The following is a 144,179-nucleotide window of genomic DNA, read 5'->3' on the forward strand; positions in this document are numbered from 1 at the left end:
AAAGATTAATATAATCTAGTTTAAGCTCACATCAGCTAATAGAATTATAGTTCTAAATCACGTTCGTCTACAAATAAGGATAAAATAAGTCGATGATCATATACTCTATATAATCACGCTTAGTAAATAAGTTATTAGTGTGTAAAAGAAGCTATTGCTATATTTTGTAGAGTATAATTTTATGAGAGAATTGCCATATAGAGGAAAAGAGTTAACGTTCGTCCGTCGGTGTATAAGTTCAAAGCTAACAAAGCTGGTTATAAAAAGATATCTCATTAAAAGTACGGTTAAAGGGAGGAGATTTAGGGGAGGGGAAAATAATTCCTTTAAAGGTTTAATCAGGTCTATACGTCATAGGGCGGCAATGTGATATTTGTCTTTTAACTTTTTGTCGACCGCCTTCACGGAAATCGTAACAATTGTCATTTCGTAAACAGCGATGCGACATGCTTTTGCGCACCTGAGAATTTCAATTCTTCATCGGCTACTGTTTTCTAATGAGTTATTTCATTCTAAACGCGGTATGAAAGTTAAATGTTAATTTTATTCTATTTTTTTATTACTTACTTTTAATTTCATTTGTATTCATAGCTGTGATTAGTTTAGCTGTTGAAGAATGTAGGTAACATTTTTAAAAAGGATTAAAATTCCAATAAAACTATACCGTTTAAAAAAAAGTTCTTTTAAGTAACAACAAAATATAAAAATATTTTAAAATAATTTACTATTACTCGCTGAGAAGAATAGAATAATAATATTAGAACAGTAAGTTGTTTTTTATTCGTGCTTTTGTAAATACAAAAGCACGAACAAAGTTGTTTGTGCAGCAACGAAACATTTATTTTTCTACTTTTCTTTAAATTGAAATATTTAGAAGTCTACACCAAAATAAAAAACAAAAAAAGATTAATTAAACTTTAACCATTCATTTTGCGCCTAGGTCAATAAGTCAACCAAAATATTACGGTATAAATTTTTTGAAGTCGGTTTTATTTTTTATCTTATTTTAAAAACACTTTATTATATTTATATTTTTTAGTATTATTTTTGATAAAACATTGTCAGGACTGTAATGATATATTTAAAAAAAGGCACATGAATGAAAAAGGAGATGAAGATAAGAATAAACAATAAAGAATAAAGAACTGACGTTAAGAAACAGCTAACGTGTGTGAGCTAAGGCTCTGGAATATGGAAATGTTTTTTTTTGTAACTTTATGTGATTTCTTTTAAAAAAACCCGAATCCTTACAAACATAAAAAAATTACCCATATGTGACTCAACAACGATCAAATTTTTAAAATCAGGTAATTCAAGTACCTCGGGGAAACTCTCTGATGAAACCAGACATCTCTGAAAAATATGTAATAAACGAACGCGCACGTTAATTAGAACTCGCATACCAACTCATCCGAAATATCGATCGATTAAAAACTGATCTCCATCAATTCGAAGTTCACCACTATAAGACCGTCATCCAAACTGAATTCTTGTATTCAGCAGAAGTCTGGGATCACTAACAAAAGGCGACCCTCAAGTGCCTGAACGTAAAGAAAGAAAGACCTCAGGAAAAATTTTAGGCCCAGGGAACCGAGATCTGTTAAATTTTTACAAAAATTTGATTTTCATAAAATCAGGTCATGGTTATTAAATTGAGATCGATACATTTTAAAAACTGAAATGAGGAACTTTTGTGTGTATGATACGTAGTGTTCTAAACCAAATATTTATTTAATTTTTCCCACCCTCGGAGTTGGATAACAACAAACTGCCAACTGACATGGAACTCTACTCTCGTTGAAAAACTCGCCCATATTATCAAAAACGCAAGATCTAATTCTATGGTCACAATTTCGCATGAATTTTGTAAGTCTCATAAACTCTATTCTCTTTTTTATGTACATAAAAACTCAAAAGAACAACAGATGGATCGACGATATCCGTAAAATAATGCAGGACATAAACAACAGACGATAAAGGAACACAAGACCAGAACACTTTTTGAGACAAAATCAGGATCTTCAGAACTAACAAAACAAGTTTACAACATGTGGTGGTCTGAGAACACAACTCTATTCACACGCACACATACACACACACGCGCGCGCGCGCGCGCACACACACAAACTATTTATATATAATTATGCTAATAATCATTAATAAGCACTGATTAAAGCATAAACTGAAAAAATGTGGAGGGATTATTAAACAAAAAATTTTGTCTATAAATTGATAGTTGCAAATTATAAAAGAAGATTTAAATTTATTATTTGTAAATCCCTTATAGCAATTTCAGGACGATGTCATCCCACAATAAAAAAATATATAGAGGTTTTTTCTTTTCTCTTTTATAATAAAAATAATTGTAATAATTGCAAATGAACGTAAGTAATAGTGTCAGTTCTATTGTGTTATACTGTGCTATTACTGCTACTGGATAATTGACACTCATCTTTTTTGTAGAAAATCTCACTTAAATATACTTAATATTATTATTTTTTTAAATTTTGTTTACTTTTGTAAACTGTAATCTAAATTTAAAAAAAAATTGGTAAACAGTTTTAAAAATAGTTTTTCTGCAATTACTCAGTAACTAATCTAGTTACAGATTTTTTTGAGGTCTTAAACACTCACTACATCTGGCCAAAGATAACCAACATCAGAATTCGCTCACTTAATTATGAGATGAGTTTAAAGGGAAGACAGCTTTTCTCACACTCAAAGCCGTACCTTAAGGGCATTCAAATCAAGATATCTCCCCAACCAATTAAGATATAGAATTAGTATGTATCTTAAAACATTAAAACCAGGTCAAGCTCCATCAAATTTACCGACACCGACTTCTATCACTTATATCAAATAAACGTTTTGAGGTAATATACACATTTCCTCACTCTTAAAAATATACTCAAACTGCCGAATCTCATTAACTAATTGAGATACAGAATTCGCTTAGGTCTTAAAACATTATAACAGGTAAACATTTTAATAGATTAGCATTATCAGTTAATTTGTTTACTCATGCTACGGAGTAAAACGGAAATTATAACAGCCGAGGTTGGTGGACAACGGGTACTTCTGCGTCGAATTGATTTGACGTCTTCTTACACTACTGTTCTATTGCTTTTTAAACGAAGTCAATTTTCTATACGTTTAGCATTTTACATGACCATCAAAAACAAGGAAAAACTCAAGGACCATCAAGGACAAACTCTGGACAGAGTAGGAATGTACTTACCTGAACTAGTTTTTAGCCATGGATATATTTTAAAACTGTGAAAGGGATGAAACCCTTTTCACACACATCGACGCACATCTAATGTAGTCTGGAAAGATGTCTTATGAACCACACAACAAATTATCTATTATAACTTAAGTTAATTTATTTACTGATGCTGAGGAGCAGCATGGATCCCGGTATTTGAATTAAAATAACATTTTATTTATGTTAATTAACATATCTTGAAGACTACCTAGTTAACTTTTTTTTAAATTTGTTTTACAGAACCTTAACCATCATTAATGACTGACATCCTGGCGTAACACAAAAAACACTTCCTAAGATTGTAGCCACGCTGAAGAAAAATAAAAATATCATGCTAATTATTCTGAGGAAAGTGAGATAAGAAGTGGAATGCTGGTACTTTTCTCTCTGAAATAATTGTTTGTTGATATTCGTTTTTATGAATTCAAACACGTAAATGAACTAGAGAAGGTAAGTGACTCGCTAAAAAAAAATCATAATTTTTTTTTCAGATCGGTATGTAATCACTCATTACGTCAGAAATGGATAGTAATCATAGTCATGAATCAATGAGCCTCAGGAGGGACAATCAACTTGGCCGGGTACAGTGGAAGAGGCTACCCAGACGTATTTAATGTCTCGGACATGGCTTCGCGGACTTAAGTCGCGGGTCTTGATAGGACTGCGTTCTGATCAGGTGCGGAGCTCTGTCGAATGATTGATGATGGTGTTACTGACGAAAACATTGGTAAACTGGTCCTTCGAAGCTGGCCTGAGGATGTTGTCCAATCTTCAGTCCTGGTGGAGGACGCCGTTTGGCTAGAAGAGGGTGCTGGATTTGTATGGATAATTGATCTGGCGGATGGGGTCAACCACATAAATCACACTGTGATATTTCGTAAAGCACCATGGACTGCGGACCGGGCTCGTTCGGGTAAATTGACGGTGGCCCAAACCCTTATTGTACAGTCATCTGCTCGAGACCTGTTTGGGAACGGCGGTGGTTCAAAAGTTTTCCTTGGTCGTACTGATTACACCCTAATAATTAACTCGGCGGCTGGGGAACGTGAGATGGCTTTCATCGTCTGCCGGTCGATTCCTCAGCTAATGAAGTATGAGCACTGTCGGGCGGTATTTTTTTTCATGATAATCTGGGCGAGTTGGGCAAGTATTACGCCGCACAGTTGAATATTTTAGTCGAAGGATCGAGAAGAAACACTTTGTGTGCCTGTTAATGTTGATGCAGAAGGATGTCGGTAGGAACGGGCCGGCAGGCCCGCTGACGAGTGAGAGCGGTAGTCAAAATGGAGGGGAAAACAGCTGACCACCACCGCTCGGTGAAAGAAGCTGTGTCGCCGGGTGAAGTCAGGGTTCTCTCCACGCATAATGACCAGGGTGAGGACTTCCACATCCGGGTGCGAGCCGACATTAGTGCTGCTGAACGGATAAGCAAGGATATTTCTGCGAAGGTCAAGGGTACCACTACAGCTCTGACAGGGATGGGTGGTAGGATGGTTTACGTCCTTATTAAGGATGTCGATGTACTCACCACTCAGTATGAGTTCATTACAGAGTTTCAGAAAATCGCGGGGGAGTCAGTGTCGATCGAAGTTTTGTCCATGCGACCGGCCTATGGTGCGACGCAGATGGTCACTGGGGCGGCACAGCCACATTGACCATCTGAATGGGCTGTGCCGCCCATTCTTGCGGATAAATTATTGTCTGATGGACGTATCCGTATCGGATGGGTGGCTTTTGGGGTTATGAGTCGTTCATTTGACGAACTTTGTTTTCGCTGCTGGAAGCCAGGCCACAAGGCCAATTCGTATACTGGCCAAATCGTAGTGGTCACTGTTTCACCTGTGGTGAGGCCGATCATATACGGAAGGACTGCCAGCGAGAGGCTCGGTGTCCTTCTTGTCGGTTGCATGGACATGGACATGCACCCGTGGGTAGGAGATGCAAGGCTTCACCTGCGACATGAAGATGCGGCGCCTGCTCAGTGCTGATGACTGTCTGTGGTGGACAGCTTCGTTCAGGAGGGGTGGGAGGCTCCGGCATCCCATCATCAATGATTGGACGGAGACTCCTTCCCAGCGCCTCTAGGGGAGGGAATTTAAGACCGTAGTCCCGGTGAGGGAACACCTCTGGGATCCTCTCATTAGAGGCGTGCCATATACTGCAAGACCGAGTCCCGGCTACGTGGACGGAACCTTGTGTTCTGCCAAGGTAGTTTGAGGCGAAGTCATCACCCGGAGCTGAGTAATGCTTAAGTGCTTGTTCCAGCTCCGGTGACGGGGTAAATGAAGGTGAAAAAAAATAAAACAAAACGAATCACAACAGCTAAAATAACATCGAACAAACACTAACGAAACAAAAAAGCAACAAACAAGGCAGTATAACTGGGTGTGAGAGAAGACACAATCGTACGCTACGGGACTCAGCTGCGAATTTTATTTTGCTTTAAACGAATTCATCTATCCGTTTAATTGTTTATTTATTATTTATCCCTTGTACTTGATGTAATCGGATTAAAACTTAATTTATAACGCTTAGATTTATCACATTTAAGTTTGATCAAAATTAATTATTAAAGATAAATATAATGTCTCTTGAAAAAACTCCTTCGCTGTGGCATCTAACTACACGGATTTATTTTTTTAAGGTTGTTGCCACGTATATCTTGGAATGGGTGACAGTTGCTTTTAGAGATCTTATTATCCGATATAACTTTAATTTCTGGAGAAACCCTTTTTTTGTGGGTAAAAACTAAGTCTATCGATGCAAAGTCCTTAATCATTAATAAACTACACCAATCTTGGAGGAAAATGATCCGTTCTCCTGAGGATTTTTGGGTCTGATAATTCTTGCTGCTCGGAAAGTCCTTTATAAATATACTTCATATACAGTGATTGTTTTTCTCGTGTTGGTGTTTCTTTATAGCTAACTGCCGGTTATTTTCGTCTCATCACATCTTTGTTTCCTGCTAAGTGTGATTATGCACTCTGCTTGGTCCATTAAGATCTGAGAAACCGTTGGCCATTAGATTTTATTTTAATAAGAAAACTTTATGAACAGATACTTGAGTTTTTTACATTATTCGTTAATTTTAGTTGTAATTTAACCTAAATAGATGCAAAAATCAAAAATATTTACATTTTATGTAGTTTAAAGATCGAATTTGGTAATAAAATTACCTCTCACTCTCTGTCTCTCTCACTCTCTCTCTCTCTCTCTCTCTCTCTCTCTCTCTCTCTCTCTCTCTCTCTCTCTCTCTCTGTGTGTGTGTGTGTGTGTGTGTGTGTGTGTGCGCGCGTGTGTGTGTGTGTGTGTGTGTGTGTATGTGTATGTGTATGTGTTTTATGGAAAATCCTTTAGCAAATATCTCTTTCACCTTATTTTTTATTCCATATTGTTTAGACATCGGTGCAGTAATAATTTTTACAAAGCTAAGTAAAAAAATAAAATTATTTTGGTTTATAATTTTAAGAAACGCGTTTCAACGCTTTATAGTTACTATAAATATTGTTTTTGATATAAATTAAGAAACATTAAAAAATTCTGTAACACGTCAGTTATTAAAATGATTTTTAAAGCTTATTTTATTAAAACAAGTCTTTGCAGGATATTTATAATCTTATTCAAGGACGATTATTTATTTAACTATTTATTATTTTTTAAATATATAATTAAACAGCGCTTCGTTATTATAGTATTTTATAGCTTCATTAATCAATTTTTTCTATATGTATTTTTTTCAAACTGTTCATATTTTTTTTTTCTTATTTCTTTTTTAACAAATTAAAAATGTATTCACGATTCTCAATATCATAATATATTTGTTATTTTTTTTTTTTTATTAGTTACAATTTTACAATATTTAACAAATGAGTTTTATTAGTTTTCAAGATTTACATTGTTGATGAAATCTTTTATTAAAATTAATAATCTATCTTTACATAACTGTTGGGTAGTTAAAGCACTGTTTATTCCTTAATTATTGGTCTGCATTTATAATTTATTGTCCAGGTGGATTTAAATGTTTTTGTTTAAAATTAATATTTTTTTTTTTTAATTTAGAAGATAGAAAAGGAATGTGTTGTGAAAAAGGAATTATCTTTTCACATGATTTTTATCCATGAAATTATATAAGCAACGCAAAATAGTGCTTGCTTCTTGGTGCCATCTACATACTGGTATCTAATTTCTTTCTTTCACAGAAATTCTCTCGCGTTTCAAAGATTTTTGTCATGTAGAGACGTATGCAACTAATGTAAAGAAGATATGAAGCAAATTTACTTGAATTAATGTATTTCAAACAGGTATTAAAGATTTATCTTTCTTTTTTTATAGAAATAGTTTTTTAACTATGTTAATCTATCTTTATCAAGATTACTTATTTATAATACATAAAGATTGGCTCCGCTTAAGGCTTATTAACATTATTTAAATTTATTGGTCGATAATTGAATTAATAAAATTATAATAATAATTACATACATCATTTACAAATGATGATTTATGGTACTAATTGTTGGCACCAATAATTTTTAGGTAAAAGTCTTATTAGAGGTTGTAAAAAAAGCAAGAATATATCGGTATATATATTGGATTACATTTACTGACAAATGGACGAGCGCACTCGTACACACATATATATCTGACCTTTAGTTAATATTATGCAACTAAATTATCGAAGTGAAATAAAATATATTTATTGAAATTCGTATTTATATAACCGAGTTAATGTTTATGTATTTATGACACTTAATAAATTATTCATTAAAAATAAAAGTATTTTAATTGGTAGAATCCGTATTCAATTTTATTTTAAAAATAAATTATTATTCTATTGTCTACTCCTACGAAATTAAATATTTATAAATTAATTTAAACATATTTAAATTTGATATACGTATTTACAGATAGATGCTATCAACGGTAAATAAATTTATAGTTTATATAAAAATTAAACAAACGATAATAAAATAGGCGTTGTGATATTTATATTGAAATATCAATTAATGTAAAGATATCTTACGTATTAAAATATTAAATGATATTCATTATTAAAACTAAAATAAAAAAAAACAAATATATAATTAACAAACATGAATGAAATGTATTTGAATTAAATTAAAGGGTTATGGTATTTATAAAGGTCTACCTACTACACAGATGTCACTTAATTATTACGTCTTTTCGATTGATGTATATAATCTTAGATAATATTACTGCTTTCTATTGGATTAATATAAAGGTAGACAGTATTAAAATAATAACACAGACGATAATAATAAAACGAACAAAATATCAAATTGTCCATGAAAAATTTAAATGTTTAAATTAGGATAAGTCTACGGTTATAAAAGAAAGTAAGCCCAATAAATTGTTTAACGTTCCTGTTTATTATATTAGATATTTGATCGAATCGTGTGGGCAGATGTGTGAAACCGATTTCAGCATATGCAAAATTAGTTTTGGTTCCTTTAACTGTTAATAAAAATTCAATCATGACCTTAAAAAAATAACAAAATTGTTTTAGTTATTTATATCTTTTATTTAAATTAATTATTATTTTATTAAAAGATAGTTCTGTTTGTATACGTGTGAAAGATCTTGATATGGATCCGGGTTTTAACAACTTAATATTGATAATACCTTTTGGAATAATAATAATAGTAATAAAAATAATAACACAATCTCAATATCCCATTTAAACATCAGTATTAAAAGGTCTTCATTTCTATTTTTAAATTAAATGTTTTATTAAACATAAGAAATGAAAAAATTAATTTTGAATCAATTATTAATCAACTGTATTTTTTCTTATAATTTTATTAATTACGTTTTTTTAAAAACCTATTGAATTTATTTATGAAATTGAATACTTAATTAAATTATTGTATTATTTTTTCACATTATAACATATTGTTACACATCATTTTGAATCTTTTATTAACTTATTTTAATTATATTATTCAGTTTTATGTAACAGACCGTCATAATTACAGTAAATAAAATCGTGCCTCGTACCTTGATTAAGAAGGTACGACTGTTTAAAAATAAGTAGTAAAAAAAAAAAAAAAAAAAAAAAAAAACAAGAAATAAACCGTAGTAAAAAGTAAAAAAAAAATCTTGTCACGAAAAATACTTTAAAAAAAATTCTATTTATGTATGACTAAAAAGAAAGCCGTTGGGCACGTTCTCCTATACAACCACTTCATAATTAGACCACTTATATATTTATTTAAATTTTATATTTTAAAACAATATTTAACATTATGTGGAACTATATTATTCCATTTTTTCTTTCCTCCACAGTAATGAGTTGCTTGAAATCATATTTGAACAAAATAAATTCTGTTAATCTGTAAACTCTCTTCGTAAAGTGCTTGTTTTACCACATTTTTTTATTTAATAAATATTTAAAATGACAAAAAGTTTATACTTTTAGTTATTTTAATTCGTTAACAAATTTAAAAATATTTATATGCAGTTTTACTCTATATTATTACCTGGATAATTACTTTCCATCATTATTTATTACACTACCCAAAAAGGAGTGTAATGCAACTAAAATGTATGTTGGTTTGTTTCACCGTAGTATCTCAACGGCTGAACCAATTTAGATGTATGATCTTACGTTGGAATATTTACGTTGCAGAGAGTGTCTTAGGATATATAAATATTAATAATATAAGTTTAAATAAATTTAAAAAGACAGAAACAAATATACTATATACAAAATTTTTTTTACGCCCTGTCAACTGTAGAATTACATTAGCTTAGCAAAATGTTTCTGTTAGTGGTCGCTTACGCCAAAGCGACCACAAAAGGTTAAGATAAAAATTTGTTCAAAACGTTCACCTTGTGATGCGTGATATTCGAGGGACACAGTCATATTGATATAACACACGGGGTTGGTCTAGTGGTGAACGCGTCGTCCCAAATCAGCTGATTTGGAAGACGAGAGTTCTAGCGTTCAAGTCCTAGTAAAGTCAGTTAGTTTTACTCGGATTTGAATACTAGATCGTGGATACCGGTGTTCTTTGGTGGTTGGGTTCCAATTAACACATCTCAGGAATGGTCGAACTGAGAATGTACAAGACTACTCTTCATTTACACTCATATATATCATATTCATTCATCCCCTGAATTATTATCTGTACGGTAATTACCGGGGGCTAAACAGATAAAAGAAAGCCATATTGGCATAAAGCCTTCACGGATTTAACAATTTTGGATGGTCCGAAATTTGGGGGCTCTGCACTTTTACATTAACTGTCGTGTAATGATCTGCAAAATATCCTATTTTTTTAAGTTTTTAATAGATTTAAAACTTGTAATAATAATGAAACCAGTTATTTATAACAAATTCAAATGATTAGTATGCATAAATTTTATAAGGTAAATTTTCACTAGTTATATTAAAATTTGCTTAACAGCCACCAGATCTACTCACACTGAATAGACAGTGAAAATCAATCGAATCGATAGATACATTTTATCAATTCAGTTCCCTTCCTGACATATGTATATATATATAATGTACAAATATATGAAATGGAATATTGCATTGCCATCTGACTTACGTCTATGTATAAAATTTTGCCATTGTATGTATTGTCTCTATCATTTCTTCACCGACCTTCTCTTTCCGTATTCTTTCTGTGTTCTTAATTTCTATAGTTTCCTCAGCTACTTCCTTTACACTGTTTTTCGTGTTTACCAATGATCATTCACACTATCTGCTTCCCTTCCTGTTCTCGTTTTTTCCAGTATGCTATTTTGCATCTCTTTGTTTCCTAGTTTATCTTAATCATAAGCACTTCGTTTTTGACCAATTCTCATTTTCTTGAGCCTCAAATTAATTTCTGCTATTAATAAGTTGTGACCAGAGTTGATATCTGCACCTGGGCAAGCTTTTCTATTTTTCAAACAGTTCTTATATCTTTCTTGTATGAACATGTAATCAATTTGATATTTCTCTCCATCCAATCTCGACACCCATGTATATATCCTTCTTTTATGATTTGCAAACATTGTGTTTCCCACTACTATATCATTTTCCATACAGAACTCAACTAATCTCTCTCCTCTTTTGTTTCTATTACCTAAACCCTATTTTCCTATAATCTTGTCTTCTTGTCCTTCACCAATCACAGTATTCCAGTTCCCATCATCAGTACACATACCTTTTTCCTTTCATTCTCTAGTATATTTTCCAGCTTTCCATAATGCTCCTCAATTTCTTCCTTCGTATATTGTAGTGTTAGCATATATACTTGGATTATTATAAGATCTTTATCATTATCATCTGTAAGACCTTCTATCATTATCATCATCAGGCGATCATCAACATATCCCTCCTTAATGACTTTTCCTACTAGTCTCTTTTTTATTAATACACCAACTCCATTCCTACAACTTCTTTTGCCACCTGAGTAGTACAAGTGGAAGTCCCTACTCGACATTTCTCCATTTCCTCACCATCACACTTCACCCATTCTAAGTACGTCTAATTTATTTCTAATCGTTTCCTGTCTTACGTTTTGAAGCACTTTTGCACTAATGTCAGCACATTCCATGTTCCTATTCTTATTATATTTCCTATTTTCTTTAAAATTTTTCCATCCATCCCTGCACAATTACCCTTTTCGTGTCCATACCTTATTCTTACTTCTTCATAAGCCTTATCTAGAAAAAACTCAAAAATATGACTCTGAGTGCAACAGCCCATACGTAATTCCAGTTTTTGAAGTTCTATACGCATTAGCGCGGGGGAATGCTAGTCTTTGTGGTTCAAAAAAATTAACTAATATTTATTTTTAATACAGACCAGCTGAAAAAAATTACAGGTGTACAAAATGGTTAAAAAATTATAAAATCACAACTTATAAATAAATCAAGTAAAAATATGTTAAATATTATTAATTATTTATATATTCTGTTAATACTAATATTTGGAATACAAAACGAAATAATTTACTAGTTAGTAGATATTATTATCAGTTTCATTATATATATTTTGTCTATTAATTCCATGTATACTCGTAATTTTTGAGGCTAAACATAAGATTGTCATAGAGGTAATAGAAGTATCGATTAACCACTTCGTAAAGTAGATTAGCCATTCTTAAGAATGCTAAGCCTCATTTATCAAGAAATTCATCAAGTGGTTGCTTCTTCACCTTGAGATAATATTAAATAAAAAATCAATATTATTACTCACTTGTAGTAAGTAATAATTAATTTTTGTCAGTGACACTTTTAATATATTTCCCATAGAAACATTTTGTATAATGATCATCGTTATTTTCAGGAAAAGCAATCAAACGAAGGTTTTTTTACAGGTGCTTTTTTTATTTCTTACAGCAGTAACAAAGGTTGAGATGTATAGATTTATAATGTAAAGTAAAGAATAAGTGCACCCTTTTCTATTGTAAAACAATATACAATACTTTTTCTTATAGCTGTGTAGTCTATTTTATAAAGAAAAAAATAAACGTATTTTGAAAGGAAAATTTAATTTTGATATTTTTATTGGTCTTTCAAATATTGTTTCAAAATTTAGAAAAAAATATTTTTATATTATTTTTTTTTTTTATAATTGTTTATCCAGCATGATTTTTTTCCTAAGGAAAACTTTCTTCTGCATACAAAACAACTAATATTCTTGCAAAACAACCATAAATTTTACTAAGGTACATATATATATATAAAATATATAGATTAACAGATATTATATTTTAGGCTTTATATTGAACTGTAACATGCAGGACACCAAGGCTTAATCGAACTCAATCACTAACAAATGCTTGGTGAAGGAATTGCAAATCTGCAATATCCTGCCCGACCGCCTCAGGGCTTCTTACATTGTCCGGGTTAAGACTTACGCAAAATAGGTTGTTGAGTGGGTCTCAGGACTTGGCAAGCTTCTCTCCTTGCTGTCTGAAGTAATTATTATTGAGTATTATTTCATTCTTTAAATATATTTATATTTAATTTAAATATTGTTTAAATATCTATTAATACATGTATGATGTATATATATATATATGTATATATATATATATATATATATATATATATATATATATATATAATATGGAAAATTATCATAAGATCTGTAAAATTATAATTTTTAAAATGGCATAAAACATTATCATATTTTATTACATAATTTTAGTCTTCGTTGTTTTACTTCCTTATACGATGGTAAGGAAGTATTGTAATCAATCTGGTGCTAGTCGTTTCATTTCGGTATACTCTCTACATCCTACATCCCTAATAATTTGTTTACACATTCCAAACGTTGCCTGCCAATGTTTCCCTTCTACCTGTTCCTCCAATATTAAAGTGACTATTCCAGAATACCTTAATATGTGGTCTATAAGTCTGTCTCTTCTTTTAACTATATTTTCCAAATGCTTCTTTCTTCATCAGTTTTCCGCAACACCTCTTCATTTGTTACTTTATCCACCCATCTGATTTTTAACGTTCTCCTATAGTATCACATTTTAAAAGCTTCAAATCATTTCTTCTCAGGTACTCCGATCGTCCAAGTTTCACTTCCATATAAAGCGACGCTCCAAACATATACTTGCAAAAATGTTTTTCTGACATTTAAATTAATTTTTGATGTAAACAAATTATATTTTTGACTGAAGGTTCGTTTCGCCTGTGCTATTCGGAATTTTATATCGCTCCTGCTTCGTCCATCTTCAGTAATTCTACTTTCCAAATAACAAAATTCTTTTACCTCCGTAATCTTTTCTCGTCTTATATTTACATTCAGTGGTCCATTTTCGTTATTTCTACTACATTTCATTACTTTCGTTTTGTTCTTGTTTTTTTTCATTCGGTAGTTCTTGCGTAGGACTTCATCCTTGCCGTTCATTGTTTCTTCTATATCTTTTTTACTCTCAGCTAGAATTATATCATCAGCAAATCGTAACATCTTTATCTTTTCACCTTGCACTGTTACTCCGGTTCTAAGTTGTTCTTTAACTGCATTAACTGCTAGTTCTATGTAAAGATTGAAAAGTAACGGGGATAGGGAACATCCTTGCTGGACTCCCTTTTTTACTACGGCTTCTTTCTTATGTTCTTCAATTATTACAGTTGCTGTTTGGTTCCTGTAAATGTTAGCAATTGTTCTTCTATCTCTGTATTTGAACCCTAATTTTTTTTAAATGCTGAACATTTTATTTCAGTGTACATTATCGAATGCCTTTTCTAGGTCTATAAATGCCAAATATGTTGGTTTCCTTTTCTTTAATCTTCCTTCTACTTTTAATCTGAGTGCTAAAATTGCTTCTGTTGTCCCTTTGCTTTTCCTGAAACCAAATAGGTCTTCTCCTAACACTTGTTCCACTCTCCTGTTAATTCTTCTGTACAGAATTCTAGTTAAGATTTTTGATGCATGACTACTTAAGCTAATTGTTCTGTATTCTTCACATTTACCTGCTCATGCTTTCTTTGCCATCATGACTATAATATTCTTTTTGAAGTCTGACGGAACTTCCCCTTTTTCGTAAATATTATACAGCAGTTTGTATAATCTATCTATCGCTCCTCACCTGCACTGCGCAGTAGATCTGCAGGTAATCCGTCCATTCCAGGAACCTTTCTGCCATTCAGATCTTTTAATGTTCTCTTAAATTCAGATCCCAGTATTTTTTCTCTCCTTTCATCCTCCTCGACACTTCCTCTCCTTCCTGTATAACACCATTTTCTAATTCATTTTCTCCGTATAACTCTTCAATGTATTCCATACACCTATCGTATTATAACCTTTCCTTTCGTATTATAAATCGGTGTACCATTTTTTGTTTAACACATTAAATTTTAATTTATGTACAACAAAAATTTTCCTTAACTTTCCTGTATGCTCCATCTATTTTACCGATGATCATTTCTCCTTCCACTTCTGAATACTTTTCTTTTATTCACTCTTCTTTCGCTACTTTGCACTTCCTGTTTATAGTATTTCTTAATTTTAATATAGTAATACGTTTCTTAATTATTTATTTTGTTTTTAATTATTATTACTATTAAAGAGGGAAATCAAATGAATGAAGTAATGAAAAATTATATGTAAAAAAAGAAACGAATTCTCACCTTTATAGACAGACAATTTTTATGTTTGTGTAATTTCATCAATTTAACTTTTATTTATTTTTAAAGCCGGAAAGAGAATGATTGTTAGACAATTGAAAAAAAAAGAAGTTTTGTACACATATACTTGGAAGTGAAACTTGGACAATCGGAGTATCTGTGAAGAAAAGATTAGAAGCTTTTGAAATGTGGTGCTATAGGAGAATGTTAAAAATCAGATGGGTGGATAAAGTGACAAATGAAGAGGTATTGCGGCAAATAGATGAAGAAAGAAGCATTTGGAAAAATATAGTTAAAAGAAGAGACAGACTTATAGGCCACATACTAAGGCATCCAGGAATAGTCGCTTTAATATTGGAAGGACAGGTAGAAGGGAAAAATTGTGTAGGCAGGCCACGTTTGGAGTATGTAAAACAAATTGTTGGGGATGTAGGATGTAGAGGGTATACTGAAATGAAACGACTAGCACTAGATAGGGAATCTTGGAGAGCTGCATCAAACCAGTCAAATGACTGAAGACAAAAAAAAAAAAAAACACATATACTTCTCTAATTCTTATATCTAAATACTTCTTTCATCGTTGTACAAGCGATTTTATATCCTCAGAAAAAATATGTCTTTGATTGAGCAACATCTATGCATGAACCAGTCCTTTACAATTTTTAGTTGGAAGTGAATCGGCGGCCTTTTAATGTCTCTTTGAATGGACCAAACTGTTGACAGCCTTAAGGAGGGATTATACGTAGGGTAATCCAATAACTCAAATTTGATTTACTGGAGAGTTTCGATTGTGTGGGTGGTGGTATGCGGACGGGTATTGTTATGCAGCATACAATGTCTTTTGGAAGTTTGCTTTCAATTTCAGGCTTCATCCTCCGAATAAGGATTTCACCGCAACGAACGCTATTTATTGATGGAGTTTTTCCTGAAAACTTTTCACTACTGGCATTGAAAAACACTTAAAACAATTTTTCTACGAACTGTTGACGTTTGTACTTTCTTCTGGTAGTTGATTGTAGTTGTTTTCATTTCATACACTGGCTTTACTCTTTAGCTTGAAATAGTAGACTCATGTTTCGTAACCAGCGATGATTTTTGTCCAGAAAGCGTCACCTTCATTATTACAAAAGTATAAATTTTGTTGATGGATATCCAAACACACGTTTTTATGCAGTTTATTTAGTTGTTTTGGATCACTTTGTACAAACTTAATGACCTTCACCGTGTATTGTAGATGATATTGTTGGCAAAACCAGGACTAATTTCTAAATCTTGACACTTACACGCTCATTTTTGTTAGTTGTGACTGTAGTTGGGGGTTCGTCTCCATTTTTACCAAAATATTTTTTAATTTTTCAGTTCATTCATAAACACTCTGTTGTGGTAAAACAGTTTCATTTTGTGGTAAAAGTTACCGATAAATTTCGGTCCCTAATAAAAATTCGGACTTCAAAAAACGAATTATTGAACGCTCCTCTTCTTTGATGAAAACGAAAATTATAACTGCTATTATTAATGTTTCGTTTCTGATAGCAGAATTAATTTATAAATTTCATATGTATGCAAAGGTGTTAAGTCGGAAACAACGCATACCATCTGCGTGTACGGCAAAGTTGCAACAGAAACACTAACGTCAAACGTAAAAAAATGTGTTTTTTGACCCTATTTTTGGCGTTTTACACGGGATATCTTAGAATCTAAGAGAGATACAGTTATGGGACCTATTTTTTTTCAATTTGCCAGTTCAAAAACCATAAAAAACAATTGAATTTTCTCCTTAATTGATCTTCCCAGAATTTCAGGAAGCCTTAATTTACCCGGAGGAACTGAAACTCGGGCGAAATCTTTCACCCTGTATAACTCGCTAACGAAGCGAAACGTTTATATGAACTTTTTTCTTATTTTTAGCCTCTAGAATGAGTTGTCAAAGTATCCTCCTGAATCACTTTGTATAAATATAAGATATGCAGTACTTAAATATTTTTATAAAAATGCAGGCGTAGAAATAAAATTAATTGCAATAGACAATTTTGCTATAAGAAAATAATAATAAAATCAATGTAATAAAAATACATTGAACATAGAGATCATTTACATGACGTTATTTGTTTAATCAATGTACTCAGAATTTCATAAATCTAATAACCAATTATTTGTTATTTTTTAATATTATAAAAGTTAATTTATATCCTACACTTGAGTACAGCACGGGTTGAATATTTCAGTATTCATATATTTATGTACAGTGTGTCCGTAAAATCATGGGATAATTTTGAATTACTCTTGTTTGAAAATGAGATTGAAGGAGACATGAGATAAGCTCAGAATTTAAGAGAAATATTTTAAGATTCGTAGAGTATTCGTTCTAACCAATACATTATCATTTAAATAAATAATATGCGTTCTATCCAAACAACATTCATAGTGTGCATTCCAACGACCAAAATGGTGAATGTACGGAGAAATCTTTATATAGTAATTGTGGATTGTTGAATTCAGGTATAAAGAGAAAATAATAGCTTTCTCAATAAAGAGCTTACACATCGAGCCGAAGATAATCTTTAGGAAGAAAAATTGAAAGAAATTTGAAGTCTACTAGATAAGAAATGTTCAGGTGATAAAAAGCATTGTAAAATTCGAGAATATCTTCTTTATTGTCCCAAAAATTTCTTCGTAAATTTGATAGTGAACCTAGATATAAAAAATAATATCCATCAATTAATAAAGTATTAAAAAAGAACTTTAAAAATTACATACAAGAGTAAAGTTATAGTAATTTAAAAGTGCACCATGGCTACGATATATATATAATATATATAGCTACATTTAGATGATCGGTAAAATTTTTGGACCTAAGGGGAATGGGTACCGCAGTCTTCATATTATTGACCCAGAAAACTTGGAAGGCACTGAAAAGATTTAATTTAATTACCCTATTAAAAAATATTATAAGATAATATATTAAATTTTATTTATTTTACGTGTGATTTTGTACGTATAATAATATTAAAATTTGTTTATTTTTATGAATTACTTAAAGGCTTTTTAATTTTTAAATACGAAGTTGTATACAACAGATAGGTATATATGAGAGTAGAATTGCCTTAAGGAAGTATTTATTATGAAGCGAAAAGGAAGAATATCTAGGAAGAGGCAGGTGAGAGACTGAATCTAGAGAAGGAAGAGGGTGGCTCAATATGTGGTTCATTGTATTTTAAAGCGGATCAGCTTCGGGCTGTATTCTCCCATCTATTATAATTGTTATTCATTCGTTTGCTATGGTTTCTTTCATTCAATTTGCATTATCGGGGCATATCAGTACAGTTTAGTTTCGTTTATAAAGGTTACAGACGTGGAAATTGTTAGCACTCCTCACCATTGGCGCTTATCGTAATCGTGTATATACCTTCGGTAAAAGAGAAATTGTTAATAAAAATTTCTTAAGGAATAAATTTTATTCTTAATCTTTTTGTATATATAAGTAGACCTATATTCATAATTTATAACGTATGTAATTTATAAAGTGAGGAAAAATTCGAAATGTAACTTTTTAAAATTTGTTAGTCAATCGCATTCATTATATTCATTAGTTTAAGGATTATGTCTTTGTTGCTAGTATGGTGTTCATTTGTGTGATAGTTCGTCTAATTACTGCAAAATATTTCGTAAAAAAAATATCTTATATTATTTTTCGAATTGCTTTTAAAAAAATTAAAAAATGGATTACCCAGTAAACATAAATAGAGGATAATCTTGTTTTGAACAAAATAATATGTATAAAGTTGTTTATTTTTACAAGACCACAATGAAAAGCATGGAGCGCAACCTCAGTTCTACTTTACACCTTAATTTTAGTTCATCCATGACATTTACTAGACACTGTGTATTGAAGCTAACATTTCTGTGTTGCATTAAAACCTTTGTCTTATTTAAAGAATTTATGTAAATATTGATTATGAAAGTGCACCCAATGCTTTTCATTGTGGTCATGAAAAAATAGACAACTTTATACATATTATTTTGTTGAAAACAAAATTATTTTCTATTTATGTTTACTGGGTAATCCAATTTTTTAGATTTTTTAAAAGGATCATTTAAATTTTATTTTTTATTTTATACTTTTTTTAGTACGATGTTTAAATATTTCCAGGAGTAAATATAATACGGATGTTTTCGTTATCTCGTACAAAGGATGTTTTCGTTATCTCGTACAAGGGTGTTACGTTGGTTGATCGACTACATCAATGTTCATTTCAGAAACCTACTGCGCATGTGTACTAATCTTTATCTTCTGCAAATGTGAACTACTTCTTTCCACCTTCTGCGCACGTGTACTATCCGTTAACCGTGAACCGTGGAACGAAAGTAAACTAAAGAAAGCATGTAAAGATAAAAAGGAAGTAATGATGGATAGTAAATGAAGATTTTTATAAAAGTAGTAAAACAAAAAATTATAATTATTTAAAATTATCAACTTATTACTTTGTCGACGAATTTTTTAAATAATATTATGTATAAAAACCATTTTATGTATTATGTATATAAGTTTGCTCCACATCTCCTAAACCACAGGACTGATTTCAATTAAAATTGGGATAATTATTACTTACTAACTGTGAAATAGGTGTGTATAGTAGATACCAAATCACAACCACTACGGGTGGGGAGAGGGGTGAGTACCTTAAAAAATTATAAAGTTAAATTCATGGAACATTTGGAAATATTGTAGAATATTTTTGAGGCCCCCCCCCCCATTAACCAAGGCCCAAGGACAGTCAATCAAGTAGTGTGGTGTTAATCAACAATCCCCGTGTTTTTTTCAGGGACAGCTTTACGTATCATATTCCAGGGTTAACTCACCAAACCCATCGGGTTGGTCTGGTCATTATCACTAACAGCACAACTTTTCATCACAAATCAGCTAATTTCGAAGTGAAGAGTTCTGATATTCAAATCCTATTAAAGGCAGTTATTTTTTTACGGATTTTTATACTAGATCGTAAGATATCTTAAGAATGGTCAACCTGAGACTGTACAAGACTACACTTCATTTATATTCATACATATTATCCTCATTCGTCCTTTGAAGTAATACCTTACGGTGATTCCAGAGACTAAACAGAAAAAGAGAGAGAGGTTTGCCTCACCAAGACACCTCTTTATCCGAGCTGCAGCTGAACATAGCCACTTTGCTTCCAGGACCGTCAGATATAATATTTTCATTCTCCACCGGCCAAGACAATCTTTTATTTTCACTACAGGACAGGAGTTATTGTCGAGTAGAATTTCTGAATTTGTTATTAATGAAGACCTCTGCTGAAGGAGTACAAATGGCTGCTGAAGCAAGATTTGAGTGCCGTTTTTTACCAAGGGATCGCATTTTCATTTCCATATACACCCACATGGATGGAATTCTCTGAAAAATCACCTCCTTTTCTGCAACTTGTAGCTTTCTAATCGAGGTTCGTATATGTAATATCTTTAAAGATGTTGGATGTTGGAAATGTGTCATAGACAGAATAACATTTTTTGAGTCGCAAAGAAAGACAGACTTACAAAGGCGTGTATTCTTACAAAGAGTTGTCAGAGAACAATGTCAATCGCAACAACCCATCAAAGTTTGAATGATAGAGTGCTTCATTATTTTGAGTAGAGTGTTTCCACATGTCCCATGGAAATCTTCTGCCAGACTGTAGGTTTATGGTCTTGCCTCCTGACCTCCAGCTTCTGTACTTCAAATGTAGCTGACACATGGTTCTAGCTTAAAGGGCATAATGGTGGCAATTCTGTTTCACTTAATTTTGTGACATTCTGTAAGAAACAATTTTGACAATTTTCTGCCCGATAACTTCTCCAAAAACTGATGAAAGGTAGTCGAATAAGTTTTGTATATTGTAATATAGCCAGTTGCTGCACCTCAGAAAGTATAGGAGCGTTTTTAGTAGTGATGAATAGAGCTGGAATACGTGTTGTTTTTACAGCTCCTGTGCAGCAGCATGGCCTGATTCTGGACTAGTTCTAAGACAGATGTGTCAGCAGTCATAAGGTTTTCGCTACCATACAGGATAATTGGTTTTAGATAAAAGCTGAAGATATCGTTAAGTACCGAGTTCTGGCACAGAGTGAGCAAATGAAAAAACTTGATAAAATGTTTTTTTTTTTACGCTGACAGTCATAAAAATCTCAGCAGCCCAATTGCGTAATGTTTGCATAGCCTCATTTAGATTTAAGGAGAGTTTATTCATCTTTTATTTTGGCGAGAAAGCCCTGCCCATATGACTAGACCGTCCGCATACAATGGCGTTTTTATACCTTTTATTTTTTTTAAATTCTTGTGGCAAATCATTTATAATTATATTGAACAGAGTCGGGCGCAGCTTCTTGTTGTACTCCGATCGTCTCTTGCCTCTATCTTGAAGTAATCCTATTGAACTTGGTGGCACAAAAGCGCTGATTAATAAAGAGATATATCTATCGTAGCATCTTCCCCTTAACCCCAAGCAAACGCGACTTCTCCAACAGCTTCATCCTCCATACAGAATCGTAATCACTTTTAAAATCAACAAACACCGCCACTAAAGTTTCCTTTCAGTCTATCGCATCTTTAACTTCTTGACTAAGACGGAACAGCTGTTGAGTAGTAGAACAATGCTTGCACCTCGCAGATGATGTTACTGGATTCAAAGAAGTATGTAAGCCTGTTATTAACCGTTCGTTCCATAAGTTTAGTCATTATACAAGTCAGTGAAATTCGGCGATAGTGTGAAAGAGAATCTGGAGATTTCGTAGATTTTAAAACGGGTATAATAATTTCCTTTCTCCAGGAATTTCCTTCATTCAAATTTAATTGAAAAGGCAAATTATCTTCTCTCGGATAACAGGACCAAAACGCGTTAAAAATGTCTCTGGTTATAATCACAACCAACAGTTTTCCAATTTTTTAAGGTACTCAATCAATTTGTAATTCATACAAACTGAAACACGCATTGAATGTTGGCTCTGTTCATCACCTGATGCAGATCTCAGTTGTTTTATAAAATACTTTTCTTGTATTTTGGTATCTCTTGTTGACAGGAAAGAAGTCGAAAAGAGATTGTTAAAATCATATGCTAAAATCAAATCCTCAAAGAAATTTTATGACCCGACTTATGAGGCTGTCGATTATCCACCGCTTTAATAAATCTGTACACCTTACTGGATTATGTCTGAAAGAAATTTTATTTAAAAAGTTAGAAAAAAGATTTTTCTTAGCGTTTAATATTTCTCTTTTCGTAGCAGCTGCCTTTCGCATGCATTCTCTTACATCATCTGGATTCTTAATACATTCTGGTCGCCTACGTGAATCTCCCTCTCTAATTCTAGTTCTGCTAGAAAATTTGTCCAAAATGGTGTAAAATTTTATACTCTTTCTCTTGGGATATGACGTTCAGCAGCTTGTAATATAATTTCAAAAACTTTTTTTGTATTTTCACCAGGGACGTTTCTTTAAAATTGAAATCTCTCCATTTCATTTTTGTAATCCTCCCAGTTAGCTCTTCTGAAATTCCAACAACACTTTACGTCACTATGTTATTTTTGGGCTTATTCAAGTTTGTTTATGGTCATTCATCCATGGTTTGTTTATGGTCAAGTCATGGTTTGTTTATGATTCATAAGAAATCTCCAACAATCGCTGTCCTTTCTGTATCTGGGAATATATCAATAGATACCATGGTGAGATGTGGATGTGTAGCAGTACCATTGTAATGAAGCTAAGACGAATAGTCTGATGCTTTGTACAGCAATTCAGTTTTATTACTGGTTATAAAATCTTGCATAACCTTTCTTGTTCCATTTACATCATTACACCCCACATCAGCGAAGTGAGCGTTAAAATCTCTTACTAAAAACCTTCTTGATACGTTGAAAAAATCGGCATTCAGCACATTATTCGGTGGATTATATGTACCATTTATGATGAAATGTAGCCTGTGAACAATTCTAAATTCTCACATCAGACGAGTCAAGTTCATTCATAACTTTGACAATAGAAAATCTATTAACCATATTCCATCTTACTCATATTAAAATATCCTTTTAATACTATCAACCTGTTGTGTCTTAATGAGGAGATAGAGTTGGTAATTTTTAAAGTTGTAGTAGGTAAGACGGTCATCTTTGAGGTTAGCTTCTCCAATAGTGAAAATATCTTTATCTTCTTTCGTCAGGACGTTACGAACATCTGTATTGTTAGACTGTGATATTCCTCCAGCATTCCACTGTAATACGTTTAACCAACTAGATCTCAATGCAATCCCTTCCTGGACATCTGAATGAAGGGTTGTTTTACGTCCGGATTGATTTCCATTGAGAGCTTTCATCCTCAGCTATTTAGCGTCACTCGTGGTGCATCATGTGGAGGCGGCTTACGCTACACCTCAATGAAAGCATAATAAAATCCCCCTTTTCGTTGGCCAAAGCATTAAGTTCATGCTATGCAAAATAAAAATTGTTTGATTTGAAAAGGAATAAGTGAATATTGTTGTTCATAAAGAATAAATATGTTTTTTTTTAGCCGAAGTTGCACAATCATGTATACACGTAAGAAAGTTAACATTTTTAATAATTAAATATCAGCCGATATTATTCAAAGCAGCAAAGAACGATCAGAAAATTCATTTTGTATATTGAAAACTCGTTTTGATTTTTTGAGGGGCACAAAATTTGATATTATATTTCATAAAGAATTTAATCTTTATTCGTTTATTTTTTTTTTTTAGTAGACTTTTTATCTTATTTCAGTTTAAACTTCAAAAATATATCTAGTTTGTATCATTAAATTCTTCGCCGTTTTTTTTAATTTCTATTTTCAAATGTTTATTATTTAAATTTTAAAGGGATAAAATACAACTTATACCATTATTAATCCTATATCTATGTTTTTATAACAAAAAAAACATGTATAACCTTCTCTTGTCATAGATAGTCTTGAAAGAAACAGGGAGCACGCTTTACTATGAACAATGTGTGGAATTCTCACTGCTCATTAATTGTTTTGTCTGTTAGGCGCGAGTTAAGCAAGGATCTCAGAGATATGAATGTTTAAGCAAACAAATACAAGGAAACTAAAGAAACAAGTGGAAGATATAATCAAAGAAAGAAGGGGTTTAATTCCTCATAGTCCATGTCGCAGTTCTAATGCTAAACCGTAAACATGTCAACCTGTATCGCTCCTGTACTATCTCTCGGTCACTTCTGATTCCGCAAGCTATCGCCGCCCGGCCACGGTTATTCAGAAAGAATCCTTTTCTGAGTTTTTTATTTTATTTTTTAACCGCCTACTAGTTTCTTACCGATTATCCTTCTTATAATCTCTCCGACTCGCTAACTAAAACAGTATTTTTATGTTAAAATTATTTTTTAATATCACGTTTTCATAAAAGAGATTATAATGTTTCTGTTTAGATTGTTGTGCTCTTTATTTAATGAAGATTAAGCGAACTTCTATACTGTTGGTTCAAACGGCCTTTTTTATCTTAGAAATTTATTAAAATTTTATTCTTTTAAAGAACTATTTACAATGTTTTTCAATTTATAATATTATTTTTAGGACTTAATTCGTATAAATATTTAGCTGCAGTTTTACTGTAGCTGACATTAAAAGATGAAGGAAGAGGGGAAAAATTTGAGGATTATTAAAAAAACTGTTCGTTTAATATAGTTTACTTTTTAGATGTTTTGCAATTTAGATGTTTTGCAATATAACTTTTATTAAAGTTAAATTTATAAAATCTATATCTTAGTGTGAGCTAACTTCCGTTCTAAATCAAATCAAAGCTGCGCTTAATTTTTTCCTTTATACATTTTGTTACACTTTACTTGCCAATGTTTTAAGCCCAGGTTGTTTTTAAAATGGTATTATAATAAAGCTGACAACAAAGTTGTTTATTTTTATATAGCAAAAAAATAATGATTCATGAAAAACTTTTATTAAACTTTGATCGGCTATCCCATCTCAATATTGCCCCCAAGTATTCTTTTTTTCTACCCCTTGTACTACTGTTATGTTTAGGAAGACAAAAACAATCCAATAAATAAAAAGATAGCTTTTCAATTTTTGGGGCAGAATTTGGGGAAAAACATTTTATTTTAAACGGGAAGATATACATGTATGCAAGTACTAAGCTTAATTTGAAGTGGGGTTATGTTTGCAAAATTTTGTAAAAATTGACCCTAAAGAAACTGTCTACCCCACCCCGTAGAAATATTTACCCCAAAACTTTGCCAACAAATTATCTCATATACATCAGTCTCTGTGTCAAATTTAATAAAAATCAGTTTATCCGATCAAAAATGATTAAACTTCAAATATGATTATACTTCAATAGTTACATATATATACACATAAGCACATTTCCCACCTACGTTGTTTTTTTGGGGATCCCTGGGTCATGAAACTTCGAGAAATATAAAAAATTCATACCCTATTTTTTGACTAATTATCATACTTTCTTTCTTGCAGCATAGAGCGATGATCCCAGGAAAAAATCTGATGTGATCACCACCACATGACTTCCTTGTACGCTTATTAAATTAAATATACACATTTAAAAAAAAAAGGAAAAGTACATAAACTTTTATTTCATTAATAACTTCTGAAATATTTTTTCATCTGATTTTTATTGTTATTATTGAATTATATTTATCGTAAATTTATTTTTATTATCAGAGGTTAATAAGTATTAATAAATCAATATATTTAAATTAAAAAAAAAAAAAGTTAAAAAAAGGAGATGAAGTCTTTTTCGAACAGATGTGCCTTCTCCTTGTAAGATCCAAATATTTCATTAATTAAAATTTTATTTGGCTGTAACTGTCGAACAAATGAAAATAAATACCGCTTATGGTATATCGTTGTAAAGCTCTCAACGAGGGCTTATTACTGCAGTTAAGAAAAAGTAAAAAATCCAAAAGTTTTGGGATTTTGGGCTTTTTTGGACATTTTCGGTTCAGTCGATTTCAAAAGGGGAGGGGCACAAATAGGTGTTACAACAATTCTAAATCCATAACTTCAACATTCTACGGCTAATCGTTTCTGAGTTATATACCTACGTATATGCGTCATGCCGAAACTAGTCAAAATGGATTCAGGGATGATCAAAATGGATGTTTCCGCTGAAATCTGAAACCAAAATTTTTCCCGATCCAGTAATTCCTTTATTTCGTATAAGGAAGTAATAAAAGGTAGGTCTGATTGTTTAGATGAATTTTGTCAGACAATGTCTATTTTGTTTTTGTGGTTTTTTCCTCAATTTAGTTACAGCATTGTTCACTACAGAAAATTATATTATTAATCTGTTATTTTAGAGTTCTGTTCTAACCTTACTTATGGTTGTGACGAATCTAAAACACCTGGGATATAAGAGGAAATATTTCAAGTTCCTTTCTTCCGAACGTGAATCTCCATTATACAGCCTATGATAAACAGAATGATGGTGACACTTCCATAACTGAATTTCTTTATATTTTAGTTGACTTGATGTTTTGGTTATATGATCACATATTTGGCACATTTAAATAGACAACAGGAAACCGCTTCACTCCATACTTTAAATTAATTGGAAAACTTGGAATTTAACTTTGGATAAATATTTTAAAATTTCAAGAACATTTACCAGTGTTACGTTTCGTAGATATATCTTTGTAGTCCTTAGTTCATTTTACCATGATCCAAGTTTCTCACCTTTGCTTTTCAAACAAAAACCTTTATTTAAAGGAACGAAATTTTCGTCGTGTGAAAAATTTTTCAGTAGTGTGGAAATGTCAAATTTTGTATCGTGGTGGTCTATAAAATTAGAGAAAACGACTCGGATTTTATTGTAAATTTGTAAATACAGCTGTAGTCTTGTGCTATCATCCCAGATTCAACGCAAAAATAAAGTAAGTAGCTCCTCATTGTGTTAGATTCATGTATTCACTCAGGTATTCTGGGTGGTATTGATTTCCAGCACCTAAAGAGTCGTTTGGAACTGGGAATCTACGGGTTAGTCTTCCCGAAATTCATGAAAAAATCTGAAATGTTACCAAATGAATGAATGAAATTGATTTGCTCGTTTGATGAGTGAGCTTATAAGTAACTTTCTGGTTTGGAGTTTTAATGCCGATGGGTAAACACCTTAATTTATTTGTATTGCATATGGTGACGTGTAAATAGCAAAATATATATAAATTTGACTATAAATTTCTTTGTTGCCGTATTTAGTAAATATTTTGAAATAGGCTTAAAAGTTGGGCAATTATTTTTGTATGTTTTCTATGTGTTGTGAAACGGGGTATAAATTAGTTTTTTAATATAAATCTTATTATTGAATATTAAAAATAGCGTAATAAATTTAATATGTGTTAACCGATATATCACGTCAAAACAATTTATTAATTATTATTACTATCTTATAATTATTATGAAAATTGCAGTTTTTTTTTTTTTAAGAAATTATTATTTTTTTATATATGTGTATATATATATTTCAATAATGTCATGTAGCAGTAGCTGGATAATTACTTTTAATTATATAATCATTTTGTAATAAATATCAAATAAATTACGTAAAAGATTTTTATCTAAGTTACGATATTTATCGACTTGGCGATGTATCAAATAATATAATCATCTGCATTAAGTTTGAATAGATACTGCTAATTTATGCTTATTATTTGTTTGAGTACATTAAGAAACAAATGTCAATACAGCAATACATTGCTATATTGACCACCATAGCAATGTTTTTAGATTATGCTTTAATGAATTATAAAATATACTATTTAAAATACAAATTTATGTGGAAAAATATTTAAATTAATATAAAAAAATTTAAAAACATCCCTTTCTACAATCTCCCCACCCGCAACAAAAAACCCAGAAAATTCATACTAATAAGTAAAAAATAATTTTGTTTTCAAGAAAATTATGTTTAAAAAAATTTTTATTTTCTATTTATGTACGACTAAAAAGAAAAACATGAGCCACACTCTAATTTTAAAGTGGTTGTTTATGAGAGCGCGCCCCACCGTTTTCTTTTTAATCATGCATAAACGGAACATTTTTTTAAAAGTATTTAACTTGAAAACAAAATTATTTTTCACGTTTTATTACAAACTGTTGAGTTTGTTTTTAAGAAAAGCATGTTTTTAAAGGTTTTTTTTTAAATTTTTAAAAAATTTTACTAGTATTTAAACTGACAAGATAGTTTTTATTTTTAGTTGTTATAATTCTTTCGGAAACAAAAAAATATTTATAAGCAGTTTTCTTCTATTTGTACTAGTTATATTTTCCCATAAAAAGGACTATTTGTTTGTTTAATGTACGTGCTCACGGTTTTTTATTAGCTGCTATTGACGCACAGCGGATCACATTGTGCGCCCGACAGCTGCGCGTAGCGCACAAACGATTCATTCGTTCGAACGATTTATACTTCTTTATACGAAAGATTTATCTAAAATTGTATTTGTGTTTTGGGGATAAAAGAAAACGTTGGGGTTAGAACTGTATTAAAAAATCACAACTCAAGAAACAGCTAAGAAGTTTTAAGTTTCTTTTGTAACTTTTCGTTGTAAAAGGTCTTGTTGTTAGTACGTTTAGTTCACTGGTTTGCTTGGAATTTCTCCCGCCACCACTCCATTCGGTCGTCCTAAAGCATACGACCAAATGTCTGTGCCACAAACGGCTACTGAGCCTCGAACAGTTTAGCGACCAGTAAGTATCCTAAGTAGCTCCTGGAGCTTATCTAACAGCTTGAGCGGACTAAGCGCGGTGTCATACACCACCGGCTTACGTGTCCGAACATTTAGTTTGGTTGTCATATATTTACTAAAATGGGTAGGCGTACCCCGTCAACTACTAATAATATATATGACATCCATAAATTAAAATTTACGTTAAGTTCATGGACGTTATTTAGTTATAGTAGGCAAAAACGTTTAACAATATCATGTGTAATGAAACATAAACCATGTAACATTTTTGCGGCGGGCTCTAGGGCCGTCTTTTTTCCAGTTTATATTTAAATCAGATGAATAGCGTACATAAATTTTAGAAGGTAAATTTATTTACCCTAGTTATATTAAAACCCGCTTCAACAGCCACCTGATCTATTCGCACTGAATCATCCTTCAAAATCAGTCTGATCGATAGCAACATCTTATCGATTCGGCTTCATTCCTGAAGACGTACCCCTTGTATTATTATGTGACTGCTCAAAAAGGAGTATAATATATTTAGGGTGTATGTATGTATGTTCCATCGTAGCATTTCAACGACTGAACCGATTTAGATGTATGACGCTGCGTTGGAATCCTTACGTTACAGGATGTGTCATAGATGATACAAATATGTATATATGTTTGTTTACTTGTAACTAAAAGGCCACAAAACATCATACATACGATTTTAAATCTATAGTATTTTCAGTATCGATTTTTTTGTATCGCTAACAGTTTTTTTTTTCTTTAATATTCGGGTCCACCGTTCGGTATTACTTCAGGGGATGAGATGAATGACAATTTCTGTAGCGTTTGAAAATGCCATGCCTGACCGGGATTTGAACCCGAGACCTCCGGATAAAACTATCGCTAATAATTGTGTTTTAAGATCTGCTACGATATTGAATGAGTGAATTATGGCAGTCAATTTTGTCAATTTATTTCCGTGGCAGTGTCTTATATATATATATATATATGTTAAAATAAATTTAAAAAGTTTGAAAAAAAATTATACTACGAGTTTATACAAAATTGTCACTCGCATACTCTTTAATTATTGTAATACTAATTATCCTATATTAAAGAGCAGTGTTTGTTAGTCATTTTTTTTTTTTTTAGCAATCGTGTTTTTTAATTTTTATTGTGTCCCGACTTACGTCTCTATGTAAAATTTTATCATTTTATGACGCCGGGAAATGAGTTTAATTAAGTTTGCAAGATATGAGGACACGGTTGAATCATTTCAAGTTAAAGAAAAGCACATAATAATAAAAAAGAATTTTAATTTCCTTAACATTAGCTATAGTTTTTCAGATTTTTCTATAAAAAAAAAAAATAATAACATTACTTACTTTTATTTTAAATACTTCAAAAATTAATTATGTTAAAAAAGGTAAATGTAGATTTATAAATAAGCGCTACAGTAGTTCAGTATTTCAGGTTATGTAAATGAATCAATAATCATTATGTAGGCTACATTTCTCATTTTTTAATTCTGGTAACTTTTGTTTAATACAGGATTTTTGTAATATAATGATAAATAGACTGATGTCATATAATATTCTAAATATTTTTTTTTTTGTAAATGAAGAAAAGTAATTGAAAAACTTGGAAGTTAGCTTTGTATAAATATTATCAAATCTCAAATCTACCTTACGCTTGGTAGATATTTCTTTGCATTCCTTTGTTTTATTATTATCTTGATGAAATTCTCTTACCTTTTCCTATCAAACATCTATCCACCTTTATTGAGAGGATGAAATTTTTGTAGAAATATTTATATTTTAAATATAAATATAAAATAAAAAACGTAAAAAGTAAATAAAACATTGCATTTTCTATTAGTAAACCGATAGAAACCCTAAAATATTTAAGAAAATCTAATTTTCCGATAAATACGTCAAAAAATAGTATCCTAAATAATCGTTTGAGTTTTTTATGAACGTTTAATTAAATTAAAACTAAAATTTCAATTGCAGCTAAAGTATATATTACATTCTACAATTTTATTACTCAAATCTGTCTTCATCCACCGTCGGGCAGGTTTAGTGGAAAACTCATCGTCAAAAATCTGTTGTTTAACCCCTGATTTTCGAAGTCGAAGGTTCTGAGGTTCAAATCCTAGTAAAATTTGTTTTTATGCGGATTTGAATATTTCGACAGTTTATACTTTATGCGGATTTTTATATTCGACAGTGGATACCGTTATACTTTGGGGGCTGGGGTTCTGTTAACCATATGTCTGAGAAATGGCCGGCCTGAGTTTATACCTCATTTACGTCATATATATATATATATATATATATATATATATATATATATATGTTCGTATATAAACACAAACATCGAAATAAAGATGTCCTTATTTTCTTCAATGGTACGACTGTATGAATTGAAAAGATTTTAAAGAAATAATAGTTAATTTAATTTAAAAGAGTTAAACTACAGCTTAAAATTTAATCCTTTTGGCGATAAATTTATAAAATTATTCTTTATTTGTATACCTTAACTTTTATATTTGTTTATTTCATTACTTAATGAAAAAAAATAAAATTTAAAAAAAAACTTGATTAATTTTTTTTAATATTCTATAATATTTACGGTTATTCATGGTGTAGCTATAATATTAATTTTTTTTTCTTTTAAATTACCCCTCACCACTTGAAATGAAGAGGGGTCTAGCTGTTTCCGGTTCCGTCCCAACTATTTACTAGTATTTCTACTTTAAAATTTTAATCAATTTAAAACTCTGTACGTTTGATGATTTGGTTCTTTTAAATGTAAGTTCTAGATTGGAGGGGACTAAAAAAAGTTTCTTTTTTACACTTATTTTTCATTATTAATAATTTTAAAAATTGTTCAAATAAACTTTTAACAAAATTTGACCTATTTCGTATCATATGTGGGTCTCAAAAGGATCATCTTCCATCCTTATACCCGATTTTTGGATGATTTTTTCCCCTCTTATTTAGCAGGATAGGGGTCACAGAGATTAAAAATATATACTAAAACTTATCTCTGAAATATTTTCTTTCATAAAAATTTAATTTCATTATTGGTCGATTTATAAGTAATTTTTATACTGTACTGTAATTAACTCCTCTCGTCTTTCACAAATGGGTTGAGGCAGAATGATACCATCGGGTGCGTTTTTATTGTAAATGATAGAACCTGTGTGTTTGGTCTGTCTGGTATTACAAGTGTCTATAATGCTGAACTGTTCGCCTTCGGCCTTTAATATCATTCATCCAAAATACTATCGCATCATTATTTGTAGTGATTGGTGTAATTCACTCTAAGCTTTAGAAGATTTGTATTCTAGAAATTTTACCATCACCGAAATTCATAATGTAGTCGCTGAGTTGAACTGTTGTGACATACAAGTGAGTTTCTGCTAGCCATAAAGGAATCCTCGGTAATGAACGTGCAGATTCTGCTGCTAAAGATGCAAGTAGCCAACCGTCCTTCACCACTAATGTTACTACATCCGATTTTATTAATTGTGAAGAACATGCTCTTCGAGCAAAAATTCAAGGTGACTGGACTGCTTTAGTGGATAATTAACTCCGATACATTAAGGATACTGTGTTGCCACGAAGCTCTTAAATCCGGAATGACCGTCGAGAGGAGGTTATTATTTGCCATTTGCGAATACGACATACAGTCTTAGACTTGGACACCAAATAAATCAGACCAATGCACTCGTTTGTGCTTGCTGCAGCTGTCAACTAACGATACACCATATCCTAGTGGACTGCGTGTTTTATGCGGCGTTGCGGTGGGAAATTTAATTTGGGAGTTACCATCTGAGATATTCTAGGAAACAATCTGAGGATGTTATCGAACATATAGTTATTTCTTAAAGCACGACATCTATGTGGAAGATTCCCGAAGGAAATAATACACTATCGACCGAAAGGCAAAAGAAGTATGGGACGGCCAAGAAAGCGCTGGTAATCCCTTTGAAACCGGAACAGGTGAATCGCCTATACCGTGATGGAAGCAAAAGAAGATCCTTGTACTTAGCGCATGTGTTAAAAATTAGTTTACATATTGTAAAATTTCGGGCTTTCGGTCGCTAATAACGATAATTCGTTATGCACCCAAAAAAACCCCAAAAAACTACTGATGATCGTTGCAGTATTATACAATATAACAGCTGAAAAAAAAATTAAGAAACCCATAAAGAAAACACAAATTCTTTAATTACTTGCAAATATATTTCCACTTAGTTTATACTTTTAGAGATTAACTAACTATTCCTACATGGATGTGGTTTTTTAAAATAAAAACAAACACATTAAATTATGCACAACTCCGAATGATTGATAATATCTTACGATAAATAATGTTAAGCCCACAGCAGTGTAATTATAAGAGCAAAAGCCATCTGTTATTATATGGTATCCGTAAGATGAGGCTTGACTGAATTATGTCTTTGACTAAGTCATTAAGTTTAAATGTAATATAAAATATTTTTCAAACAAAAAAAACCGCTAGGCAAGAATAAATTAATTAAGTTAGTTATTAACGTAAAAATATATTGAATTTTTTATCAGTAGATTATGGAGAATAATTTTTAATGCGGTATAAGTTAAGCATTTACCGATAGTTTTTTTTGTTTAGATATAACCGATGGAAATAGCAGATGGCGGAAGAAAGGTTAAGGATATCGTTGTAATATCGAACAACGAGCTGTAGAGGGCTTAATTATCAGGCCGCGTACACTGTTCACTGTTCGCAGATGATACTGATTGCATGCATAACATTAGTTACTCAGATTTTGTGGCGGTCGTGCAGGTTACGAGTCAATTAGTGCATTCCGCACCGAGTTCAGACCGAGTTTATCATTTGTACTGAAGTTTTTGCACCCTTACCCTTTTTAAACTTGTTGAATACTGCATATCGCTTCGCTCTCTTCTTCTTTATTCTGTCTTGATTTATCCGTTCCTCTGGTTAAACCGATGATTACCAATTAGTTTGTTGTTGATGTTGACCATATTGGTGAGAGGATATGCGAAAATGCTGATTACAGATAGAAATGTGTGTATTTTTTTGGTTTGTACATATATATTTTATAAAGTGGAATTTCAGCTTTGTACCGTTTATGCTTAGTCATATGTCATTGTGTGTGTGTGTGTGTGTGTGTATTTGTATATATTGCAACCATTCAATTACTGATCGAATAATCTTTTTAAGTTTAAGTAATATAAAACTGACCATTTCAAATGTGATAATTTGGTACTAGTGAAATACTAATATTAATTCGGTTGGCGTGATTTGAATGAAACATATAATTTTTTTGTTAAAAATTTCATCCCAGTTATGTTCTATTTCATATTCCGTTTAACTCACTTAAAATTGATTAGTTTTGTTTGAAATGTTCTTCATCAAACAAACTTAAATTTTAAACAAAAAAGAAGAAAAAATTCTATTATTATTATTATTATTTTTTTTTTTCGAATTAACAGTGGGAAAATTGATATGGAAATTTATTTAAGTCTGTTGATACTTTTGAACTGATAGCACATCAATAAATAATATTATCTGAAAGGTTAATGGATAAATATTATCAACAGTTTTGATAAGATTGAAAGCAGCCATCCTAAGAAAAATCGATCCTTAAATTATATAAATCTTTCTATTTTTTAATAAATCACAAATCTTATTCGATTTGAGGAGCATCCGAGATCTACTGCTCTGCTAGGTATCCGAGCTTAGCGCTTTCTCTTATCTCTAAATATCCAATTACCTCCAGTGCCTCCTGTTACCCAACATTACTACCCTCCAAGGCGTCCTTCATTCGTGAATTATTGCTTTAGTCTTTGTCAATATTAAAAAAAAGGACACGAATTCGATCATCTTACGTAACATATTTTTTAATATTGCAATGTTGTGAATCCAGATGTTGTAGTTAATTCAGACGGTTTTCAGAGACAGATAGTTCTGTTGATTGTGTTTTTGTGCTTGGCAATAGGAAATACATGTTTGGCCCTCGCAGTATCACCCGTGTTTTCGTAGCGGAGTTGTTTGCATTTAAGGCCTTATATGTATTTAGTCCAACATTCCTCCACGTACTTGTCTGTTCAGATTCCATGAGTGCCTTGTAAGCGATATATACTTTAGATATCCTGTTTGTGATGTACAATCTTTCATCTCTGAAACGACTGAATGTAATAAAAATGTAAGCTTTTGCTGGATCTTCAGTCATTCTGGAATTTCAGGCAATGAGCGCGCTGAACTTGCGGCAAAAGATGGTTCTTTGCAGCCTCCTTTCACTAATCGCGTTGTTTCGAATGATTTTGCATTTTTTCTGATGATTGTGGTTCGTGATGAGTGGAAGAGTGAATGGAATGCTACCATCCACAATAAACTTCGTCTAGTTAATAACATTGAGTCACAGTAGAGCTCGTTATGCAGGAATAATCGTCCAAAACACAAGTGAGTTTCCGCTAGCCATGTGGGAATTCCAGGTAATGAACGTGTGGATTCCACTGCTAAAGAACATGTAGCTAACAGTCTTTCACCACTCGTATTACTACATCCGATTTTATTAATTGTGAAAAACACGCTCTTCGAGCAAATTTGCAAGGTGACTGGACTGGTACAGTGGAAAATAAACTTCGATACATTAAGGATACTGTGTCATGGAAATCTTCAGTCCGCAATAACTGTCCAGAGAAGATTATTATTTGACGTTTGCAATAGGGCACCCTAAATTTACTCATGGATACCTTAGGAATCAGCCCAGTGCACCCGTCAGTGTTCGCTACGACTACGACCTAACGGTACAGCAAATCCTTGTGGACTGTGTATGCTATGCGGCATTGCGTCGTAAATTTAAATCGGTCTAACATCCAAGATTTCTAGGAAACAATAGGAGGATGTTATCGAATATTTGGTTGTTTCTTAAGACTGTGTCATCTTCGACTGTTTCATAATTATTGTATATGTCTTTTTGTTATAGTATTGTATTACGTTTGTTCCGTGGAATGACAAAGCGAAAACATTTTTTTTCCTTTTTAAATATTTATTTTAATAAATATTAAAACTGGAACATAGCAAAGGTTTAAGTTGGGTGATTTATTTGAAAGTACTGAACATTAGAGGCGAATCAAAAATGTTAAGATAATTTTTAAGCACTTATGTTTAAAATTATAAGGGCTAGAACTGCCCTGGTTACCTTATTAAAAATAAAAGAATTTTTAAAAATATTTTACACATAGCTTGTTTCGAGTAACAGAAAGGAGACCCATTTAGTCTAGAGTTCCAGCTTTCAAGTCCTAGTAAAGGCAGTTACTTTTATATGGATTTGAGTACTAGATCGTGGATACCGGTGTTCTTTGGTGGTTGGGTTTCAATTAACCACACACATCTCAGGAATGGTGGAACTGAGACTGTACAAGATTATACTTCATTTTCACTCATACAAATCATCCTTATTCATCCTCTGAAGTAATAACTGAACGGTAATTCCCGGAGGCTAAATAGGAAAAAGAAAGAGTAACAGAAAGGAACCTCACTTTTGTCAGTCAATGATAAAACTGTTTTAATCAGTATTTATATAAACTTATTGTTTACCTTTTGTAGTTTTTTAATAGTTTTTGTAGTTTTTACCTTTTTGTAGTTTATAAATTATTATAAATATCTTCGTTTTTTCTTTTCATAAAATACTTTCACACCCGGTTATCTATGAACAGTTTTGTTTTGTTTTCACACCCGGTGAACAGTTTTACGATAAAAATGATTTTTAAAAAAATATTTATTCTGTAGATCAGTTCTTTATTGTATGTCGACGAATCTATTCGTGTATATTTTCTGTAAAAATAAATAATATAGGTAACTTTATTTTAAAATTACATGTTATTCTTGAAAACGTATTTTATTTTTATTCATTTAATTCTACTATTCCAATTAAATTGAAAATGTTAATTTATTTTGCAGTTACCTAACATATTATTCACCTGTGTATTTTTGCGGTTGCATGTCAGCGGAATAATAAGATTAGTTTGATTGTAAAGTACAAGAGTTACATTGAAATTAAAATATAATAAAATGCGATACTATTGCGTTGTAGCCGGAGAACTTCAACGGGGAGACGATCTGTATCGTGTAGTACGAGCTAAGCAAGCAGCCTGATTCTAATCTAATTTGAACAAGAGCCCTAACAAGCAACCGCCCAAGCCTTTATCTTACATTTTAAAGATAACAATGGATTTATACTAACGTTGGATAAAACAATTGCCGCTCCAGTTAGCTACACCGCTAATAAACATGTAGTTAATACAATACTTGTTACATTACCAGCCGCATTCTCACCCGATAATTTTATTCTACTTTTGTGTTATTATATCCAGTTACCGCTTATCGGACTAGTCGTTAAAATTGTCTTATCACACTTTTATTTTTCTCTTTTTCTATCGACGCATGCTTCTCGAAACGCATTATTATTTATTAATAAGGTGAAATTTATTCCTAGACGTTTTACTGTAACCCGTATTCTATTACGTACATTGAATACGTAAAGATATATTGGTTATTTTATATGTAGAACTTTTCAGATTATCCAAATATCAATCGATCGAAAACCGGTTATTTTTTATCAAAACGTTAAAATCCTTCCTGTATATAAACCCCAGAGGCGTTCATGTCAGTAATAAGTAAGGTTTACCTTGCATAAAATGCTTGCCCAATTGTGGATCGTAACGAAAATAACTGGTTTATTTCTTGGGATATACATTCTTACATTTTTAGTTTTGCGAATCCTCTGAAAATAAAAGAAATTGTATTTATTACGAGAATTTATTTCAAAATTAGAATTTTTATTAGAATATTTCAAAATTCGTAACGTTCTCTTGCATGAGTAGTAAGCAGATGGATTTTACGTGGTGTTAACGTTTTTTACTATGTATTATAAAAAGGTAGAATGAAAACATATAAAAATAAGTTAGAAAAAACATAAAACTCTTGAACTTGTTGCTCAGTTATAAATAAAGAAAAACTTAAAATTAGTAAAAAAAAAGAAATGAACAATAAAAAAAATAATGATTAGTAAAATCGTTTGTGAAAGAAATGCTTTTATTTTTTTCTACATAGCTATGCGCGCGTGCGAATATATATATACACAACTGTTATCTTTTTAAATTTGATTAGCCAAACACAACCGTTCCCCCTGTTAAACATTTCTATATTTGAGTTGCCATAATTAATTTTTTATATTGTATTAAGGTAAAACTAATATGTTTGTTTGAAAAAAACAAAAAAACAAATGGTTATGGGAGGATCAAGTGCAATTTATCTTATCACCAAATTTCGGATAGTAATTGTAAGTTTTTCTTTTTTCTTTGTTTTTTTTTTTTAATATATAAGTTTAAGTATTTCTTTTATTTGTTTTAATTATTGTGTGTTAATTTTATTTTTATATTTTTTATATTTTAAGTTTTTTCCGGGCTATGATAACGTGAAAACGTTTTTTGCCCCCCCAAAAAAAATAAAAAAATGTAAGTCAATCTATTTTTATAAAATCACATACCTTACTTCCGTTTGTAATGCGACTTATACGATAGAGCTGTTTGAACGCCACAGTATGTATGTGGTGTATCTTAAAAATACCATTTACTGATTTTCAGTTAATGGGCTAATGGGATTCAGTTAATTTTCAGCATACCGGGCTGTATGGTGGGTGAATAAGAATAATCGGAGAGGAATGCTGTCATCAGGCATTGTCTTTCTCCACGACAATCCTCGGCCGCACACTGCAGCTGTAACAAAGAAGCTCCTGCAGCGTTTTTCGTTGGGAAGTGTTTGATCACCCACCATACAGCCCGGACTTGGCTCCATCCGATTTTCACCTCTTTGATCACATGAAACGCTGGCTAGGAGGATAACATTTTGGTACAGACATCGAGTTGCAGACCAGCGTAGAAACATGGCTGAAAACACAGGCGGCTCCGTTGTATGACGAGGGTATGGGAAAGTTGGTACCACGCTACGACAAATGTCTACATTGGAGTGGCGAATATGTAGAGAAATAGCGTAACTATGTAAGTACTTGCTACAAATAAAGAATTTTTTATTTTCACTGTGGTTTTAAATTCATGACCGATCGGACCTTGAAAAAAAAAAGTAACCCTCTTACATGTCGAAGCAGTAACGGATGGCATTTACCAGTTCAGTTATGTTATTTTTCAGTTCGTCGGGGTTATGTCGACTGTCTTTTAAACTTATCCTTTCATTGCTATCTATAAATAAATATCTGTATGGGTAAGATCTGAAGATTTCAGCGCCAAATGCAGTTTGAAATTAACCATCTCCGAAAACATCACGCGACAGATTTAACGAAACACTGTTGGCGTGCACACTTCTTTTATCTTATTGAAAGTATGTTGCTGGAATTTCTTCTTTATTTAATCGCTTTATGAAAGGATAAATGATTTAATTCTGATAACATTCGACGTTTGTTGTATTTTGGAAAACTTAACGGTTATCCGCTTTCTTGATGTAGTACACCAAAGTTCAATTTCTTCATCATGTAGTTACTGTCGTTCCAAGATCTCATTAGGATTAATCACAGCACGGCTGATTGTTATGGTTGCTGATATGGCCAGATAAATGAAACCATTTTTCAGTTAAAAGATTATATCGAGACTATTTTCTTCTTCTTTGATAACACCCAAAAACTTGTGACGATATTCTACACGTTCGGAAAATCATGATTGTGTAACCAATGCACTGCAGTTATTTTATATAGATATGATTTTAAATGTTTTGTCAGGACTTTGTGCGTTCCATTCCTTGAAATTTCTGTTTGTTTTCAATTTTCTGGTATTTCCTTTTTTTGATTTTGTTCTATGCAATTAGAAATCTCAACCGACTTTTCCTCTTATCAGGATAGATGCCTTTCGAACTCTTTAACAATTCTAGTTTCTCGGAAAAGTGATAGATTTAGCCCAGTATTGCGATGTGAAACATCGAGTTTTGGAAACCTTTGATGAAAAATTTCCTTCACTTACTCTTTGTACTCGCTACCACAATGAAGCATATATATATATATATATATATATATATAAAATGCGAGCTTCTAATGTTAAAACCATTGTTAAACCTTTGAAACGGAAGCTTTGAAACGGTTATGGAAATAAGAAATATTGTGAACAATTAAACATGGAGATCAGCTGTTAATTCCACTCTTGATAGTACAAAAAAAGAAACAACTTAAATTATATTTTATTGATTAAAGGCTACGGTTTGGGTGGAGTTACATGTGGAACAAACGTTACATCCGGAGACTTATAGAATAAAATACGAATTATAAATAAATAAAAACAAATAAAAAAGTAAGGAAGTAGAAGAGTAGGATAATATAAAATATGATTTAATATTAAAGGAATCTGCCTTAAGATCTGTGGTTGAGGAAAGAAATTTGCAACCAGAATCTTATTTATTATTTTATTTTTACGTGGTTTAGGCCCTCATTGGAGTAATTCTAGTCAATGTTGGGAAGATCATTTCTGGAATTTTTTTTCTTTCTAAAAGAATAAGAAAGAATTTCTCAATCAGTCTCTCGGTTATTCTTACTTCTGAGAGCCTTGCTAAATGACTTTAAAAGGATATCCTTCTTTTCCTCATGATTTTCAGTAAGGGTTACACGATTTCATTAGCGGGAAGTCGATATTTTTCATTACTATACTACTTTCCACTTTCTGAAGTTTTTAATTCTGTTTTCCTTGTAGGACTGAATAGTGTTTTACATGAAAAGATTACTTCTGGTTGTGATACCGTGTTGTAGTTTCTAATTTTTGTCTTTATTGAGAGGAACTTATTTTTGTATGCGGGCCATGTTAGTTTCTGTGCAAGTCGGAGTTTATTAATTCTGTTTTGGATTGTTGATTTTCATTTATGTTTCTTGATATTATTCCTCCGAGATATTAAAATTTGTCTGTTTTTATTACTTTTTGGTTGTTAAGGGTGATGTAATTCGGTTTATTTCTGATTTTCGGCGTTATTTCAGTCTTTTCATAGGAGATTGCTATCCGACTTTATCTGCTATATTTTGGAGGCTTTCTATTTTTTTTTGGATTCCTCTCAATTTTCTAATTACAACTCAAGATCATCCATGAATGCTAGAGAATTCAATTTTATTTCTTTCCCAATTTTGAGTTTTTTGTTCAGATTTCTTTATTCCCTCATTAATTTTTTCCAATACGCAGTTAAAGAGAAGTGGGAATATTCTCTCGCCTTGTATAGCCCTGATTTTATCTTGAATGGTTTGGAGAGCTCTCCTTTAAATTTTATTTTGGAATTTGTGTTTTTAATTGTTGCTTTAAAAAAACATATAAAAACTGAAAGCTGTAAACGTAGGATATAGAAATTATAACGAGTGTTAAAAGACTATTGCAGAGCAGAAAGGAATTAACAATAAATAGTCAAAATAAAGGAATGTAAGTAAAGAAATACGATAACAATAATACATTTAAACCATTCATGACTGGTGACTCCTGAAAGAAAATACTTCTAGAATATTGCCCAAAACTAGGAAGAAAAAAAATTACTTTTTTTTACAATTTAATTTTTTATTTGTTTTTGAGATATGTAAAAATGAAAATTTTGCATTAATATATTTTGCTTTTTTTTAATTCGCTGGGCTACTTGTTACGAGATATTTGATAAAAATATTAAAAAAAAACGGTATTTGTAATAAAACTGGTAAAAATCTTGATTTTAAAAATATGCATTTAAAAAGAAAATAAATTTCTAAACTTTAATTAGGGATTTATGAAACAGCTCTGTTGCAGCTCGGAATTCTTTGTATTTGGAATACATAGCAATGTCAAAGTTGTAGAGAATGTTTCGCATTACTTACCTAAAATGATGAAATATTATTTTTTATGCATCTCTTCATTCTTTGTATGTATGTGTGCGCATACACGTACTCGTTCGTGTGTAAACCGTTCGTGAGATTACAGTTTAAATAACAAGTTGAACTGTCATTCCGTGGTCTTAAATTGACATAAATCAGATGGACAAGAAGGTGCCCGTAATTGTGCAATAAATACAGTGAAAAAAAAATTCCTTCATGATGGACAACAGTATTACATAATATTTCTATTTTAATGTGTTATTCGATTATGTCAAGTCTATTCTCAAGAAAACCCATTAATCTAAGTGGACAAGACGACGACACTTGTCCTGTAACTCTCGACTATAAAATTGTGGTACTATTATTACACAAATTATCACATGCCTTTCCACATTTCTTATACTTCTGACTTTTTACCTATTTCTATCATGCATCTGTCCTGCAAAAAGAATTAAAAGGGAAACAAATTAATGTCACGTCACCGTGCTTTCTCGTTAGGATTTAAGCAGTTGTTTTATTTTACCTATTGTGGAATAATTGTTTGTTGATTTAAATACTTAAAATAATCTTCTTTGTATTACTGTTGTATTTTTAAAATATTTCTATGAAAATCTCGAATTCTGCATAATACAATAGAACAGTTAAACTGACAAGAAGTTTTTATTTCAAGTGTATAACATATATTTATTTATTACTATTTTTGTAATTGTGTTCCTACTTAAAAATTTTTTATTACGATTAATTTATGCATATAAGTTGGCAAAGTATTGCATATTATTTGGTTTTCCTGGCTACGTATGAGTTTATTTTTTCCATCAGAAAAAAATTTATTTTATACTTGATAAATTTGTTATTAGTCATAAAAGTATAGCTTTTATGAAAATAATGTAAAAAATTATTTCTCATTTTACGTCCGGAATTTAATATAGGTCGTTAAGTTATTTTAATTTTAATAACCCTTTATATAATGAAGAAAAATACCAAAAAAAAAAAAAAGATTTTTAATTACAAAGATTCAGAATTAGAGACTAAAAGCAAACAAAAACCACCACTACCATATTTTTTTAGAGATGAGGAATTAATTGTATGATGAATTTCTCTAACAATGTTCATTTATAATTTAAGTGTAACAAATTTGATTAGAAAAGTTTTTTCTAAATCTAACACCCCAATAAAGACTAAAATAAGAAAATGAAATTTTCAAAATATTTTCTTCATTTCAAGTTCGGGATCTATTATTTTAAAAAAATGAAGACATTTCTTGATAGTTTTCTCTATATATGAAGTATATAACTTTCAAAAAACTTTTGCAAAATATTCAAATCTAAGGGAGATTGACTAAAAGAACAAAAAAAAACGAATATTTCATTTTTAAGAGGGGTTGAATTTTTTGTAAAAATTTTATTTAGATTATTTATATTTACATTACACAAACTTGATTTTAATAAGGTTTCCTCTAAAATACTTCTGAAAAAAATCAAAATTGTATTTTTGGCGATATCCCCCCAACCCGTCAACCAATTTTGAAAATAAATTAATATGATGTATGTATGCCCTATGTATAGAAATATTTGAGCCAAATTTTAAGAAAATTTGTTGCACCAATCAAGTGATATAACGCCAAAAGCAGTCGAAATGTACTTATGTACATACATACGCACTTATATATTTAGATACATAGATACTGTACTTATATATTTTTTTGGTCTAGCTGAACTAGTTGGTAAAAATACGGATACTTTATTTTTTATTGATCACCATATTTTCCACTTTAATACAGTTATTCTAGGTATATTCGCCGGGAAATTTATATATATGTACACTTTTTAATTTGTATTACTCATTATGCAACGTGCATGAAATTAATAATTTATTAAAATTAATAACATTTACCGCTTACTTTTACATATTTGATAAGGCTTATCAATTAGATCGTAATTATATTTGTTTCATTAAAGAATTGGGATTAGAAAGATCCTCAACAAATGTTCACATGAGTGATTGGCATTATGTACTGTAGAAGTAAATTATGAATATATCCTTAAAAAAAAATTATGTTTTTAATAATAATGATTAAGATACTAATAAAAATAAACTTACTGAAAGATTTTATTTTTTATTAAAAATTAAATTAATTAATAGTAGGATTATTGAAAATATTTTACACAAATCTGCATAATTTTATTCAAAATCTATGACCACAATTAATAACAATTATTTGGCACGAAGTTGCTATAATTATTCTATTATTCTAACGGATTATAAACCAGTAGATTACAAGTAGAAAATCAGAAGATTTGATTTTAAAATTAGATGAAAATGTTTTCTAATCGGGTTACACTTTCTAGTTGTGAGATTATATCTTTGTAATATATTTTAGCTAGATATATATATATAATAGCGTTAGGATTTTCAACCGCCCAAATTCGACTGTTTTGACTGTTCACATAACAATCGAGATGGATACAATCTTTAACACTAAAGAACACTGTGTTTAAAAATTAGATTCCGTTATCATTTAAGAGAGACCTAAACCAACGGCAATATTGCAATCGCTTGTTTAAATTTGGAGGCTGAAGCTCTTGGACTAATCGTACGCGATACGGATACAATTTCAATTTTTTAGCGGCTTTCTGAACACTCGAATATGACAAACCGACTTACGTGGAAAGTTTTCGTAAACTTTTCCGTGAAGAATTGAGCAATCTTGTTTTAACATTCTCTAAAACGTCATCTGTCAAGCGAGTTTGGTCGACCACTACGTTTTCTGTCGCAAACACTACCTGTTTCTAGAAATCGGTTTGCTTGCCTAGAAATTGACATTTTTTCTGGCGGAGGAACACCAACAAATTTAATTTGAAATGATTCTTTTACACTCGCGTACGATTTCGTAGCAAAATATTGTTCAAGAATGAAAACTCGTTGTTCTATGGTAAAAGACATTCTGTTCGTAACACGACCGGAAACGGCACAAACGTTTACACAGCTCAAGGAGAATTAATTCACATTACCGTATCTATACCGGTTGAGTAGCGCTATCAACTTCGTGTCACAAAACAAAATATCCCTTTCTTAGAAAAAAATTACCAGACATTAACAGGACTAAAAAATCACCCTGCATATGAGGTACAAGTGGACAATTGTCACAAACTCTTTCCTTGAAATTAATATTTATTCACTATACCGGCAACCTTTATTAGTAAACAATGTGATGTTTCCATTTGTTGGGCTTAATGTGATCTGAATTTCCGTGGAATTGATGCTGCTATACGACGATGTATTCGGTTCGTTATAAACGCAACCAGAAATCACTTCATTCTTCGATTTTCTTAGTAAGCCTGGAGGGAGAAGCTGTTATTATAAGAATTCTATGACATTTTTAGAAATGACTTGTTTCATGTCATGCAGCTTACAAAAAACGAAATATTTTGTTTTTTTTGTATCATTACGGCGCCTAACATACGCACATACACGTGACAAATTCTTTGATAAGCCTCCTAAAGGTATTCTTTTACTCCTAAAGGTAAAAAAAAACCTGATGAGGTTTGGGAGGAATACATTGCGACGAATTTTTGGGTAAATGAAGGATGAAGATAAACAGATGTCTACCAAATTGAGATCTTAATGGAAGAGACGTAGTGAAATTAATAAAATCTCAAAGAATTAGATGATGTGTACTGATTGGATAATACAATAATGACAAAAAAATGTTAAAAGAAAGGTTTAATGGAAGGAATAACATAACCAAACCGAAGAGGAGATAGAAAGATATGATAAACGGAGGATCTTTCATCGATGAAGTTCAGAGGATGGAGTAGAGTATTGTTGATGGTTGAAGGAATGCTGTGCTGAAGGAAGCCAAAGCTCAGAATGGACTAAAGCGCCAATAAAAAGAAAGAAAGAATTAATACTCTTGATTTTGTTTTATTACTTCATTTTTACATTACAAGTTGTACATTTTTATAAACCACTTATAACCGACCAGTCGATGTAGTGGGTATCACGGGGCTTCTAGACTACCTAGTCACTCTCTCTCACTCTCTCTCACTCTCTCTCTCTCTTACTCTCTCTCTCACTCTCTCTCTCTCTCTCTCTCTCACGCTCTCTCTCCCTCACTCTATCTATCTCTCTCTCTCTCTCTCTCTCTCAACCCACCGGGTTGGTATAGTGGTGAACGCGTCTTCCCAAATCAGTTGATTTGGAAGTCGAAAGTTCCAGCGTTAAAGCCAGTTATTTTTACACGGATTTGAATACTAGATCGTGGATACCGGTGTTCTTTGGTGGTTGGGTTTCAATTAACCACACATCTCAGGAATGGTCGAACTGAGAATGTACAAGACAACACTTCACTTACAGTCATACACATCATCCTCTGAAGTATTATCTAAACGGTAGTTACCAGAGGCCAAAAAGGAAAAAGAGAGAGAGCAGGTGATAGCAAGATTTCAACCTGATTACTGCATCTTCGGTCAAATGAAGCCACACTGTAATTTTTGGGACTTAAATTAAGGAATAAATTTAATGGTCACCCCCAGTATACTTTTATTTTTATTCATATTTTATTAACAAAATATAAACCGATAAAAAATAACCTAAATTATAAAAATCAAACCTTAAGAAAATGGTCTTTGCTTTTGGTTATCCGTAGATAAACGGCGACAAAATAAGTCTTAAAAATCTAGTTGACGTAAAAAAGTTAAATATTTGACATGAAAAAACCTAAGTTTTGATTGTATAATGTAAAAATCGAAATTAATATGGATTTTTCATAATATTGCCATGTAATAAGCCGCCTATGGTTATGGGCCATATTATTGCGATTTGGTATAATAAAAAATCAAATACGGGAAAATTTACCTCTATACTCCTGTCTAAATGTACCTTCATTTCAAAAATTCTTGTTCTGAAATTTTAATGATCTGTTTTTTCTAAAATAAGTTCAATTATCTAAAAAAAACAAAAAAAACGTTAAAAATCGTTTTAAAAAACAATAATAATTAGAAACAACTAAAGAAATCACGTTTATATGTTTATATAATTCTATTTGTTTTTATAAATCTTGAAACTTCAAAAAGTTAATTGTTTTTTAACTTTCATTACTTGAAGTTTGCTGAAATACCTTCCCAGCAAATACAAAACAAAAAAGAAAGTTTTATTATTTTTTTGAATTAAAATACACATTAAATTCATTTTGCGAACGGAAACTAATTGCAAATTTTATAAACCTATTTTTAATCAACACGGGCGGCCACTAATTTTACACTTTTTACACTTTCTTGTACGCCTCGAATTACATATACACATTTAAAAAAATGAAATGTACATAAAATTTTATTTCATTAATAACTTCTGCTAGTTTTTCATATTTTTTTTATATTTTTATTAATGAATTATTTTTTATCGTAAAATTTGTTTTTACAATCAGAGGTTAATAATTATTAATAAATCAATATATTTAAATTAAAACTTAATTTAAAATTTAACTTAAATTAAAAATTAAATTTGAAATTTGTAAACCAAAATTTTTCGCCGTCACAATACTTCCTTTACTTCGTATAAGGAAGTAAAAAATGTAAGTAATAATATTTTTTATTCATCATTTTTAACTAAAATATTAAACTTAATTAGTATTTTCGTATCTATTAAAGCCGTTCATAACTTCATTCTTCACCGTTTTACCTATTTATCATACGGTGAGGCGTTTTTAAAAGGTTTAAATTTTCCCAATTTTACCATGCGGGCATCTTTTTCTTAGATCTTAAACAAACACCATTTCCCATCAACTTCTTGGCATAGAACCGTTAATTGAACCTGAATAGCCGAAATACCTCCTTATAATATGACGATTACGTACCATCACATTCTTTCTATTTGAACCCTCTGTAACCTATCTACTCCTACCATTTTAATTAATTTATTTATTTTTTCTAATTTATCTATTATTATCGATCTTCATATTTGCGTCGAAAAATTCAGTATGAATTTATGCTGTTTATAATTGAATAAATGATTGAATATTTTATAGCATTTTTTTAGCCAAAATTAGCGCTTCTTAAACTTCTTACAACAAATCATTTTACAAATTTTGAAATTTTAACGGAACACCTTGGTTAATGTTTTGAATATGTATATAATTACAAATATTAAATAAAATAAATGAGTAAACCAAAGCATTAAAAAGTATTAATTATTTAAAACAAAATAGAAAAATAAATTAACAACTCATATATATTTTTAAATTGATTTTAATGACTTTTATGCTCGTTATCATTGAATTCTTTTGATATAAAAGGAATACTTTTCGGTATCAAATTTTTTTAATATTGGGCACTATATTGTAAAAATGAAATCTAATATCTGATGTAGCGTCGGGTCTGTTTCTGATTTTTATCCGATTGCAGTATAATAATAGTCCAAAAAGTATTGAGCATTTTGGGCACGAGATAGAATTATCGTATTTTGGCAAAACTCAAAGACCGGCATGTAAGCAGTCATGACATCGTCATTGACATAAACAACCAACACCAAAGAGTGTTAAGCCATTTTGAGAAAGCAGGATACAAAAATAAGTTCGACGTTTGGACGCCACATGATCAGACTCGGAAAAATTTGCTCGATCGACAACAATGTGCAAAAAAAAATAGTGTACGAAGAGAGGAGAAGCTTTACTCTGTGCCAAATCTCACCTTTTTTTTTTCGTCTCAACTCCCCTGGGCCGGACCAACTTGTTGGTATTACGCCACCCAAGGGAGTATCTTTTGACTCTAATGGGCCTCCCCACCTACCGGCTGTACGTCTGGCATGACATAGTCGGCCCACCGGTTCAACTCTTTTGAGAGTTCCTTATTTAGATTTGCCCATTTCTGACACCACGCCATACCTGGTTTGTCGTGGCGTGGTGTCGGTTTTTTTCACTGATCTTCCTTTTCAATATTCCTAACTTAGAGCCCCTGGAGTCCCCAGCGGCTCATTGGAACCGACACACCTCGGCATGTCGGCCCTCCCCGCTGAGGCTGTCCTCCCTTACCCTAGTCTATACTAATATCCTTGGCTTCTTTCATCAACATATTTCTGGATTAGAATCTGCCTAACGTAACCTGCTACTGTGTTCCAGTTATATTCACTGCTAGTCATAAATTGCACTATATTGTCAGGTGTTAATCCATTGATGTTCTGATTAAATCTCAAGACGGCCCACCTGTCACACATGAAAAAAGTATGCTCCGCATCGTCAAGTTGGTCACAATACATACAGGTTGTTTCTTCCCTTCTGCCTATTATATTTAAATAATAATTAAATACACCGTGTCCACAGAAAAATTTGTGTCAAGTGTCATTTCACCGTATCCTCTTCTTACCCACGGTGTAATCTCAGGGATGAGCCGCCTCGTCCATCGACCCACACCATCATCGGTTCATTTTTCTTGCCACAAAGTATTGATTTCCTCTTTGGCCTCTTGTTCTACTTTTCCCTTAGACCTCTCAACCCTGTATTTCGCGATGAGATCGATCGGTGGCGCCCCCGCAAGCACACAGAGTGCTTGGTAGGACACCGTCCTATAAGCGGCCACCACGCCAAGTAGTATCCTCCTATGTATTCTGACAAGTTTCTCCTTGCTACGACCAACGTCTATCGCCTGATGCCATACAGGTACCGCATACATGAGTGAAGATATTATTGTTGATGCTAACAGTCTGCGCTTGGATGCCCTAGGGGCGTTCTGCGTTGACATTATAATGTTGAGACTCCTCACCATATTTTCGGCCTTCTTACAGATGTTATCTATGTGTTCAGTGTATTTACCGTTCCTCTGGAGGGTGACACCCAAATACTTCAGACTGTATCGCAAGCTACGCCGCCTGGCAGAACGATAGACTGAGACCTGTACTATCAAAAATTAGTTCGATTACACCTAGCAATTCAAAAGAAACGGCCTGAACTGGTCAACAGAAAGGGTGTTGTATACTACGCTGACAACGTCAGACCCATACATCTTTGACGATCCTAAGTAATTAAGAGAACTTGACTGGAAGGTTTTAGTGCATCCACTGTATAGCCTAGACTTGGCACCGTCAGACTATAATTTTTTTCTATCTCTGCAGAATTCCCTAAATGGTGTTAAGATAGTTTCAAGAGTTCTGTGAAGTTCAGGTGTTAATTTTTTGACCAGAACCCACAGAAGTTCTATAGCACCAAGAATATGGTGTTGCCGGAAAAATGGCAGAAATTCATCAAAAATACGGTGCATATGTGGTATCATAATGTTTTTTTTTTCCAATAAGAATAAATGTATTCTCAATTTTGGTCATCTAAAGCTCAATACGTTTTAGACAACCTAATACAACAATCATGTCTATCGTAAATATATTCTGAAAGATGAATAATGATGAAAGAGTAAAACATGAAAATAACCACTTTTGACACGTTGGAATACCCTTCTGATAATTTGGACGGTGGACTCGAATTTGTCACAGCATTTGAAATCATATCAAAATTGAAAAAAATTGATAATCATGAACTCTTATTTATTAATTTTTCTTGAAACACTAGTGTTGGGCCAAACATTTGAGACTGCTGCTTTAAGTAATCCAAAACTTCGATCATCTCTCTATGATACCTTTAAACGTGATTATATAAATAAATCATTTTAAAATATTATTATAATTTTAAATTTCTTGAAATAAATAATTATCTAGAATTAAATAAATATAATTTGGACCTGTTGAAAATTAAAAGGAATAAAATAACGTTTTCTAAGTGTTTTTATTAATGTTTACCGTTTTGAAAATTGCATGCAAGCTAGATTTCTTTAAGAAAAGATTTATTCGTTTATAGCCTTCCTAGTTGTAAACTCTTTAACTCTTCCTGTCCATAAATATGAAATTTCTGAATTCTTTTTATAATCGACTCGCGAAATAAATAATTGAAGATAGTGAAAAATTGTGGGAGGTATTTGAATGAGAATAAATAATGAAATATGTTGTGGTATAATGAAAGTCAAGCGTGCATAGCACGCGCTAACTATTATTGAATGGAAGTGAGGTGATAAATAATAATTAAAAATAAAAAGGGAGGTTAAATTAGTATATTTGTGATATATAAGAATAGCGAGAGGGGGTTAAAAATAACAACTAAAAAGAAGATACGCTACGAAAGAGTGAGTACTTTTGACCTCTATATGTGCACTCGACCGTTGCTAAGCGACTATACCTACTGGTAGATTGATTACCTGGTCTTGCTTTGCCATGTTATACCTCGCTATTCATTCCACGTGTGCTTTACGCGGTATTTATCATCATTCGCTCTATAGTCCACGTGCTCTGGGGGTATATATGAAAGCTGGTTACGTCCTAAAGGTGTTTGAATCGTGGGAACTGTGTATAAGTTACAGGATAATATATAACGGTACGTTTTATAATATATGATATACGAACAGTACGGTAGGAACCTATTCGAGGGGCAAAATTATGTTTTATAGCTTTTAGGTCGCACATTCGCATGATCCGTATTTCTATATTCACGCATCTTTAGGGTAAATTTACACAGACATGCAAATTCATTCTTGTTGCATTACAGTTTTTCTTTAATGTAATACATTACGAGTGTTTATATATTATCTTTGTATATAATTACGCCGGTTTATTTACGTTCGGTTTTTTACTTTATTTTTTATCAGTGTTTATGGTACCCAGAAATTGTATACAAATTTCAGTACTTAGTACTTTACTTTACATTTATCATAACTTATATTATTATATTTTTTTATTATCCGTAGTCATGAAATCCACTCGGATATTTTTTTCTTTTTAATTTCTATTTTATGATTGTTTTAATACTAAAAGAATTTCTTGGTTATATTATTAGATAGAAAAAAATACAAGTTTTTTGTACGAATGAAAAATTTATTTTAAGTCACGCAATATTACCCATAATTTCAAAATAAGCCCAGAATATAAAATCTCTTTTTATCGTCTAATTTCAAACCGATTATTGTACCTCTAACTTCTTGATTTTAAGTTAGCATAAATTATTTCCCTTTCGGCTTTTGAAAAACAGTCCATAATAATATTATAATTGTCATGTAATAAAAAGCAGAAAATCAACATAAAAAAATAAATTTAGAAAATTACAGAAGGTACATTATGAATAGAGTTCCACAAATCCCTTTACAAGTGTAAAAAATTACCTCCTGGAATTATGCGTCTGTTTTAAAATTTAAAAAAGATTGTGACGGAAATTTAAAATATTTTGAAATATTTAATTATATTTATTATTAATCTTTCTTATTGCTGTTGTGTATTGGAACATCCATTAATAACAATAAATAAATTTTAATTATTTGAAAAAAATATATAGGTAACGTAATTATTACAGAAATAATTAGTTACTTACTTGTGCGAAGTACAATTTCGGTTTTCAGATTTCAACGGAAATATACATTTTGACTATCTCTGAATCCATTTTGACTAGTTTCGGTGTGAGGCCTCTATACGTACATATGTATCTCGCATAACACGATTAGTCGTAGAATGTTGAAATTTTGAATTTAGGACCGTTGTAACATCTATTTGTGTATCATCCCCTATAGATTGCAAACGACTGGACCAAAAGGGTTCAAAATCCAAAAAAAAAAAATGGATTTTGGACTTTTTCATAACTGCAGTAATAAGCGCTCATTGAGAGCTTTTGAGCGATATATCATAAAAGTGTTACTTGTTTTCATTGGTTCCACAGTTATAGCCAAATATAATTTAAATTAATGAAATATTTGGATCTTATAAGGGAAAGGCACATCGGTTCAAATCCGACTTCATTTTTTTTAATTTTTTTTTAAATTTAAATATATTGATTTATTAATAATTATTAACCTCTGATTGTAAAAAAAATACAATAAATAATAATTTAATAATAACAATAAAAAAAAAGTTATTAGTGAAATAAAATTTTATATACTTTTAGAAATGTGTTTATGTAATTTAATAGGTATACAAGGAAGTTACGTGGTGTCCACATCAGATTTTTTTAATGAAGAAAAATCTATAAATAAATTTTATTAGGTTTTTTTCCCATACATGCTTTATTTAGTATTGATTTTATTACTTCTTCAGAATGTTGATTTGTAAAATGTTATTAAACATAATATAACATTATTATACTATTAACATGCAAATAAAAAAAATAAATCTTGTATTCTGATTGGAGTATTATTACTTAATCATGTTAGAAATGGGTAAATTTGTTACTTCAAGGATAAAAAATTTCTGATGGATCAAGGAAAACCGTAGTAAAATCCTAATCAGTGCATCATTATAAAATTGATTATTAAAAAAAATTGATATGATTAAATAATATATTAATTATTTAGTCCCTTGGATTGGTCAAGTGGTTAACAAGCTGTCGTCGCAAATCAGTTATTTAACAGCTGATTTTTGAAGTCGATGATTTTGTGGTTCAAATCATAGTAAAACTTGCTTTTATGTGTATTTGAATACTAGATAGTGGATACCGATATACTTTGGTGATAGGGGCTCAATTAATCACACGTCTCATGATTGGTTGGTCTGAGACTGTGCTAAGTTACACTTCATTTTCATATCATCCTCATTTCATTGGGCCGTGGGAGACGGTTGCTTATTGTTTACTGTGTTTACTATGTAGTATATATTGTTTACTGTGTTTACTATTGTTTACTGTGGTGCGCCGGGTAGTTGTGCGCAGTGCCCGAATGAATCATTCATTCAAACGATTTATACTTAAGAACTATTTATCTTAAATTATATTTGTGTTTTGGGGATAAAAAAGGAAAACATTGGGATTAGAACTATGTCAAAATATCCGATATGGACACCACATGACTTCTTTGTACGCCTATTAAATTACTTATATTTTTTGTATATTTATATTTTTTATAACATTTGTTTTTATATTTTTTTTTTTTGTTATTGAATTATTAAAAAAAAAATAAATTTAATAAAAATTAATTATTATTTATATATTTTACAATAAGAGGTTAATTATTATTAATAAATCAATTAAATTAAAAAAAAAAGGTTAAAAAGTATATGTATATAAATTCGGATTCGAACCGATGTGCCTTTCCATTGTAAGATGCAAATATTTCATTAATTAAATTTTTTTTTTTCTATAACTCTGGAACCTATGAATATTAGTATCACTTACATTGTGGAAAAGCTCTTAATGAGGGATTATTACTGCAGTTAAGAAAAAGTCCAAAATCAGATGTTTTTTGATGTTGAGTTTTTTAAGACACTTTTGTTCCAGTCGATTGCAATGAAAAGGGGAGTTGCACAACTAGATGTTACAACAGTCCTAAATCCATAATTTAAATATTCCACGGCTAATTGTTTTAAAATAACAACTCAAGAACAGCTAAAAATGTTCAGGATTTTGACGTTTTTCGTTATAAAATTTTTTGTGGTTGTTAGCACGCTAAATTAATGAATGCTATTTAGTTAGAATTGGCAAAAACATTTAACAAAGTCATGTCTAATGAAATGTAAAGCATGTGACATTTTCGCTGCGGGCCGTAGGCTCACTTTTTTCCTAGTGAATAATAATTGAAATACTTACCTTAGTAGGTATATTACAGGTAGTTATATTACAATACGTACGACTGAGAAGTTATTCGAAGATTTAAAAAATATATTTATTTACAAAAAATGGTGCAGGTACCAAAGATATTTAAAAAAATCAAATCATAAGATTTATTATAAAGATTTCTAAAATTAATCTGTATTAACCCAACTGTTTCGTTCACTTCATTAATATGCTGGAAACCAGTATTACATTTCCTTTTACTATTTTTTTAATGTAATTATAGATTTTTTCTACTTTGTTAATTTTTTTGGTGATTTTGCATAATATATTGCTATATTAACATTATAAACTATTTTTAGTTCCCAAATATTTTAACATAGAAACTAAAATAATTGTAGCTGAGAAAATTTGAAAAAATAAAAAATATAATAGAAAAAACACAGTAATGTAAAACCATTTGGTTTCCCAGTCTTTTAATTGTAATAAAACCGAAAAACTCTAATAGAAAGTTTAGGTAAAAATTCTGTTGTCAGGATGCCACGGATGTAAATGCCTAGGCAGACATTTTTATCAGTATATTTATACAACCTGCTATCGCCTTTGTACGGCCTCTTCCAACCACGACTATCTATCTACCTTAACTTACAACCCTCTACTATCAAATCGACCGATTTGTGGAAGCGTGATCATAGCGCCTTCCTTTATCACGGAAGGTTCCATAGAAAACCTCTTCCTATATCTAACTTCAATTAGACTTTCTTTCTTTTCCTGTTTAGTCTCCGGTAAGTACCGTTCAGATAATACTTCAGAGGATGAATGAGGATGATATGTATGAGTGTAAATGAAGTGTAGTCTTGTACATTCTCAGTTCGACCATTCCTGAGATGTGTGGCTAATTGAAACCCAACCACCAAAGAACACCGGTATCCACGATCTAGTATTCAAATCTGTTTAAAAATAACTAGCTTTATCAGGACTTGAACGCTAGAACTCTTGACTTCCAAATCAGCTGATTTGGGAAGACGCGTTCACCACTAGACCAACCCGGTGGGTTAACTTCAATTAGACTGTACACTTAGAACAATACTTGATTGAGCCTTTAAAGACCAAAAATGCTATTTTCATTCCGTCAATATAAGTGTTGATCGCAACAACAATAATTTTGTCCTACAATTCAAATAACTCGAAGATCTCTTGATTTACTTAAAATTCAAGAAAAAAATTCAAAAATCTAATAAGCCTTAATAAAAACATACCCTACTTCTCTCTCACTCACTCTCTCTCTATCTGCTCTGATCCTCTTTCGAACGTGAGATTAATGCCTATACCCTCCCACAACGCACCTCCATTGCAGAATTTTCCACACATCCATTTTCATCCTAACAGAGAATATTTAAGCTAACCGGGTCTCAATGCCAAAACGCCTATCTTGGCGAAGAAAGCACCCAGGCTGGTCCATAACCTCCCGGATTGCTATTCTATCCATACATTTATAACAGCATCAGACCTCCTCAGCTATCCTCCGCTACGAATATAAGGAAGCAACTACAGTATATTCCATTCCCTTTCGGTTTTCCAGTTAACTTGCAGATCAAAACTAGAATTGATCTTTACAAGTTCTTTAGCTACGTTGGTAAGTTCAACTTCGTACCTGAGACAGACTTGTAAGAAATGGTGCACATTATCAATGGTCCTACACTCTGGACACAAGCCTGAATTAATCAAACCGAATTTCAAAAAGCAACATGTCCAGAAAGAAACTGTGTAATATGCTGATTAGGGGAATTCCACCTAACTATCTGCTTACGTCTGGAAAAATTCCAAAGGTGCGTAACGGCCATCAGGTGATTCAGTCCACCTGACCTGCCTTAAATGGAAACCCTGGTCTTCTATAAGACATGGTTTTTCAAAAGAATTTTGTTAACCGTATTGAATATCTATCACGCCGATTATTTTTGTCCAGGTGAAACTCATTGCAGATAGCTAGATTGTGTGAAGACATTATGTACAAGGTTGGGAATGTCCACAATGAAGTGAGATCTTCTCTAATGAAGCATGGACGCTTACCGTCCACACTGAAAAATTATTGAAAATTGCAATTGATGCTCGCATTCTTTTAAACACAATTCACAATTTACGAGAATTTTATGTCTATGAAACAATAAAAATGTTGCAGCACGTTATAAAAAACCATCACTGTGAATGTCTCACCAAACGTGAGTGGCTTCTTCATTGTAAAATATGCCCTCACCTTGCTGCATAAACGGTAGAACAGCTACATACATTTCAATTGAAGGTATCTGATCATCTTCCATTCTATTTGGATCTGACGCTAACTGACTCTCATTTTTTCATGAAATTACAGGGTTTTTAAATGGAAAACGTGTAAAGATCGATGACGAAGTCAACAGTATTGTCACCGACTGGTCGAAAGAATAAGAGGTTGGATATTGTCGAGCTCTCTTCTGATCTCAAAAAATCTCAGATGAACGTGGTAATTATTAAAATAGGAATTTAAGATATAGTTTTTATAAAAGAAAAAAATGAAGATTAATTTAAGTTACAATAAATTATCAAATTACGACAAAACGATTCTTTATCAAAAATTATCATTGTAAAATGATTTTATCATCACTTAATTTTAATTAGTTAAGGAAATTAATAAGTATATAAATAAATAGATAAGAAGTAAGTAAGGTCAAAAGGTTAATAATAATTTTCATGAAATTATTATATTAATAATAATTATCTAGAAAGAAGGGTTAAATTTTAACCTTTATGCTAATGCCGGGAAAGTTTCTTTTTTTACGGCAAGTTGTAAATTTCTTATCTTACGATCTGGCCAGGTGTTCCTTATCAAGTTTTTTTTTATTTTTATAAAATTTTATCTAAACACATTGATATCATAATTTCATTAAAAAAAACCTTATTTCAAAGAAAGATGTAACTTCCTTCTAGTTTTTTCTTTCAGTTAATTTAACGTAAATCGTTTTACTTTGTTTACAATGAAAAAAATTTACATGTTGAACAGTAATATATTCCGTGGATGTGAATGTATCTTAAAAGAAAAATTAAACGTTTTTTTGTTAGTTTATAAAAATTTCAGCTAGTGTAGCTGATATTAACTTATAAGTGCAGCAACTTTAAATTCCTTTCCTACCTATTTTGTGTCTCCTTATTTTTAACGATTGATTTTTTAACAAGAAAATGCAGTAAATGCTTTTATTTACCTAATTCTTTAATTTTGTTTTACTATGCATTTACAAATGTTTCTATTGTCGTAATATTAGATAAGGTCAACCAACCCTATTTAATTCCAAAAATAACCGGTTAAGAATACCAAAAATACACAAATATTTAATATATATATATATATATTAAATATTGTTAATTTTCAGTTTTAACAAAGAAAAAATTCAATTATGTTATTTTTCTTTATTAATGTGTACATTACTCAAATAATATATAATATATTTAGTTAACTAATCGTGATTTCATGCACTATTCAATAGTTCACATCTATAAAAATAAACTAAATCATTATCTTGTATTATAAAAATTAAATCACGCTGACTTATAATTTACGTTCATTATAGTCGTATAATGTAGAATATATTATTCCGTGATAATGATTTATTTGTTTGTCATTGTCCTTGTACTATACAGAATACTCCTTCTTGGTACAATATCGTTATATATCAGTTAAGTGTAATGATTATAAAGTTGTGTTCGCTACATTAAGTAAATTATTTATAGTGCACTGCTTTATTCGACGATGAAATTATTTATAAGTAGAATTTTTTTTCTTTATTGCTATTCAGATCTGTTCTACTGAATAAAGGCTCTGTATTTGATGGTTTTTTGATGTTCATACGTTGTTTTGTTGTCGTTAGGACGATTACCTTATGATTTAGGACTAATCTACCCCTTTTGTAAACTGTCTTTTAATTGAGAATAAATTCCTTCTGCTTAAACATAACTAGATTTGAAATATAGTTGCGGTAAATATAAATAGTATTCGCGTATACATATTTTACTTACAATTTTTTTTCAAGTGAAACGCTAGATTTTATTGGGAGGGAACCTAGCTTTCTTGTAGGTATTGGTCACAATAAGCCGCTCACTGTCACCTGACCTAGCCCAAGAAGATTGACAAATCGTCGTGCATACGTAATCATTACACTCCATAGCCTGTCTACCTAATCAAAAACTAAACTGGTTTTCCTGTTTTCATGCTGGAAGAAAATGATGAAAAGATAATTATTATTATAAGTCTCATTCCATTATAATTATAAATACGATATTAGATTTTGTCGATATTTTGATTGATGCATGAAAAAATTACACAATTGTCATCATCATTCCTTAAATTACACTTCGTCAAATTATGTGGTGAGTCAAATAAAAATTATTATTGATAAATATTTAATTTAAAAAAAACCCAGATAAACATAATGCAATGAAATAAAATAGTATTAAAGTTAAAATAAAATATTAAATAAATAAATAATATTAATAAGGTACATTGATGCTCAGGTATAGGATGATCATCGTCACAGAACAGGTTAGAAACTCATATCATAGAAGGCTTTGGATTACATATTACCAACTATGTATAATTATTTTAAAAGACGGTAAATTAAAATTTTTCTTTATGGTAGTTTATTAAAGTATTTGATTTCCATTGTACAGTAATTTTTTTAAGTTATTTGTAACTAATCTAGAATAGAGAATTATGATTTACAATATATTTCTGCTGTTTTTTTTTGTCTTCAGTCATTTGACTGCTTTGATGCAGCTCTCCAAGATTCCCTATGTAGTACTAGTCGTTTCATTTCGGTATATCCTCTACATCCTACATCCCTAACAATTTGTTTTACATATTCCAAACGTGGCCTGCCTACACAATTTTTTCCTTCTATCTGTTCTTCCAATATTAAAGCGACTATTCCAGGATGCCTTAATATGTGGGCTATGTCTGTCTCTTCGTGTAGCTATATTTTTTCAAATGCTTTTTTCTTCATCTATTTGCCCCAACACCTCTTCATTTGTCACTTTATCCACCGTATTTTACATTTTGCTACACATAGCAGAATGTAAAATTCTGCTTTTTACATTCTTCTATAGCACCGTATTTCAAAGCTTCGAATCTTTTCTTCTCAGGTACTCCGATCGTCCAAGTTTCACTTCCATGTAAAGCGACACTCCAAACATATACTTTCAAAAATCTTTTCCTGACACTTAAATTAATTTTTGATGTAATCAAATTATATTTCTGACTGAAGGCTCGTTTCGCCTGTGATATTCGGCATTTTAATATTAAAAAGAAGTCATAGAATGATTATAATTTAATACTACATTGATTTTCAGTTCGAGTTTAACCTCTGTTGTCTCAAACCATTTTCAATATGAACTTATATTGTGATATAGTAACTTTCGTTTTGATATTATAATACGTAAATTTCGTTTTGTTAGTTAAAATAGGAGAAATGGTTAAGATATGAGACAAATAAAAGTTTAAAATGAAATTAAAAAAAAAAATCATCATTTTTATGAGCATTTTCATGAATGAAATATGTTATTTTTCAATAAAATCCCTTACTACTTTTATGTATTTTGTCAATCTTTTAATAAGCTCTTGAATATCTTCCTGAAGATTTTTTTTTAATCAAGTGTATAGATAATTTTGCATCTATTCATTAGAAGGAAAATTTTTCCTTTTAATGAGCCAAAAGGACGAAAATAACTTGATCAAGCCTGTACGATGGGTAATCGAGCGGCTCAAAATCGAGATCTTGAAAACAAAGGATTATTTTTTAACTGTACGAGGTCGAGTATTATCCTGAAACAGAATCACATCTTTTGAAAATTTTCCGCGTCTTTCAGACTTAATTTTTATCTTCAGTTATCAAAAAGAAATTGTAATTTTCATTATCCAACATTTTTTCTACTGGTGTTTACTCTAGCGAGTAAAATAATCTTCATATCACTTTCCGTACTATCATAATAAAGCCTTCTGCATATCATCATCCTGCAAATGACTGAATGTTGAATTTTTTGCCGTAGTAAGTGAAGGATGATTCCAGTTTAAACTTTGTCGGTTACCCTTGGGCCCAAATTAATGGATGTATATTCCGTAAAGCATTATTATCTGTTTTATAACGAAATCGTTATTTTCATAACGATTCAGAAACTTTTGAGGAATTTTCAAACGATTCTTTTTGCGGGTATCTATCAGTTGATGGAACTCATCGAGCACAGATTTATCATTTAAAGAATCGTGAATGATTAAAAACGCTGAGCCATGATTTATATTCAATACGCTTGCAAATTGAACAGCTTAATTACTTGATTATTGTAAATTATCTGTTTAACCAATTCGATATTGTCAACTACTCTTTGAAATAGAAGGACTACTTTTTCATCTTCCACCACAGAGAGAAATCCTATGTTTTTTAAAGCGGTCAATCTATTTCCATCTTCCGTTGTAGATCCTCCTTCTCTCAAACGATTTTTTCCGTTTTTTTTTTGTCTTCAGTCATTAGACTGGTTTGATGCAGCTCTCCAAAATTCCCTATCTAGTGCTAGTCATTTCATTTCAGTATACTCTCTACATCCTACATCCCTAACAATTTGTTTTACATATTCCAAACGTAGCCTGCCTACACAATTTTTCCCTTCTACCTGTCCTTTCAATATTAAAACGACTATTCCAGGATGCCTTAGTATGTGGCCTATAAGTCTGTCTCTTCTTTTAACTATATTTTTCCAAATGCTTCTTTCTTCATCTATTTGCCGCAATACCTCTTCATTTGTCACTTTATCCACCCATCTGATTTTTAACATTCTCCTATAGCACCACATTTCAAAAGCTTCTAATCTTTTCTTCTCGGATACTCCGATTGTCCAAGTTTCACTTCCATATAAAGCGACACTCCAAAGATACACTTTCAAAAATCTTTTCCTGACATTTAAATTAATTTTTGATGTAAACAACTTATATTTCTTACTGAAGGCTCGTTTAGCTTGTGCTATTCGGCATTTTATATCGCTCCTGCTTTGTCCATCGCTTCTACCTCCATAATCTATTCTCCTCCTATTTTCACATTCAGTGGTTCATCTTTGTTATTTCTACTACATTTCATTACTTTTGTTTTGTTCTTGTTTATTTTCATGCGATAGTTCTTGGGTAGGACTTCATCTATGCCGTTCATAGTTTCTTCTAAATCCTTATTACTCTCGGCTAGAATTACTATATCATCAGCAAATCGTAGCATCTTTATATTTTCACCTTGTACTGTTAATCCGAATCTGAATTGTTCTTTAACATCATTAACTGCTAGTTCCATGTAAAGATTAAAAAGTAACGGAGATAGGGAACATCCTTGTCGGACTCCCTTTCTTATTACGGCTTCTTTCTTATGTTCTTCAATTTTTACTGTTGCTGTTTGGTTCTTGTACATGTTAGCAATTGTTCTTCTATCTCTGTATTTGAACCCTACATTTTTTAAAATGCTGTACATTTTATTCCAGTCTACGTTATCGAATGCCTTTTCTAGGTCTATAAACGCCAAGTATGTTGGTTTGTTTTTCTTTAATCTTCCTTCTACTATTAATCTGAGGCCTAAAATTGCTTCCCTTGACCCTATACTTTTCCTGAAACCAAATTGGTCTTCTCCTAACACTTCTTTCACTCTCCTCTCAATTCTTCTGTATAGAATTCTAGTTAAGATTTTTGTTGTATGACTAGTTAAACTAATTGTTCTGTATTCTTCACATTTATCTGCCCCTGCTTTCTTTGGTATCATTACTATAACACCTTTTTTGAAGTCTGATGGAAATTCCCCTTTTTCATAAATATTACACACCAGTTTGTATAATCTATCAATCGCTTCCTCACCTGCACTGCGCAGTAATTCTACAGGTATTCCGTCTATTCCAGGAGCCTTTCTGCCATTTAAATCTTTTAATGCTCTCTTAAATTCAGTTCTCAGTATTGTTTCTCCCATTTCATCCTCCTCAACTTCCTCTTCTTCCTCTATAACACCATTTTCTAATTCATTTCCTCCGTATAACTCTTCAATATATTCCACCTATCTATCGACTTTACCTTTCGTATTATATATTGGTGTACCAACTTTGTTTAACACATTATTAGATTTTAATTTATGTACCCCAAAATTTTCCTTAACTTTCCTGTATGCTCCGTCTATTTTACCAATGCTCATTTCTCTTTCCACTTCTGAACACTTTTCTTTAATCCACTCTTCTTTCGCCAGTTTGCACTTCCTGTTTATAGCATTTCTTAATTGCCGATAGTTCCTTTTACTTTCTTCATCACTAGCATTCTTATATTTTCTACGTTCATCCATCAGCTGCAATATATCGTCTGAAACCCAAGGTTTTCTACCAGTTCTCTTTATTCCGCATAAGTTTGCTTCTGCTGATTTAAGAATTTCCTTTTTAACATTCTCCCATTCTTCTACATTTTTTACCTTATCGTTTTTTACTCAGACCTCTTGCGATGTCCTCCTCAAAAATCTTCTTTACCTCCTCTTCCTCAAGCTTCTCTAAATTCCACCGATTCATCTGACACCTTTTCTTCAGGTTTTTAAACCCCAATCTACATTTCATTATCACCAAATTATGGTCGCTATCAATGTCTGCTCCAGGGTAAGTTTTGCAGTCAACAAGTAGATTTCTAAATCTTTGCTTAACCATGATATAATCTATCTGATACCTTGCAGTATCGCCTGGCTTTTTCCAAGTGTATATTCTTCTACTATGATTTTTAAATTGGGTGTTGGCAATTACTAAATTATACTTCGTGCAAAACTTTATAAGTCGGTCCCCTCTTTCATTCCTTTTGCCCAGCCCGTATTCGCCCACTATATTTCCTTCCTTGCCTTTTCCAATGCTTGCATCTCAATCTCCAACTATTATTAAATTTTCATCTCCTTTTACGTGTTTAATTGCTTCATCAATCTCTTCGTATACACACTCTACCTCATCATCATCAGGGGCGCTTGTAGGCATATAGACGTTAACAATCGTTGTCGGTTTAGGTTTTGATTTTATTTTTTCCGTATTGTTGCTAATTTAACTCATTCAGAATTGAGAAAATGTATCACTTCTTCCTTCATATAATCGAAACAATGTTTTAAATTTTTTTAACACAATCGTCACACAGTACTAATAATGAAACAATACCTTCTATGAGGTTATGATTTATAACAGAATTGTAAGAAATGAGACTTGGGAGAAATCTCTATTTATGCTTGGATTTTTGCTCATCTGTATCTTTAAAACAAAATATCCTGACTGACTCATCAAAAACTACTGAAGATAAATTGACGAAAAGTTGTAGACACTTTCTTCTTTTGGTGTAAGTGCATTCTAAGAAAGGAGTTTTTGAAATTCCGAATTTAAAGGGTTAAAATGGGGCAATAAATTTTACTAAATATAATTAATATCTTGGTAACAAATGAAGTATAAAATTGAATTTTGGTGTGTGTAATCTAATCATCATGTGAATATCTAAAAACCAATTTCTAGATTTCTCAAAATTTGATCTTGAAAGGGGTGAAGAAACGTAAAACAATTTTGAAAAATGTTTGAAAATGTTCCCCATATCCAACTATTCTAAACGAGATGTTTACTCGGTTTGGGTTTGTAAATACTATTCAGATAAATATCTAAAAACGATTTGCGTGATTTTTTAATTTCGATTTTTTAAGGGGTGCGACGGTGGCCCAACCAACACTGTTTTACTTTATATGCGACACGACTGACTACACCTGCCTCCGTATTTGACTGACAGAATAAAAAAAATTAAAAAAAGATGAGAAACGAATTACGGTCACTTCCTTGTGGTGTTTGTCGAGTAACGCTAAGAACCAGACAAAATACTTTTGTACAATGGCTCTAACAATTAAATTTTAAGATGGAGCCTACTATTTGAAACCTGCATTCTTCAGATCACTTAAAGTTTCGGATCCTGTACTGACCTAACTGTTGCTCTGAAGGAATTTCAGTACACTGACAGTTTTTTATAGATTAAATAGGCTTCAATTTTTATTTATCATTATTATTATCACATGCATGAATTTAATGAACACAAGAGGATCTAGAGGCAGAGAACCCCATGGCTAGAAGGAAGTGCGAGCGAAGCGTGCCCTGACCGTCTAGAAAAATATTTTTTCATTATTTAGACGTATATAAAATTTTTAGAATTATCTGGAGACGTAATTCACAGCCAACAAATGAAGTGCTGTCTAATTTTTTTAAGTTTCATGATGGAAAAGTTTAAATGGGTAGAAAATATATGATCCAGTTGTAAGAGGGCAAATTGAATTAATGATAATTTATATATAATTAATACAAAATAAAAATGAAAGTTCTTAATAAGTAACTCCCCACTGACGACATTTTTCCATTTTACACTTCTATAATAAAAGATTTGATATGTTAAGATAACTTCTAAGATATTACCATGGTTCGGTAGAATAATTCAGAACATTAACTGATAAATATTCTATCATTCAGTTTCAGTATTCTTCTTTAGAAAAACATAATATTTGTAGGCAGGTACCGTATAACTAGTATTTTATAATTTACGACGTTTTATTCGTTTTCAATTCTTTGTTGTATAAATATTACATTTATAAATTATATACAGTAAAGTGTATACTTGAATAGTAAATTGTTTACATTATAGTAATAATTTATAAATGTAATTATAATTAAGTAAATATAATAATAATAATTTATAATAATAAATTTACTAAATATAAGAATATAACAATTTATATGTTTGAAGTAATATAAACAACTTTCTTTCTTTTTTCTTTTCCTTTATTTGTTTAGCCTCCGGGAATTACCGCTCAGGTATTAGTTCAGAGGATGATATGTATGAATGTAAATGAAGTGTAGTCTTGTACAGTCTCAGTTCTACCATTTCTGAGATGTGTGGTTAATTGAAACTCAACCATCAAAGAACACCGGTATCCACGATCTAGTATTCAAATCCGTGTAAAAGTAACTGCTTTCACTAGGACTTGAACGCTAGAACTATCCAAATCAGCTGATTTGGAAGACGCGTTCACCACTAGACCAACCCGGTGTGTCTAAACAAACCGACTTTTTTTTTACCCCGCCCCCAGAGCTGAACCCGCAATTAAGCATAAATACAGCTTCGGTGGGGGGGGGGGATGCCATCGCCACAAACTATCTTGGCAGAACACAAAGTCCCACTCAGATAGCCGGGACCCGGTCATTCGATTAGTCACCATGGCTCAAGTGAGGAGAAATCGAATGGATCCCTCACCGCGACTCCGGTCATTACGTCTTGCCTCTAGCGAGGAACCCCGAAGAGATCCCCCACCGGAACTACAGTCTTATTTACCCCTCCAGGCTCCGCCAGGAGTCCCCGTCCACTCATCGGTGATGAAAGGTCGGAGCGTCCCATCCCTCCTGGATGAGGATATCCCGCGCCGGAGACACCATAATTGTATACTCCACAACGAGCACACCTGAATTCCGGTGTATATCTCTGGAACCTCAGCCCCCCCCCCCCCAAAGCGTGGCCAGAGGTTTTTCAGGAGTTAGTGCGAGTTTCCTTCTGACAATTCATCTTCACATGACCAACCTCCTCGGAGTTAAAAAAATTGGCCGGTCCTGTCAGGACCAGTACACAGCTTCGCCCGATGCCCCGTATCCCACAACAGAAGCACCACTCTTCCAGAGACCGGCGCATTACCCTGCAGGCCACCCACCCAACCCGCACTCGGCCGTCGTGTAGCAATCTATCCGCCAGGATGGGTGGCAATGCTAGCGTCACCATCTGAGTGGTTTCGTAGTAAGGTCTCATCGAAAGCACATCAATCGTAACAGTGTTACCGGTAATACGACGAAGATCTTTCATGAACTCTTCTTCTGAGGTTAAGGCATCCACATCCTTAATAAAGTACCCACCTACCTCCCAATATCGTCGTAACACCATCTACCTTCTCCGCAATCTCCCTACGGAGGCGCTCAGCATCGTCTTCCCTCAGCCAGCACTCGAAGGAGAAGTTCTTCCCCTGACCTGACGGCCCGACAGGACACCAGACTCACCCGGCGATACGTTGAGCTTCACTGTTCGCAGGAGGTCCGCATAGGACCACTTCCCCACCGCCTTCACGTAAAAAAACCGCCCGGCGCATAATAACTGAACCCTTTAATAATAATATAAACAATCAACAACAGTTAAACCTAAAAAAATGAAATTTAGCGAGTGATTCTAACTCAAAAAAATCTACTTTTCTGTATGAAACTATCATAATTAAAACATCCAGGGGATGTTCATTAGGAGCGACAACTCAAAAATTTTAAATGAAAAAGGTTCTTAGAATTGTGGAGTATAAATATAGTATGGATCAAATATTGTTTTTTTCAATTAGTGGCTTAAAATATTCTTCAAGCAGTGTTTTCACATCGAAAAATAAATCGTTTTGAGCTCTTCTTGTTTTCTTAACGATTAGCTGTTTAATGAAGTACTATAACTTTATAGCTGTTTTATAGACCACCTTTGAAACAAGTGTAACGAATTATTAATTATTGGGTATGGCCATTAATTCCAAATTTACCTGTTTTTAGTTTGTTGTTCGATATAATTCTGAAGGTATTACGAAACGAAAAAGTTTCGCCGGGCTGTTTTATCTCGTTTTATTAGTGCCGTGATTTTCCGTTTTTTTCAAATTTGATTGCTTATAACTCGAGAACAAAGGCATTTATCGTGAAATGGTTTCCACCATCGCTTTTATCGTAAATTTTAAATGAAAATCATACCTTCGTATTTAAAAAAAAAAAAAAATGATTCAACGTGGTGGATCCAGTATAGCAGGTAAATATTGCAATCATTTCATGAAGTAGTAATTTTTAATTGTAGATATAAATCTCTTTTTTTCTACCTTCTATTATCCCTCAGTTTTGAAATATGAAACCGTTTCTATATATATATATATATATATATATATATATAAATATGTCGGAGACGCGAAGAGATTTGTCAGGGATTAAACGTTTTGTGTTTCACTCACTTTTATTATTACAAGTGGAGAATATATAAGACTATAATAAAGCTCAACCAATAAAAATGAGTAGACAACTCGTACAATGAAACAATTACAAATGATAACTATCACCCATCAATAAATCAGCAGTACACGAATCATAATATAAGATTAATTTAATTTAGAACTCAAACAATACTAAAACAACCTGCGATAGACCGAGGCTCAGGGAAACAACGAATTCGCGACCACCAGGACGTCCGTTCGATCTGGGTTCCAAAGCAAGACTACCTTTTCTCAATATTCTCAAATAATATACCTACTGCATATTTCCTTTTCCTTATTAATTTTATGATACCCCTATCGCCCTGGGATCCCGACTACGTTGACAACCATGTGCCTACCTAGGCCTAAGCCTACCGCAATAAAACAATTTAAACCTTATTTTACAAAACATTACAAGTAATAGTACATTTCTTAAAACTACTAAAAATACAGATATTCTAAAGAATATTCTCATCGTTTTGTCGGAAGATACTCCACTGTACTTTATTCTCCGACATATATATTTCTTTAAATTACGTGCCAATATTATACACATTTAAAGTATCCATTTTCATTGTTTTTTTATTTTTTATTATCATTCGGTTATGTTAAAAAAAAATTAAATCACAATATAAAAAAAAAAAAAAAAGTAAGTATCGCAAAAATGAATTATGCGTATAAATGGAAGCGTATGCGGTTAATATATATGTTACCGTGAAAGACTGAAATTAGAGAATGTCAATATTCTCCGGTGAATGTCGACACATATCAAATACGTCGGTGAAAGACCGAAATATTTGCTTATATTATTATACATTCGAACCTTCGCCGGTATATGTTGACAAATACAGATAAGATCTGGTGGAGGTCGAAACGATAACAAGAAATTAAAAAAAATTATTTAGTATCAATCTCTAAAACCCACCATGTTGGTCTAGTAGTGAACTTGTCATCGCAAATCTGCTGATTTGGAAGTCGAGAGTTCTAAGTTTCAAATGCTAGTAAAGGCAGACTTTTATACAGATTTGAATACTAGATCGTGGGTACCGAAGTTCTTTGGAGGTTGGGTTTTAATTAACCACACATCTCAAGATTGGTCGACCTGAAATTGCACAAGACTACACATTTCAATCATACATATCATCCTCATTCATCCTCTGAAGTAATACCTTACGGTAGTTCCGGAGGCTAAACAGTTAAAGAGAGAGAGAGAGAGAGAGAGAAGAGAGAGAGAGTGAGAGAGTGAGTGAGTGAGAGAGAGATTACCAGTGTCTAAGGTAAATACAACACGAAAAAACCTCGTAAAAAATAAAATTTATAAAATTTAAGCCAAACATAACCAACCTACACTCGCTAATCTTGTCTAATTAATGTTATATATACAAATTATAACTGTTATTCTCCAACATTGGAGACGATTAATCAAATTCATCGCATTCAGCATGCTGTGATGGTGAAGGTTGAATAAAAATATTTTATAAAAATATATTATAAAAAAATTGAACTAAGGCCAAACGATCTAACCATTTATTTGTATCGTTATCGTTCTTCCATACTGTTAATGTATTCTGTATATCCTGATTGGCCCCTTAAATGTATAAAATGCTGAAAATTTGATTAAAATTTTTTTATAAATGCTGTGAATTTGATTAATCGCCTCCAATGTTGGAGAATAACAGTTATAATTTGAATATTTAACGTTTTTAGACGAGATTAGCAAGCGAAGCGAGAGTAGGTTAGGTTTGGCTTAAATTCAACTTAGAGATTGATGCTAGGTGAATTTTTTTTTTAATTTTTAGTAATCGTTTTGACCCCGACCAGAGCTTATTTGTGTTTTTTGACATACACCGACGAAGGTCTGAATAAGCAAATATTTCGGTCTTTCACCAACCTATTTGGTATGTGTTGGCATTCACCGGAGGATATCGACGTTTGTCAGGTATCAGTCATTCAAGGTAACATAAATATGTTTTATATAGAATCCTGTCTCTTCTAAAAACAGTTTAGTTTTGATTATTAATTATTTTTCCTTTTGTACTTATTTATTAAATGAAACTGTTTCTTTTCATTTTAATTTTTTCCACTAAATTAATATAAAGTCGTGAGTTTCTGTAGAAATATTGCTGATCCCTAAATCAGATTTTTTGAGAGTATTATTCCTTATCTCTTATTAGTTCCAAAATAGAAACTGGTTTTTGTTGCTTTTTTAATTGATAGTCGTTTTTTATATTTAGAATGGGTATAAATAAGGAACAATATTTTATCACATGATTAAGATTAGTTTTTAATTTTTCCTGCTTAACAAATGAATTTACAATTTTTTGGTTTGTTATTTTCTCTTTATATCAGTATATAAATCTTTATCTCTTTATAAACATATCAATAGTTATAAATAAATAAAATGAGTTTTAGTCGTAAGAGTAAAAATATTTTTCAGTTTTATTAGTGATGTAAGAGTAAATTGTAATTGAAATCAAATATTAAGAACGATTAGTGTGTATTTTTTCATTAATTTCTATTAAAATTCGATTAATTTCTTAAGTAATTAAATCATAGTATTAAAAAAAAATTAAGTGATTAACACAAAAAAAGGTATGCGTTTATATGCATATGAATGTTGTCTATTATATATATATATATCCTATTATTTAACAATGGACTTGGTGTTGATCTCGTTAACAGGTGGAAAATATTCTCAGATGGTTTTGATAATATGTTATATGATCTAGTTCGAATATCTTTCAACCTTTAGTAATTCATTACCCGCCTGGAGGTAAGATACCTCACTTGTGATGTCGCGCACGCACGCAAGTTAACCAGGCCGGCCTTCTTTTAAAGTTGAAAATAATCGCTTACGTGTATATTGATTCCATGCTCGTATTAAAATTTAAACCAGTCTCTTCTTAAAATTGGTATCTGTTTGTTAATAAATTATTCTTTATTATGTATTTATCGCTTATTAATTTCGTTTTACATAATTTTTTTTATATGTCTTTTCTTGAATTGAGAAATTATGCATATTATTATCATATATTACATATTCTATTATTAAAAATTAATATATTTGCAATATAAATTACTATTATAATTTATTTTTTTCAAGAGATCGGTATTAATTTTAGAACTAATTAATAATTTAAATTAAATAGAGTGATTTCATTATTTATTGCTGTATGATAAATTTGATTACAAAAACTTACTTGTTTGTAGTTGATTTTAAAAACAAAACACCCATCCATAATACCCTTTTGAGACCTTATTATTAAACCTTTCTCTTATTTTGATTTTATATTACTAGTATAATTATTGAAATTTCTTTATAATAATTTCCGTAGTCTTTATTATATTTCTGACGCATGAAAAACACTTTTACAGTTATACAGAACTACTAAAGATGTTTTTTTTTTTTTTAAATGAAGGTGATTCATTGTACAGTTTCGTGGTAATCAGATGATTGGTGTCAGTTGTAGGGCTCTTTAGCAGGTTCCGTAATCAATAGAATTTACCAATTTTTGACTTAATTTAATAAGTTGAGCTTTAAAAAAATTTAACTAATAAATCGGAAATAAAAATAAAATAGAATACGGAATTTTTTATCATAATAGCCAGTACAAAAAAATAATTTTATTGTACTGATATTTTTTCAGGTATTCTTTTCAGAACATTACCGATTGACTAATGATATAATAAATTCATTATATCCTTATCGTTGTGAAATTATGAATAAACTAATTGGTTTGATCAACTAAGATAAGTAAAAACTAAGGTTCACCAACCTTTATTAAAAATTATATGTGTTAAAGACACGATAAAAAATAGTATATTAGATGGATAAAGTATTAGAGATAGGAAATAGTGTAATATTAATAGATGAAATTTTAGGATATAAAACATAGTAAGTTCAATAGATGAATAATTAAAAATTATAAGATACTATAACAAATTACTGAAGAAAATAAATTAAAAAAAAAATAAATAATTTTAAGACATAATTACCAATGATTCTACGAAAAAGAAGTTCTACGAAATGTAACAAGTAAACAGAAACACAAAAATAAAAGTGAAATATAAATTTTGAATAGTATTGGTTAAACAAAAATCTAATCGAATTAGTGTATAACAAGATAGAAACAAATTTTAATCAGTGTCAGGTAAATTGTTCTATTTGCTATGAACTTCAGTATGGTTGTAAAAAGTGAAAAATAAGAAAAAGAAAATTAAATGAATAACAATAATAATGATTAGTGAAAATTCCTGGCCAGATGGTATAATAGCAGTGGTCTCGGGTTCAATTACCAACAATGAAAAAACTGTATTTTTTTCACTCGTCGTTTCAGTATCACTCATCGTTTCGTATATGTGTAGTATCACATTATGATACTACACACTATAATTCCACGACGGACTATGATGTACTCCCATTGGATTTGATTAATTTAATTGGATTTGATGTACTCGTAATTATGCACAACTAAAAATCTCTTGCAAGTTTTGGAAATGTTCAAAAGTTTCCTAAAGGCTGGTCCGAACACTTTGCACCATATTTTTTGAGATGAAATCCATTAGCCCGGGTGTTCTACAAAGGGTATAAAAAAATATGGTACCAAGGGTTCGGACCTGTCTTCAAGAAAATGGTGGACATTCCCAAATTTTTTTTATCGGTTTACCCTCCGGAACCATCGTAAGGTATTACGATGAGGCATATACTTCAGAGGATGATGTGTATGAATGAAGTGTGTAATCATGTGCAATTTCAGGTTAACCATTCTTGAGATTTGTGGTTAACTGAAAACCAACCACCGAAAAACACCTGTATCCAAGATCTAGTATTCAAATCCGCATAAAAGTAACTGCCTTTACTAGGAAGACACTTTTCAATACATTTCCAGGGCTTGCTGTAAGACAAGTGCATAGCTGCAGTTATGCACAACTGGTAATATCGTAAATCTAATAATTATTTGTCTATAATATTTGGGAAAAGAAAACCGATTTACACTTCTATCAATGAATTATGTCAGTCTGTTCACAACGAACTCACCGAAAATCTTCCCGTACTTAACCACAGGCAAGAATTCCAAAACGGAATACTCTTGTAATGCACTCTTCGTTCGTACGCTTAACTGTCCTCGTAGATTCCCTTCGAATACTATTACACACTAAACTCGTATTTTTCGCATATTGTATTAATGATATATTGCACACAAATCGTACTCATGGACACCTAATGAATCAGATCGATGCTCCAGTTTCTGTTCGTTGCGACTACCAACTAACGATACACCACATCCTCATGGTGTATCGTTAATTTAAATTAGGAGCTAACATCCAAGGTTATTGGATGTTATTCATTCTTTTTTTGTCTTCAGTCATTTGACTGGTTTGATGCACCTCTCTAAAATTTCCTATCTAGTGCCAGTCGTTTCGTTTCGGTATACCCCCGTACATCCTACATCCCTAAAAATTTGTTTTACATATTCCAAACGTTGCCTGTCTGCACGTTCCCGAGACATTCTTGTATCTTGCGGTAGTGCATCGGTATTCCGCTATTTAATAATTATTGTAGTATGTTGTTTTGGTAATATTATAAAGAATGTTTATAAAAGAATGGTGGGGATTTGAGATTAAATGAAAACGGAAATACTTACAGTCGATGTTGTTTATCGAATTTCTCTTCTCAACAGTTTTTTTTACATAACTAGTAAAATTCAATATCTACTCCGTTAGTCGCTCGGCAAATGTCCAATCGATCTTGGTTTCTGCCCATACCCGAATTAAGATATCTTCTGTTAGGGTTACAAGTGCTTCATTATTCCTTTCCTTTAAGTGGCGGAGGTCGCGTATTTCTAGCGAATAAACAATGATTTTTATATACCCCCACAAGAAAAAGTCGCAAGGTGTCAGGTCTGAATTCCTTGGAGGTCAGAGTGTAGGTCCTTGCCGGCTTATCCATGAATGTCCAAGTTTTCCGTAGAGCAAAAAGCCTGGCTGACGAATCCACTTAACTGCGGGGGTGCGTCATCTTGTTGGAAATGAATTCATTGTATGTTTTCAATCCAGTCGAAAATTCAGTAGTGTAAAATATTGAAATAGACATTTCCATTAATAGTCTTTTCAGCCTAGAAGAAAGGTTTGATTATACGATTGTTCATCACACCACACCAAACATTAACTGTAGACGTATCGCTTTGTTTCTCAAAAATTACATGTAGGTTTACATATCCCCATATTCGTGAATTGTGTCCGTTAACACACTCATTAATATGAAATGTAGCTTCATACGTAAAATGTATATCGTCTAAAATGAATCACTTTTATTGATTTTGTGGAAAATTTCAACAGCGAAATCAAAACGTTTTTCTCCATCAGATTTCAATTCCTTCAGTAGTTTGATTTTATAGGCGTGTAGTTTCAGTCTTTTATGTAAAACTTTGTGAATTGTTTTTTCGGAATATCTAACTCAAGGCTTTGACGAGGGATAGATATGTTAGGACTTCTGATTGCAGATTGTCTAATTTGTTCAACAGTTTCGTCTGATACTCGTGGTCTGACGGTTGATTTTTCCTTGGGAACAGATCCAGCTTCTTCGAACTGTTTGAACCAACATCGTATAGTATTTTCATTCGGTGGCCCTTTTTCATATTTACATCGAAATGAACGTTAAAATAAAATTACGGACTTCAATTCAGCCTACCACAAACACACTTTGCTTTTTCTTGAACAATGCACATAGCAACGAACTAAACACGCATTCGCAACAATATAAAAAATATTATGGTGGTTTAAACTGCTGTTACACAAACTTTTAGATTAGAAGATATGAAGGCTACCAACATAACGTCTCAGAATTTCCCTACTGCCTTGATCTGAATTGCAAGACCCCACCATTCTTTTATGAAGACCCTACGTTTGTTTCGAACGATGATAACGCGAAAGCGTTTTTCGCTTTCCAAAAAAATATATACTAATCATCGTTGATCCTCGGCATAATTTATGCCTCTGGTCCTAGGACTTGACCTTAGTAGAAACAGTCGATCTATCCTTTTGTTCATTCAAGCGTTATGATTTCTATTTTCCGAAACTACTACAGTATTCGGAAAATTCTTTCTAAAAACAATTTATTTTTTGTTGTTCCTTGTGAGTTTTTCTTTTTCAATAAATTGTAGATTTCTGTTCTTCAGTTTCTCTCTCTTTCTTATTCTTCCACCTTCTTTAACCGGAAACTTGTCTACCCATTACAGTAAAAACTGAATAAGTAATGTGGAAAACGAACAAAAGTAAAACTTAAAGTAGAAAAAATAATTCACTAGGATGTATCATGAAAAGAGGAGAATCAATTAAAATAGGGAAGAAGGATAAATGGAAGGTACAAGATGAACGGGGCGTAAAGATTTAAAAGGAAATGGGAACTATCAGATTAAGAAACCCAAAATTTTTGGTAGGAAAAGATGAAAATGAAATTATAGATAATCCAGTAAGTGGATATATAATAATTAAGAGAAAATAAGAAGTAGTTATAAGAAATGGTAATACCCAAAATGCATCAGTAATATTGATACCTTGCCGTCCTTCCTTTCCATATATGATATTTAGATTGAAGAGGTATACGAAGAACAGAGACAGAGCTAGAATATTAAGTAACTTGGATGCTATCCGGAAGAAAAAACCTGTTAAAGTTTTAACTCGTATTTGCAACAATCACATGGATATACTCGTGCGCGTGCTTACGCAGCGTGAAAATTTTATTTTTATTCACATATTGATTTATAACAATTAGTAAAATAGCTATCAATCAAAGAATATTATGATAATTTTACTTATCGGTTGCTACTCCGTATTTATTACTAGTATTCCACTGTTGTTTGCGTAACACTAATAAATTAATTGATGACATTAATATAGTATAACTTGAATTAAACTTCTTTATAATAAAAATAATTTGTCGGGAATCTGTCGCATTTATGCAATAATTTACTTTCATGGTCATATAGGACACTTTTGTATGAATCAATGAATTAAAATATTCTATATATATATATATATATATATATATTCTAGTTTAAATAATAGTTACAATAGTAAAAACAGTATTAAAGGAAAACATTTAATAATGAATAGAACAATAAATAAACTTTGCTTCAATCAATTCAATGCTGTGTAACGTTAGCATGATATCATGATTCCATTCTCGCTGTTAAAAGACTGGTTTTGTCATGAATATTGTTCTACGTCTTTCATGACAACGGGATGAGCTTACGAAGATGTAAGGTAGATGGGAACAGTGGTATAGAAATAAGGTAACATCTTCAGCATTCCGTTCAGGAATTTCAGTCGAACTGTGTTTATTTTTAACAGTATTATCCAATTATACTTTTTAATGTTACCAACAACAGAACAGGAATGAAAACAAGAAGGCAATAAATATGACTGATGCATGAATGAATGTGTATATGTGTGTGTGTGTGTGTGTGTGTGTGTTTTCGCGCGCGGGTGTGTGTCTGTAAATATTTGTTTGGTAAAGGAACTGTGTAGGAAATACAATCAGCATATACAATATAATGTGGAGTATCGTGTGATCTAGGGATTTATCCAGATCACCAATCCATTTTACTAATCGATACGTACTTCTGGTATAGTGTTTAATTAAGATGTATATTCTTTCAGTTATCCATTGAATTTATCTGGTGAGTGAAATTCATGCAAATGGTGTAATTTTTGCTATTACATAGCGTTATATTCGCCTGTGAAGTAAACTTACATCAGCATTACTCATATAACTACCGAAAAGGGATATCAATTGTGATACGGTCCCTCATAACAGATTATTCAGATATAGATACTATGTTTGGTTACTGAATAATGTAAATTATTTTCGGGTTTTTTTTATTTTTATTTTTTTTTATGGGGTGCAACGGTGTACGCGCGGCGGCTAAACCAATGCAGCCTGTATATGTTACTGTATATGAAACTGGCTGCACCTGCCTCCAGTTATTTGACTAAAAAACATAAATAGAAAAAAAAAACCGCGACGGCAAACGCAGATATAGCACGGGAAAAAAGCTGCCTTGGGAAACTAGTTTAAAATAAATAATGTGGACCTTAATCACAATTAAACATTTTTTTTTCTTAATTTTGCGTTTCTAATGCTGTCAGCCCACCGAGGCTGGTCTAGTAGTAAACTTGTCGTCGCAAATCAGTTTTTTAACAGCTTATTTTTGAAATCGAAGCTTCTGAGGTTCAAATCCTAGTAAAAGTTGGTTGCTTTTAAACGGATTTCAATATTAGACAGCAGACACCGGTGTACTTTGGTCGTTTAAATTAAATTAGATTAAATTAACCACACGAATCAGAAATGGTCAAATTGAATCTGTACAAGATTACATCTCATTTCCAGGTCACACATATCATCTTACATCTCATTGGTCCTGGATGGGGGGGGGGGGGTATTGTTCAATAGTTGGACAGATTGCATTGTACACGTTCGAATGATAATATAATGCTTCATGGTTTTACCATGGTTTCACTTGATCCAACCAATCTATCAAGAAATTATTTTTAATCCGATAAATGGCGTTGTCTAAAGTAATTTATTTAAAAAATACATTATTATCTTCCGATCAAAATAAAAATATTATTTAACTATTTAAACACAGTGATTAGTAAAAGGTTACTTTATTTATAAGAGGAAACACATTTATAAAAACAATTAAAATAAAATTTAAACTTTATAATTTTGTATGAAATTATATTAATAATAAATAAACTTAGAAATGTATTGTTATGAAAATTAATTTGTTGCTATAAATAGAGAGGAGTTGTCCGTCATCACGTAATAGGAGCAGGGATAAAAATATTGATACTATCTGCATACCATTCACTCACGTACGTTATACCACGCTCCGTTCATGCAATCATAGCATTTATTTCATATCTGCCCTTCGCTATCCGGGTATGGTTTCATGAATTCAAATTTTTTTATATAACTTGGGTATTAAGCAATATTTTAAAATAATATTATTTATACCTTTTAGAGAATCATAAATAACTTTTATTTCTCTCATTTATACAGGGCATATATACGTTTTTAATAATTCCAAATTTTTTGCATTAATTTCAAAAAAAGAAAAGAAAAACTTTTGGTAAGAATTTTTTTGTAAAGTAATTAGGCTTCTAAACGATTAATATCAAAGGAAACTGATAACGTGAAATCAAGAACAACTACTTCAGTTTAACTTAATGTTTTCAATATTGATATAAAAAATACAGTTAATGCATGAAATAAGATTTATTCAGTATTTATTTTTGCAAAAAAAAAGTAAATTCATTAAAACCTCTTATTTTGTAGTAGTTTATTTAGAATTCTGTATAAATGCCAGCATCCCCATTGCCGCTTTGTCCGCACTATATGGTTACTTAAATTTCTCGTCGCGGTCAGGAGGTTGTTTAGCCAATTAGGAGGCGCTGCTCCCTGGATCTGGTGTTCATTAAAATCGTGCTTGTGAGAATAGTAGTGAAAAATAAAAATTAAATCCTGTTCAATTTACAAAAATTATCAATGCACTGTAATTTCTTCAGAGCAACACTTTGATCAGTGCAGAACCCATTAGTAAGTTTTTATATTTCTCGTCGCGGCTTCACTTGCAAAATACACAATCAGAATTACAAACATTTAGTAAATTACCATCATAATATTATCAAATCTCATGAAGATTGATTCAATAACCGTAGCATAAAACGGAAAAACTTAAAAAAAAAATTATGTTTTTTTACACCTTAAAATATTAAAATTAAGAATATCCGTAAAAGGTTTTGAGATTTTTTTTTTTGTCTTCAGTCATTTGACTGGTTTGATGCAGCTCTCCAAGATTCCCTATCTAGTGCTATCCGTTTCATTTCAGTATACCCTCTACATCCTACATCCCTAACAATTTGTTTTACATATTCCAAACGTGGCCTGCCTACACAATTTTTTCCTTCTACCTGTCCTTCCAATATTAAAGCGACTATTCCAGGATGCCTTAATATGTGGCCTATAAGTCTGTCTCTTCGTTTAGCTGTATTTTTCCAAATGCTTCTTTCTTCATTAATTTGCCGCAACACCTCTTCATTTGTCACTTTATCCACCCATCTGATTTTAACATTCTCCTATGGCACCACATTTCAAAAGCTTCTAATCTTTTCTTCTCAGATACTCCGATTGTCCAAGTTTCACTTCCATATAAAGCGACACTCCAAAGATACACTTTCAAAAATCTTTTCCTGACATTTAAATTAATTGTTGATGTAAACAAAATATATTTCTTACTGAAGGCTCGTTTAGCTTGTGCTATTCGGCATTTTATATCGCTCCTACTTCGTCCATCTTTAGTAATGATGTTCGGATAAAAATTGAGATTTTTATCCGAACAGTATTTGCAAGTGAAATTGAGTGAATATCTCAATTAGTACAATCGAAAAATGGGGGAAAATTTGGAATCATTGTACAAAATTTTTACCTTTCTTCATCCCTTTCAAGATCGAATCTTCAAAAAATCTAGGAATTGGCTTTTTCTACATTATAAAAATAATATTCTTTTTTCACATGAAGTTTACACTGATAAACTATAAAGTTGTCCTCATTTGACAGAGAAATTCAAAAAATTGTAAAATTTAATGTTACCCCATTTTAATCTTTTGAACTCGCAATTTCAAAAATCCTTTTTTAGCGTGCTCTTACACGGTAAGAAGATTATATATACAAATTTTCATCAATTTATCTTTGGTAATTTTTGCTGGACATTGATTATGAATCAGTCACGGCTTTATCTATCTATATTAAACCTTTCAAGCCTCCATGTGGGAAGCTCAAATATTTTAACTGGTAAGGCTAGAGTAATAAAATATCTTTTGAAAAACAATAAAACTTTACTTTTAAATACTTTGGGCTACAACCCACACCAAAACGGTGGGCGTTTAATATTTTTCACATTTAGTTTACAAAAGTGACCCCAGTTTACAAAAAGTACACCCTAAGCAGCAGTCTCTTATCAAAAAATAATTTGCTTTGAAGTAGGATCGTTTGATAAATTTTCTTTTCCTTTTAATATTTTACTATTGAACAGTTATTTAAGAAATACTGTAAATAATTTTTGAAAATAATTGGCTGTGAAAAATATTAAATGTCCGCCATTTTCGTAAGAATTATATTGGTACTTATATATTAGCCTGTCGACCAATAAATTACAAACTTTTAGATTGTTGTTAATATCAACCGATATAACCATTGTATTACAATTTTTATAACCATTTATTTATTTTATAAATATAATTTAACCAAACTTAACCTACGATCGCTTCGCTTGCTAACCTTGACTAATTAACATGAGGTTAGCAAGCGTAGGTTAAGTTTCGTTAGATATATTTATAATTATAAGCAATAACGCTTATATTTTTAACTTGTAAGATATGTTAATGATCAAATTTTCCTTCAATCGACTATAAAATAATATACCACAAATCTATCCTTTCCATTTAAAAGTTTTGAGTTGCTCCCCATGGAAGGCCTTTGGATACTTTACGTGTGGTAGTTTCGTTCTGAAAATTAGTCGTTTTGAACTAGGGTCATTTACTAAATTTAATTTTTCTATTTTTAACGGTTGAAAAGTTTTTAAAATTTTCTATTTTTTATTTACTCTCTTTACCACGCATTATCTTACTAAAGATTGAAATGAATGACAATCTGCTGAAGTAGAAACTGTGTTTTTTTTATTAGATTTAATTAAGAAACATTTTTTTAATTATGAAAATTCATTATTTCTATTTCATCAGACCGTTGACAATAATATTGGAATCTTATTATTACTCATTATTAATATTTTTACTTTTTACTTTAATTTTTCTTTTATTATTTTTTTTAATTTACATATATTTCAATATATGTATATATATATATATATATATACTACCGTTCATTATTTATTACATTAATTAAATTATTTTTGTTTTCATATCAAGGCACGTTTAAATTTTTATAATATTACGCACAGATATTATATTCCTGGATTGAATGTAATACATTATTTAACTAGTGTCAGTGGCGCATAACATTTTGTATTCTAGTATGTCAAATTAGAATTTTTGTTTTTTTGATTCGCTTAATATATATATTATTATTTTGTGTTAAATATTTTAAATATTAACTTTACATTTTTGTAGTATTTTGATTATTAAATAGATAAATATGTATACGGAATGTTATTTAAGTATAGAAAAGGCTTTGTACTTCAAAACTAAGGGATACAAGAAGGTAGAATCAAATGTGGATTTACATAGTTACAAAATTACTACTTTATGTGTAATTGAAATTATTGTTCACCGTCTAGTTTCTGTCGCATTGAATCAAACTTTTTTTTTTAAAGTAGAAAGGTGGACATGTAATACGTGATTTTAATATAAAGTTTTATTAGAGAAAAAATGCGAATCAATTATCATTGTTTTTACTTAATTAACCACTATTTAATTTGTAGTAATGTTGCAAAATAATTAGTTATTATGTATTATTAGTGTTATTTATTATTGGAAACGTTGTTATTATTAGTGTTTAGGCCATTAATTCCAATATTAACTCTTTAAAGTTTTTTATTGGATGTAATTTTGAAGATAATTCCAAATAAATAAAAAAAACGTACTACGGGGCGTTTTAACTCGTTTTATTACTACTGCGATTTTTATGTTTTTGCAATTTTGATTGTATATAATTAAAAACAATGGCATTAATCGAGAAACAGTTATCCCTCGTTTTTATCACAAACGTATATATAAAATCATGTATCAAATGTCGAACTTCCTATTTAAAAAAAAAAAAAAAACTTTGATTCAATATAGCGAATCCAAGATGGTGGACAAAAATTTAAAACATACCATAAAGTCGTAATTTTGTAACTATGCAGATCCACACTTATTTTCTCACACTTCACCCTTAGTATCCCTCAGTATTGAAATATAAAGCATCTCCATTCTTTAATATTATTTCGTATATAAATAAAAACGCTAACTTATAATTTTAATAGTTTTTTAGGAAAGTAAATAAACGTATGAAAACTAAGTCCTTAGCAAAGATTTTCAAGTTTATCATTTATGAACGCTTTAAAATTATTGCAATAGTTCTTCATTTCTTTAGGTGGAGCCTTTCCTATCAGGAGACGGTACCTTGAAATATAATTTAATACCTTTGATTCGTTTTTCATAGTAAGTCATAAAGCAAAAAATCCAATATAGCTGGGGGTTGGCACTTTACTCCTGAAATGTAAGATGCTGGATTACTGAAGGGGCGAAACTTTATGAGCATTTAGTTTTTAATATAATTTCTGGTTTTTCTTAATTTAGATATAAATATAAGAATGAGATGATTTGAGAGAAATACAAGTACACATTAAGTTATGTAAAATTTAAACTGCTATTCTTGTTTCTTTGGTATTTTTCGTTAGAAATCACAGTTTATTTTTTTCATATAAGAAAAAATGTATAGAAGTATTTCATTAATTTTTTTTTAATGCTTTTATTTTCAATCGCATCAAGAATTACAGTTATTAGCGACTAAAGTAACACTATCATGTAGTGTTACATAAAACAACAAAAATAAACAATAAAGAAACAGGAACAATAAAGAGTAAATATAGACAAATAACAATAACAAATACAAACTAAAATACATAAATTAGACAAAAATCATTAAATTGTATTCCTCATTCCACTGTAGGAGATGAACGGCAACAGACGTTTATACCTTCTTTCCGGTTTAGTAGAAATTTCATATCTGAACCCAGGTATAAGTTTTTATGGATGGTTCCAAAGATTGGGCAACCAAAGAACAGATGGTGCACGGACCATTTGACCTTGCAAGCCTCAAGATCTTCTGAGGAGAGCCAAATAGATAAGTGTGGGTAAACCTGGTGTATCCAATCCTTAGCCGAGTTAAGATTACTTGGTCTCTTCTTGGACTCGGGGAAAGAGGTTTCTCGAGCACATTCTCCCGGATATTATGTAATGCCGTGGAAGGACTCAGCAGCCAGAACCTTTTCAACTGAGTCCGCAATTTTACACGGATTGATCTCATGAAGTCTCTCTCACATGTCGATTGTGCTCGGATGCCATTTATTGCAGCTGTCTTGGCAGCCTCATCGGCCCGTTTGTTCCCGATGATGCTACAATGACCAGGAACCCATACCAGTACCACAGTCTTATTTATCCTTGAAATGATATCATGAATAATCTGGACGATGGATTCAGAACGTCTGCAACTCAAGTTCTCAAGTACACTCCTAGAGTCGGTAATTACTAGGAAGCTGTCATAGCTACGGGTTTTGATAACTTTCAAGGCGGAGTAAATTGCATAGGCCCTGCAAAAAAACACAGAAGAACAGGCATTAAGCTTATGTAATATCTCGGTGTCAGGGAGTTCAATTGAACAGCCACATCCGTCGGTCGAGACAGAGCCATCTTTGTAGATGAGAGTGTACACATTATACTTCGTGAAATTAAATTGGTCTCCAGTAGACTGGAAACCTGGGTCCCGTTTACGACTTCCAGATTGTAAGTATAAGATCTTTGGAGACGCGTGTAACCAAGGGGCACCGCATTCTATTTTCATTTCAAGGATTTTCGGGGCAGGCAGATCTAGTTCTTGGAAATAGCGAACCAGCCTGAGGATGAAAGACTCCGGTAAGGACATCCTTCCTTCAAGTAGCGAAGTGCGAGAGTGTCTGGTCATTTGCCGTGAGCAGTTGATCGCGTGTTTCATAGTGTTTTATAATAAAATATATTATTATTTTAATTAAGTGACTTAAAGCAATATTTACTTCTTGATTATTAATAGATAACTATTTATTCCTTGATAGACTTTAATTATAGGAATAGTGATCTAAAAAATGTTCTTTGTTTGATGATATCGGCGCATAATCTTAGCTTGTTGGTGGGGTATGGAAATGGAATTTTTTAGCGTATGAAAAATGTCATGCCTGACCGGGATTTGAACCCGGGACCTCCGGATGAAAGGCCGAGAAGCTACCACTCGCGCCAAGGAGCCACGACTTTTTAAAAAGTTTTATTTATACATATATTTTATCGCAAAAATTTTTTACCAAATTTTCTATCAGCAGAATGTATACGAAATAAAGTTAAAAAGTTTATTATTTTTTAAAATATTTTTCGGTAAAGTGGATTTTGTGTGCACAAATAAGAAAAAATTTATTTTCATCATTAGGAGCAGCCTCTCGGTAAGTAAATATTTCAAATGAAAAACTAGCTGCCATTGTTAAGATTTCAATCTTAAAATTGCTGTCTAATTAATATAAGTTCATCGTCAGGCTTAATTAGAGGAATTTATGTCATTAACTCGTAATCTCATACAAAACAGTAGTAAAATAGGCATAAATCAAGATAATGGGACAGAATGAAATTAAAAAAAGCCAAGGAAGCAGAAGTCCTTTATGTTTTAATTTTTGTATGGAATGCTAAGGTAACACGTAAATGAAATAAATTTTAATTATTTGCAGACATTATTTTAATTGTAAAGAGAATGAGTGAAAAGATAAAAGTCGCTACAGAAAATTACATCACTTGTCTATAAATCATGACAAAATAGAATTTTTTAAAAAATTTAAAAAACTGATATGGTCAGAAAAATTTGTTTGATTTTAATAATTGAGGTATAAATATAAAAATCAGTCTTATTTTCTTGTTAAGCAGTGCCATTATACGAAAACTGATGCTGTTAAATACTGCCCATTCTTTTTTAAACATTACTGCTTAACCCGAAAGTAGAATTATATGTATAAATTACCGCGTAAAACTTTACTCAAATCCATAAAATTGATAAAAAAGATCGTCCCAACGGTTCTTTAGTTTTATGCAAATATCGATATAAACATATTAATATATACCACAATCAAGATAACTCTGAATGTGGTAAAAATGTAAAATAGAGATTTTTAAACGGCCAGTTGACCGTAATCACAGTTACAAACTGAAAGCATGTATTACAGCTGTTCATGTATTTTTAATATTAAACATTGTTATTACGCGACTGCTCAAAAAGAGTGTAATGTATTTAGAATGTATCAAATGAGTGTAACAATACACATACATATGTATGTGTATTGTTCTTCCCCTCGCAGCTCAACGACTAAACCGATTAAGATGTATGACCCCGCGTTGGAATCCTTACGTTACCGGGAGTGGCATAGGATATATAAATAAATAAATACATATATATATATATATATATATATATATATATATATATATATATATATATATATATATATATATGTGTGTGTGTGTGTGTGTATGTGTGATTCAAAAGGAATGGGAAATAACTGAAAACTGATTCTAGAACTTGAAATGAGGAAAAAGGTTTATATAAACATATGTCTTAAAATGCTTTTTTATCGAGTTACGGCTAGCAAAAATTTCATGCAGATTTCAATTCCCCGGTGAAATTTCAGTGTAATGATAGGGGTAATCTTGATAGTTTCTTATATTTTTGACCTGAAAAATCGAATTTAAAAAAAATTAAAAACAGCTATTTTTAGTAAAATGAATTTAGACCTTCGAAGAATTGACCCCGCTTTGGAATCCTTTCGTTACCGGGAGTGTCTTAGACTATATATAATATATATATATATATGTTTTTAAAAATTTGGAAACAAAATTATATTATATACAAATTCTATTACAAAACCCGCACGCTCTTTAAATTGTCCTATATTAAAGTGCAATGTTTGTCAGCAAGGTTTTTTTGCAGTAGTGTTTTTTAATTTTTTTATTTTATCTCTTGTTTTCATTTATGATTATTAATATATAGAACAAATTTTACTTATTATTATTACTATTTGTATTTATTACATATTATAAAATGGCAAGTCGTCCCTATCCGTGCATAGTATAAAAATTACAGGACATATTTTAATAAAACTTTGCAGATCTATTCCTCAAGAGGCTTGGTCATTATCTACAATCAGAGTAATTACGATATTCCCATGAGGGTTAAGATATTAAAGATATTCATTCAAGGAAAAAGGTTAATCCTTTTATTTCATGAAATAGTTTAATTTCTCACGGGTTCATACCGATGTCATTGTAGAACTACCGTGGTCATTTAAGGATAGAAGCGGCTTTAGATATACTGTATAGATTAAGTACGCCGATCATGGAAATATTGGCGCCATGACAGAAGTATGTTCGTATTTTCATGCTTGGAAATGGAAAGGGGGAACTAAAAATGGTTATTTTGTGCATCAGGAAAGGTTAATTTTCAACCAATTCAAGAAACGCCAAAGATACTTGAAGCACTATTGAATGGAGACCCTAAATCCAAAGCGTTTCCAACCCATCAAAAATTCAAAGAGTTTCTAAATAATGTAAGAGCCCACAACACCGCCTTTCAATGATTTCGTTTGGAACAAATCAAATCATTGAAGGGGCATTCATATCAACTTGAAAAATACAGGGACAAGTCTGTCACTACTTCGGCTCTTTATTGCAAAAGATATACCTATTTTTTTGCAAATTTATTTTACAGTCGAATACGCTGAATAAGTTAACGTTAGGGGACAACACATTCCTAACTTGGACTCTTGTCTCATTGATGGTTTACAGTGAATGCTGCATGACTTTAATTCCTATATTAACTAATTTAAAGCTGTCCTTGACTACATGCCAGATGATGATCGCAATAATTATAAATTTGACATTAGCGCTGACAAAGGATGACATTTCAGCACATCCATGTCACCTCCTTCAGCATCCTGGTAGACCAGAAATGTGATAAAAAGGATATTGTCTTGAACAAGGGAAACGTTGGAGGAAAGAGAACTTTTCAGGCTTTAATTGTTATCAGTATTATTTTCACAATCATGAGGATAACGAACACAAAGGGGGATCCAGGGGGCTCCACTCTAGATTGAAAAGATTGGAAAGATCTTGCTAGATTGGAAAGGTGTGCAAAGCAAGTCCGGCTATTTAATATATAAATTTTACATTATTTATTTCCGGAATTTTCAATTATCGTTAAATTTAATCCGTTGTCTTTTTTATCGTTTATACCATATTTCCTTTTTAATATTTATTTTATTATGATTAAGATGGTAAACAAGGACAAGAATTCAAGTACGAGAAAACGGAATATTAATAGCGAATATAGAAATATTATTGAATACTTCGATGAACAAGAAAACAAAAATAGAAGGATATTTCATTTAGATCAATCGCAAACTGTTAGTTCAGATCTTTTCCTCATGATTGAGCTCAAGTTATAGCAGAGCTGTGACAATCAAGTTTTAGAATCAATGTTAATTTTGTTTTTATTTAGATGTTTAGATAAAGATGTACTACTCAGCCAGCTGGTGTGATGTTCAGCATCCTGACTAATAATTCAGCAAGTTTTAGGGTTCATTTTCTTGTAATGTTCTAAAGTTAATAATTTCTTTCCACTCATAATTTTCATTAGAATTGCGTTAAAACACTTTGATTCTTTCTGTTAAGTGCTGAGACTTTTTCTGCTCTAAATAATTTTTTATCTTTGTTGGTGGGAGGTAAATTTGCCTTGTAACAATACATTTGTGTGTTAAATAAATGAATGCTTTCGCTGTGTTCATATTTATCTTAATTTTGATAAAACGATTGGGTATCTTTTTTAAATATTTTTGTAGAATCTTCTTTATATGATGATGAGCAGATGAGTAGGTAGATTGTATATTCGTACATATATATATAACACAGTAGTCATAACACATACAATACTCATACACTTACATGCAGTAATCAAAATCGCTTTTAAGGATTGTTTGCTTGTATTATATAAATGAAATCCATGAGTGAGGCGAAAAAAATTTTCTTTGTTAATTTAAGTTTTTACGAATGAAAACTCAACATATTATTTTTTTTAGGACCAGCATAATTTTAGTTCTTTAAATTATGAAAAACGTTTCTTATTTTATCAATATAAGTTATTACATTTTTTTTCCAAGTAACTTTGTCTAATGGTCAACCTAAGTACTTTAAATTTTATTAAAAATATATAATTAGAACAGATGTAAATTTTTGTTATAAATTGAATAATAATGTTTTCTTTAACCAAACAAAACCGAAAAATGATATCTTATCAAGGAATTTTTCATTAGCATAAATACTTGAGCATTAAAATATTTTTATCGGTCTTGTATAAATTCTTTATTTAATTACCTTGCCATGTGTTTTTACACAGTTTATAGATAAGATGCGGTTCCGAAAGGTTAAAAGTAATTTAAAAAATTTTTTAATGTATTATTTTCTAAATATTAATGTCCTTTCCCCCTCCAAAAATTCCCTTTTTTTATGAATTTAATTACCGCAATAACATGTTATTCTGTAATTTTAGTGGTTAATATTAAGTGTTTATGTCTTAGCTAATGGTAAGGAAATTATACGATTTATAAATATTGTACATTTTGTTGCTTATAACTAAATTTTGAGAAGAAAGGTTAATTATACAGTCTTGTAGTTAACAGATGCCGTAATATTTATAATTAATTAAAAATTGTAAATTTTATTGTATGTAACTGAAATAAAACAAACGATTTGACTTTTCATTCATATCAAGGTATAAATAACAATTAAATTATCGATTGATTTTACATACATTTTAGAACTTTACACTAATTTTGTTTATCATAGAGTGTTCGACGTATAAAGCACAATATAAGCTTTGCACGTACTATTAATAGCTGAATAATATAATACAACCTTTAATTTATATTAAATACAAATCCATCCCCAAGAGTAGTCCAGAAGAGTGTTCTTCCTTTTTAATTTATACCTCAGCAAATATCCTAGATGGATCTTCTAGGTTACTATTAAATCGTTTACGCTTCTAGAAAAAACAAACAAACCGTAGTTAAATAATTTTATATATATATATATATATATATATATATATATATATTACAGTGTGCGCAAAATTTAATGACTATGTTATACGACAATCTTATAACCGCTGTTGGCGAAATTAACAATATCTCGTTTGCTCCCATCGTATTCGCCTCTATCCCCATCTGTGCGCTTGTATGCATGCTTCATAGCAGAAAAAGCGACCAATAATAAAAAATAAACAACTTAAAAATAAACTTCTACCTAGGATTCGCAATATTAATGAATGCATATGTGAACAATATTGTAGAATATCTTTCAAAAAAAAAATTGCTTCTTCTAACAGCAATGCTTTTTTCTAAAGTTTGCAAACTGTATAGGATCTTTAAAATACATAGATATTTATTTTAATACATTTTTTTAAAGTGTCTTATTTTATTTCGTGCTACGTCTCCAGTTGGAGACTTAGCACATTTTTTTCAAATGTGCTTCTTCATTAAAGGAATACTATTAATTTTTTTTTTGTCTTCAGTCATTTGACTGGTTTGATGCAGCTCTCCAAGATTCCCTATCTAGTGCTAGTTGTTTCATTTCAGTATACCCTCTACATCCTACATCCCTAACAATTTGTTTTACATATTCCAAACGTAGCCTGCCTACACAATTTTTCCTTTCTACCTATCCTTCCAATATTAAAACGACTATTCCAGGATGCCTTAGTATGTGTGGCCTATAAGTCTGTCTCTTCGTGTAGCTATATTTTTCCAAATGCTTCTTTCTTCATCTATTTGCCGCAATACCTCTTCATTTGTCACTTTATCCACCCATCTGATTTTTAACATTCTCCTATAGCACCACATTTCAAAAGCTTCTATTCTTCTCAGATACTCCGATCGTCCAAGTTTCACTTCCATATAAAGCGACACTCCAAACATACACTTTCAAAAATATTTTCCTGACATTTAAATTAATTTTTGATGTAAACAAATTATATTTCTTACTGAAGGCTCGTTTAGCTTGTGCTATTCGGCATTTTATATCGCTCCTGCTTCATCCATCTTCAGTAATTCTACCTCCCAAATAACAAAATTCTATATTTAACAAATTATAAGATTAATTAAAGAGACTTGTTATTTAAATTTTTTTTTAAAGCTTTTATATAGTTTTACATTTAAAAAAAAAATGTTTATTATGAAATTAATGAAAAAAAAGATATCTCTGCAAAGAAAATGTTTGCGATTCCTTGTTCTTTTTCACTGAAAGTGTCACTATACCAGTTTCTTGTCTCTCTGGTATCTGTCCTGGTGTAAGAAATGTAAGATGTTTCTTCTAGATTTTCCTTTCTTATTACTCAATCAATCCTGGTTACCGCTCTATATATGTATCCTGCTGTATGAGTTGTCTTTGTGAGAAATTTTCAAAGATTCGTTTTTAATCAATTTTTTTTTAAATATTTATTTTACTTTTAAAATTTTGTTTTAAAATTACAACTCAGAATGCTCTTTGGCTTTGAGTTTCTATAATATTTTTTTTTTATTGAAAATATTTAAAAAAAGGTTCTTTATTAAATAAATCTCACTGTTTGTTATATTAGATCACAATGTAAGAAATCATATGACCTCTCTCACACACTTTCTATCTCTCTCTCTTTATATATATATTTATTTATGTATACCAGATTACAGAGTAACCAGCACAGTAACACGATGACAACCATACTCTGCAGCCATGCCAAGACTGCGCGTGTAATCGATCTGGTGTGTAATTGTAAATGTGCCGGTAAATGTGTAGTCTTGAACAAACTTAGACCGACCACTCCTGAGATGTGTGGTTAATTGAAACCCAACCACCAAAGAACACCGGTATCCACATTCTAGTATTCAAGTCCATATAAAAGCAATTGCCTTTATATATATATATATATATATATATATATATATATATATATATATATATATACACACTCTTGTGTATATATACACACCTTTTTATACACACTCATTGTGTATATATATTGGTGAGAATAATAATATATTCATTTGTGTGTGTGTGTGTCAAATATTATAGCGATTTATTATTTAATTTTTTTATTGACAAGTAATACATAAAAGGTTTTCACAATTCTTTTTTTCCTGATAATCTTTACAGGCTAATGTGAATGGGGTCTTAAAAATTAAATTTATATTACGGTTAAAATATTACGTAATTTTTTCATCCTGAAGGTAATTATGTAAAATACTACTTTTATTATCCTCATTATTATAAAATTATAGTAAAAAACAACTGATTGCTATGCAAAGAAGCTTGATTTAAATCATTTTTAACCCGCTATTTTTTTTTTTTCTATATAAAATTAACAGTGTAATTTTGTTCAACATTAATAGCATTTTCTTGTATAGTAAAATAAAGTAGTCAAGTAGTCAACTTGATTGTTGTAACTTTCTTAACCAAACCGTCTTTTTCTTACATTAAACGACTTCTAATTATTGTTAAACGGCTGTACTGTTTAAAGTAATGGAAGTTTCTTTATCCATATAAATGTATTAATTTTGTATTATTAATTTTAATTAGCTTCTTTCTTTATTTATTTATTTTTTTGTATAATATTATATTTCATAGATTTCTTGAAAAAAAAGAAGAAAATAAATGCAAGTAGTCTGTTTAGGAAATGAGTATAGATATAAAATTGAAGGGGATGTTTTAGTTGTAATTAAATGAAGTTGATTTACCAATTGTAGTGTAAGATAATTAAATTCATTAACTCTTTATTTGGTTTAATAAATTTTTAATTTACTCATAAATTTAACGGGTCTATAATAAATATATTTAGCTAACATGTATAAGTACGTGTATCGATTAGGTAATGAACGGGTCAGTAATTCTGATATAGGTTTATTATATAATAGAAAAGATAAATCTACCAATTATATACGGCGTATTAAAATTAGAATTAGAAATGATAATTTATTTTATTGTGGATAAAAATTTTAATTTTAAAACATGGTTAATAATAATAATACAACAGCTGAATCTATGACTTGTAAGTACTGTATATTTTATATATATATATATATATATATATATAGTATATTAAAGAACTCTGTCGTAATACTGAGAAGTGTGGACACAGCTAGTTCTGGTCTTCTAGAAGTTGAGAATCAGTTCGAAACGTGATATATGAATCTATAGGTTAACCTGCTGTATTAGAGAATGTATGTTTGCGCGGGTTGCTCAAAGCGATCGTTCTCTTCCGCTTAATATATTATTATATTATATTATGTACCGAGGAGGCAGCGACCGGCGTTTCCCATTACAATAGACGCAGCGCAGTTGGACTGGCAATTTATCGGTTCGGAGACGCCTTCTGCATCCCAAGCAGATGATATAACCCTCTCTTTCGTTCTGTCTCTTTTCCAAAACGCATCTTCTTATGATTTTTCTTTCTTTTCTTATTCATGATTCCTTTCTTTTTTCTTCTCTCGTTTTATTATTATTTTTTTTTTAATTTTAATGTTATGAAAAAACTACGTATAACTAAGCTTTTCTATAAACTTATGTTTATTTTGTATTTGAAATAAAATCTTGTGAATACTGATTTCAAAATAGGTAATAGAGTAAAATATAGTTTCTTTTATTTATTAGTGTTAGAATAGTAGACATAAAAGATTAAGGCGTTAGAGATTTAGTTAAAAATATTGCAATATATTAATATTTATATATTTATGTTAAAACGATTTTTGCTGAAAAAAACACGGCTGGGGTTTTTATTTATTATTCATTTAAAAACATGTTGGGAATTTATTTGTTCGGTTAAATCCATGACTGAATGACCAGTAAATGTCATAACGGGGGCATGGTGTATTTTATAAGTAATTTTTTTATATAGTAAAATTTTGAGTTGCTGACTAGATCTCGTCGTGTAAATCGTAGCTGTTTGATTCTGGTAAACAAATAAAAAAAGAACTGAATTTTACTTTGTGCATTTCATTCATAAAAACTGGTAAAATTATTTTTGAGATGCTAGAGATTTCATAAAATATATTTTTCTACTTTTTGCTAATAGATGGTAATGTAATTTTTCTAACTGGCGCTGCCTATTACAGAAAACTTTTACGAAGTTTTAACCGGGGTTTCCTTCATTCACCTTAAGGAGACAGTTCTTAAATTTTAAATGAATATTCGCTATCGGGTATGATAAGGCTTGGAACATAGAGGCCTCCGGATAGTTCAGATTTTAAGATGTCAAAATTGCACATTCATTTTATTTGTGAATATCCATTCTTTGATTAAAAAAAATAACTTAGTTATTAAAAAAAAAGTAAAACAAAATTCACTCCAACCAAATCAGACAACGAACTGTTTTTGTATAATTTAATACAGTAATTTGACTTAAAAGAAATGGCCTTATACTTCTACAGCTGCCTTTTAATAAATTACACGACCATTTGAATAATCTTTTCCTTAATTAATTAAAAAATATTCTTTTAACGAAACAATATTATGCTATTGATGAATTTTTAAATAGTACTAGTTAAAAAAAAACCCATTTTTAAAAAAATTCTGTTCAATATGTACATAAATATGTGCTTAAAATAATTTTTAATAGCGCCTTCTTAATCTAGAACTATTTTATGATAATTTTTTATATTTAATGTACTTATGGTCAATATTCACATATATTTATATTTAATTAATTAATATGGACTTTAATCACGTGTGTTTTTTATTTGTTACATTTATAATTTATCTTATATGGACGTAATCATTGTAATCATGGTAACTATAAATCTTATGGAAAATATTAAATGCGGAACCATTCATAGATTTTCCTAATATTAAAAATAAAGTTTTACAATTTTTTTTTAAATTTTCGCTGTTCCAATATGGCTCCCAACTTTATTATGCTAAATAGTTTTATTGCATTCCTTGGTAGAAAATATTGTTTTAAGATATTTTTATTCTTAGGTGATTTTTCTAAGCTCAGCCGTTTGGAGCTACGGCTTGAAAATGGTTAACTTAAAAAATACAATAAAATTTTAATGCTAAATAAGTATCAGGTTTTTTTTGGTATAATTGAAAATTTCCTTAAAAAAAATTAAAAAAACTTTTTTTAAATAATTTTTTTTTTCTTTATTTTTGTTAGTTTCTTATTTGATGTGTCTATTTAGCAGATTTGTATAATTTTTATTTTAATAATGCAGTTTAATAATAACGATAAAATTGGAAGATGCTGGAAATTTATTTTTTAAGTAACAGGAATTCAACATCAGTGAGAAATGTGTATCTTACAGCGATACCCTGATAGACATCCAACTCACCGTAAACTATTAACTGAAATGTTCAAGAATAAAAATATCTTAAAATGCTATTTTCAACCCGAAAATGTTATAAAAACTAAAAACATGAGGTTCCATTTGAAATAAAGAAGTTGGCTGCCACCGCCATGCTGGTGAAGATTTTAAAAATTGTAATATTCTAATTTTAATATAGGGAAAATCGAAAATCTAGGGAAGGTTCCCCATTTAAAGTTTCTCATAAGAGTTATATTTTCTGAGATCCCCACTGTGGCCAACTTGAGTTAAAATTTTATTTAAAGAGGTAGGAACCCTATTTACGGGCACCTAAGCAGTGTCGGGTTCGCTAACAGATTCTGCCAGTTATAACGAAGGACGTATGCGCACTACCGACTAAACCTCCACCCATGCCTTCCCCCTTCCTGGGACTGCTTGTAAAAACATTTCATCAGAAGAAGGGGGAACCGCCCACACACACACACAGTCATAAAACTCCAACAATGTCACACCTCACACAAACAACACTACTGGAAGCAACACAACTCTCTATGCTCTATGGCGAATCGCGGACACAAAAAGAAAACTTGTAGGGGGGATCTCTTCCACCTCGCACTCCAAACAATGTTCAGATTGATCTAGCTCGAATCTATACACATAAGACCTGAGTCTTGACTTGAGTTAACGCAATTCCTGTCGGGTCATGGAGGATCATGACCCGCCAGGAATTGCGTTAACTCAAAACTCAGCGTGCCATGGGTCCTCCGGCACAACGCCCTGATGTCCCCAATAAGGCGGTGGATCCACCTGAGCGAGTTAATCACTCTGGGTAGTATATTATTATATACCGATCGCAATAAAAGATTTATTTACAATTATTAAACTAAAAATATTATTATTTTACTATTCTACACAATTAAAATTCAAACTAGTGACTATTTATTAAAATATTGTCAGAAATTCAAATAGATTGAATTTATTAATTTCTTATAATATTTTTATATAAAGGCATTAATTTGAGGTAAAATTAGAAAAATTTTTGTAATTGAGTAATTAGAAATTATAAGCCTGCTTTTCCGGATAAGTAATGAGTCGGTTCTTGTGGCTTTTTCTATAACCGCCGAAAAACAATACTCAAATAATTGAAAACCTTCTTCCATTCTAATATCAAGAATTCTGATCAATCAAAAATATAAATCTAGTGAAGATTTGGATAGAACAACCGGAACTCAGTGACGAAAAAGATATCAAAGACAAATGGGGAAAATGAGTAGGGTAGAAAAACTGATTGATCCTTAGAGGTATCGCTAAAGAAAAAACCCAACTCGTCCAAAAAAAATACTTCGAGGTCCCTGTAGCTTTCCATCCAACTCAAAATTCTATAAGAAATCGGTTATTCAGGAAGATTTACGATGTTGATCTTAACTAATTACATTAATTAACTAATTATTAATTTAATTAAATGTTGCAACCGATTGATTTTCGCAAGATTTTAAATAATCATATCTAATTATTGCCTTTTGAGGAAAACTTTCTTATCTCCAAAATTATATTGAATTATCCGGTTCAACTCTTACCAGTTTAGACAGATACCTTCTTGAAATGACGTATTACGCATTTCTGTTTACTTAAAAGCACATGATACTTTTCGATTTGAAACAGAATCGCAACTGTTTAGCTTTAAATATGTAAATAATATAAGCAAATTTACTTAATTATATATTATATACGAGATCGTATTATAATGGTTTACTACTGCAATGATAACAAAAAATAACCCATACATTTTCCTGAAAGGATCAAGGAAAACCGGGTGTATAGACCTTGATAAGAAGAGTATTTTTTGAAGTACGAAATTATAAATAAAAAAAGAACGTAATTATATTACATATTAACACAAAAAGCCACTTATTTTATGAAATAATCGTGACATAACCTTAGATTATAAAAAGTAAAATTCTCCACTATAAAATAAATATTTTAGAGGAGTTAATTGGTTATTCAATTACCAGTTGAATACTTATTTAAGTACACGTCAAGCAAAATGCATAAAAATTCAAGTTTATCTAAAAAGTAGCTTATTACTTAAAAATGCAGAATAATATTTTTTTATAAAAAAAAAAATATAACATAATATTAATTAATTGATGATGATTACAATATGTTTAAAAATCATTAAATAATTTATTAAAAATTAAACTGAAACGGATTTCATAATTCTGTCTTTCATAGTGAGATATTACGTCGTAAAACATATATTACTGAGTTTTACTTTGTTTAAGAGAATTGTTATTGTTTTTAGGTTAGAAAGTTGCAAATTCGTTAATACAAATGTATGGAAGTGACAGAAATTTTATTCTATTAAAATTAAATTTGCAAGAATATTATTTATTGGCAATAAACAAATATCTCTCAGGAAATTTTTTTATCTTGAAACTTCGTTATTTTTTTGTATCAACCTAAGGTTTAGTATTTTTGCGATGACAGTATATTAATTTTTCAAAAAAATCTGAAGGAAATGTTCCTATAATTGGATGAATTAGGGATTTGAAAGGTGGCAGCGTGTCTAAACCGACCTCTATTAACATCAAATTACCAAAAAAAAACTTAAAATCCTGTTTTATTCATATTGAAAAAGACAAACTAATAATAATAATTTGAAATAATCAAATAAAAATTCAGGCCCAAACATGCGATTTCTCCTTTTCAGCTAATAACTAATTGCTTATACTCTTCTATACAAAGAGTTAGTAGTATTCCATCTTGTGATAACATGCAATTAAAATTCTTTTCAGAAAATAAAAAGTGTAGACAACTAGAATTAGAAAAAGCTAAATTTATTCAGTAATTAGTTTAAATTTTATAGTGTTTTACGACTGTTCAAAAATGTATTTGTACATACAAATACATGTTTGTAAATGTATGTGCGTACATTTTTCTTCCCATCCCCCGGACCGTATTCTACAACGAAGCACGACACAGTCCGGGAGTGTCCATTTACTCTAACGAACCTCCTTGTCCTGGCAGTACGTCTGGTAGGACAGGTCGGCTCGCCGGTCGGATCTTATGTTATCGCCTACCTCTAACCCCACGGATAGGGTTCCTCCCACAAGAGGACAAGAGAGTCTCTGTGCCTCATCACTGCCATCCATCTGTGCAAGTACAAACAAATGGCAGCTCAGCAGAGAGATGTCCCTCATCCCCTTGTTGCTCCAGCAGCTCTGTCCTTCAGTCGTAGACCCCAACGCAAGCAAGTGGAAAAATCCCACTACCGGGTCGTACAACTCTCCGGCGTGTGGCCCTCCGAGCCACAGAACAACACCTCCGCGAAGCAGAACATTGGGTCAGCCGATGACCCTCCTGACCACAATTAAAGCACAGTTTGGTGCGGTCAGGATCCGTGCATCAAACGACATGTGCCTCTGGCCCCAGCACCTGAAGTATCGGTCCTCAGGGTCACGCGTGCGGACCCGACAATGCACTCAGCCTACCCTCACCCTCCGAGCAATCAACTGCTTTTTTTCCCTCCTACCTTCCGAGCTGGATACTGCAGGATTAAGCTTAGCACAGCTAAGGAGGTTATCCTTTTAACTCAAACGGACCTTTCCGTCCGCCGGTATTACGTCCGGTAAGACAGGTCAGCTTGCCGGTTTTTATTTTTTATTTTTGCCTCCCTCTAACCTTTGAAATGAGGTGGCCAAGCCCGACTATGTCGTTCCTGGGCCTTACCTTAGAGGCCGGGTCTCTCGGTCTTTATGCTTCATGCCTCTCTACCACGTACGCTTCCTGGAGAACGCTGTGGCGGGTCTGGGTCTTTTCTTTGCTGCAAGGGGTTTGGAATCGCCCTTCCTCTACAGTGTGTAATATTGTCTGTAGGGCTATACCTCACCCCTCGCCGTTTCGTCCCCCCAGGCCTTCTGCTGCAGGATATGTGTAGTAAACCCTGCAATGGCTTTAAAATTCTCCTCGTTGTTCAGCATGGTTTCAATTAAAGTATCAGCTGTGAAAGGTCCGGTTATTTGAGTTTACCGACGACGCTTGTCTTCCCACTGTTAACAGTCGAACATGACATGTTCAGGAGTGTCTGTTTCTTTACAGTAACGACAGTAACGGTTTCTGCCTTTCTTTTTCCGTATAGGTACGCCCTGAACACACCATTTCCTGTCAGTAGTTGGGTCAACCAATAGTTCAGTTCTCCGAACTAACGGTTGACCCTCAGGTCAATCTGCGTTATAAGGCGATGAATCCATCGCCCTGTTGAAGATTGGTCCCATCGCCCTTGACACTCCTGTAACATTCGTCTCCGTGCCTCTCCATTCCTTCTTCCACATTCTTCCTCACTTGGGCCATGCGTTGAAGAGGAGGCATGCCAGCCAAAAATAATAACGAATTAGTAAATTTTAATCCTTAGTAAATTTTTAAAATTTTCGGTTATTAGATTTTACAAGAGTAAATAAGGAATATTTTTATTTAAAGTTGGATTTCATAACTTAAAATTTTATAAAAGTAATATTACTAGGTTAATCATTTTTGGATGGTTTTCTTCTCTTTTTTATCTATGTTCTCAAGTTTTGTTTTTACAAATTTTTCCTACCCTATTTAGTGAAGTCCACTGCTCTTACTTAGCCTAGCTTCTGCTTCTGGCTTTTATGAAATAAAATCTTTCTTTACTGATGAAATTAAAGTAAATATTATACCTTGGCATTCTGTTTAAAAATGATTTTAACTTAACAGTAAATTTAAAAGCTTTTAATTTTTGTTTTGCTTTTGTTGAAGTTTTGAATATCCCTGGAAAATTTGTCATATATTATAATACCTAAAGATTTTTCACAACGGGGAACGAAAATATTATTTGTGGTATTATCATTAATTGAAACAGTATCAATCCGGTCGATTTGTAGAACACATAAATGTGTTGTTGAAATCTATCAAACGTAAAATAGGTAAATATTTTTTATTAACTTTCTTTAAATTAAATTATTTTCAAAAATAATTATTTTTTTTAAAAACTAAAAAAAAAATTTCTTACACAGTTTTATATATATATGTAAGATAAATTATTTTTTTGTTTTTGTAAAAATTAAAATAATTTACCTACCGTATTTTCAAAGTTAATTAACAATTATAAAAGCAAATTTATACTTTTATTGTTTTAACATCTTGCTTACTATCGTGCTACTTTTAAACAAGTAGTAAATTAAAAGAAAAACAGTTAACATATGTATTAGATTCCCCATTAACGTCTCTTATCGATTCACATTGCCGTTCATTGCCTTGTTTATTATAGCGTACACCTTCTAATACTAATATCTTAGGATATTGCGTTGTTAACAGTTTCTTTTACTTCGTTTCCTCTACTTCAACATCTCTCGCACCTTTTTTTTCTAATAAAAAATAAAATTCTTACTTCAGTTCACATCTTAATTCATGATGTTTCCATGTAATAAAGTTTATTTTCTTTAACAACATACACGACATAAAATTGCATTACAATACTTTGATAGTCTCTTAATCGTGGATTTATCATTGTATTTATTTATTATATTTATTTCCTATAAACAACCAAAGTTATTTCAGTATTAATTATTATTTACTTCTTCTATGTATACAAAAATTTATGTATATGTGAGCGTATATACTTGCGCGCACATAAAGCAATGTATGAGTATTTTTTAACGCCGAATACTGCAAGACCAATGGTTTTACATGATGCAACGGTTTATAAGAGCTTTATAAAGTAGAATGAAAAAAATCTAGTCACAAATTTACATTGAATATAACTTTGCATACAAAAAAAAACCATAAAGAATTTATTAGCTGTAAATTTTTTAATTAAATGGCAATCATGCTGAAATTAAAAAAAAAAATATAGAGATAGTAGTTTTTATTTATAAATCACAATTTATCACATACATTTCTGTATTTTAATAAAAAAAAATTTAAAAATAAAAGTATATGTGCGACAAAAAATGAGTTGAAATAATTGAAAAAGGAAAATCAAGGTAAATTTAAATTTGGTTACTACGAAAAAAAGGGAATACGGTTCAAAGATTTGTTAATTATATATATATATATATATATATATATATATATATATATATATATATAGAAAGAATAAAGATTAGAAAAAATTAAATTGGAAGCTATTTACAGCTAACAAAATAATTAAAAAGAATACCTATGATATTAGAGTTAAAAAAAAATGATTTTGAATCAATTTTGTGAATAAGTTTTACGTAAGTCTGTGCGTCCAGTGAAATAAGGTATGAAGAGAATTGCCAGTATAACTTGGAGTTTGATACATAGGACTTAGGCTGACTTTAGAAATTTTAATGTACCCGTATTTTATTTCTATTGACCATTGGATTTTTTAGCAGGTGAGGAAAAATATTTTATTAATAAAATTAGATATGCTTATATGAAAGTAGTAATTATTTTTTTTTGAAAAATGGAACCGACATCAAGACCATGTAAGGTGATGCAAGTACGTAGAATTATAAGATTCCCACTATCCCTACCGATGCTGTGTATTATAATATATAACGTATACTGGGTCTGAAAGATTTAAGTCGAGATATCTCGGTTTTTGATGATTTTATTAACTGTGCTACATATCTTGTGCAGAAACTCACATTACCTGCGCTACAGAAGACCATATAACACCATCGTACGAGACGCATAAATATAAAAAAAAAAAATCAGGATTGCAATTGTTATATCTTTCTTAACCACTTTCAAGGTCGAATTTCAGAAAATCTCGAAATTGGTTTTTAGATATTCACATGAAGATTACAGACCAAAAATCAATTACATATCTTTCTTTGTTATAGAAATAAAAAAAACGGATTTAAAAAATATCCAAAATCCATTTTAACCTTGAAACTCGGAATTTCAAAAAAATCATTTCTCATTGTGCACTTACACCATAAGAAGGAAGTGTATACATAATTTTCATCAATTTATCTACAGTATATTTTGCTGGGCATTGATTATGAATCACTGACGACTTGTTTTATATATATACACACGCACACACACACACAAACACACACACACACACAAAAGATGGGAGTTAATTAAATGTGGAAACTATTACATAATATTTTTCGGTATGAGACCGAATTGGAGTGTTCTGTAGGCCACTTTTGAAACTAGTTGTTGAAAATATTAATTGGCCACCAATGTGGTTAGGGTTGTCATAGCCTGAAATATTTTTACATCGAATTTTTTTTTAATATCCTTTTAAAATGAACTGTCAACCCTACTCTTTCCATTTAATTTTTTTTAGTTGCCTCCGTGGAAACTCCTTGAGTGATTTGTATATATTTGTATATGGTCTCTTAATTAAAAATATATCGTTTGCATGTAGAATCATTTTTTAAATATAATTTTTTTATGAGATTTTATTTTTCATTTACTTTAGTATGCAATTTTTCTAAATTTTAAAAATCATTGTACGCAAACGTACAATGATAAACCATAAAGTTAAGTTTATTTTTATAATTTTTGTTTTTAACAATATCTTACACTTAAACATATTGCCCTTGCGCACGTACGCGCGCGTACGTGTGTATATGGCACGCGAGCGTGTGTGTGTAACACACACACACACACACACACAAACATATATATGACATAACATATATATATATATATATATATATATATATATGTTAGTACATGAAATACTATTAATAATTTAAGAAGAGAGAAGAGATATTGCAGAACTAGTTGGCTATACTATTTTCAGAAATACTGAATAAGGAACAAGAGAACAATGAAGAAGTTTACTTGGTTACTGTTACTCACGCTCCCTGTCATCCCCTCAATCATATTTCTCTCTATTTTCTCTCTTTATGTGTACATGCATTGTTTTGTATGATCATCAGTTACTTAACTGGTATGATGCACTTTTTCATATTTTTCTATTCTGTTCCTATGATTTAGTATGATTTACTTTACAGTTATTTAATATATATATATAAGTGATCCTTGATGTGATATATTATAAGTGATCCTTTGTTTTTATAAAATTTCATAAACTAGTATTATTTAAATTTCTTGGTTCCTTTTCATTGCCTCTCTTTTCTATCATAAAATAAATCTTTAAAAAAAACCTCAAAAAGTTTGTTAATCTTTGCAAAGGAAATTATCTTTACCTAATAAATTCTCTTTTGTATAAGTGACGGTAAAATTTGATTTTAAACACTTAAAAAGGGAATTTTTTTAACATATTGTTTTGGTTGTTTCTTACAGGAAGAAATTCAAGTTAGGTTGATCTATAGAAAACAGAAAAGAGTCCTTTTTTAGGTTTACGGATAAAAATTTCAATTACTAAATAAAATCACTTAACGGAAAAAAATATTCCAGTAATAAACATGACTGCCCTCAATTTTTCATCATTAAAAAATAATTTAATATCAAGCGGTACATTTATCAGCAAATATATGTAGGTCAACTAATATAATTTTACTACTTTTTTTTTTTTACTGTTATTTCTTTTCAGTCACGTCTTTTGGCCGTCTTTTGCCCATTTGTCTTCACCGAATATTGATTATGAAAACTGTAATGTGAAAGATTAAAAAGTTACATGAAATCGGCAATCGGTTTTGTTCATCTTTATCGATTTCCATTCAAAATGAATGTGAATTAATATTTTACAACATTCAAAGAGTATTTGCTCTGGCATTTAACATTTTTTGTATAAAAAACTATACAAATTAAAAAATGGAAAAAAATTAAAAAAATTACTAGTTTTATTTTAGAAGCATCTGACCCCTGTAGGGAAGGAAACCCGTCTTTTGCGTCGAGGAAGGAGTGGTGTGGTCACCACTCCCTCCTTTCCTAGCCCTGATGAGCTTTACCGGTGGTCGTTTTTAGACACTCTAAACTTGATAATACAACGTCATCAGTTTGACCTCTGTCAAGATGCCACCGATGCAAATGCCTCGGTAGACATTTCCATCAGTATAATTACTCAACCTACCATCGCCTTCGTACGGCCTCTTCCAACCACGAACCATTACTTACAACCCTCAACTATCAAAATTGACCGGCCCACGGAAACGTGATCCCTACGCCTTCCTCTAACATCGCAGGTTTCACAGAAAAACTCTTCTTATATCTAAATTCAATTAGACTATGCACTCGCATAATTACTTGAATGAACCTTTAAATACCAAAAATGGTATCCTCATACCAACAAAAAAAGTGTTGATCGCAACGAAAATTTTGTCCTACAATTCAATTTACTCAAAAGTCCTCATGATTTACTTAAAAATTAAGAAACAGATTCACAAATTTAATAAGCCTATAATGAAAACATATTCTATCTCTGCTCTATAAATCTGCTATGGTCCGCTTTCGGGAATGAGGTCAATGCCTACATCTTCCTACACCACAGCTCCATGGCAGAGTTCCCTACACATCCATTCTCATCCTAATGACAAATATCTAAGGTAACCGTGGTTCGATTCCAAAACGCCTATCTTGGTGAAGTACACCTCTTTCTTTTCTTTCTTTTTCCTGTTTAGCCTCCGGTAACTACCGTTTAGATAATTCTTCAGAGGATGAATGAGGATGATATGTATGAGTGTAAATGAAGTGTAGTCTTGTACATTCTCAGTTCGACCATTCCATGAGATGTGTGGTTAATTGAAACCCAACCACCAAAGAACACCGGTATCCACGATCTAGTATTCAAATCCGTGTAAAAATAACTGGCTTTTTACTAGGACTTGAACGCTGTAACTCTCGTCTTCCAAATCAGCTGATTCGGGAAGACGCGTTAACCACTAGACCAACCCGGTGGGTTTGGTGAAGTACACCTAGGCGGGCCCCTAGCCACGCGGGTTGCTATTCTACCTCTACATTTATAACAGCATCAGACCACCTCAGCCATGATTCGTAGGGCTAAGAATCTACGGAAGGTAGTAACTATATTTCATTCTCTTTCGATTTTTCCAATTAATTAAGGTTTTAGAATGTTTAGAATAACGCTAACATTTTTATTCATGACTTAATCATGTTCCGTTGACTTAATCGTCAAAGGAACATGACCGTCCCTGGGACCCCCCCCCCCAGAGCGACTCACGGGGCCACGGGGTTGACTCCAGAGCCGCAGAACTAGCTTTGCTAATTATTCCCGTCTAGCCAGGGTCTTCGCAGTGTTCGTTACTTTCTTGGTTGTGAAAATAATGATAATAAATATAATAATCAAAGTATTCAGGCTTTATAAAATCTGAAAAAAAAAAAACTAAATTACGAAATACAGAATAGTATTTCGTAATATTTCTATATACGCAGAATAGTATTAGAGGTAAAATACACAGACCTTTGACGAGAAAGATTTCACAACTTATTTCTGATGCTATCGGAACCGAAATTAATTTAATTTTTAATTTTCTTATTCTTAATGAATATCTTTATTTGACCTCTTCATCTCCAAGAAGGGTATAGCCTCGGTTTACGGCCTAAAAACTTCCCTGAATAATACCAATGTATGTTGGAAAATCTGAAAGCAGTTGGTTGGTTCTCGCGTAAGGCGAGAACTTACAAACAAACGTTCGGCTTTGTATGTAACATTATATACATACATACAAATATACATGATATACTATACATATATATAAAATCTATTAATACGAATTTCATTAAATCAAACTCATTATACAAACACGTAATTTATAATAATAAAGAGTTAAGTAGAAGCTAAAGATAATGAATTTCTTAGAAATTATATTAGAAAATAGTAATAATAATAATAATAATAATAATAATAATAATGTCTTATACCAACTGAGACCTTCATACTGAAATGACGGATAACGTTGACGATCGGTTGTTATGTTATAATTTTTGTTTTTAAAATTCAGTTTAGTATAAGTAATGATATGTGAAGTAAATAATTATAATGTATAACACATCAATGTTCCTGAGATGGATTAATAAGCCGAAAGCGCTCGAACATACTATTAAAGATTATTGGTATGTGGAAACTATTATATAAATAATAATAATAATGTCGTTCAGGAATTTTTATAACTGTTTTATTTTATATTTAATTGTATTTTTTGTGGTGCTGCTCTGATCAAGGTTTAACCATGATTTCCCTTGAACAATCCAGCCAGAGAATTGTAACAGCAAAACCCATCAACTGTAATAAGCCAGATATAGTAGTAGTTGATAAAATGGAAAAAGTAACTTACCTAATAGACGTAGCCATCCCATCAAGTAACAACATCAACACTAAACGCAATGAGAAGCTGCAGAAATATACAGATCTTGCTTTCAAAATTAAAGAAATGTGGAATCAAAAAGAAGTTTATATATTCCCGATAGTTATATCTGCGGGGGGAATAACTACTTTGCACAGCAGTCTTGAAAAATTGAAGATCCGGTGGAAGACGCACGCGCTAATGCAACGGAGCGTGATAATTGACACCTGCCATGTTGCTCGGACTGCACTTAGTCAACAATAACAAGCCTAATCTGATTGGTATAAATTACTCCGAGTTTAAGGAATGTCACCGACAAAAGTAAAAGCTGTGAAAGTGTGGGATAATAATAATAATGTCGTTCAGGAATTGTTGATAACTGTTTTATTTTATAGTTAATTTTATTTTTTGTGATACTGCTCTGATCATGGTTTAACCATGATTTCCCTTGATCAATCCAGCCAAATTTTGGGTCAGTTCTTTGCTGTTATTCGTGGAATAACAAATCTTTCCGTTCCTGACGTGATCTATTATACGAGTACAAAGAATTAATTGTTATACATTCGTCAGAATAAATTATTTGTTTATTGATTTTTATGGCTTTTACTATCTTATTAAATAAACATATTAGATAACAATTTGAAACGTAATTTCTAATTTCTTTTTCTTTTTTTATTATTGCATGATGCTATTAATTATTAATTTCAATAAAATAAAAACGTCAGGGACCTGTTGGTGTAGAAAAGATTTTTTTATAATAATTTCAACCCAAATAACTGATCGATTGATTAGGTTAGAGTCATTTCTGTCTAAAATGACACTTCAGATTCTTAGATTAGACTTGATTCGTTTGTGATTTATAAATAAAAATTCATTTATTATAATTTTGTTCGGTTTATAATCTACAGAGATATATTGATAATCTTCTAAGACTGACAGGTTTTATTTGTGATTAATTCAAGTTGTGAAATTCGTAATAGGCCTGCGGGTTTAAGTGCGCCTTAACAATTTTTATAATTCGTTAAAGTTTCAGTCGCAGTCTTTTTATCTTATTATATGAAACATTACGTTAGCCTATATTTAAATTTATAACTTCTAATAAGATTTTATGTGATAAAGCAGGTTATCGTATATTTTTAACTGGGTTACAATGATGGAACGCTCATTTCATACTGTACGGGTCAAGGGATTCATTGAGGTCTTGACCCGTCATATACTAACGTATATAGCCGAAGTTACGTATATATATACATATAAGTTTGTGTATGTAAAATATAATCTTTGCAACATTAAGTCTTTTGTATTATAAAATTCTTCTTTCTTAGTTATTCATTATTAATATTGTTCACCTTTAGATGTTCATCTTTTTATATATTGATGGTGTATAGCGTACACTTAATTTAGAATTATCGATGAATTCTTTTGTAGCTGTCGGCTATTTTTGACTAAATAAAATTTTTTCAAGGTATATTATAGGCGTCTAATTTTATAATATTTATATTAGTGTAAGCCATTAATAATTTTTGTTTCTGTTATTCAGGATGAATTACGTGATTAACCCTTAATGTCGAATGACTTTGGATCATCGATGATGGATATATTGTTTTAGCCATTCCTTTCAAAAATCCAGTAAATTCGATTAAAAAAATTATTAACTTTAAATGGATTTGAATGACAAAGTTACTGGTTAAATCTGGTTGTTGCGGTTCAGTTGACTGGCTTTATCTCAGGATTGGTCTACACTAACTACAGAATTGGAACTGGTTTTCTTGCTAATGAAAAAAAGTGCTTTCAGGTTAGTTTTATTTGATTATTATTCAGAAGATTTCGAAAATCAATTTAAACATTTTTTTCATTAAATATTTTTTTAAGGTAAGACTGGAAGCCCTACCCGCTAATATTAAAATTGCGTAATTTATGATCATCATTTCAGAGACTAATAGTGATAAGAGGATGAAACTTGAGGATAATATTTCTAATATTAATTTGACATTACTGATCCTCTTTGGTTGAAATATCAGGGTTTTGGAAAAGTTATAAACTTTTTTATCAAGCCATCAGAACTGACAGAAAACTTGGCCTATTTTAATTTTTAAATCAAGAACTACTACGAAAACAATGATGATAGAGGATCTACTCAAGGAACTAAACAACTAGAAAAAGTTGTAAAAATTTCAGCCCTGTATCTCAAGTACTTTCTGAAAAAACGCGTCATTTATGCCAAGAAATAGGATTTTTCAGGAAACTGGATAAACAACAAAGATGTAACATCTGCTTATCTTAAATTACATTTGGATACGTAGAAGCCTTCAGGCTGATAATTCTCATCCTCCTCTGGATTTCCTTAAGTAGTTTTCTTCTTTTTTCGGTCCTGGCTTCCTTGGAAACATTTTTCAAATTTATTTCTGCTTTCCCGTATTTATCTACCATCCCGTATGCATCTACACTGTTTTTTTCCAGTTTAAATCTCCAAATGTTTAAGTATCTTTAAAATACCAATATTTCCATCATTAAAAGTCACCACAGCATCGTACACACCATGTTGTAGCGTATAGGTTCCAATAAAAAGAGTCGTTTTGGTTAGAAGACATTTTCTTAGAAGTTTGTGAAACCCGTGTCCATATAACTTTTTTTTTCTTTTCATCTCCTCCCAGGCCGGATCAACGTAAAGCATAATCACAACCCGGGGGAGTGTCCATTACTCTAACGAGCCTACCCGCCTGTAAGTCCAGCATGACAAGCAGGCCCGCCGGTATGATCTTAATTTCCTTGCCCTGCCATTAACCCCCAGTGCAAAGCCACCAGATCCGACAAAGTCGCTCCCAGCGAGCCGAGTCTTTCAAGCGCCTGCCTCTAACAAGCGCGACCCACAGGTTACACCTGCCGGGACTCGGTATTATCCGCTTCGGGGCACCAGAGTCCCCGTGTTTCATCATCGACGTTCATATAACATTACTAAACGACTCGTTCACGTTGTGGGTATTTGTATGAAGATACTTCTTTAGTAATTCAGGGTTAGCTAAATCTCTAAATAAAAGTTTTATATACTGCATAACAGATTCAGGAATATAATTTTTGTGAGTACATTCATCAACTTTACGAGCTTTTTTGACCTTCATGTATTTGCACCGGTTGATGGAACATAAAGCATGCTATGATTTTTCATCAGTTAAGTTCTCATTTCATCAAATAGCTCATTTCATATCATCTAAACTACTGCTATTTTCTCTTATGGCATTACCATAATAATCTTTAATATATGAGATACAAGTTCAAAGTAAGAACTTTGGCTTGACTAGCACAAAAATTATTTGGCATTAAACCTTCTATACAATGGGAATGATATAAAAAAGATTGAAAGGACTGCACTTTCTAGACTTTGTGCCCTGTAGTGTCTTAATATGTCTGTAGTAACTCGGATGTGAATATTTTGAACTATTTGTTGGATTAATTATTGAAAATTTGTTACATATAATTTTTTACTTCCTTCTACGAAGTAAAAGAAGTATTGTGATCGGGAAAAATTTCTGTTTTCAGTTTTCAACGGAAATATCCAGTTTGACCATTCCTGTATTCAATTTGACTAGTTTCGGAGTGGCATCTGTACGTACGTATGTATGTATCTCGCATAACTCAAAAACGATTAGCCGTAGGATGTTGAAATTTTGAATTTAGGGCTCATGTAACATGTAGTTGTACACCTCCCTTTTGATTGCAATCGACTAGATCAAAAGCGTCCAAAGAAAGCTAGAAATACAAAAAATCTGGATTTTGGATTTTTTCTTAACTGCAGTAATAAGCCCTCATGAGAGCTTTTCAATGATATCATAAGTGGTACTTATTTTCATTGGTTCCAGAGTTGTAGCCAAATAAACTTTTAATTAATGAACTATTTGGATCTTACAAGGGGAAAGCACATCGGTTCAAATCCGACTTCACCTCCTTTATTTTTTTAACTTTGTTTTTAATTTAAATATATTGATTTATTAATAATTATTTACCTCCAATTGTAAAAAATGTTTACAATAAATAATAATTCAATAATAAAAAAACAAAAAAATGGAAAAAAACACCAGAAGTTATTAATGAAATAAATTTTTTTTTTACTTTTAATTTTAAAAGAATGTGTATATGTAATTTAAATAGCCATACAAAGAAGTCATGTGGTCTCCAGATCAGATTTTTTTTCATTGGTTCATTTTTTTTTCTTCTACTTATATTATTTTACTTTTTATTATTTGTTACGGTAGTAGTGAATGTTACTCATAATTGCTAATTTTATGGGCTTGACGTAAAAGTCTTTATTATACTAGTACATAATTTTTGAGGACTTTCGTTGAGAACTCCATATCTTTTGATTTAGGATGTGATCCAATTTCAATTTATTATTGGTTTATGTAAACAGCTGATTGTAAACAGCTAAAACAATAAAAACATTTTTTGACTAATTTAATAATTATGCATTTTTACCGAAACAGTGATTTAAAATACAAAAACAAAAAATTAATTAATAAAAATAATAAACACTTTTTTCTAACGATTTGAGTTCTAAAATATTGATTTCAATTTTTATAGACATGCTATTAATAATATAAAATTATACACTCTATCGAATACAAAAGTGAATGATTGTTTATTAAAAACCAAAAAAAAAAAAAAATTACTCAGGCCGGGATCGATCCTAATAAGATCCTGGATAATACGTAACCATTCATACAATTGTGCTGATGAACCGACCATAAAAAAAACATTTTTATTCTTTAGCTTTTGAAAAATTTTCCCGTGAGGTTTAGATTAAAATTTTTAATGAATAGTCTTTCTTTTTATATTTCCGTCTTAGATTTTATTCTTTGAGATCCATTTTAATCTATCCACCTTAATTTCAAACTTCCCAATGAAAAGAAATATTAAAATAACAAAAAGAAATTCTTATCTATACATATTAAAAAAAGTAAAGCTTCTGCATGTACAGTAGCATTTAATTTTTTTTCGTTCCAATGCTTTTTACATTTTTATTAATATGAACTGGTTTTTAAATACGTTGTAACATATTAAAATCTACTTCTACGAAGGTATTTCATTGATACTTTAAAACTTGAGCCTTTCATTATAAATAAATGAAACATTAATTGTTAAAGAACTAGAAATAAATCACATAAATTTTAACAGGTTCTCTCAAATCTTTTTTTTTTAGGAATTGGCAATTTTGGGAACTGCATCTTCTCTAGGGGAAAATTATTTTTTCTAGGGAAATTTATTAAAAAAAAAAGCGAAAACTACCAGTTTTTTTTTACCCTGCCACCCGGAACCAGACCCTCAATTAAGCATTAAACTTGGCACGGTTCCGAGAGTTGCCTTCGGCTCTAGCCGCCAGATGAGGGAAACGCCAGACTCGGCTATGTCGTTCCCGACCTCCATCACCCAGCAACCGGGACTCATTCCTTTGTGCTTAGCCTCTAACGGGGACACCCCCGAAGGGACGGCCCCGCCGGGACTCAATCTTTTAGCTCAGGGGCTCTAGAGTCCCCGCACTTCATCACCACCGCCTGCCCGTCACCATCCACTCGGCATTCCCAGTCACCACCTGCACCACCTCAGTCAAGACCGAGACGTATGCCGACGCCACCTAAAGAAGCATACGGCGCTTTAATCCCTCCAACAGTCTTCTGTTACGCCCTACTGCCATGGTTCTCTTTCACACTGGGGCGAAAGAGGAGGATACTGCCATGGCTTTCTTTCATAGAGGAGGATCGAGGTAACCACATGCGCGTACAGCCTCCTCTTCGACGTACGGGCGAATACCAGTTTATTATTTAAACTGATCACCACAATTTTGAATTGTGCTGCTCTCAGCTTGGGTAAAAAAAACTTATCTCCCGGACAGGCGCACGTTTTTTAATGGCGGCCTTTTATCTATCAATCAAGTGGGCTCTGTTTGTTTCGTATAGGAATTCCTCTTTATTCCAACTAGATTTTTAATTCTGAATTGTTCTGATTATGTTTATTTTTTGTTTCGCTTTTCTCGTTACTTCATTTTTCAGTTTATCCATTTTATCTTCTTCTATCTTGACCACGCCATTTAAAACGTCTCCAACCTTTTTTGTTTCGTTTTCTTAGTATCCATGTAAAAGTGTACTCCGAATATAATACTTCTGAAGATCCCTTTTCAAATTAACTGGAGCTATTAAAAAATAATAATTTAATAATATTTTTATTTAATGATTCGTTAGCCATTGATATTTTCATTTTTATTTCGTTTTCATATTTTCACACTTCTTTTAAGATGGTTTTTAAGTACCTTACAATTTTTTTTTTTCAGCTTCATATTTTCATTACTTTTACTTGTGTAACATTTATTTCCATACTATAATCCATTACTCAAATTGTTACAGATGATTAAGATGAAAGGGCATTAGATTATTAGGATGATTAGGATATTCTTGTGCAATTTATTAATATTTCAAAGCTCAGTAGACCACTTATATTTTTTACGCCCCTTAACAATATCCACGGTTACTAATATGTGATTGTTAGTTTCAAAATTAAATTATATTCTACATTTGGGTGCAACAAGTCAAGTAATAGGTACACTGTTATATAAACAAGACGTATAGCTGATTCTTAACATGAAAAAAAAACGTTATTCTAGATATCAAGAGCAGTCTGAAATATCATAAAAAAATATTTTCATATATCAAAAAAAAATGCTTCATCTTGTACAAAATGGAATAGCAGCATCGTAAGATTATTCCTCTTCCTAGTCAAACCATTCAATTTATACATAGTTTATTTTTACATCCGCTTTCTGATTCATACGAAATTTTGCTAGTTGATTTACCGCTTTTGACATTTTGCTTCGATTAAAAGTTGTTAACAGGATTTATGAATTATGTATTAATTAATAATAATCAAGATTTTATACATTAATAATCGTAAAGTTCATTAAAATGTTGTCAAATCGTACTTCCATTTATTTGAAAAATTCTATTTAAAAAATATTCAGAATATTACTCAGGCTCATTTTGCAATAGCTATTATTTTCATCTTAGTCTGGAATGCTTTTAATTTTACTAGATTTAAGGGTAGTTATTCATCCCCAGTTTTTGGAAATTCAGCCCGATATATTTTCGTTTTGATCGATTCACTAAGATTTCATCCGAAATTAGTAAATATTATATTATTTTTACTATATATGATCGTGCTTACTTGCGAGTATCTATAAATTAGTATATTTATAATTTGTTTAATATATTTTAATAAAAATTACATTAATAAATTGCTGCTATTATTATTATAAGTAGTATTAAGGTGTACATGGATAAAAAAACGGATTATTAACTTCATTTGCTGGAACTGCCTATAAAAGCACGTGCTCTATTGAACGATATTATGTGGGTGTAAGTTGTTATAGTCTTTAATGATGGCCGCGCGTGCGCGTGTGTATGTTTTGTGCACAGTGATCAAGGGTGGGTGAAGTGTGATGGCGAACACCGATAAATGGAATTACTAGAGGTCGCGACCCTTTCCCAAACTGCTCGTTATCTGGGGCATCCGATGCTCAGGTCGGTCGGAACATCAAACGAAACATGCCGCTTTACCGCCCGGCCCAATCCCACCCGATTGTAATGCAATTGTAATTCTGTCATTATACAATACAACATAACCGGTAAGAGTTTAGTTTGATATAAATATATTTTTTTCTTTTTCTTTCGTTTTTTTTTTTTTTTTTTTTGTTGATAAGGTACGATTCAAGTTTGTCACGTTTTGTGTTGTAATGGGGAAATGATTAACATTTCTAGATTTTATTTCCAGGGTGATTAGTTTAATATCGTACACTTACAGCGTACGTGTTTCTCCTTATATAATAGAAATAAATAAACTAGTACAAAAAAGAGACGCATTAATATAATTTTATTCTAATAGTTGTTAAAAGTAATACTATAAAATTAATGTATTTTTACATTAAATTTAAATTTATGAAAAATTAGAAACATGAATTATTTATTGAATATTTTTCACTTAAAGAGTAAAACTAAGTTTTGCTTTAACCTGAACGTTAAAAGATACTTTACCAACATACCTATATATTTTCAGTAGGATTCCTTGTTTTACTTATAGATTCAGATGGTATTTTTTTTAATAATAAATAATTTAGACATATATGAATAATAAGTACTAATACCATAAAATCAGCTGATTTTCGAATTCAAGATTTTTCAGGTTCAAATCCTTGTAAAAGAAGTTGATTTTATATGAATTTGAATGCTAGATTGTGGATACCGTTGTGATTGTATTTCAACTAACATCTACTCAGGATTGGTCGGCCTAAGTCTGTTCCATACTACATGTTTACCGGTACATTTACATTTTCGTTGCAGCTGTGTCAGGCCTGGCAAGCTGATAACAGTAATTGTGTACAGACATACATCCAGATTTGGCAATAGCTGGAAAACTGGTTGGAGAAAGAAACTAAAAACATAAGGTTATTTTTGCATTATTAAATTCTTATAATCAATTATTTTGGGACTGTGCTGATAAATACATATATTTTCGAAGTCAGACGGGTGATAGTTGAAATCTTTACTTTGATAATTTTACAGAATTTGTTTTATCCTTCTTGAATTTATTTCATACTTACAGCGTATCATTTAATTTCATGCACAGCAACACGTTGCTGTTAAAATTATTTGGCTTCGTGTTAACAAAATGTTAGAATTTCATTATCAATTGTAATCGCGGAAGCGAAATCTGGCAAATACGGCAAATTTGAAAGAATTTTAAAGCGTAGGTCATGGGGTTTTTCAGCAATAACCTGAAATTTGTATGCAGATGCATTGTAGTGGTGAAAAAGCACTTTATTTTTGACCAGATGTGGAAGTTCACCATGATAGCACCCTTCAAATGGTCCACTAGTGAAGCGTGGTGGTACTCTCCGGTGATAGTCCAATCTTTTCCCTGATAGTCTATTAGCATCATACTCCGAGAATATCAGAAAACTGTAGTCATGACTATTTCTGTTGGTGGATCAGTTTTTGATTCTTTCCTCCCTCTTCACCTGCTTTCATTCACTGTTTGAATTGCTATTCGATTTTCAGTAGTAGCAGTTTATGGGCTTCCCGAGCGTTCATCATCTTGAATATATGTACCAGCATGTTTAAAATGAGCAGCATACCTTTTTTACCGTTGAAAATGAAGGAGAAGAATTCTTAAAAAGGACTAGTAACTCTTTTTGTATGTTTATGGGGATTAAACGTTTTAAAAACAAAGTTTGTTGTAACAACTTGGAACTTCAATTTTATCCATTTTTCAGAAAATGTTAAAATTTATTTGCTTTACCCGATAGCCAGAAACAAGAAACTAAACGGTCACGTCTGAAACTTTACAGCACGCCATCTAACTCGTATTTGGCAAATATCATTTATATTTACGTCATCTCTGCGTCAGGGTGAGAACATTCCAAACGAACCTGGTATCATATGAAAATGAAAAAAAATCTGAATTTCTATATTATTTGTAATAGGAAGTGTTTAACAGGATAAGATTAATGAAAGCTATAAAAATTATTGATTTTTCAAATTGATTACAATTTTTTTCTCTTGCTAAATTCCTTGCAATTTAATTTTTTGTTTCACTCTTTAAAATAAAAAATAACTATAACCCAATTTTATACGTTTTTTCTATTCTCTTTCACAGAATGTGGGTTTTTTATCTTATTTTTTTAAATTAATTTTACATGTAAGAATAGAAGAAAAATATTTAAAAAATAAACATGTATGGAAATTATTCCTTCAAGGTTGGCTTTCTCCTTTTTTATTGTACATTTAAAATTTCCAAGTTGTGTAGATAAAACATACATATTAGAAATTAATCGTTACTTAAATTTTCTTTCGGGAAGTATATTTTTATAAAGATGTTATGGCGAGAGTTTGGTAAACAGAAAAAATTTGTTATAAGCCGAACAGCTAATTTATTGCGCTTAACGGAAAGAAAGTTAAAGTCTCTTACATAAGATAACGTATTAAGGTCTAAGACCCCGAAGGAATTAATAGGTTTGGGAGGGGAGTCAAAATTTTAATTTATTCGCATTTCAATATATCAGTTTTTGTTTGCTTGTTTTCAAAGAAAATTGAATTTTGCAATTATGTGTAAAATATCTCGTAAGGATTGATTTTAAACGAAAAATTTAAAAATATAAAATTAAAGTCTGTTTAAATTGCTTTCATGTTGGTTTTTTGATTTTATCTTTGAATGATGAATGACAAATTTGAATCAGGTTACAGCCTATTAAATTTTCATAAAAAATTAATGGTTTTTTATTTTTTTAATTTAAAAACGTAAAATAGCATGGAAGAAAAAAGCTTTTTTCCAAGAGCTTTATTTTTATAAAATGTTTATCCTTGAAAAGATTGGAATTTTTATTAAAATAACGGGTTTTTCTTGTTATTTCACCAATTGTAGGACCATAAAATATTAGTAAATAATGCAAACATTTTTGCTACTGCAAAATTCTCATTTTATATCAGACTGCCTTATTGTAATCACTGTTCTGAAAATGCAAATATTAAATATTTTTTTAAATTGAATCATTCACGCATTAAACATGAAGTGTAAAAAAATAACTTAAAGATTATTATATAATATAAATATATATGTATATGTGTATGATAAAAATAGTTTTATTTCCAGTTAAATATTATAAACTCTTAGAATTAATATTCTAACTTACACATCAAATAAATTTAGATTTCTTAATAATACAGTTCGTACAAAACGCTAAATTATTAGAAATTAGGTATCTCTAGCAAGTTTATCTCAAGCAAGCCTGTTCCAGAGGTTACCAGCAATATAATTAATAATATAAAGAGAGCAGAAATAAAATATCAGTTTAGTACTAACTTAAGTATTTTAGTAATTACTAACTAACTAAAAAGTCGACAAGTGGTATTCGCTGTAGACTTATCGTATAACGCATTTGCTATTAAAAAACATAGAATTCCACTCAATTGACAAACTGCCCATTATTGTAGTCAAATTCGAACATTCAACAATTCTAATATAGAAGACCGATATCATATCACTATCGGTAGCATTACATCAGTTGTATATCTCATACACTGAATATCAACATACCTTATTAAATAAAGTTGTATATTGAATAACATAAAAAGCCAGAGAGATTAACAAATATTCGTCAAATAACTAAAGTAATCCTGTAATAATGTCAAAACCAATCAAACAACGTAAGCATGGCAATTGGTCAATAACAGGAAGAAACGCTTTGGATCATCCATCTTAAATATTTTATTCAAAAGGGATATTTTTTTAGCAGATTAAGTTCCAGCTTCCCTGGTATCATTAGATATTAAGTTATAAATCTAAGGAACCATAATCATACGACCTTTTGAAATATTCAGTTTTTGTAAAGGGAAAATAATTTTTCTCTTATTTCTACCAGACCAGAACGATATTATGATTTCTTACCATAGGTCCTGTTATTAAGTAGAAGTTATTCATTAATCTAAAAATGAATAATTGTCTCATACGTAATATTTTTAATTTCCTAAAAATAGGCAACGATGAACTTAACCTAGACTCATTATTAATCAACCTCACAATTAATTCTTGGATTGTAATTATTGGCTCAATTGCTGATTTGTATGTACCTCAAGAAATAATACAATTTATTATATGGAACGCATAGAACATTGTTTATTATCTGTTATTGTATATCTATTGTTTATTACAAATATTTAACATGTATTTTTTTTAAACAAAATTCTAAGTTAATAACACATTTTGATAATAAAAATGTAGTGCCTTACCTATTTTTGTTATCAGTATCATTTTGTTAAAAGCAGTTTTATTTATATTATAGAAATTTTTGTTTTTTAAGCGGATGAAATGATATCTGTGACTTACCGTACGGTTTACAATTTCATTGTATTTGTTTTTTTTGATATTACTACGTTTTATTAGATTATTCTTTTATTTTTTTATGAATTACTGATTGTTATCTTATGGATTTATTATTAAAATTTATTGCCTTTCTAGAACAAATAAAAATACATTTTTTGAATTTCACGGACAATTTTTTTTCTTGATAGTCATATCATTCACTTCATAACATATTTTTCCTTTTTTAATAAAACTAGTATAACGACCTTCACGAATCGAAGATCCGCGATGTAATATTGCATTTATTACTTTGTAAGTGAAACCCTCGATTTTAATCGTATCCGTGGACACACTTTTTATTTTATTATTAAATGAACTTTTTTTGTTTCTCCATCAATTAGTTCAAATAGTTCTAACTTTAGAACAAACGTTTTTTACCAGTCGAATTTATTTCTGTGATATATAAAAAATCTTTGTTGCCGCATTTGCAACACTTTCCTACTGTTTATGTTTTTTGAGTTTTATTAATCTGCTGTAAACTAATACTTTTATTTTTTTTAATGAAGTCATGGATATTAAAAAAAAAAACATTGTTTCATCTTCAGTATACTGAATATATTTTCTTTTAGATTGTATTATTTCAAGTACATTATGAAGTTTTTGTTCGCTACCTAGTACTATCAAGTATCGACGCGCCTATCGACGCGATTCGTAAACCCACCTTTTAAGGAAAAGTGACATGTTTGAGTCCCGCGGTTCATAAATGGAAGAAAAAACGTTGTCTAACAAAATTCGAGGTATTATTTTTTAAGTATTCTTTAATACAAATCTAATTGAATTGAAATAAAATGTTTTCATGCTTATTTTTTAATTTATTTTTTCCAACTTTCATTTCACTTTTAGGTTAGGTCATGTTTAGAACTACAAACTTAGTTCGTTGACTTCGCCGTTCCGTCCAGTTTTGCGGACTCTTACCGGCGAAGTTCTAACGAATTTCTTGAAAACTGTGGTGTTGTAATTTCCTTAATTATGCAGAAAAAGTAATTTTATAAAATTAAGTTTTGAAAATAAAAAATATAATTTAAAAAAAAAAAAGGGTTTTTGTCCTCGATTTCATAAATCCTGTAGCAGATACGGTCCTAGGACCTATTTTATTCTATTTTTTCAGGTTAAAACTATAAGAAATCACTAATTACATTCCTTAATTGACGGTATAAGAAATTCATTACGACTTCATTCCACCGGGGTAACTAATCCGAGCGAAATCTTACACTTGCCGCAAAAAGAAGCATTTTAGGATATATGAAATTTATATTATCATTTATATTAAATTTTCCATTATTTTCTCGAGTAGAATAGATTATGAAATTCTCGAAAGAACTTCATGATACACTTTGTATTTATAGATATATTTAGTGCTGTATCGATGTTTCTTGTTTTTTTTTTTTAAATTGAATTATCCGTAATCGAGTCTTTCTCCAAAAGATAACTTAAAGGAAAAATTCTTTTTCAGCATATTTTATAAATCAATCAATTCAATCAATTTCAATTGATCAATTTTGAAGGTACACGAAAGAAATGAAGTTTTATTATTTTTTATTATAACCTCACAGCAACTTTACAATCTGTTCAGCAAGATAATTGAATAATAAGTAAATATGATGTATTTGAACTAACATTAAGTTGCCACAGACCCAGCGGCTTGTGACTTAATAATGAAATAGAAGAGAACTACGTACGGCCAGATCATAAATTCACCTAATTGAAACGATAAGGCAAACGAAGAATATTGTTCCTCGGCAATTTTGAAAAATCACTGTTATGTTATCTAATAAATTCACCGCCAAATAATTCGGGTGCCGATCCAAACGATTTTGATACCTTAGGCTGACCATAAAGATTTCCTGCCGAACGGTTTGCAACTTAAGATCATTATATATAAGGCTATTACTTATGTACCAGGGTATGTTGTGCATTTTCCACAGTGATTTTGTTTGGTAGCGTTCAAGTATGTCAATACTGCGGTTTCACGCTGTACCGCACAATTCAAGCCCGAAGTCCAAACAGGCTTCAAAACGGATTTATAAATCAATAATTTACTTTCTGCTGAAAGCCTAGATCCATATCCTGTCAGCCAGTACCCATAAAGTGAAATGAAAAGTAAATTTTAGAAACATGATTTTTACTAATTCATTTTTGTTAGATCCGTAATTCAGAGTTGTAAAATTTTAATTTAATAAAACACAATAATGTATATGTATAGTATATAAAATCAAATATAACACATATATATATTTATTTATTTAAGCTATCTAAAAATTATAGTTAAATATCATCTGTTAAAGTCAGTTTTATAAAATTTCAATTACTGAATAACATACATATTTGTACGTTTAAATATTTAATGAAAAATAGATACCGAAATGCCATATAACAACTTCTCTAATATAACGGATATGATTAAAAATTATATAGTTTAATAAGAAACGTTTCAGGACGTTAACAGGAAAATGAGTGTATGAAATTTAATTTTTTTTATAAATTATTGACTATATATATATATATATATATATATATATAAACTGGTGTGCATGTTAAAAATGTATTAGAACCATTAGATTAATTAAAAGTGCTGAAATTGCACTAAATAAGACAGATAGGTCTGCTTAAAAGCAATGTAACGATTTTTAAATTATTCGACCTTAGATAATATTAATGATTAATAAAGATCAATTGAATACTGGATGGTCATTTGTTTTGATACATTATTATGTAGGTCGAGGAGCAAAATTATTCCTACAAACTTGTATCGAACAAATATATATATATATATATGAAGAGGGATACAGAACAAACAGAAATGATTTTGATGGGAAAGTGAGAGGTGAGGTGATACCTCCCGATAGCATTAAAAACCAGTTTTGAAGCTTAATTATCCATTTGCTAATTGTGCCTGAAGGCTGAATCAGCACTGTAAGCAATACAGTTAAAGGGCAATATATAGCACCAACACATCCGGGAATATATAAGATACTTATGCTTTGTTTTTTTTTTTCAATTATGACAAATTTTGTAATAAGTTGAAATAAATTAATGGATTAAATATTTTGATATTTGAATGTACAGAAGATTTTTATTACATAATAAAAATAAATAACTGTATTTTCTTTGCTTTTAAAGCATAAGCTATAATATTTATTAACGTAAAAGTGTTATTTTGTAGCCTCGATACTAAATATATAAATTAATATTTATTTTTTTTTTAATTCAGTATTTTCCATTCCAATGATAAAACTGAATTTATTTAATCATATTTGTTTAACAGTTGATCAGTAAAATATTTATTATATTGGTTGTTTTTAATATTAAAATACAAATCGTACCGAATGATCAATAGTCTCAATAAATTAAAGATGATTTACCAAATCAAAATAAAATAAAATAAAAACCCACTAACCTAGCGCAATTATCGATATATACTATACACAACTGGTGTTTGTACAAATTATAAAATAATTCTCCATAAGTATCTTGTAATAAATTATAAAACTGGTATTAATTTTATGTACTGGTAGAATTAGATATGATAGTTCTCGATTTTATGGCTATTGGAAATTAATCTCAAACCGTTATTCCGTGGTTTTACTGTTTCTAATAACCTTGAAAAACCTATTAAATAAGAAACTGAACGACTTAAATTTTTTTTAAAATAACTGTAAATGTTTGTAAAGTAAGTTAATAAAATTGAATTTATTATACAATATAATTGATTTGAATTTAATATGCATAATGAATATTTATTAAATAATCTTACATAAAAATTTAAGTTAAATGTTGCCAAGATTTGTATGAAATATTAAAAATTTAATTTTAAATTAATTTTAAGCACGACTTTAAAAAGTACATCAAAATTAATACTAGGCGTCGGATTCGTTCGTTTTCTGTACTTCTCTAGATCTCCAACCTAATACCTCTTCTCAGTCCCATCAACAATTTTCTCCGCATATCTTTCCAGATTTCAAACGGTAGGTCTTCCTCTAAATCAACCATTCAATTGATGGGAATTAATATTTTATGGATTGTAATACGGCTAAACAGCAGGTCAAACAGACAAATGCTAAAATTTGGAAGCGTTTGGGAAAAGTGAGATAAGCCCAAAAAAATAAAAAGAGATTTTAATTTTCTGTTGAAAGAATAAGAAATAAACCAACAAATATAAAATGAAGTAAAAATAACGTTTACAATTTGGTTATAGATTTGGGTGGTGTAACAATTTTCAAAAATAAAACACAATAAATAGTGTAATATTCTACGTTTTAAATTTATATTTGTACTTAATTTTTACTACTATTTACTAACCCTTTATTCAGGAATGATTAAAAGAAGAATTTTTATTTAAATGTTATTTTACAATTTAGTATGATTTTTTAAATCCGTTTTATTTTTTAATTAAAAATATTAAGAGGTGTAAAAATAACGCTCCTCTTTTGCAAATATCTATATTTAATAAAGTCGACAAATCTTTGACGTGATAACAATTAAGGGAAGGAATGAAGAAAATTGATCTGTAGAGATAACTATCGAACGTGAGCTCAGAACTTTTTAATGTGGGAATAAACTCTTTTTATTCCCATTTTCTGTTTATTTCGATAAACTTTGTTGCAGTAAGCTCTGTTACAACTGAGGGAGGACGGAACACCGGCGGGCGGGTTGAACAGCGCCTGCAGAGTGCGCGATATATGGCATGGACGGCCACGGGACTGAGGGGTGTGTGGTGTGTCATCATGATGAGGATCTCTGGGAGTCGGCCGAGTGAGTGGGTGGGGGAGGAACGGAGTGATGGACGGCTCCCTGCGGAGCCACCGTTCGTCCGTGCTTGCGCGGGTAGGCGGTAGTGATGAGGCACGGGGACTTCAACATCCCCGTGCTAAAAAAGACCGAGTCCCGATGGGAATGCCCCTTCTGGGGTGTCTCCGTTAGAGGCATTGGCGTAAAGACTGAGTCCCGGCTTCTGGGATGGGGTCCAGGAACGACATAGTCGGGTCTGGTTACCTTATTCTGGGGGTTACAGGGTGAAAGATTCAACCGGCGGGCTAACCTGTCATGCCGGATATAGCCGGTTGGCAGGGAGGCTCTTTTTTATTTTTTCAATTTAGCCTCTGGGAATTACCGTTCAGGTATTACTTCAGAGGATGAACCCACGATCTAGTATTCAAATCCGTATAAAAGTAACTTCCTATACTAGGACTTGAACGCTGAAATTTTCGACTTCCAATTCGGCTGATTTGGAAAGATGCGGGTTAGGCAGGGAGATTTTTTCCCTACATTCCTGGGCCGGATATCCACTTAAGTATACTCGGCCCAGGAACGTGTCCATTAGACACTAAGGGGGCGTCCCCACCCATCGGTTTTACACCCGGCACGGTAGGTCAGCCCCCCCGGTTCAGGATCTTTTAATGCCTGCCTCTAATTCCCTGCAGAAGAAGATGAGGTCCGGCTATGCTGTCCCCCCCCCCGCCAGGGAACCGGGTCTCGGTCTTTATGCCATGCCTCTCACTTGCAGCGCCGGCCCGGAAAGCACCGTAACGCCCCAGAAACCAACACCGCCGGCCGGGTCTCGTTCTTAACATATTTCCATACATACATTCCCCAGAAGTCCCCACCCCAGGAGTCCCCACAGGAACTCGCATACCTAAGCATGCGGACCCTCCGAGGCAGGGCTGTCCTTCCTTCCCTACTCTTACACCTCTACAAACCTTGGCGTCTAGACTTTCCTCTTTGATTCTTAGTATGGTTCTTGCAAAATTTACAAACCATTCCCAATTTGTTTCGTTCATCAACAGCCATTCAACCAAATTTTCAACTATTATATTATTAACAGCCATTTCATTTTTGTATTGAGCCCATTTTTGACATACAAACATTGTATGTTCTGCATCATCGACTTCATGACAGTAAAAGATGCGGTCCAGGAATGAGGGCAAAGAAATGTGGGAATAAACATAAATTTGTAAACTACATTTATCATTTAGTTTTCTTCATTTTTTGTCAAAAAAAATGAAAATTTTAAAAAAATTATTTGAATAATATCAGAGTAATGTTGTTATTATTATAGCATTACAATCTAATATTAAGAATTCATGACAAGAAATTTAAAAATTTTACTTATAGACAATGTAATTTTTTCTTTTAAATATCTTTTGCTTAAGATTTCCAAAAAAAAAAATATAAAGGGATAAGTAATTTGTGTGGAAATATTTAGAATTTTCATCAAATTGCCAAGTTTTTCTTGATTAAATAAAGAAATAAGTAGATAAATAGATAATACATAGAAAGGTGTTACAATAAAACGGGTTTTTTATTTTATTTAGTATAATGATATTATCGTACTGAAAGTTTTACATTGCGTTCTACTTCTCCTCTGAACAGAACCACCTCCGAAATCACCGTAAGGAATTACTTCGGAGGATTATATATATGAATGTAAATGAAGCGTAGTCTTGTATAGTCTCAGGCCGACCATTCCTAAGATATATGATTAATTAAAACTCAACCACGAAAGAACATCGGTATCCACGATCCAGTATTCAAATCCTTATTAAAGTAACTTCCTTTAGTAGGATTTGAATTGTAATGTAAGCTAATCTATCATTTAAGCTCACTAAATTGTTAATTTCATCTTTTATTCCCATCTTGGTTAACAGTTCTATAGGCTATTACTTTTATACAAATTTGAATACTAGATCGTAGATACCGGTGTTATTTGGTGGTTGGGTTTCAATTAACGACACATTCAGGAATGATCGACCTGACACTGTACAACTACACTTCATTTACATTCATACATATCATTCTCATTTATCCTCTGAAGTAATATCTTACGGTGGTTCCGGAGGATAAAATAGAAAAAGAAGGAACAGTTCACTGCTACACTCACAGCTGTACTTTACTACATTACTACAAAAGTTTTTCTTTCTTTTCAGTCTTTACATTTTATACACAAAATTATATTTTATCTTAAATTCTGTGTAACTATAATAAAAAATGTGAGATAAATTTGAGTCGAAGAATATTTCACTGAGAAATAAATTGGTACTTCAAAAACAAAACAAAATTCAGCGTATAAGAAATAAATGAGCTTCTTTTAAATGCAATACACTGTTTATTTTTACAAAGATTATGTAAAGAAAAAACTTTTTCTGTCGTCTGATATAATGAAATTTAGGAATATAAGGTTGTGTGGCTCTTAATGCACTTGAAGAAATCTTGCACATGCACATATGGATGCGCAATCTTATGCACATATATGCGTATTAAGATATGAATAGCTTAGTAAAATTTAAATGCGGCAATGCACAAATACTCTAAGTAATCATTAAAATCATCGTAATTTGTTTTATTAGAGTATGACGTTTTTGTTCTGAAAAACGAGACGCGGTAAAATTCCTTGAAGTTGGATATAACTATTTTGCTGAAATATCAAAACGGGTCTCATATCCCACCTGGAAATATAAATTAAGACAAAGGATCTGGTTTCATAGCAATCAACCTAATTAAGATACCCGGATTTCCCGATGGATTGCTGGCTGAATGAATGCTCCTATCTAAGTAGTAGCCTTGAAGCAGTTCCTTACGTAATGATAGATTTTCGCGGTTTTTATGGGTGTAGATCATCTCTTCTTTCTTTTTCAGTTTTCCTTGCTTCTTTTTCCTTTTAATTTAATATCTGTTGTTGTCTGTTTCTTTAAAAAATTCGTATTTAGGACATAGGAACTTCTAAAACTATTATTTACTTCGGTTTGATAAAGCGGCTCTGGAATACGAATCCAGGAATTAGAATCCTGGAAAGCGTCCCTGGAATACCAATCCAGGGACTCGTTTCCTTAAAGATTGCTATAAAAAGGGGTTTTTATTAGGGAAAGGTGCTTTTCTTCTAACCATCTAGTCCTTACTAATATATACGTATGTAATATATTTAGATTTCACTCGAAAATTCTCTAGTACCGGAACGTTTGATTTTGTATTATAGCAGACAGTAAGAATGTACTCCATAGCCACAAGCGGCTGGCTACATGACAATATTATATGAAAAATACATTGATTTCGATGTGCTTTTCAAAGATAATAAGCGAAATTTATCTTTTTCAAATCAAATGATTAATCTTTTTTCTGAATTAAATTTTTAGTGATCTATTTTGACGCCTTTTGCCTGCTGATATCTAAAAGGAAGGATAATTTTTGTACGGTTTAATTTTTATGATTTTGGTGACATTTTTTCAGTTAAAACGTAGGCCTAACTTTAAAACAAACTTTTTGTTAAAGGAAAATTTTTTATTCTTCCTAAAGAGCAGTACCGGAATAGTATTCCGTAACCGTTTTGATCATCCCCAAATCCATTTTGACTAGTGTCGGCGTGACATGTGTACATACGTACGAATCTAACATAACTCAAAAACGATTAGTCTTAGAATGTTGAAATTTTGAATTTACGACTGCTGTAACATCTAGTTGTGCACCTTCTCTTTTGATTGCAATCGACTTGACCAAAAATATCCAAAAAAAGCCCGAAATCCTAATTTTTTGGATTTTGGATTTTTTTTTTAACTGCAGTAATCAGCTTTCATTGATAGCTTTACAACAATATATCATAAGTGGTGCTTATTCTCATTGGTTCCAGAGTTATAGCCAAATACGATTTAATTAATAAAATATTTGGATCTTACAAGCGGAATACACATCGGTTCGAATCCGACTGCTATTCATTTTTTTAACGTTTTTCTTAATTTAAATATATTAAATTTATTAATAATTATTAACCTCTGATTGTAAAAATATTTTTACAATATATAATAATTTAATAATAACAATAAAAAAATATGAAAAAAAAACAAGTTATTAGTGAAATAAAATTTTACGTACTTTTCATTTAAAAAAAATGTGCATATGTAATTTAACAGGCGTCAAGGAAGTCATGTTGCGTCCATATCAGATTTTTTTATTACTTTATTAATAATTTTTACGTTATTGTTGAGAAATGATGTTGTATTACATTTATATAAATTTTTCCCTAATTTTTTTGAACAGGGAATTATATTTTTCTTTGCAAATATTCTAATTATTTTATCAATTCCATTCCAAAGTAAGTTTATTCGTAAAACAGTGATATTAAAACATTATACTGTAGTAAATATAAAGTAATTAAAGTTTATCTAATTTTTTTTATTTTTATTTCTGGTGTAGTAATTCCCTTAGACAGAGTAAAAGTCATGACACAAGAAGAAATCTACGTTATTTATATTTTATATTAATATATATCAGAATTGCTTTATTTTGTTAGTTTGCTATCACATGGTGTTTTTTTTTTTATCTTTAACTGTAGTGTAAAATAATGTAACATGACTTTGTTGTCGATTTCTTCGTTAACTATGAATGTATAATATGGTATTTTTTGTCTCAGTTAGTTATATAAATATATATTTTTTAATCGATACATTTTATATTTAATATGTCAATAGAATATTAATCAGAGTTTAGTAAAACAACTATCAACTAATTAATATTTAATTATACGTGGAAATAATATATAAATAAATAAAATGTATTTATATATATTTTTGACCATAAAATTTTCATATACATTTGGTAAAGTTGCAAAAACATAGATATTCCCAGGAGCAGAGGGAGAAGGTTTGTTATAATTCACCATGGTCGTGACTACACCGGTACACAGAAGCACGATTTTGTAAACCTATTTACATTTAATAATACAAAAAATAGTTCATTTGATAGAACACAGCTCACGATAAGGTGGTATGTTTCCCACCTACAAGACAAAGAGATTGCGTTGGAAAATTATAGAGTTCTGATTGATGGATGATTGTACAGTAGCTATGAAGAGCGGCTGGATCGGTCTGATGCCGACTATCGATATGAAATTCAACGACTACCACGTCCGTTCCACCGGCAGTAGGTAAGATACGAATATAGACACAAAGAGATAGCCTATAACTCATTCGAATTATAAAGAATTCAATCCCACTTTAAACCGGCCGAAACAAACTTTCGTATGTATTCGTGAGGTGCAAAACAGGGGCGTTTCGCCCTCATACCTATTATTTAACCGTTTACCAAATATAATACTGTAACTTTCCGTAGCTAACTCCATCGAAATTTATCCGAACCCCCTACGGCAACAAATTATCTTTCGCAAAAAGCGGTAACCGTTAATTATTTTCTTTTAAACATTGTCATTACATCCTTACACTCTACTAACCAATTTTATAATATTAAATTTAGTATATTATTCAATTGGAATAAAACAGTATTTATCATGATTACTGTTAAATATCCCAACAAGGCATAAAACAATCTCCTTCATTTTATCAACTTACTTTATAGAAACATGTGCGTGCATTTCCTCTCCTTTTCTATATATATATTCATTTATCTTTTATAAAACAAATCACGCGCGTGTACTCACATAAACGATTTTTTAGAAATCTCTTATTAAATACGTATTAAAAAAAATCCATGTGAATTACGAATTTTTATTTTATGAAACTGTTCAAAATTAAAGGGTACATTATTAAATTTTGCATTTAATATGTATCCGTATATCTTATTTTAATCAAAATTGTGTGAAAGCAACAACACGTATACATTGGTTTCACGATAAATTAAAAAATGAAAAAAATGAAAGCGTGTAAAAATTATGGGAAATATTAATTTATCTCATGATTTTCAATACCCATTAAACTATGTAAAAAGTCAACCATAGAATTACCTAAGTATTTTTTCTCTTAAAAAATGTAGAAGGTTCTTTGAGAATAAGAAACCGGGAAGAGACAACGTTTTAAACATAATCCGAATCCAAGTATTGTTCTAATAATGCTTCTGAATGATAATTACGACATATATTTATTATATAATTGTAATAATATTGTGATAATTGTAATTAATACAATATTTATTTGTTTAAAAATAAATACTTTCATTTTTAGCGTAAAAAGATAATTTTAAATAAAATTGCTGATAGCAATTTTAAATTTGCAATTTAAAATATATATATATATATATATATATATATATGTGGTTGTGCATCTGAACAAAAGCATATGGATTTCAGTCAGTAAATAATGTGTGGTTTGTATATACGGAACCACTCTAAGATACTACATCAGAGAATGAACGAGGATGATATGAATGAATGAAAATAAAGTATAGTCTTGTACAGTCTCACAGGTTGACCACCACTCCTGAGATATATGGTTAATTGAAACTCAACCACAAAAGAACACCGGTATCCACGATCTAGTATTTAAATCCGTATAAAAGTAACCGAATTTACCAGGTTTTTAACCTTAGAACTCTCGACTTTGATATTAGCTGATTTGCGATGACGATTTCACCAATAGACCAACAGTGGGTTACTCAGCATTTGAAACTAATTGTCCTTGCTTGTAGCTGATATCCATGCTTCATTGTTGAAAATATTTTTTATTGACAATTCCTTTTTTCTCTTTTGTTTCCGGTGTGTGACAGTAGTTTTAGTGAAACCATAAAACTAGAATATATTTTGGTTGAAAATGTGTTTCTTTGTGATGGTGAATGTTCGGAATGTATTAAGGAATGGCTTCATTATTAAAGGTTTTCAGACATCGATGTTCCATATTGCAATTTTGTGAATTCAAAGCTTGATATGTAAAACATACATTCAAGTTTGTAATATCACCTATCCTGACACAGGAAAGGTAGGATGATATTTCTTATAAAGAAAAGAACTGGAACCATCAGAGTTGAAAGGCCACCTCTTCTGATATAAGAAAGGTTGGTTGAGATTTCTGATTTCATAACAAAAAAACGAAAAATGGCATGACAAATAGAAACCTAGAAGAGTAGGATTAAAAGAGAACTGACTAAACATTTAAATTACATTTGTACGAAATAATTGCAATAATTTTAAATGTGTTGTATATTGCTTGTTGTGTTTAGGTTTTGTAAATGAAAAAGTAGAAGAAATTCTCGACAAATTGTTTATTTTTCCAGATAAATCGTGGTTTTATTTATTGGTCCATGAAAATCTGAACAGTCGAGTATGATCTGTGAATAATCCTTTTGTGATCTTGAAACGAACATTACATAACAACATAATTGAAGTTTGATGTTTTACATCCGTAAGCGGATAAGCAATCATTCAGTTTTACCAGAACGTAGAAAATTCAGAATGTTATTGCAATGAGATCATTTATACTTTCATCGGGAGACTAAATGTTGAAGAAATTACTGTAGCGTACTTCCCAAAAGATAGAGCGACAATGCACACTGTCAATATTTCGTTAAACTTTCTGCGTGATGTTTTCGGGGTGAGTTGATCTAAAACCGCATCTAGGCACCGAAATCTCCAGAACTTATACTTACACATTTTTATTTATGGGTAACAATGAAAGGTTTTGCTTAAAAGAAAATCCTTATTCACTGGATGAACTGAAAAATAAAATAACTGTATTTTTAAATGCATTCACTTGTTTTATACGTCAGCGTATGTTTTAAAACGTATTGAAGCATGCCTAGAAACAAGTTTTAGCGGTGATATTGATCATCTTCTGTAAATAAAAATTAAATCTTGTGAACATTTAATTTATTAAAATCGTATTAATAAATATTAGTTTTGGGTTCAAAGAACTGTTGTAGAATTTGTTATTGCTCGATGATATCGTCACATAAGTTTGAATCTTGTGCGTGTGATATGGAAATGGAATTTTGTAGTGTATGAAGAAAAATGCCATACCTGACCGGGATTCGATGACTCGGGACCTCTGATGAAAGGCCGAGACGCTACAACTCGCCCAACGGAAGCTGCCATTGAAAAAAATAATCAATTACATAAATATTCACCAGAGATATCTAAAGTATTCTTTTCGTGAATATTTAATTTTATCTAAAAACAATTTTCTAAATCTGTACAAATAAGAAGTAAGAACCTGTACTAAAGAAAATCTAACAATTTTTGCACATGTTATCTGTGTTTTGATGGTAGAACATACCTACCTAAAATGAAATTTACTCATCTAAAAGATGTTGATGTAGCTCTTAATGAAAATTTCTGGTTAATTACTGGTTACAAAAAATCCAATGAATTCGAGAACTTTCATTGAAGTGCAGGTATGCCAAAAAATAACAAATAGATGTAGAGTAAATGGAAAGGTTTCAATATATATTTCATATACTACAGGATATCTAGACAATAAAGAGTAGTAGTTGAGAATAGTAAAAAAGAAAAAAAGAAAACTATTCCCTGTCGCTTAGGGTAAAATATTTTTATTCTTACAAAATCAGCCGATTTGTATGTCGTACTATTATTGTTTTCCAAATTTACTTTCTCGTACAAAGTAAAGGGTATTGTGATCGCGAAAAATTTCGGTTTTCAGATTTCAACGGAAATATCCATTTTGACCATCCCTGAATCCTTTTTGACTAATTTCGGCGTGACATCTGTACATATGTATGTATCTCACATAAGTCAAAAACGATTAGACGGAGAATGTTAAAATTTTGGATTTAGAACTGTTGTAACATCTTACTGTGCACCTCCTATTTTGATTCCAATCTACTGGATTAAAAGTGTCTAAAAAATAGCAAAATCAAAACAATTTGGATATTAGATCTTTTCTTAACTCCAGTAATAAGCCCTCATTGAGAGATTTTCAACGATATATCATAAGTGGTACTTATTTTCACTGGTTCCAGAGTTATAGCCAAATAAAATTTTAATTAATGAAATACTTGGGTCTTACAAGGGGAAGGCACATCGGTTCGAATCCAACTTCATATTCATTTTTTTTTTTTTTTTCTAATTTAAATATATTGATTTATTAATAATCTTTAACCTCTGATTCTAATAAAATTTAAAAAACAACCCAATGAATAAAATTAGAAGTTATTAGTGAAACAATATTTTATGTATTTTTAATTTTAATTCAAAAATTTTTACAATGGTTAATAAAATTATTAATAAATCAGTATATTTAAATTTAAAAAAAAGTTAAAAAAATATAAGTCTATGAAGTCGAATTGGAACCGATCTGACCATGGTTACGGATCCGAAACGTTTTCACTTACACCACATAACTACTTGAGAGCGATGTGGAATCAAATTAATTTATAAATATAAAATGATGTTACGCATCACAAAAAATATGATACAATATGGTGTCCACCACAATGCAATTGTTTAACTGTCCACTTTATTATAGAATTGTAGGATTGTATCTCACTTTCAAATGAAATAAGTTTAAGTGAAGTGCAGCAAAGAATGTGTATATGTAATTTAATAGGCGTATAATGAAGTCATGTGGTGTCTACATCAAATTTTTTTTTTATGTTTTGTAGAATTAAAAATGTTGTTCATTGATGTAACGGTCACAAAGGTAGCTTTTAGTTGTTCTTTTAAACGTTTATTTCACCTAATGTTCTTAAAATTAGTTGAATATATGTTAAATACGTCGTGCACAATTACTAAGGTACATCAGTGTAATAGTTAAATATGTTAACATCTTCGAGGTTTTAATTTAAGAAAAGAATAAAAATAAATAATTTGAGTTAGACATTTAAAAATTTGTTTATTATACTTTTAAAGGTTAATACTAAGTAATATTTAGTGAATTATAATTTTGTTATACTCGAATGAATTATAATCTGATGTTCAAGACTGAATAATTGAAGTAATTAGTATGGGTTATATGTAACGTAATACCATATATACCAACGCATATACAAGTAATATGACGGTCAAAAAGAATTATACACTACACTACACACTAAGTGAAGCCGCTAAGTAACTTATATTATAATATATGGGGAATATGTACAGTAAACTCATTAATTTTGAGTAAAAGTGTAAGGTCATCCAGTAGTAATATAAGTTTCATAATATTAATAATGCAGTATATCTTTATAAAAGTGCTAAGAAGGTTTCATATATACTATGTTTATATACAATAATTATTATGGAAAAAATTATTTTATTAATTTGCCTTAAAAAAAAGATATTACCAGAAATAAACAAGTTTAAAATTTTATTTTTTTATTCACGTTTTCTAGTATAATAAATGTATTAGGTTATTTTAATATTTTTGATTTTTAATATTAATTCATAGTTTATTTTTGAATTTATAATAAAGGTTATATCAAACGAAAATAAAAAGAGTACCCAAAAAAAAAAGATATTTAAGATTTTAATCAGAGAATCAAATTTCAATTTTTATATGTATTTATATATATATATATAAAATCCACAATAAAAGTTAAATTTCAAGGATAAAGCGTGTAATTATTTCTTAACATAATTTTATATACTATTAAAGAAGACGTCGTATTTATTTACTGTTGAAGAAATTTTTAAAACTTAAGAAATAAAAATATTTATAGATTTCTTAATTTATTCATAAAACATTTGAGTATATATTTGGAAAAAAAACCTCAATTAAAACGTAAAACATAATATCTATTTTAGATATAATTAAGCAAATTATAACAAAAAACAAATTATATTATAAAAAAAAAAAAAAAAAATCTAATTGAAAAACAACTTTACTACTAAAGTTGTAAAATACAGACCACACTTGTAAATCAGTTCTATTTATCTATATTAAAAAAAGACGCCGCAAAAATGTTACTTCTTTCTTTTTTCCTGTTTAGCCTCCGATAACTACCGTTTAGATAATTCTTCAGAGGATAATATGTATGAGTGTAAATGAAGTGTAGTCTTGTACATTCTCAGTTCGACCATTCCTGAGATGTGTGGTTAATTGAAACCCAACCAACAAAGAACACCGTTATCTACATCTAGTATTCAAATCCGTGTAAAAATAACTGGCTTTTTACTAGGACTTGAACGCTGTAACTCTCGACTTCCAAATCAGCTGATTTGGGAAGACGCGTTAACCACTAGACCAACCCGGTGGGTTCGCAAAAATTTTACTAGATTTATATTTTATTACACGTGATTTTGTTAAATATTTTTGCCAATGTAACTAAATAACATTCACGAATTTAACGTACTAGCAACAAAAAACACTTTTACAACGAAAAGCTTCAAAACCCTTATAGTAGTTTCTTGAGTTGTGATGTTTTAACACAGCACTAAACCTCTTTTATCCAAAACACCCGAAATCGTTCGTTAACCCACCGGGTTGGTCTAGAAATTAACTCGTCATGGCAAATCAGCTAATTTCGAAGTGGAGAGTTCTAAGGTTCAAATCCTAGTAAAGGCAGTTACTTTTTTACGGATTTGAGTACTAGATCGTGGATATCGGTGTTCTTTGGCAGGTAGGGTTTCAATTAACGACACATCTCAGGATTGGTTGACCTGAGACTGTACAAGAATACTACACTTCATTTACATTAATACGTATCATACTCATTCATCTTCTGAAGTAATGCCTTACGGTGGTTCTGAAGGCTAAACAGAAAAAGAAAAAAAGATAAATCGTTCGAACGAATTAATCGTTAGCGTGCTGCGCGTAGCCGCCCGGCGCACCACCATAGGTCCGCTTTTCGCCAATAGCAGCTAAAATAAAAATGTGAGTGCATACAACAAACCCACTCACCATCCTTTTTTATGGAGAGTTGTATCAGTTGACGTAGCTTTTCGTTAAACAAAATAGTAACTGAAAAGACAGGTGTTCGTAAAGTAATATGGTAGTCCCTAAACAACTTTTTAACCATTAAAGAAACAAATATAAAATTTAATAAATGCTCCTATTTCAAAATTATCTATCTTTACGGTGTGAAAATAATATACCCTAAAAACCTAGGGATCCTCCCCGGGAGAGGACAACTCAAAAAATTTAAATGAAAATTTTAAGGTTATGAAATATCATTTTAAAGGAAATTAACGAAAAAAATTTGATTTAAAAAAATTTGAGCTAAGACAATTCTAACCAAAATGGCAGTGGCCATTAAATATCTTTCACAGCTATTTTCAAAAGAGTCTACAATACATTTTAAATAACTTGTAGACAGTGAAACACTAAAAAATAAAATTTAGTAAATAGTTCTACCATGTAACAATGAATATTTAAAAATATTTGTTTCTTGTAAAATTGAGACAAAAGTTTGTTTGCTAAATATTCTATCCATTACTTTTTGTTGAGACTGATCATTAACTTCGTTTTTATCCGATTTTCTCATTTTTTACCACTCTAACTGATTTTAATTTTTATTAAAATAACTGATTGATATAGTAGCAAATATTATTTATATTATGTCGATATATCGTATCGCCTTTAATTATCTGAGAGACAGAGTATGTTTATTTTTGTATTTATTTTCTCAGAATTCAATTTTATAAGATTGATGGAAATAAATATCTAAACATGTTAGGTAAATTGTATGGTAATTTATGATTAAAATTTCGACAAATTAAATGAAGAAAAATTATATTTAGCAAATGCCTCTCTGTCAAAACAATCTAAGTACCTACAGGCCCCCCTAGGGGACTTCTTTCCCTTCAAGTTATTATTAAAAAGAAGTTAGATTTAACCTACTATATATATATATATACATACTGTGTATATATATATATATATATACACACACACATATATATATGTGTATACACATACATGCATAACCGTAACATAGATTTTGCCAATATCACGAAACGGAAAAAAGAAGAAATCATATTCTCTTTTTGCTTGAATTTCTATATCCAGAAAAAAATAAATAGGTAAAAAATTAAAACCCTTTCACATAAAAATACAGGGAGAATTTTCTTACTAATCTGATACTATTTTTTACATTATCAATACAGACTAATTCTATTAAAATGATTTCTAGTAAATTAATCCATAATGTATATTAGTGACCGAACATACGGAGAATTTTGTAGCCGCATATTAAGAATGACTTTTGCACATCAATATATCACTATCATGTCTTCATATTTACTGAATTGAATTAATTCGCTACAACACAGAATTTACAATGTAAGTAAAAAATATGTGTGTATGTGTGTATATGTTATATATATAGTTATATATAGTGATGATAATTATATTAAAATAAACAAAAAAAATAGAAATAATTGACTGAAAAAGTTGTACCACTAAAGTTGATAAATATAGAACACATTTATAAATAAAAATAGAAAAAAAGTAACAGGACATAAGTGATCAAGGACGTAACGGGAAGACGAAAGTTGTTTACAAGTTCTGAACAACTCCGGTATTTTTAGTACCTGAAGACTGACTGAAAGAAAAATGTAACTCGTAATGAATACTAAATAAACAGTAATAATGAATAATTGATAATAAATAAAGGTGTATAGCGAATTGAATATGATAAAAATGATCGTTTGCAGGCCTTGATTAAATACATTATTATTAAAATCCTATTGTTGAAGCACAATGTAAATATATTTAAGAAAACAACTAACTATTAATCTAAAATGAAAAAATTAATTCAATTTTTAAAAATAACTCGCAAAACTGCTATTTTTATTAAAACAACTTAATAACTTTAAGAAGGCCTATACCTGTTTAACCTCCGGAAATTACCGTTCAGGTATTACTTTAGAGGATGAATGAGGATGATATGTATGAGTGTAAATGAAGTGTAGTCTTGTACAGTCTCAGTTCGACCATTCTTGAGATGTGTGGTTAATTGAAACCCAACCACCAAAGAACACCATTATCAAAGTTATGGTGGTCTAGCGGGGAACTCGTCATCGCAAATCAGCTGATTTCGAAGTCGAGAGGTCTAAGTTTCAAATCTTAGTAAAGGCAGTTATTTTTATATAAGGATTTGAATACTAGATCGTGGACACCAGTGTTCTTTGGTTGTTGGGTTTCAATTAACCACATATCTCAGAAATGGACGACGTGAGATCATACAACACTACACTTCGTTTACATTCATATTATATTGAATGATATAATCATATGATATTCATACATATCATCCTCATTCATCCTCTAAAGTAATGCCTTACGATGGTTTCAGAGGCTAAACAGATAAATATAGGCTGATAGTGTCCTGTTAATAATATTATTAAAAAAACTAATTCACCAGTTTCTTTTACAAATTAAAAGTTAATTTTATTTTTCAAGTTAATTTTTCAAATTACTCACCAGTTTCGTCTAATTGATTACATTCACTCAAAAATTCGTCGCGTAAGACTTCTGAACACACCAACCACTATACCTATATTCGACCAGTACCTCTTAATCCATGTGAAATGTAAAATATCTTCTTGTATTCTTAAATTACACAAAAGACATTCAAAGTCCAGATCTTTACGTCCACCGCCTGCAATTCAAATCCTAAATTTGATTTATTGATTTAAAAGTTATGTTTTTTTCTTCTATACTTAAATTATTACTATAGTATATATGTTTACACCCAGATCTAAGTTCAAACTCTCATAAAATTTCTTTTATCTCGAAATTTTTCGGAATTTATTTCGACAATTATTTTTCTGCTTGTAATATAGTTTGCATTACCACACACTTCCATTTCGAAGCCTTCTGTAGTAAACCGTTTTTTTGAAAAAAATAAAAATAAAAAATAGAATAAGCAGTATAAGGATTTTTTTTTTATATGGATCTCTGAGGGTTAGATAAAAAAATACTTGTTTTTTAAGATTTAAAAAATTGAAAATTATTTTACTGATCGTAAATTGATGTAAGGTTTATAGTAATAATATGCAGCTTTATTAGAGATTTTTTGTCCTCCGTAAATCACAGTTTTCAATACTCAGATTTTTTTTTATCTATCTATTTTTCGAAACAGGTTTTATGTTCTGTGCTCTCTTCCAATATTTTTTTTTACTAGTAGCATGGCCGCAAGTAACCAGTATTTGGTCATTTAATTTGTTCAAATTGTGTGTTTGTATATGGTAAGGTAACATCTGAACCGTTAGTATTTTTTTTAATGTATTTTACTTATTGTTTGGTCTTTTAAACGTAGTTTCTTTTTTTTTTATTAAGAGTGAGTTAAATAAATTTACAAAAATGGTGTTTACAATAAAAACATACTCGATGTATGAAAAACTAAGATAAGTTATTTTATATTATTGTTAGAGATTTTACTTCGAGATCAATGAGAAAAACAAAGAAAAAAAAAAGAGTGTAAGAGATCGTGATAAAAGAGTACGGGAGAGGTGAAGATCGGAGAACTAATATCTGTTTCAATATTTCTGTCACATTCACAACATACTGTACGTTTCTACCGCCAAGGTTGGTTTTTTTTTCATGAAAACAAAGTGATTTACAGCAGTCTTAAGAAGCATATGGAGAAAAATGCTGTTCGGCATGTTTACAACTAGTCTATAAACGATCACATTCCTTTTTACCAGAGACATCTGTGTCACTAGTGACTCTCTAATTCTTTTTGTTCTGATCCGTTGCATCATAAAACGTTTACTCTGTAATTTCTTATAAACTATGTCTAGTAAATTAATAAATATGAAACAGATTTTATTATTAACTTAACCGGGTATAAGCAATATTTATTATTTCAAGTTGAAATATTTATTTACACAAACACGCTTGTATTTTTTTCTAAAGTCTTCTCTACTTTAGTCATGATATAAATTTCATTAGTTATTATATACTACTATATTTATAAATATATGACACGATATAATATTATGTAACAATAATTAAGTAACAGAGTTACGTATTTTCATGTGAAGATGTCCTGGTAAGATAGCTTAGTGTAAAATTTATAATTATAACTTTTATGATTATAAACTTTTCCATAATTATTATTATTATTGTTGTCTTTTATTAACTTTTTCTGAACCTGGTACCCGAAGCTGATATAAGATAAATTAGCTAGTTCAGTTTAAGAAAAGAAATTGTAATTTTATGTTATTTTAACTTTCCTTTATAAAAACACTCCTCCGAGAATGGTATATAAATACCAGTTTGATGAATATAACTAAAAACTAGGATGAAAATGCGAATCAAAAATTCAAGAGGATAGAAAAAGAATATTTTTAATCTGAAAACAAGTTTTATACAGATAAAATTATTTCATCTATTTAAATTCTTAACGCCAAAGAAATTCTTTATTCACACAGGAATAATTATGAAAAGAAAAATGAAAGTTGTAGCCCGCAGGTGGGTATCGTTTATAATGAAACGATACCTATCCGGGGGTATCCCCCTATGATATTAAACGTTTCTAGTGAGAGAAATGATACCACTGGATAATATAAAAGTGGAGATAAAGGAAAAAATAAAATATTGTATTCGTATTTTCTGCAAAGCTTAGAAAAAAGTTTGTGTTATACGACAATCATACGGGTATTTTCGTGTGTTATTAATTCAATAAACGGTGTTTGGTGATTACATACATTAAAATTTTATATATTTGTATTTACTCTCGATTATCTTACTTATAAAGTAAATACATCTCAAATAATAATTTCAATTCTATTATGGAATTTACAATAACTAGTAAAACATCCATAACAAAAAATTAAAAGCGATTGTGGATGTGAGATTACAACTACAAATTAATAATACATTTTTTTCAAGGAATACTTACTTCTATTATTTACAATAGGAAAATAGCTCAAAATTTTAACAATGAATAATGACACCTTCTCTATTAACAATGAACTCACAAAAGAGCTTCGTTCATTTAATCGCAGAACAGAAAACTGTCGCACTTTTATCATAAAATTGAATATGCTCGTGATTGTACGCTTCCTTCTTTCACACGCTCTGACTGTTTTCGCGCATACTCCTGCTATTTACTGACCCTTGGCAGTATTTATACCCCCGGGCTTATTGAAACCAATGTGTAATTTTCTTTTAATACAAATTTACTATAATATATGACAATAATAATATTCTGTATCATGATTTCATGATGTGCCAGACTAATCCGTTAATGAAAACCTGTTTCATTAATCCGCGTACTACACTTGAACTAAACCACCAATTTTCTAATTTCCTCTACCGTGTTTCATTTTAATATCTTCACTGGTCTTTTTAAGAAATTGTTCCGTCCACCTCTATTCATCTTTGTCATAATTTCTTACACAATAATCTTATTGTTACACTTTATTGCCACAACCGTCTGGTTCTTGAACAGTTCGTTCAGTTTCTTGTATTTTCTAATAATTTTATATTATTTTTACAGGGAAATATCTTTTTAAATACACGGCTTTAATAATATTTCAGTCTTAATTCATTATATTTTGTTATAATATTGTCTGCCTCTACATTATAACTAAAATTTTATTTTTTTAATTATGTATTTTTTATGACGTATATTTAATGTTACAAGATAACAGCATACATTTAAGAATATTTTAATGGATCTTATAGATGATTATTTTATGCCTATAATATTTTCTTCCATATCAACAATAGTAGAGTTAGCTGAAAATATTTATTTTCTGAAAATAGGCTACATCAACACACCTAAACCCTCTTCATAGTTTTGCTCTTTTAAAAATACACTATAGTGTTTGTAACGCTTAGAATAAACCATTGGTTTTAGAGACAACAATGTTGCAGGTGTTTAATTATTCATGCGTGAATGTAGATAATGACATGATGGAAGAGATCAGTAACTATGTATCATTTCAGTGGGCGGATTGTAATCATCTACATACAAATGTTTTGCTACTCAGCACTAATGCATTGAGCTTCTCAGGTAGACTAACCAAGGTCAAGCTAGACTTAGCTTATCCAAGCTGATCGCTTGGATAGAATTCCCATTAATGATAACGGTGGTATGTTGCCCACAAAGTAAAATTTTATTATGTGACAAGTTCTTGTGAGATTATCAGATTGTTGCAATAAAATCAAGCCGTACTGTTTTCTTCCCAAGCGTCTTAATAAAACTTAAAGCTTGTCATCATTATTAAATAATTATTACGTCTTCTATATGCAAACTCGTATAAAGTATAAAGCTATCTCTTGCAGCTCCATAAGAAAGTTAGAATCAATTTTTAGCTTAGAAAAATGAGTTGTCAGATTATTATCTGGCGCCTATAATTACGAATCTCGTAGATTTACAAAATTAAATGTGTTAACTTATCCTTGGAGGATTAGGTTAATCAAGGTAAGTCAAGGCACGTCACATTTGCCATGCGTGACTGTCCCGGTGTCTACTTCGATGGTGTTTTCATCCCGCAAACGGAGACTGTGCGGTATCTGGGACTTCACCTGGATCGGCGTTTGACCTGGAAGTGTCACTTGAAGATGAAGAGGAAACAGCTAAACGCAAGGTACAGGGAACTTCATCGGCTGCTACGGAGGAACTCTGGCCTTACGTTATCCAACAATATCTTAATTTATAAGGCTATCCTGAGCCCGATCTTAACGTACGGTGTAGAATTGTGGGGAACGGCTAGTAATAGTAATGTGGAAATTATACAACGATTTAAGAACAAAGTAGCGAGGGAAATTGCCGAAGCTCCGTGGTTCCCGCGGAATGATGAGATTCACGATTATCTGGAGCTCTCTTCGGTTCGTGCGATTGCACAACAGTGCAATGTCAAATACCTGCAGAGGCTTGAGAATCATGTAAACCACTTTGCAATTAATCTACTCGATAACAGCAGAGACGTACGACGGTTGAAACGAGCCCATGTATTCGACTTAAGGTCTGCGTAACAGTTTTGAATCTAACACCGTCAAGTTTAGTGGTGTCGTATGTAATTTCTTGTTACTTATCTTTCTTTTTCTTTTTATTCGTTATTAATGTTTGTTTTTTGGACTATATGGTGTTGAAATTAATGGTTTGTGATTTATGACTGAGCTTGAAATTTCATATTTGAAAGTTTGCTTGTAACTATTTATTGTGTTTTATTTATTTTGAGGGTTCTTAAGGACCTTCTTATCACGTGCTTTTGTCATGAAACTTACTTATGGCTCCGCAGGAGAGTCGATTGTAATTATAAATTGTTATTGAACAAAAAAAAAAAAAAATTATCCTTGGGTTTATATTTACGAAAATGCAATCTTTGCGATAAAGAATGATTACTTACTTTAAAAAAATACAATATCCACCTTTACCAAATCAAAGAAGGAACCTTTTTCATATAATTCCACACGATTGACTTCTGAAACTTCGACTTTCGAAAAAGGGCCTTATTATGTTTTTTCTCGTGGCCATTTTAATTAAACTGCAGAATTATTTGAGAAATCGTTCCACTAATTTATTTAGAATACAGTTAAAACATTTTCTTTAACGGAAACAATATTACGTTGTTAACGAATTGTTCAATAAAACAAATTTTTTAAAAAACGATTCACCTACGATCCGTTCAATGTGTACGCTACTATGTGCTCAAAATTGTTTTTAATAGTGACTTATGATTTTTAAATTATTTTGTGGTAATTTCTTTTTTTAATTTCATGTATCCCTAACATTATTTCATTTGTTTGAACTTAAATAATTAATACGGACTTTAATCACGTTTAATTTTAATCTTATAATTTCTTTTTATATTTATAATTTATCTTTTATATTTACGTGATCTATATAATATATTTTTGTCTTTCAATGAAAATAAAGATTTATTTAACCAAGTCACAGTATGTAATAAATGGAAGGATATTCTGTCAGATAGAAAATAACCCCCTGGAAATTTTTCATTTCTTGACGCTTAGAGATGTCATATAAAAAAGATTTAAAATACATTTGTAAGCTGTGTATCTATGAAAATTGTGTGAATATATGGGCATGCATCTTATTTTTCATTATATATATATTAGAACAGATGTTGAACATAAATGTTTGTAATATGTGTATATATATATATATATATATACTCCAACCAGTTTTCCAGTTACTGCCGGGTTTGGGTGTGTATGTATAGGCAAATTCAATTACTGCTACAGGCTTGCCAGGTATGACGTAGCTGCAGATGTAGTGCAATGTAATTGTATATGTTTCGGTAAAACGTAGTCTGGAACAGGTTCAGCTCAACCACTCCTGAGATATGAGGTTAATTTGAAACATAAATTATTAGGATGAACATAAATTATTCACCGCATTTTAGGGGTTAATAAAAAAATGCACACAGCAATAAACTGCGCGTTGATTTTTTTTTAAACATTATTGTAGCTACTAGAGTTGCTTGGAATGATCAAACCGGCGCGATGTGAAGGCATTTGAGTAATGGGTCCTGTGCAGGAGAAAGTCATATGGTTTCATGAAAGAGGATCTGTTATTTATATTCGTAGACGTTTTCGTTGATGATAATTTTCCTAATAAAGACTCTATTAAAGCTTAGTTCAGAAATTTACGGATTCAGGAAGTTTAGTACACAAAGAAGAGCCATGAACATTCTTATAATGTGAACGAAGATAATGCGTTTTTAGAAATCGTAATCTTCTCTGACGAAGCTACCTTCCATGTTTCTGATCAAATTAAACGTAATAAGTGCCGGATTTGAGGTAGCGAGAACCTTAATGCCGTTCGAAAAGCCCGAAAATTAACGTTTAGTGGTCCGTTGGCTCCTTATGAAGTGATCGGATAATTCTTCTTTGCCAAACCAGCAGTTCTTTTTTTTCCTGTTTAGTCTCTGGGAATCACCGTAAGGTATTACTTCGGAGGATTAATGAGGATGATATGTATGAGTGTAAGTGAAGTCTTGTACAATCTCAGAACGACCATTTCTGAGATGTGTGGTTAATTGAAACCCAGTCGCCAAAGAAAACCGGTATCCACGATCTAGTATTTAAATCCGTATAAAAGTAACTGCCTTTACTAGGATTTGAACGATGGAACTCTCGATTTCGAAATCAGCTGATTTGTGAAGATGCGTTCACCACTAGATCAACTCGGTGGGTTGAACCAACGGTTACTAGCGCTAGTTATCTAGAGATGTTACAGAAATATCCATTACCATAAATTGAACATCGGAAACGCAAGTTTACTTTCAACAAGATGGCGCACAAATAGGGTTTACATGTTAACATGAAAAATATCTTACTTGACCAATTTCCTCAAAGTTGGATTGGCCTTGATGGATTAATTCTCTGGCCACCTCGATCTCCTAACGTTGCGCCACTCGATTTCTTTCTTTAGGGGTTTGTCTAAGACAGAGTGTACGCGATGATGGTTGCCAACATCAATGAAATAAAAAAAAAATCGAAGGTGGAATCAATGAAATAACTTCATTGATTTTTCGTAATGTGTGGCGTGAAATTTAATATCGTCTAGACATTGCACGTACCACAAAACGTGCATTTATAAATCTTGTTTGAGTTTATAATTTTTGTAAACAAAACTGTTTTTAATTCTCTATTCAACAATAAAACACGCATGTAAATTTATTACTTTGTTATTTTTTTTAATACACTGGTAGAATTTTAGAACTAGTGTGGACTGTATTTTTTGATGAGTTGGTAAATGATGAAATGAAGCAACGCTATGTTTTTCTTGAATCGTTATATTTAATTTCTTGTCACCCTTGAAATTTTTATTGAATTACCATAGTTACATTAAACTTAAGAATGTGTGTCACTTTAGTCATAATTGAACTTGAACATTATCAAGAAACTAAACCCTTGAACTGAAATGAAAACACGACCCCATTGTGCGGGATCGTGACATAGAATATAACTAACACTAATTGTCCATCCGAACGAAACGAAAATGCGACCGCACTGAGCGGGGTTTCAACTTAGAATATTAGTACGAGCTTCACTTTCCGGTAAGCGCTAGCACCCACTAGATCGCAGCACCGGACGGCTCGACATGGAACGTAACAAACACCTAAAATGCGCTAAATAATTTATTATCAGCCTGTATATTTATTAGGTGTGCATTTTGGTGAATCAGTTGCTCTTCCTGTCAGTACGTACACACGCATTATTATACTCAACGATAGGAGTAGATAAATATTTAAGTAGTAAATAAAATAAAATAGTATTCAGATACCATGGATCATAATACAATAATATTCAGGTAACCGCTTAAAAATTCTCTTTTTTACAGAAAATTACCGCAGTCTTGGTGTTAGTCAATTAATGTTGTAAATCTTTTACATATTTTCAATAATAAGTATAAAGACAACAAAAATATATTTAAAAACAAATACTACTGGTATTCAGGAACTAATTAAATTATTACTTGTTTTTTCATTATTATTTTTTTCAGGCGTTATTGTGAAAGTAGGTTTAATAAAATTTGTGCACAAAAAATTAAATCGTGTAATCAAATTCAGCTCTTCTAACACTATACCACACCATTATATTTTATGTGCAGCATTTATAAGTAATTATAACAACTCGACCATAAAT

This window comes from Lycorma delicatula, chromosome 6, assembly GCF_047948215.1.
Source record: "Lycorma delicatula isolate Av1 chromosome 6, ASM4794821v1, whole genome shotgun sequence".
Lineage (NCBI taxonomy): Eukaryota > Metazoa > Arthropoda > Insecta > Hemiptera > Fulgoridae > Lycorma > Lycorma delicatula.